The 144,179-nt window shown below is 39.2% G+C and overlaps 1 protein-coding gene across 1 annotated transcript; it reads left to right on the forward strand.

Moving 5' to 3' along the window:
• Positions 1–11,692: 11,692 nt before the first annotated feature.
• On the forward strand, positions 11,693–113,180 carry ANXA10 (annexin A10). Its single transcript, XM_057548268.1, has 13 exons — positions 11,693–11,738; positions 18,627–18,793; positions 73,799–73,880; positions 80,179–80,273; positions 96,098–96,211; positions 97,870–97,960; positions 98,978–99,057; positions 106,549–106,602; positions 106,690–106,783; positions 107,454–107,549; positions 108,066–108,124; positions 110,655–110,777; positions 113,106–113,180. The coding sequence occupies exons 1-13, from the start codon at positions 11,693–11,695 to the stop codon at positions 113,172–113,174; spliced, it is 1,170 nt and encodes a 389-aa protein (XP_057404251.1). The 3' UTR covers positions 113,175–113,180.
• The last annotated feature ends 30,999 nt before the right edge of the window (positions 113,181–144,179 follow it).

The following is a 144,179-nucleotide window of genomic DNA, read 5'->3' on the forward strand; positions in this document are numbered from 1 at the left end:
CACAGGTATGTAAGTGCTAGAAGGTAAAACAGGCCTTCTTCCTTTTTTGCAAATATCTCTGGTAGCATAAGATATTTATAATAGCTGATAACGATTGAAGACTACAGTATTACTACAGGGGTGGTAATAATAGCATCGAACATGGAAGGCTGTTGCAAAGATTAAATCATCACAAGTAAAGCACTTAGAACACTGCCTGTCAAACAAAAAGCCTACGCTACAGAGGAGCGGCGTTAGAAGGGTCTGCTCGTAGCAGGGAGGTCACTACACTGATTTCACTGCAACCTCAGGAAGCTGACTTTACCTACAAAACAAAAGGAGGGAGACGTTTGCATGGAGAAACATATTTGGCATGAATAAGGAAGTGCTTTTTAGATGTTTTCCTTTAACCAACCCATAATCCTGTGAGGTAGTCTAGCCATCCCCATTTTTCAGGTGAGGAAACTGAGAGTGAATCCAGAGATTAATTATTTTTCCCCAATTCAGGAAAGCAGAGAGCAGAGGAGCTCCACAAAATAGAAAATATGTGTTTCTGCTCCAGAGCCCAGGTTTCCACCTGGGGAATGAGCCCTCCGGTCTGAGTGGCCCCCTTCCCACTGGGGGGTTTCTGCGGCCACGTGACTGCCACCCACAGAGGACCACTCGGAGGACTTGCAGATCTGAGAACAGTTTATTTTCTCCAGGATTTCTGTTTCCTGATGAAGAAAATGGGTGTTATGTTATCAGTACTTAAGCCAAAGGCATTCTCTCCTCATTATTAATGAGGCAACAAACTAAATAGTCTTGGAGAGAGAAGAGGCCAGAATTGTTCTCTCTCTTAGCATTTAACATAAAGTCACGTTTTGCTCCTAGATTAAAAACAAAGACTCCAGGACCGGTCTACCTGCACTCGCGTCCCAGTTCTGTCATATCGGGCTGTACGATACTGGATGTTTAAGATATAAATAGCAAGTTCTCATAAGTATTAGCAGGTATCAATGTTATATTTAGCACGTGTCACGTTTTCCTGACAGCATGACCTTCTTAAAAGGGACAGAATCTGGATGCTGAGGCAAAGCCGGTGGCTACCATGCAGGGTGATTTGTAAAAGGTAAAAATACCTGGTTAAAAGGGGAAATCCATGTAAAAGGGCATTTTCCTTTGGCAGATGTAACCCCTTTCATTCTCCCAGTCCCATCACATACCCCCCCCAAAGTGACACATACTCCCCCCAAAAATGACACTTTATTGCTTAGCACACACGCATCAGCTTATCTTTTTAAAATGCTTTGACCGAGTGAGTATCCATGCTTCCCTAAGACATAACTCAATTTACATTTGGGAAAAAGTGAGAACTGTGGGACTGAATTCTGAAAACCATGCTCACCCTTCTACTGATCATCTCACGTAATATTTAATTATATGCTAGTTAAATTAATATTTCAACGAACTGAAAAATAATTCCTCCTCTGAAATCTGAAAATGCAATAAAAATTAGATATACTCTAATAAAAAAATGTTGTGTTAAACAGTCAAAAACCTCGATATTTATTATTAATTTTCTGCTTTACCCAACAAGTATTATCCTAATGAAATAAATTGGTGCAAGACTGTCATGTGTTCTTCAATGATTTTTTGATTAATGATAATTAATGCATCATTAAAACCTGTAATATCAATTTGAGATAAATTGTCAGATATTATTAATTAATCTAGTATTCACTACACTTGCATTAGTCATGTTATTTTGGATGTAAAATGTTCTTTTGGAGATAATCATTGGTAAATCTGAATTACTTGAAATACTTTAAAATCTCCATTCTATAAAGGTTCATAATTAACAGTTTTTCTTCTTTTGGATACATATGCACATCAATGAATGAGCATGTATCTTTTATTACACTGTATCTCTCTAAGTAGTCTTAGGACAGTAGAGCTAATGTCATTAACATTCATTAACACACAGTCATTCTTTGTAATGGTCCTGCTGAGAATGAAACTTTCCTTCAACATTTTAGATGGAATTTGCTAGTCTTTCTTTGGAAGATGTGACTGCTCCCTAAATGTGTTTTCAGCACTTCATCGTGATTGGCAATAAGCATAAAGCCATGCTTAAAATGTGTTACATGTGGCTTAACTATCCTTCTATGTATGCGTTTTTGTACTTCATGATGTTTTTAATCATTATAATAGGAGATGATTTTTTGTGTCCACAAATTCGGAGGTTAAACCACCACATGATTTCAACCCTATAGCTTTGTGAATTTTTTATTTCAAGTTCATTTTTTACATCAGAAACTCAGCATCAACTTACATTGTATAATTATGATTGAAAGAAACTATGTGAATGTATTTTTATTATAAATTATTAAATTTATTTAAACTAAAAAAATAAAAAAACAGTTCACCCATTTCTCCCACCCTCATTCCCTGCTTTTGGCAATCACCAAACTGTTCTCTGTGTCTATGAGCTTGGGTTTTTGTTTATTTGTTTCTCGGTTTTTTTGATACACATATAAGAGATACCGTACGGTACTTGTTTTTCTCGGTCTGACTTATTTTATTTAGCTTAATACCCTCTAGGTCCATCCATGGTGTCGCAAATGGCAATATTTCATTTTTTTATGACTGAGTAATATTTCATTGTGTGTGTATATATATATATATATATATATATACCACATCTTCTTTATCCATTCATGTATGGATGGACACTTAGGTGGCTTCCACATCTTGGCTACTGTAAGTAATGCTGCTATGAACATTGGGGGTGTATGTATCTCCTCTAGTTAGTGTTTTCATTTGCCTTGGATAAACACCCAAAGTAAGACTGCTGGATCATATGGTAGTCCTATTTTTAATTTCTTGAGGAACCTCCATACTGTTCTCCATAGTGGCTCCACCAATTTACATTCCCACCAACAGTGTAGAAGGCTTCCCTTTTCTCCACATCCTTGCCAACACTTGTTATTTCTTATCTTTTTGATAATAGCCATTCTAACATGGCTGTACAATTGTAAATGGGATTCTTTTCTTAAATTCTCTTCCTGATAGCTCTTTAGTAGTACGTAGAAATGCAACAGATTTTTGTTTGATTTTGTATCCTGCAACCTCACTGAATTCATTTATTAGTTCTAATGGTTTTTTGATGAAGCATTTAAAGTTTTCTATATACACTACCATGTTATCTGCAAGTAGTGACAGCTTTACTTCTTTTCCGACCTGGTTGCCTTTTATTTATTTTTCTTGACTAATTTCTCTGGCTAGAACTTCAAATACTATGTTCAATAAAAGTGGGGAGAGTGGGCATCCTCGCCTCCTTCCTGATCTTAGAGAAAAAGCGTTTAGTTCTTCACCATTGAGTAAGATGTTAGCTGTGGGCCTGTCATTATTGGCTTTATTATGTTGAGGTATGTTCCCTCTATTCCAGCTTTGTTGAGAGTTTTTATCATAAAGAAATGTTGAATTTTGTCAAATGCTTTTTCTGCATCAATTGAGATGATCATATTAAGGTCAAGAGTTTGTGATACCGATGAAGCTTCCATCATCATTTTCCCACTTTTTGTTTATGGTTTTAGTGTCCTATCTTCGAACTCGGGTTTTAAAGATTTTCTCTTACATTTTTCCTAAAATTTAATAATTTTACCTCTTACCTTTAGGCCAAGAATCCACTGTGAGTTACTTTTAGGTGAGTGTGTATTTTATGGAATTAGGTCTAAATTCAACTTTGTGTGTGTGGATATCTAACTGTCCCAGCACTATTTGTGGAAAGCACTATCCTTTGTATTGAATTCCCTCGGTTCCCTGGTTGGCAATCAATTGGCCATAAAGATAAAAAATTTTCTATACAATTCTATTCCATAGATCTAAATGTTTATGTTGATGGTAGTACCACACTGTTTCCATTACTGTAGCTTTATAATAAATTTTGAAACCACAATTTTGTTGTGGCTATCTGAATATTTTTCATTTATACATAAATTTTAGGATTAGCACATCAATTTCTGCAAAATGCCTGTTGGGATTTTTATGGAGATACACATTCTTAACAATATTGAATCTTCCAATTCATGAACATGGAATATGTCTCAATTTACTTAGATCTCCAATTTCTCTTAACAATGTTTTGTAGTTTTCAGTGTACAAGTCTTGCACCTTTTTCTGAAATTTATTCCTATTCAATTTACTCTTTTTGATGCTAACGTGAATGGAATTCTTGGTGTTATTTCAGTATTGTTCATTGATAGCATGGAAATGTAACTGATTTTTGTACATACTGGGACCTTGCAGAATTTGTTTATTAGCTCTACAATTGGTTTTGTGGATTCCATAGGACTTTCTATATATACAGTCATGTCATCTGCAAGTAAAGACAATTTTATTATTTCCTTCCCAGTCTAGATGCCTTTGGTCTCTTTTTCTCCCATTGTTGTTCAACAAGAACCCCAATTTCAATGTTGAATACGAGTGATAAGAGTGAGTATCTCTCCCTTGTTCCCAATCTTAAGGGGAAACATTCATTCTTTCACCATTGAATACGATTTTAATTGTAGTTTTTCCATAGATGCCTATTATCAGGTTGAGAAGGGTCCTCTGTATCCCCAGTTTGTTAACAGTTCTTTATCACGAATAGATGTTGTATAGTGTCAAATTATTTTTCTATTTCTACTGACGTGATCCTGTAGTTTTATACTTCATTCTACTAATATGATATATTACATTAAGTGATGTTCTGATGATAAACCAATCTTGAATTTCCAAAATAAATCCTGCTTGGTCGTGGTATATAATCTTTTTTATATGTTGCTGAATTTGGTTTGCTAATACTTTGTTAAGAAATTTTTCATCTATATTCATGAATGATGTTGGTCCATAGTTCTCTTATGATACCTTTGTCTGGCTTTGGAATTACTGGCCTCATAAAATAAGTTGAGAGTGGTTTCTCCCTCTGTTTTGTGCTTCTTTTTAAAATTATTCTCAAATATTGCTGTTCCCCAGGGATCTGCTCCAGTTCTGTTCTCCTACTGTTTTATATGCCCTCCTTCAATAATCTAACCCACACCCATACTATCAACTTGCAATTTGTAGGCTGAGGACTTCCAAATCTGTTTCTACAATGCAAATTTTGCTCTCAGGTTCTCTATTTCTCTTTCCAACTGCCTACAGGTTATTTGCATCTAAATGTTCACTGGCAATTCAAATACCCAATTGCCCTTTGTTAATGGAATAAAAGCCACCTATTTGTACACAGAGCCATAGACTTACTCACCACCACATAGTCAGTGAGCCCACTACTTAGACACACTATTTCCAAAATATCTCTTGAACTTTTCTTCTATTTCTCTCCTCTGGCACAGTCATTATTTCTCATTTGGATTAAACTATTCCCTCAACTGCTTTCTTTGTTCCTGTTTTTGGACCACTTTCAATACGTTTTTTAGCCAGGAGGTATCATTTGGAATATTAGAGGATGTAACTAGAATTTCCCTTAATTTCTAGATGAAATCTTGAATCAACAGAAAGGCATTGTCCTCCAAAGCGACCTGGCTTTTACAGCCCCCAATGTCATACTCATAAAGAGTAATAGCAGGTACCCGATTGGTATTTACCCTTTTTCACCTTATCCCTTGATAATGTAAAAGCTCTGCCTAAGGTTAACACTGACCTTTTTTCCATTAAGAACGTATCCTCTCCTTAGTTACTTCCTGCAACTGTGGCACAAAATTTAAGGCTTTTCATCCAAACCCTTAGATCCACAGGAAAGTTATCAGGTATATATTAATGTCAGATTCATAACTGTAAATAACCTTATTGAAAGATAAGTTTCTTTAACTTGTTCATTTGAATGTGTGCTCATACCATTTTCCTAAAATCTAATATAATCTGTAGAAACAAATAATTTTAAAAGAAAAATTGAAGAGCCAAATACAAATATATATATATATATATATATATATATATATATATATATATATATATATATATATATATGGGGGGAAAAGAGAAACATGGCAAATAAGGAAATTATTTTCACACCCATAACCCTCAGAAAGCCAAGTGTAATACATTTGCTAGATAAATGGATATTGTAGTTAAAATCATATAAGGCAATTACGGTGACATTTTCAGCCATCTGCATGTACAATGCCAATAGCACTGAGCTATATATTTAAACTAACTGCTGTTAATAAAAGTGCCTGTTAAAAAAAAATCAGCTCCCTTTACAAATGAAAACAACAGTTAATACCAATTACCAGTTGTCAAGGTAACAGCTGAATACTAAACGGAGGGTATTTTGCTCCTTTGGCTTCTACAATCTGCTTCCTGGATTGGGGCACAGGGTACAAAGTCAAACGTCTATGAGGTTACAAGGCTGAGGTCAGATATGCTTCCTTTGGCATTTACACACCACCACTACAGTTATACTGCAACACTGTTAATTATGCTCGATTGCCTCCTTGTCTAGTTTTTAAAGCAAATAATTACATAGCATTTATATCTTGAAACATTCCTATACTGCTAGTTAGAAAAATATGCTTTCCAATATCGCAAGACTTCTCCTCCTTTCAAAAGAAGTCACTTTGTTTAAAAATTTGAAAAGGTTTTGTACATCCATTTCACTTCCCTATAAATCATATATAAAATTTTAAAAATCAACACTAATGTTATATATAGGACCTAAAAAGAATCACTTTATGGTGCTTTTTCTGATTTATGATTTTCTAAACTTTAAAAATACATTTACAAAAGAATTTTTGTGTAACCTACTTTTCTTTGGTGTTATTTCATCTGTAGAATCTTAAATTTTATTTTTATTTATTTATTTTTAAAGGGAAGGAGAAAATATTTACTGTGCACCAGACACTAGGCTTGGTACTTCACAGGTATTATCCCGATCCTCATAACAAAACTACAGGGCTTGAGTTATCTCCATTTTTCAATTGGAAAAACTGAGACTCAGATAAAGTAATATGACCCCAGTCGTGCAGTTGGTAAGATGTGGAACTAAAATTTAAATGTAAGCCTAATCAACTCCAATTCTGCATACTAGAGCTGACAGCTTCTTTCTCAACTAACTGACATTCTAGATTTCCCGTCTGTCCAGCCTTAGCTCTCATTATCACTAACTGGTAATTATTAGATGTCCACCTGTACATAGTGCTTCCTGAACATACAGGTAAAGAGTTACACTGATAAAGATGAAGCCATTTTGTGTAAACTTAAAGTCTGGAATACACTGACATTCTCATGCTATGAAAAAAGTACTTCTGGTTCTTTTTTTTTTTTTTGACTTGAATAATTTTTTTTTTTTAATACAGCAGGTTCTTATTAGTCATCAATTTTATACACATCACTGTATACATGTCAATCCCAATCGCCCAATTCATCACACCACCGGCACCACCACCCCGCCACTTTCCCCACTTGGTGTCCGTGCGTTTGTTCTCTACATCTGTGTCTCTATTTCTGCCCTGCAAACCAGTTCATCTGTACCGTTAGAATCTTAAATTTTAATTGTGTAAATACGGCACACTTTGTAGCACTTGTTTACCAACGAGTAACGTTTAGGCTCAGATTTTCTTATATTAACTACACAAGTTGAATACATTATATAAATTGGCTTTTAAAATCTTGATGTTTGAAAATCTTTAGCAGGTAGAAAATATATCATATTTATTCATAACAATGTTGGCTATGTCTCTATGATGTGCTCATGATTAGTTATCAAAGAATCAGGACAACATACAAGTTTGCAGAGTATGGGTATTAGAAATTACGTAGGGCGGTTCTCTAAGAGTGGTCCCTGGGCAAGTCGCATCACCAGGTAACATGTCAGAAATGCAAACATCAGGCCCCATCCGGAACTCTGGCATCAGACCTTCTGTTGGTGGGACCCAGCAACCCCTTTGAACTAGTACTTCTGGTCATGCTGAGGCATGCTTAAGTGTAAGAACTAGTGAACGAGACTAGTGCTTCCAGACGCCTGTCCACCAAGTAACACTGATTCGTGGACAAATCTCACCAGCCACCATCACAGAAAAGAATTACAGCCAGGAGCAATTCCTTAGAAAATATTAAACTTTAAGATGATATCTGATTGGAATTTTCTAGTTATAAGAATGCAATCTCTTTGTTAGAACAATGGTGACAGCAAGTCTCTTTTTAAGGTCCCTTTGTAGCAAAATTAAAAATCAGGAACTCTGCATTCATTCTTAACCTTTCTTTTCTGTTGGAGGGAGGGGCAGCTATTGGGTTTGTGGTGAGTAAAGTACAGTCACTGTCAAGTGTTTTTATTCATAGATGCAGAACTGACCCAGCATGATGAAGGGGCTGCTCTACGTCACACACCAAGTCCATGCAGAGCTGGACAGAACCCCCGACCTCTGCACCCTGAACCCAGCGCCACTGTTTCACTGGGCTCTCTAGGACCACAGATGGCAGGACCAAATTTACAGGCATATCATTTGACAGGTTCTAGAAACACAAAGAGGTAGAAGTGATGAATAATGTATACAGTGAGGAACAGAAGGAAGGGTGACGGGTTAGCAAGTCCTCATGGACCAGGCAGGGCCGTGCCGGAAGATGAGACTGGTGGACTGGTGGGGGGATGGGGTACCACTGCGTGGACACCCCGCCTACCCCGACTCCCACCTTCGCTTCGCACCGCAGTGAGCCCTCCTTCACGCACAGCCCCCTCTCCTCACACTGTGGTATAAAGACCATAGCAGTCACGGGAAGTGCCTTTTTTGTCACCCTTAGCAGCGAGCACACAAAGTTTCACCTGAGGTGCAGGAAATCAAGTTGGCTCTACTTACAAAAGCTGAGTATCTCTCAGCACATTCACTACTGTGCCCCTGGTTTATGTCATGACTAGGTTTTAATTTTAGCCTCCCAAGCACTCCACTTGCTCGCTCCCCCTCCCCTCTGGTCTTTCATCAACCCAACAGTCAGAGTTATGAGTTAGAAGGTAAGTCAGATGGTGTCACTGCTCTGGACAAAACCTGCACTGTCTTCCGATTCCTCCTAGAACAAGAGCCAAAGGCTCCCTCCTGCCTGCAAGTCCCCGGGGGGGTCTGCCCCCTGCCTCCCCACCTCCACCCTACATCTCCCTGCACCACACATGCCAGCCCACATGTTGTCAAACACACCTGCAACACTCTACATTTAGAGCCTTCGGCCTTAGCCTACCCTGCGCCTGGAGCACATTTCTCCCGAGTATCTTCAAGTCACGCTCCCTCACCTCCTGTAAGGCTTTGCCCAGAAGTCATTTTCTGCAACTTTCTCAAAATCCCACCCTATTTATTTATCTATCTGAACATCTTTATTGGAGTATACTTGCTTTACAATGATGTGTTAGTTTCTGCTGTATGGAAACTTCCTCAACCACGGCACTCCCTATTCCTCTTTCCTGCTGTGTTTCTCTCTACCGCACGTACACCATCTAACATTCTTTACATTTTAAATTTTAACTTTTGTCAGTCTTCCTCTTCTAGAATTTAACCTTGTGACAGTGGTGATTTCTGTCTGCTTTGTTCGTTCACAGCTGTAAGTTTAGCACCCAAAACAGTGTGTGGCACCTAGGAAGTAGAAAACACTCGAATTCACTATTGAATAAATTATCAAGATGTTTTGGTAAAAGAAAATTCTGCAACGATCTGCCTTGGAAAGAGCGAAGAAGGGGACGTCTTTGTGCAGCTGGACTCGAAGGCTTAGCGTCCTCTGTACCCCCTACTGTACCAGCAATAGGAATATTTTTAGTAACACTCTCAGAATTCCTCATCCTATGCAAAATTCATTTAAAATCCTTTCAAGGCATTAACCTCTTCTACGTGAACATCCTTTTAGTTTGTTTCCAATAAGGGTTGGTCAATGACAATGTGCCCACTGCTTGCTTTGAATACGCTACATACAATATACACTCACCATTTTTCCTGCCTCTGTCTCTCTTCCTCCCTCTTTTTCTCTTTCTCTCACCTCCTTCTTTCTTTCCTTCCTTCCTTCCCTCCCTCCTTCCTTCCTTCCTCAGGAGTTCCTGTAACATTGCACCAAGTCTAGACACACAGAGAAATGTATCTTTTCAATGATCCTTCCCATATGCACCAGGGCATCACTCATCCCTAACTGCTCTTAATCACGACAACGTTGCGGTGATTCTTGCTATGGGGCTTCCTGTTTTATCCTAACGTAAAGAGGTTGATCTCTGAGACAGAAGTATACCCCCATGAGTAATCCTCTGTCACAAAGTCTCAAAGGGCATCAGCTGGTCAGGGATGTGTGAGTGAGAACCCTTGAAGTCTCGCCCGCATGGACCACCACTGCTTTAATCTATGAGGAGTGTCAGGTATACAGGATGAACATTTCCAGCAGATGTGAGGATTTAGAGCTTTAAGATGTACTCATTTTTCAACTGATTCTTCGTGGACTGGTCTTGGAAGCATAATGAAGAGATCCCTGCGGAGTCTGCAGAAAGATCCTGGTATTAGTTTGCTCAGGCCGCCATAACCAAAGCCCTCGGACTGGGTAACTTAAACAGCAGGAATGCATTTTCTCAGTCTGGAAGCTAGGAGCTCGAGACCGAGGCGCGGGCAGGTGTCACTCCTGAGGAAGCCTCAGGCAGCCACCTCCTCACTGTGTCCTCACCGGGTCTTCCCTGCGCACGTGCCCGCGGTGTCTCTGGGGGTCCTAACCGCCTCTCCCTCTAAGAGCACCATCCTGTCGGGCTGGGGCCCACCTACCGGCCTCATTTTAATTCAACCATCTGTGTAAAGACCCCGTCTCCAAGTACAGTCACATTCTGAGGTACCGGGGGTCAGGACTTCCACATGGGAACTTGAGGAAGACACAATTCAGCCCATCACAATCCTGAGGAAGATTTGCCTGTAACTTTCACACGTTTTTCCTTAAAACGATAGACATACATTCACAGCAGGCAGAGAAAAGACCCTTAGCCTTCGTGAAGAAAGTGCACGAATTATATGAGAAGCAGCCTGAATCCTCTCTTGTTTGCAGGTCATTAGAAAGATGCTGGTTAGGACCCCTTAGACATTCCACTACCCTCCTCAGAATGGACACTTGGCAATGAGCCAGAATTTAGTCACGCAAATAAGGATTTTTAAAGGACCTTCAGACTCCGTGCCCTTGGCCTGAACTAATCTCTCAGCCCCGCTCCCTCTGCCCCATCCTGGACCTTCTCTCTCATCCATCATGGGAAATGAGCTTTGCTCCAGATAAGCATTATGTCGACTCTCGAACATGCACATACATAATGTGAATTCACTACTTAGACTTTGATTTATCGCTCTTGCTCTTTTACCCTAAAATAGTAACACATGTGCTGAGAAAAGAGCTCACACACTGAAAATTAAATTAACATGCATCACGTTAAAATATTCACTCATTTGAAAATATGTATTCATTAACATGAAAATATCCACGGCATGTCAACTTTGTTTAGCACTGTGCTAGGAAGGATAAAACAGGTGAAAATGTAGTAAGCAAAAATTACAACAAAGACATAAACTTACCGAAAGATGGGTCTGGACTTCGTGCAGCTGCTGGGAGGGACTCTGCCCTCGGAGGGTCCTGCCCGGTGCGGGTGTCCTTGTTCACCCGCAGCAGCCATGGGACGGCCTGCCAGGATGATCTGTGGCTGGAGCTTCACATCCCATGGTACCTGCTCGACCTCTGGACGGGCTGAGACCACAGATCGGTGATGCAGTCAACAGACTCTGGCGAAGCCTCCAGACAGCAAGGCTCAGGTGAGTGTCTCTGCTGGCGACACTCCGTGTATGTTGTCACAGCCAACAGGAGAGGAGCGAGGCCGTCCTGACTCCACGGAGACCCGACAGGTGGACGCTCCAGGTGTGGCCCTCCCTGCACTCCGTCCCGTGCAGCTTTTCCCTTGGCTGGTTTCAATTTGTGCCTTTAGCTCTCATCAACCTCAACTGGGAGTGGAACAGCTTTCCGGGAACTCCGGTCCCGGCAGATTATCCAGTCAGAGTGGTCTCCTGGCCGATGTTCTCTCTGACCTCACTATGATGTAAAAGTAATAAAGGAATTTAAGTGGCATTTACAAAAGAGGAAGAATACAACAGGTAGGCACAGGGTGAGGATGTGCTAGTTACCTAGGAGAGTTAAGAGTTTCCCGGAAGAGAGAGGGGCTAATGGGGAGGCTGTATTGGGAACAGTGGAAGGAAGGTCCTTTCTAGCATACGGGATGGGATGCACACAGGCAGTGGCAAAGAGGGGAGAGCCTGTGTGTGCTTCGAGATGGGACAGCAGGGTGTCACACGTGGTAGGAACCTGCCCAACTTAGAGGGATGTAATGTAACTACCCGGGGGTGTGACTTCAGTCCAGTGGTACTGATGTTTTCTTTCTCTTTCTTTCTTTTTCTTTCTTTTCCTCCATCCTTTCTTTTCTTCTTTTCTTTCTTTTTTCTTTCTTTCTTCTTTCTTTCTCTTTCTCTTCCTTCCTTCCTTCCTCCCTCGCTTTCTTTCTTTCCATATAGTTCATTTACAAAGTTGTGTTAGTTTCAGGTATACAGCAAAGTGGTTCAGTTATACATACATATACACACATATATATGTATTCTTTTCCAGATTCCTTTCCCATACAAGTTGTTACAAAATATTGAGTGTAGTTGCCTGTGCTGATTTTAGACTTCTGGCCTCCAGAACTGTGAGAGAATACATTTCTATTGCTTACAGCCATTAAGTGTGTAGTGATTTGTTACAGCCGTAGGAAACTAAACAGAGTCCAAGAAATGTACCTAGGATCCTCCTAAAGTCCTTGTCTGAAGACTGATCTGCACAAGCACAGGATGAAAATGCCCAAGGGTGGGCAAAGGAGAACTGCCGGCAAGTTGTAAGCTGAGAAATTCCTAGAGGTCAGAGAGGGATGGCAGGGGATGGATGGCCAACCTGTCAAAGTAGAGAGATCTGGGTGAATACCTGGGCCATTTGGTAGAGACTCCAAAATGACAACTACTAGGATTGACAAATCGGGCAAATAAAAATACAGGATAGTCTACTTGAATTTTAGATAAATTTTAGATAAATAACATTTTTTTATAATATAAGTATGTCTCAAATATTGCAACTGAAGTTTCACTTTAATGTCCCATTTTCTATTTTTAGTGTTGCACAGGACATACTTTTCCTGAAATAAATGCTTTGTTGTTTATCTGAATTACAAATGTAATTGGACTTTCTAAATTTTAATATGCCATCTCTTCAAACCCATCCTACAAAAGCTTAAGAACAAGTCAGAAACAGGCAATTTAACTACCTGCCAAATCAAAGCCCAAAATTCTATAAAGACAAGAAAACACAGATATTCAACAATATAATAAATGCAATACCAGCATCTGATGAAAAATAATCCTGTAACCCCCCATCCAAAAAAAAATACAAACAAAATCTGATCTATAAACTGGATAAAAATTAGTTAATAAAAACAGACAAAAAATGGTAGAAATCTTGAAAGGAGCAGACAAGTTCCTTAAAACAGGTATTGCAAAAATACTCAGGAAACTGAAAGCAATAATGAAAATAAAGAAGAAAAAGATAGGAAATAAAGAGGAAAAATATACAGACATATATACATTAGTAGGCAGACAAATGAACTTGAAAAGTACAATATGAAATGAAAAAATGTGCTGGTTGAGATTAAAAGCAAATTAAACTATAGAAAGAAAGACCAGTGCACTTGAGGACAAAAATAATATCAACTATACAAACTGAAACACAGGATGAAAAAACGGCAGCTAACAATTAGAGTCTGAGTCATTTATGGGATTATATCACCCTGTTTAACAGACATATAGTTGGAGTTCCAGAAAAGAGAAGAGAGAAGCCAAGAACTAGAAAACATATTTGAAGAAAAGTGGCCAAATTTTTCCAAATAAACAAAAACTATAGACCCACAGATTCGAAAAGCTCAACAAACTCCAAGCAAAATAAATATGAAGAAAACATTAAGGCATCATAATCAAATTGTTGTGTCAGTGATATGTGTATTATATAAAAACATATTGCAATGTGTAATATTTACTATATGTATTTAAATATTTCAGACCTACAGCAGTTTAGAAAAAAAGTGAAAAAAATCTAGCAGTCTATATATCTACAAGAAAAAATTAAGTACAAATTAGGTATGAAGAAAATTTCTCCCTTCATTATTTGTCCCTTTTCTATTTATTTTAGAATAGTCAGTGATCAACAGAACAGCAAGAATCTCACTTACAGTTTGCAAAGTATAGAAATTGCATATCATTAACTTGTCATCACAAATATTTTATTGTCACCAAAGAATAAGAGCTACAACCACAAATGTAAGGTTGGGAAATATTCAGGAGTCTGTATAAGATACTAAAGCTCATTAGTACACTTGTAATATTTCGATAGTCATATAGAACAATTCAATATTTTATCAATATTATTTTTAATAACTTTGTTCCATGCATTATAATAAATAATAATAATAATTCTGTTACAGAAGGTCAGTGTAGTGGTTTAGTGAACAGACTGAAATAAATTGCCCGGACATATTCCAGTACCATCATTAATAAACCTCTTGACTTTGATCAATTCCTTGGTGCCTTAGTTTCCTCCTCTGTGAAATGGAAGAAATAATCATACCCATCTCATTGGGCTGCATGAAGATTAGCAGAATATTTAAATCTGTCTCTCTGTATGGAGCTGAAAACACCCATGCTGGTCATGATTCTCACATACGGATATTAGTCAATTGTATACACCATGGTCACTGTGACTGACTCGGTGGGAGCCAAGAACTCCTCCCCTCCCTTCCCCCATTCCCTCCCCTCCACTCCCCTCCCCTTTCCCCCCTCTCTGCCCCTCCCTTCCCCCTCCCCACTCTTCCCCTCCCCTCCTCTCCCCGCCCTTCCCCTCCCTCCCCCTCTCCCCTCCCCTCCACTCCCCCTTCCCCCCTCTCTGCCCCTCCCCTTCCCCCTCCCCTCCCCTCCCCTTCTCTTCCCTCACCTCCCCTCCTCTCCCCACAGCCTGGTTAGGAAAATTGGTCTTTAACCTCCTCCAGTCAGTGTCATCATATTTTAATCATGATTTAATACACCTTTTCATGATCTCAAATCCATGTGTGGATCAATGGAAAATACCACCAAGGTGTTGCATTTGTTGTCATAAATGGAAAAGAGAGGCTTTCCTTGCCATCTAATAGGGTTAAATACGATGATTACAAATATTCTAAACAGGACTCCCTCCTGCCCGCAATCCCAAACCCACCTCTGCAGAATGGAAGGACAAGAAAGAGCTCAAACACATGCTGGGTGACCTAATGGCAAAAATGAGCATCTTATTCACTAGCAATTCTCTTACAACAGATTTATTCGGTGCAGTGGCATAAATTACACTATTGGTGTGTATTACATAAAGAACCCCTTCAGATTTGCAAGAAATATGTGAAGAAAAATGGGCTAAGCATATGAACTATTCATACAAGGGTAAAAATCAATTAATGTGAAAGTGGAAAATTGACATGCACAATATAATTTGAAAATGCAAATTAAAAGTGTAATGAGATACAGTTCAATGCATATTTAATTAGAAAGAAACTAATCCATACTAGCAAGAGTGTCTTGAAAGAATATAGATTCAGTTTATTAATCATAAGATGGCAAAAACTTCAAAAATAATATAAAAATGTTTTATCTTACACAAATAAAAAGTGTACTCTTTGACTCAGTATCATACTTCTAAGAATTTAACCCAAGGAACTAATATAAAAGGAAATAAAGTTTATTAAAAGTAATATAAATGGAAATAAAGCTTAGTTTATTAAAATAATATTTATAATAGAAAGCAAATTGGGAAAAAGACAATAGTCTAGACATTAAATTAAGGTACAGGCATTTGATAGAATATTATTCAGCCATTAAAATAATAAAAATAAAACTTCCTTTGGAGCATGAAAAGTGTGTGTGTCATATGTTAAGTAAAAATATAAAATATAAACTTTTCGCTAATTACCACTATACATACAGAATAATATATATTTAACAAGAACAAAACGGGGCAAAATATATGGTGATTTGATTAGGAAGAAAGATAATGAATAAACATTATTTTATTCCTTTAAAATCCACAAGTAAACAAAAATAAACAAAATATTTGTTCATGAGGACCTTCCATGACAGTTTAATTCTCTGAGGTCTGCCTGTACTGTGGCCAGACCGTCCGTGCTCAGGCTGCCTGTGTAAAATAGAGTTATTTTAGGCTTACCCCCTCTATGCTTATCTCGGGGTCACCTGGAAGTCTGGAACTGACTCTTGATCAAGGTAAGGGGAGGCGATGTTATAACTAATACTTTGTAATGTGCTATTTAAATTTGAAAACTTCCCTGGTGGCGACAAACTGTTCAAGTTGTTTCTGGCTTACACCTGGTATTTCCTGCTACACAGCCTTGTTGATTATGTGATCAGGGGTGTAAAACATCCCCCTGGAGGCTTAGGGACGTCTTCCCAAACTAAAGTTCATCACACAATCGTGAGGGTTCAACCTGCAGACGAAGTGTGTCCCGGGCAAACGAGAAGGTTTGGCGAGGCTGCACCTGGACCGGGACCTCACGCTTTCCCGTTCTCTCTCCACTGCGCTGCTCGTGCCTCGAGTAAAACCTTTTGTTTCTGTTTCATAGAGGGTTTCACAAACGGAAACAGACTCCCAGACATAGGGAACAGACTGGAGGTTGCCAAGGGGGAGGGGGAGGGGGAGGGATGGAGTGGGAGCTTAGGGTCAGCAGATATAAGCTTTTATACATGGAATGGATACACAACAAGGTCCTACAGTAGAGCTCAGGGAACCATATTCAAAATCCTCTGATAAACTATAATGGAAAAGAATATAAACAAAAGAATATATTGTATATATATGTATAACTGAATCACTTTGCTGTACAGCAGTAATTAACACAGCACTGTGAATCGGCTATACTTCAATTAAAAAATAAAATAAAAAATAAAACCTTTTGGGTGTGTGTTCCATGCACTCTTGTGCGTCCTTTCAATTACATAACTGGTTGCAATCTGTGCAGGTGGCAGACTGTATAATTTAAATAATGGCGAAGCCTCTGTTTGGGAGAATAAGCAATGAAGAAGGACTGGGGGGGGGGGGTTCAGGAACCCGACGCCTCCCCCCATCCCTGGCAGGAAGTCGCACAAACGCTGCGCCCATGGTGGGAGGGTGCATGCCTATCAGTGATGTGGGAGAGGAAGATCCCAACCCCGGGGCAAACAGCTAAATGAACTTCCGAGTTGACCCAGCTCTGCACCTTGGCTGCCTCTGTCTCTTGGGGAGAAAATGACAGTGAAGAGAAGCAGCGGGTGGGGTCCAAGGCCATAGACCGTGGCACGCGGCTCAGCCTGTAACGCCCAAGGGGACGGGGGAGATAACTGTTTTGTCAAAATATGTCCCCTGTATGAACAAAAGTCACTAACTGTTTACAACGGGGGAGGGGATCAAGAGACTACAGAAACACTAGGATATTCAGCTGCACAGGTTAAGCCATGTTGGAGATAGTCACAAACTCACTTCTGAACCTCTACTGAGATCAAATGTTTTGCGTGGAAATCAAAGAGCCGCTTCCCCTGCATGGGGCACTGTCAAACGGACAACCATGTTAGTTTGTACTCAGGACCCTCACTTCCGGCAGCTTTGGCCATCATGTAGATACAGGGGCCAACGCCCAATCTGTTAACCTCTGCAAAGGGAAAGGTAAATAACACAAACCATAAAGGAGAATGGTCCAAACCCACCCTCAGATATTCAGTGGAATACTTCTTTCTGAGGCCACTGAAGTGTGCTGAATACAAGTCACTTTGATTAGTTTTAATAGTCCTAAACTTTCTCCTAACTCCGTGCTGTGCTGTAAGAGGCCCCTGCTTCTCTGGCTCCTTGTAAGGCTTTACTGCTGCAGGGACGAGCTCGGGTGTGGGAAACTGGGAGGCTCTTTGCCCAGTTACTGCAAGGGGGGTGGGGGGCTAATGACGAGAGAAGATTAGGGTTATTCTAAAGAAAGGAAATAAGGATAAAAGGGGTAAAAAGTACCTCAGAACATTTAAACTGAATCTTAAGTATTCAGTAGGTTGATCACAGGCACAGAAAACAAATTTATGGTTAAGGGGCAAGGCGGGCAGGGATAAATTAGGAGTTTGGGGTTAGCAGATACAAACTACTATATGTAAAGCAGATAACCAACAAGGACCTACTGTAGAGCACAGGGAACTCTACTCAGTGTCTTGTAATAACCTACATGGGTAAAGAATCTAAAAAAGAAAAAATATATATACATAAATAAATATATGTATATACATATATATATATAAAACTGAATCACTTTGCTGTATGCCGGAAACTAACACAACATTGTAAATCAACTATACTTTAATTAAAAACTAATTTTAAATAATTTTAAAAATTTTTAAATAGCATTAAAAGGACACAGTACATGGTGTAAGTACTAAATTTTTAATGACTCACTATACATCTCATTTTAATGATGAGATGATCTTATTGCATCACCAACTCTGCAAGCTCTGAAAAGACTGGGACAGATTTGCTCACGTTACCCTAGCCTTAATGAATTTTCTAAAATCTGATTATAATACAAAAAGGAATTTATAATTCCTGGAGTAAAGGCCAATTAGAATTGTGTGGGAAAAAGGTGAAGAAAGAATCTGAACGACAGAAGGGCCAAGGTCGCAAGGCTCAGCCACCAGTGAGGGGCCCGAGGCTGCGCACAGTGATGTGGGTAGAGCAGCCTGAGGACACAGAGGCTTCGGTGAGACGGCCGGACACTGGTGCCCGACACGGTACCACACTAGAACGTGATGAAAAGTTCGCAGGCAACTATAATTACATCAGGAAGGGTGGTGAGCCAGTGTAAAGAATTTGACGCTGAAAACTCGGCCTCTGCACCAGAGCCAAATCAAATCTCAGAGACAGAGTTTTGGGTGAAGTAGAAAAGAAGAGCTTTATTGCTTCGCGAGGCAAAGGGGGCCCCAGCAGGCTCCTGCCCTGAAAAACTGTGTGCCCCAACCTGGGGGGATTTGGGGAGGAGTTTTATAGCAATGTCAAGGGCAGGGCTCCCAGTAAGGATCAGGGTGTGGGCAGGGCCTGCGTTCTTTTAATCTGGCCTCGGGTGGTCTCCTGATGAACTTCTCAAGGTTATCAAACTGTGACCCTCTCTGGAATGAAGAATTCTAACATCTTCCATTGGGTGGGGGCTTTAGTTCTGCAGAAGAGCTCAAAGGTATGGCTCTGTGTATTCCTTGAGGGGGAACCAGGACCCTGCCCCAAGGCTGCACTATTGTTTCCTGACTGCTCCTCCCTTGTCTCCGCATCCCCTCCTTTCCCTGATTAGCAGCTGTTTCAATCTGCCCTTTGGAACTCGGGGAAAGTCATGGAGGCTGGAGTCTATTCCCTATAAACAAGAAACAGGGTACAGAAAGGCTTCCATGCCCAGGAGCCCCACAGGGTCCTGCTCGGTTTCAGATACAGGTAAAAGTGTGGCTTAAAATGTAGGGATTTATGAACAAAAGGTGTGTGTGTGTCTGCGTGCTGTCTCACCCCACCAGACTGTATTAATGGGATGGACATGATGTTCGAATGGAAGGTCTTATCTCACCCGAATCATTGGGGAAGAGGCTGTCCTGCAAATCTGTTCTTTGTTCTCTTTTAATGGAGCATGGTAATGGGAACTTTGACAATTATCTAAGCCCACTCAAGTGGCTAATTTAAAACAATTAGGAGAGACCAGGGTTGGACACCTGAGGTGCAAAAAGAAATTTTGATTAAAGTTCTTTTAGAGGCAGGGACATCAATACCCACAAATTCCTTGTTTAATGGTCTGTGAGAAAAGCTGAAGAATCCTGGAGACTCACTGGAGATGATGAAAATCTTAAAAAACAATGGCCTCCAGGCCACAAGTAGTACACAGTGTGACATTAAATATTCAGACAGGGGGACAAGCTAAGGGAGACCGCAGGTCTGGGATCAATTTGGCTAATGCTTTCCCTCCATTTCTACTCAAGAAGAAATTCAAAGCCAATTTGCATTCATGTGAGATGGATGGAAAAATGCACTTTTACTGTGTTTTCATGAAGATATTTAAATTTTCCTGCTTTGGCCATAAATTATTCACCGTACAGCTGGAAGTTTGAAGTTTGTACCCTTGACCAACATCTCCCCATTTCCCCACCCCCAGCCCTGGTAATCCCCATCCTACTCTCTGTTTCAGTGAGCTCAGCTTCTTAAGATTCCACACATGAGATCATGCAGTATTTGACTTTCTCTGTCATACTTCACTTAGCATAATGCTCTCAAGGTCCATCCACGTTGCCAAAAATGGCAGGGTTTCCTTCTTCCTTGTGGCTGAATAATGATATTCCATATCAGATCTTCTTTATCCATGCATCCATGGACAGATGCTCAGGTTGTTTCCACACTCTGACTATTGTGAATAATGCTGCAGTGAACATGGGGGAGAAGATATCTCTTCAATATCCCATTTTTATTTCCTTTCTATACACACCCAAGAGGGGAATTGCTGGATCGTATGGCAACGCTTAGTTTTTTAAGGAGCCTCCATACTGTTCTCCACAGTGGCTGCACCAATTTACATTCCCACCAACAGTGCAGGAGGGTTCCCTTTTCTCCACACCCTCTCCAGCATTTATTGTTTATAGACTTTTTGATGATGGCCTATTCTGACAGGTGTGAGGTGATATCTCACTGTGATTTTGATTTGCATTTCCCTGATGATTAGTGATGTTGAACACTTTCATGTACCTCTTGACCATCTGTATAATTAAGTCTTTGGGGAAATGTCTATTCAGTTCCTCTTTCCATTTTTTAATCGCTTTGTTTGGTTTTTTCTTCTACTGAGTTGTATGAGTTCTTTACATATTTTTGCCATTAGAGATAAAGATTCAGTTGGAAAGTACAGTTATTTATTACATTATTGATATGTGTATTTCTCAATCTGGTCCCTAAGCTAAAACTGAATTAGAAGTATTGATACTTGTTAGCCATATGACACCAGAAGACACTGATTAAACCAACTAAAGTTCAGGGCTCAGCAAAAACCGTGAAATGCCCTGACATCTCTTGGACAGCGGTGACTAGGGCATCCTTCCGACAACCAAAAATGAGTTATTGGTCCTGCCATTTCCAAAATCAAAGCCCGGAGCACTAAAACTGATTAGGTTGGTTGGTTTCTAGAGAAACCACATGTAACATATGAGAAATTTATTAGCCCCTATTCATAAAATTACCAAGGAAAAAAAAATCTAAATTTGAGTGGGGCTTTGAGAAACAGCAGTTTTGTTCTTTTTCAGGCCCTCAAAGAACCATAGCACAGGGACTTCCCGGGTGGCGCAGTGGTTGAGAATCCGCCTGCCAATGCAGGGGACACGGGTTCAAGCCCTAGTCCGGGAAGATCCCACATGCCGCAGAGCAACTAGGCCCGTGCGCCACAACTACTGAGCCTGCGCTCTAGAGCCCGCGAGCCACAACTACTGAGCCCGCGCACCGCAACTACTGAAGCCTGTGCACCTAGAGCCTGTGCTCTGCAACAAGAGAAGCCACCACAATGAGAAGCCCGTGCACTGCAATGAAGAGTAGCCCCCGCTTGCTGCAACTAGAGAAAGCCCGCGTGCAGCAACGAAGACCCAATGCAGCCAAAAATAAATAAATAAATAAGAAAGAACCATAGCACAATCAAGCCTTTGTGCCGCCCTCTCCCACTGTCCCTTACAAGCTGGCTGGAGCATTTGGCAAAAGCCTGTTGCTGCCACCCAGTGGTACCCGCTGGTATTCAGACTGGAAAGTAACCTGATGCAAGTTCCCGGACACCATGCGAGAACGACTGGGCTTGTCATTGTTACTGGGGACTTAACTGGAATTGTTCCCATTATAAAGGACATAAACTTGAGACTTGAGATACCTATCATTGTGGATTATGTCATATCATCAAACTACACGGAGGGAGATGGAGGGAAGGATTTAATGAAATTCATTATCTTTAAAAGAAATAGTGCATTCAAGAACATCCAATGGGGAGAGCACTGGGGTCCTCAGCACGTGTATGAACAGGAGGCTGGCATCCCTTTGGGTCCTACATCTCCCTGTGGACTTATGGAAGGATGTGACAGAGTGATCCCCTCCCTGTAACACATTATCAAAGGGTGCCAAGCAGCATGGACTGTAGATGGTCATCAGCGATCTAGATGACCAACCTACGTTCCATCTAGAGAACAGGGGCTCTGTTGACGCACTGATGATGCTACATTAACTCAAGAGGTAAAAGTAAAACCTGCCCAGTGGGCAGAATTAAGTGGTGTTCCTCACAACATCAGGGGACACAGACAACAGCAAAAGTGACTTTTGCCAGTTCCTGGGTACTAGCCAACGAGGTCGCGATACAGTCCAGAAAACAGGCTTGACATACCTGGAAGGTAAAGAACCCCAATGCAGAGCGCTGTATTATGAAATTCCTTTCAGAATCGTGGGTGGGTATCGAAATGCAGCATTTCCAAAATAACCCTCAAATAACTCCCACAGTAACCCCAGAACTGCTGGTACTGGTTAGTCAGCCTGGCTGGGCTACATAACCAGAGAGACATACAGATCTCACCAGGAACTTTTAGCAAAATCTCCCAAAGCAAGACACACTGCACAAGCGCTGGTTCCGCCTGGAGATGTCACATCCTCGCAGAGGGGGAGGCCCTTGCTGAGCAGGCCTGCTGTTTCCCTGAACCCTCTCCCCTGCCACTCCGGGCCCTTGTCTTCACTAAAAGCCTTACACGAGGGCGCTCTGTGCACTCTTGTGAGTCGATTATCTGAATCCAGTTTTCAGTCTCTTCAACCCCAACTATGTTGTGGACTAATAATAATGCCTACGTCACAGCATCGCTTTTAGGAGTAAATTAAACTATTCGAAGAGTTTCGAAGAAAGGTGGCACATTAGGTGCTCAAAAGTATTCTCTTTTATCACTGAAACCATGGCATCACTGCCAACGTATATGTATAATCCCCCAAGGTCAAGGACCACACACACGTGGATATATACATTCTAGCATGTCTGTTTTTTAAATACTTCACAGTCACACATCAAAATGAAATCTCTTATTTTACCAAACATATATTTCTTATTTCAATGGATAAGATTAGCATATGTATGTTAAAAACAGAGTATTTTCATCCGACGGTATGAGCTTTATTTACTGATTTCAAGAAAAGTTAAATCAAGTTTACGGCTCTACTTTGGCCACATTTGCTCCATGAGAGCTCAGGCTCCTCCCCATGACCAGGTGAAACATGTCATACAGGAATAAGACGCATCATGTGTTTTCATTTCAAAACAAAAGAAAAGGTATTGATAAACTAAAAGGTAAATATGACAGAAACATGTGATACCACTTTTTAATATGCCTTGCTTTTAGTATTAATTTCAGATGAGGCCAATTTAGCATCATAAATATTTCTTCTTCTTTAATGATAATGATTCTCTGACTCCTAAGCTCTGTGAAATATATGAAAATTATTATACCAGAAATGTGAACTTTGTTTCAAATTAATATACATAACTAATGTGCTAGAAACTAATTTTCAAAGTGATGAAAATAATTTTATAGTATGTTACTTTTTTCTTTGACTTTTAATTAAATTTCTTCTTATAAGGATTTGGAGATCTGATTTGAAAAATAATTTAAAATGGGTTATTGTTATTCGTGAATTCTATTGCTACAAAATGGAAAGGGTCAGCGCAAATTTCCAATTAGAGTGAGCCTTAAATGGGCTTTCAAATATCAGCCTATGTCCAAAGTGCAGAGATAAAGAGAATTTTTACAATCACATTTTGTTCATTTATATATGACATGGATACCTACTGTGTATTCTATGTGAATTTACAGGAAAAATTACTTTAGATTTCAACAGCAATTCTCTTCGTCAATATGTGAAATTGACAATGGCATTTTGAGCAGGACAAGTGTGGTACATGCAATAAAAATTTATTGTTGTAATTGATAAGCCACACAATTCAGGACAGGTTACCTTTCCTATTTTGCTTCGGAAAGAATCTTGAGATTTACAAGAGAGAGGTTACGGAGATTGCTAGCTAGGATGACCAATAATAACATTTCTAAAGTCCTGGAAAAGAGTATTTGTGAAAAGTAGATGAATTCGGATGACATATAACTTTGGTCTTTAAATTAACAGATAATCTGTATGTATGTTTCAGGGTGAGAGCACTGCCACAGCCCCACCAACATGACTGACAGCCTTGCTCTCAGCTTTAAATTCTTAGAAAATCAAATGCATTCATTCAAAAATTATTTTGGATGCTGTAAATACTTTATACAATATGTTACGTTCTGTGAGTATGGTGTGAACAAGACCAAGAAATGTTCTAGCCTCACAGAGTCTATTTTAGTGGTAGAGACACATTTTAAAAAATAAAGGAAAAACTACCATTCCCACTACAGAAGATGTGAAGAAGAAAACAGAATAAAGGTAGACATAGTGATGCAAGAAGAAGGGTCTATGAAAAACAGGTTGGCCTAAAAGGGAGAGGGTGGGGGAGGGATGGAGTGGGAGTTTGGGGTTAGCAGATGCAAACTATTATATATAGGATGGATAAACAACAAGGTCCTACTGTACAGCACAGGGAACTATATCCAATATCCTGTGATAAACCATAATGGAAAAGAATATTTTAAAAAAGAATGTGTATATATATATGTGTACACCTGAATAACTTTGCTGTACAGCAGTATTTAACACAACACTGTAAATCAACTATACTTCAATAAAAAACAAATTTTTTTTTAAAAGACAGGTTGGGGCTTCCCTGGCGGCGCAGTGGTTGCGAATCTGCCTGCCAATGCAGGGGACACGCGTTCGAGCCCTGGTCTGGGAAGATCCCACGTGCCGTGGAGCAGCTGGGCCCGTGAGCCACAACTACTGAGCCTGCGCGTCTGGAGCCTGTGCTCCGCAACAAGAGAGGCCGTGATAGTGAGAGGCCCGCGCACCGCGATGAAGAGTGGCCCCCGCTCGCCACAACTAGAGAAAGCCCTCGCACAGAAACGAAGACCCAACACAGCCAAAAATAAATAAATAAACAAATACTTTAAAAAAAAAAAAAAAAAGACACGTTGGCCAGGTAAGATATTTTTCTAAGGAAGCAATATTTAAGCAGAGCTCTAGATAAGAAGAAAGAGCCACCCTGGTCAAAACATGCAGACAGGGAAGGGTCTACGTAAATGAAGAGCAACTTTAAATGTCCTGTGTTAAGGTTTTGAGTAAGTGGTGAGCGTGGTGTCTGCAGGACCTCAGGGAGACGGCCTTTAGTCTGGGAAGAATGAACGGTGGGAGAAGAGGCGGACAAGAGGGCAGAAGGGCAGTCAGGGCCAGGCCACGTACAGCCTTGCATGACTGGGGAAGAACTCCGGGTTTTATCTGAAATGTCAGAATGCAGTGAAGGATTCTGAAGGGATGAGCGACGGGTCTGACTCACTCTGGGTCCTGTGTGGAGAATGGACCCTGTACAGTAAAGCACAGCATCAAAGCAGCTCTGGGAGGTGGTGTGTGCAGAAGTCTAGCTGGGATTAGGTGGCCATGGTGGATGAGGATACAGTGATCCTATTCAGGGTGCATCGTAAAGGCAGAGCCAACAGGACCTGCGGGTGACTCGAGGTAGACAAAGGCTTCGAAGGGTGAGACGGAGATTCTCGGCTTGAGCAGCTCGGTGGGTTGTGGGTGGATCGTGGTGGCCCTGACTCACGTGGAAGGGCAGGTCTGCAGTGATGTGAAGAAAAGGTACGGTCCTATTTGATACATTTTAGACGGTCAAATGAGGGTGCTGAATAAACATTTTGGAGCTCAGGGACAAGATGTAAAATTGGGATTCCTAAGTAGAGGGATGGCTTTCAAGCTCAGGGATTAAATGTGATCATTTAGAACAAGTGTTTACATAGAAACAGAAAAGGAACAAAGACTAATCCTGGGAACATTTCCAAATACAGAAGTTGGGAAGAGAAGGAATTTCTAGAACAGGAGACTGAGAAAGTGCAACCAGTGCAGAGTCAGAGTAAAACCAGGAGACAGTGGCCCTCCAAGAGCAAGAGAAGAACAGGCGTCCAAAAGAGGGTAAGGCAACCATTCCCAATAGATGAGAAGAGAGACCAGGCCACTAGCTTTGCAAAGAGGACCACTGTTCACGAGAAGAGCAGCTTCAGGGTTGGGGGCAGGGGCTGACTGAAACGAGAGGAAAGAGGAAAGAGGGGGATGGAGGACCCTGGGAAGGAGCTTCCCAACTTTGGGGGAAGGAAAACGGAGATGTGGCTGGAGGGGAACGGGGAGTCAAGGGAAGCTGTTTTCTGTTTGGTTGGTCGCTTGCTTTCTAAAATGAGAGTTGCTATAACGTGTTTTGCAGCTGATGGAAATATTAAGAGAATAAAATGATGACGTTGAGCAGAAATGGGATAATTTCCAGATTAAAGACCTCGTGTAAGTGAGAAAGAAGGTACAAGTCAAGTGCTTGGATACAGATGCGGAAAGGTGCCAGGTTAGGAGCAGTGAGCATCGCTAAGGGGGTGAGGAAGACACAGGGTAGGGCTGCGCATGGCGAACGGATGAAAAAGTTCTTATCTATTTGCATTAATGGGTGTTTCCTCAACGAAACAACGAGAGCAGCTTCAGCTAAAACTGGAAGAAGGGTGGAGAGTGTAGGGCAGGGGCTGGACGGAATGAAGATGTGAAATAGGCCTTAAAAAGAGAGGCTTTTCAGAGCTGGTCCCCACACTCCTGAGGTTCCCTGTCACATGTTTGTGTTGTACCCCGTCAATCCAGGGCTTCTGTTCTGTGTATGTCTCCTTATTCATTGTGACTCTTCACATACAAGTTTCAACCACATACTTATTAGGTTTAGAGCAACATAACAGAAACAGGTGAATTTTATAGGAAACAAATTCACTTAGCAATAATTATTACCATGACTTGTAATCCCGGAACTTTTCAATGACCCAGTAGTTACTCACATCCTTATTATCAATGTCTGCAAAGTACAGAGTCCTTCATTTTAAGAATATCAACTTATGTACAGATATAGGGCAAAATATCCCTCAATGCAGTCTGGGACTAATGCCTAGGAATTTGGAAAACCAGCTTCATCAGATTAAGATTAATTACTTTATTGCAGATGTGCACTGCTATTCTAATTCTGTGAAAGTCTAAATTATAAACTTAATTATTTTCAAACATGACATTTAGCGACTAATACATCTAATACTTCTACAGTGTCTGACTTCTGTCAGTTTGTCTAGTCTTTTCAAGGGACTTAAAGATAACCAAGAAAACTGAACATTGGTATAAATAATATAGGTCTTTGATACCAGGTGACAGAAGCAATTTGAATAAAAATTTTCCTGTTTACAGAGTTGCCTTTCCCCAGTTATGTTTAATTTTAACTCTGACAACAAGCTATATCTAAGAAAGTACTAAGAGCAAAATTAATAGTCATTAGAGAGGTCTTGCTTTTTGGTGTATTTACTAGAAATTGAGACGAATGATTATAATGATTGAAGAGCAAATCCTTCTGAACCAAATTTGTCAACTAATAAACTGATAAATATTTTGGTGATACATCACAATGTTCATATTAATCAGAGCTTCACAGAATTGAATTATATTCTTGTAAAAAAAACTTCTCCCATTCCTACCAAAATACTTATCTGAATATGCTTTGCAAAGCTTACACCTATTTTAAAAAAACCAGAATGTATGCTATTACTCTCTCATTCCAGCCACCAGTAACATTCACCCATGGGGACTTGAGAAAATAATTTATCTCATTATATTACAATATACTTGAAAATATTTATGTTTTTGACAAATTGTGCACTATTACTCTAAGGAAATCTCCTTAAAGAAGAAACAATTTTAATACTTAGAGGATTACATTCATAGGATTTATTTTTAATTTATTTATATTTATTTTTGGCTGTGTTGGGTCTTCATTTCTGTGCGAGGGCTTTCTCTAGTTGCGGCAAGTGGGGGCCACTCTTCATCGTGGTGCGCGGGCCTCTCACTATCGGGACCTCTCTTGTTGTGGAGCACAGGCTCAGCAATTGTGGCTCACGGGCCTAGTCGCTCCATGGCATGTGGGATCTTCCCAGACCAGGGTTCGAACCCGTGTCCCCTGCATCGGCAGGCAGATTCTCAACCACTGCACCACCAGGGAAGCCCCCATAGGATTTTTAAGAATTAAATTTCATTGCATAGAGAGAGAACGTCAAGGAATGGTGTCCCAGTAAAAGAGTTGTGTAGACTCAACCACGTTAGATAAAAATTATAATAGATAACAATTACAGAACCGGATGAAATAAAAATTCAACTATGTAAAGGCAGTAGAAATTATCCAAAATCAGACAGAGGCTGCAGGAAATTTTGCTCTGAAAAAACAGCTCTTAAAATAGTAAGAAATGTGTGAGTTTGAGGCTTTCAGTCCTGAATTTGTGGCTTTTGGATTACAGATCTTCTCAAACCCCCTTCAATGATGTGAATCAGCAGAAGAAAATTATATGATATCACTTATATGTGGAATCTAAAATATGATACAAATGAACTTATTTACAAAACAGAAACAGACTCACAGACATAGAAAACAAATTTATGGTTACCAAAGGGGAAAAGGGGTGGAGAAGGGGTAAATTAAGAGTTTGAGATTAACAGATACACCCAACTGCATATAAAATAGATTAACAACAAGGACCTACTGTATAGCACAGGGAACTATATTCAGTATCCTGTAATAAACCGTAATGGAAAAGAATATGAAAAAGAATACACACACACACACACACACACACACAACTGAATCACTGTACTGTATATGTGAAACTAAAACAACACTGTAAATCAACTATAACTCAATAAAAACAAAAACAAACAAACAAACAAAATATAGTTTTACACGGGCAAAGTACCAGAAATGAGAGTTTATGATTGGAATAGCAGCTGGAAATTTTTAAAAATATTTTAGCCATTCCAAGAAACAGCAAAGTATGACACAAATCCAGGAAGAGAGTCAATAGAAACTGATTCTAAGTGGGCCCACACATGAATTTAGGGAAGAAGACTCCAAATCCCCTATTATAAACATTTGAACATAAGAAGAAATAGAAATTTGAATAGTTTTAACATTATATCTATAAAAAAAATAAACTTTACCAAGAATTCCAGACAAGTTGGGTTTCACAGATGAAATCAATCAAATATTAAAGAAATAATGTTAATATTAAACAAATGGTATTAAAATTCTGTTGAAAATAGAAGAAAAAGAAATCCTTCCCATCACATTTTTTTTTTTTTTTTTTTTTTTTTTTTTTTTGGCTGTGTTGGGTCTTCGTTTCCGTGTGAGGGCTTTCTCTACTTGTGGCAAGCGGGGACCATTCCTCATTGCGGTGCGCGGGCCTCTCACTATCGCGGCCTTTCTTGTTGAGGAGCACAGGCTCCAGACGCGCAGGCTCAGTAGTTGTGGCTCACGGGCCCAGTTGCTCCGCGGCATGTGGGATCTTCCCAGACCAGGGATCGAACGCGTGTCCCCTGCATTGGCAGGCGGATTCTCAACCACTGCGCCACCAGGGAAGCCCCCCATCACATTTTATGAGGCCACTATTACTCTGATAACAAAGTTAGACAAAGCATTATAAAAAAGAAGATACAAATATCATATCCTTTATGAATATTAGATGTAATTTTTTAAAGAGAATATTAGCAAATTCAACAATATATTAAAAATATAATGTATAATGGCCAAGCAGAGGTTTTTCCAGGAATACATGTTAATTTAGCATTCAAAATAAATTAATATAACTCACCAAACTAATAAGATAAAAGACAATCCATAAAACTCCTAGAAGAGAGTGCAGGCAACACATTCTCTGACATAAATCATACCAATGTTTTCCTAGCTCAGTCTCCCAAGGCAATAGAAATAAAAACAAAAATAAACAAATACGACCTAATCAAACTTACAAGCTTTTGTACAGCAAAGGAAACCATAAAACAAACAAACAAACAAAAAAACCTAAAAGACAACCTATGGAATGGGAGAAAGTACTTGGAAATGATGTGACCGACAAGGGCTTAATCTCCAAAATATACAGTCAGCTCATATAACTCGACAACAAAAAAACAAACAACCCAACTGAAAAATGGGCAGAAGACCTAAATAGACATTTCTCCAAAGAAGACATACACATGGCCAGTAGGCACATAAAAAGATGCTCAACATCACTAACTATTAGAGAAAGGCACATCAAAACTACAGTGAGGTACCACCCACCTGTCAGAATGGGTATCATTAAAAAGTTTACAAATAACAAATAGTATGTTCTCAATGGTGAAAAACCGAAACCATTTCCTCTAAGATCAGGAACAAGACAAGGTTGTCCACTCTCGTCACTATTATTCAACACAGTATTGGAAGTTTTAGCCACAGCAATCAGAGAAGAAAAAGAAATGAAAGGAATCCAAATCGGAAAGAAGATGTAAAGCTGTCACTGTTTGCAGATGACATGATACTGTACATAGAGAATCCTAGAGACTACCAGAAAACTACTAGAGCTAATCAATGAATTTGGTAAAGTAGCAGGATACAAAATTAATGAACAGAACTCTCTTGCATTCCTATACACTAATGATGAAAAATCTGAAAGAGAAATTAAGGAAACACTCCCATTTACCATTGCAACAAAAAGAATAAAACGCCTAGGAATAAACCTACCTAGGGAGACAAAAGACCTGCATGCAGAAAACTATAAGACACTGATGAAAGAAATTAAAGGTGATACAAACAGATGGAGAGATATACTATGTTCTTGGATTGGAAGAATCAATATTGTGAAAATGACTATACTACCCAAAGCAATCTACAGATTCAGTGCAATTCCTATCAAACTACCAATGGCAGTTTTCACACAACTAGAACAAAAAATTTCACAATTTGTATGGAAATACAAAAGACTCCGAATACCCAAAGCAATCTTGAGAAAGAAAAACGGAGCTGGAGGAATCAGGCTCCCAGACTTCAGACTCTACTACAAAGCTACAGTAATCAAGACAGTATGGTACTGGCACAAAAACAGAAATATAGATCAATGGAACAGGATAGACAGCCCAGGGTTAAACCCATGCACATATGGTCACCTTATTTTTGATAAAGGAGACAAGAATATACAATGGAGAAAAGACAGCCTCTTCAATAAGTGGTGCTGGGAAAACTGGACAGCTACATGGAAAAGAATGAAATTAGAACGCTCCCTAACACCATACACAAAAATAAACTCAAAATGGATTCAAGACCTAAATGTAAGGCCAGACACTATCAAACTCTTAGAGGAAAACATAGGCAGAACACTCTATGACATAAATCACAGCAAGATCCTTTTTGACACACCTCCTAGAGAAGTGGAAATAAAAACAAAAATAAACAAATGGGACCTAATGAAACTTAAAAGCTTTTGCACCACAAAGGAAAACATAAACAAGATGAAAAGACAACCCTCAGAATGGGAAAAAATATTTGCAAATGAAGCAACTGACAAAGGATTAATCTCCAAAACATACAAACAACTCATGCAACTCAATATCTAAAAAACAAACAACCCAATCCAAAAATGGGCAGAAGACCTAAATAGACATTTCTCCAAAGAAGATATACAGATTGCCAACAAACACATGAAAGGATGCTCAACATCACTAATCATTAGAGAAATGCAAATCAAAACTACAATGAGGTATCAACTCACACCAGTCAGAATGGCCCTCATCAAAAAATCTACAAACAATAAATGCTGGAGAGGGTGTGGAGAAAAGGGAACCCTCTTGCACTGTTGGTGGGAATGTAAATTGATACAGCCACTATGGAGAACAGTATGGAGGGTCCTTAAAAAACTAAAAATAGAACTACCATACGATCCAGCAATCCCACTACTGGGCATATACCCTGAGAAAACCATAATTCAAAAAGAGTCATGTACCACGTGTTTACTGCAGCATTATTTACAATAGCCAGGACATGGAAGCAACCTAAGTGTCCATCGACAGATGAATGGATAAAGCAGATGTGGTACATATATACAATGGAATATTACTCAGCCATAAAAAGAAACGAAATTCAGTTATTTGTAGTGAGGTGGATGGACCCAGAGTCTGTCATACAGAGTGAAGTAAGTCAGAGAAAAACAAATACCGTATGTTAACACATACATATGGAATCTAAAAAAAAAAAATGGTTCTGAAGAACATAGGGGCAGGACAGGAATAAAGACACAGATGTAGAGAATGGACTTGAGGACAGGGGGAAAGGGAAGGGCAAGCTGGGACGAAGTGAGAGAGTGAAATGGACTTATATATACTACCAAATGTAAAATAGATAGCTAGTGGGAAGCACCCGCATAGCACAGGGAGATGAGCTTGGTGCTCTGTGACCACCTAGAGGGGTGGGATAGGGAGGGTGGGAGGGAGAGGCAAGAGGGAGGAGATATGGGGATATATGTATATGTATAGCTGATTCACTTTGTTATAAAGCAGAAACTTACATACCATTGTAAAGCAATTATACTCCAATAAATATGTTAAAAAAAAAAGAAACGGAACCCTCCTACACTGTTGGTGGGTATGTAAGTTTGTGCAGCCACTATGGAGAACAATATGGAGGTTCCTCAGAAAACTAAAAACAGAGCTACCATATGATCCAGCTATCCCACTCCTGGGCATATACTTGGACAAAACTGTAATTCAAAAATATACATGCACCCCAATGTTCATAGCAGCACTATTCACAATAGCCAAAACATGGAAACAACATAAATGTCTACCAACAGATGAATGGGTAAAGAAGATGTGGTATGTATATATGATGGAATACTACTCAGCCATAAAAAAGAATGAAATAATGCCATTTTCAGCAACATGAGTGCAACTAGAGATTATCATGCTAAGTGAAGTAGGTCAGACAGAGAAAGACAAATACCGTATGATATCACTTATATGTGGAATCTAAAATAGGACAAAAATGAAGCTATCTATGAAACAGAAACAGACTCACAGACACAGAGATCAGACGTGTGGTTGCCAAGGGGGAGGGGAGGGATGGACTGGGAGTTTGGGATTAGCAGATGCAAACTATTACATATAGAATGGAAAAACAACAAAGTCCTATTGTAGAGCACAGGGAACTGTATCCAATCTCCTGGGATAAACCATAATGGAAAAGAATATTTAAAAAAAGAATGTATATATGTGTATAACTGAGTCACTTTGCTGTACAGCAGATAGGCACAATATTGTAAATCAACTATACTGCAATTTTAAAAAAAAGAAACAATCCATTTGATTATCTTAATAGTTTCAGAAAAAGAAATTTTAAAAATTCACTAATCATTCAGGATGAAAAAAAGAATCTGCTAGTAAACTATGACTAGAAAGAGACTTCCTCAAATTAAAAAGAAATCTATTAAAGACCAATAAGCTAATACCGTATTTAATGAAGAAAAACTGAGTGCTTCCCTCTAAGACTCATGAACAGTTAGGATGCCAGCTCTCTCATTTATTCCACATTATACTAAATTCCTACCCAATAAAATAACAAAAACAAATTTTTAAAAAGACACACAGATTGGAGAGGAAGGGGTGAAACTGTTTTTTCCTTCAAATTGGCCTGACTGTATTTGTAGAATACCTTAAAAAATTTACAAAAGAGCTGCAAAAACTAACAAGACAGCTTAGCAAAGTCACAGAGTTAAATGTAAATATCACAAATCAGTAGTATACCCAATTATGATTACTAAATAATTGTAAATTTAAATAACAAATACAATATGATTTTCATGGAATTATAAAATGTGTTATTTCAGAAAAATTTTAAATAAATGCAGAGAAAACAATAAATACTCATGAAAGAAAGTAGAGTTTAATAAATTGAGAAATACACTACGTTCATGAATCAGAAGATTACATATTTTTAAAGAAACTATTTTTCCTCCAAATGAATCTATTGTGTTGGCCAAAAAGTGCCTTCGGTTTTTAAGTAAAAATAAAAGACACATTTTTCATTTTCACCAAGAGCTTTATTGAACATCATAATCACCCTTTTTTCCACTAGGTTCTGCCATTTTTCAGGCTACTTCATAATTCCATATTCCCAAAACTTTTTATTGTTTTGAGCAAAGAACCGTTCCAGGTGCCTTTTACAGTCTTCCAGGGAATTGAAATTTTTTCCATTAAGAGAATTTTGTAAAGAGGGCAGACAGCAGAAGCAAGAAGAACTAAAATCCTGCAGCCTATGGAACATAAACCACATTCACAGAAAGACAGACAAGATGAAAAGGCAGAAGGCTATGTACCAGATGAAGGAACAAGATAAAACCCCAGAAAAACAACTAAGTGAAGTGGAGATGGGCAACCTTCCAGAAAAAGAATTCAGAATGATGACAGTGAAGATGACCCAGGACCTCGGAAAAAGAATGGAGGCAAAGATCGAGAAGATGCAAGAAATGTTTAACAAAGACCTAGAAGAATTAAAGAACAAACAAACAGCGATGAACAATACAATAACTGAAATGAAAACTACACTAGAAGGAATCAATAGCAGAATAACTGAGGCAGAAGAACGGATAAGTGACCTGGAAGACAGAATGCTAGAATGCACTGCTGCAGAACAGAATAAAGAAAAAAGAATGAAAAGAAATGAAGGCAGCCTAAGAGACCTCTGGGACAACATTAAACGCAACAACATTCGCATTATAGGAGTCCCAGAAGGAGGAGAGAGAGAGAAAGGACCAGAGAAAACTTTTGAAGGGATTATAGTCGAAAACTTCCCTAACATGGGAAAGGAAATAGCCACCCAAGTCCAGGAAGCGCAGAGAGTCCCACACAGGATAAACCCAAGGAGAAAAATGCCAAGACACACAGTAATCAAATTGGCAAAAATTAAAGACAAAGAAAAATTCTTGAAAGCAGGAGGGAAAAATGACAAATAACATACAAGGGAACGCCCATAAGGTTAACAGCTGATTTCTCAGCAGAAACTCTACAAGCCAGAAGGCAGTGGCATGATATACTTAAAGTGATGAAAGGGAAGAACCTACAACCAAGATTACTCTACCCAGCAAGGATCTCATTCAGATTTGATGGAGAAATCAAAAGCTTTACAGACAAGCAAAAGCTACGAGAATTCAGCACCACCAAACCAGCTCTACAACAAATGCTAAAGGAACTTCTCTAAGTGGGAAACACAAGAGAAGAAAAGGACCTACAAAAACAAACCCAAAACAATTAAGAAAATGGTCATAGGAACATACATAATCGATAATTACCTTAAACGTGAACGGATTAAATGCTCCAACCAAAAGACACAGGCTTGCTGAATGGATACAAAAACAAGACCCATCGATATGCTGTCTACAAGACACCCACTTCAGACCTAGGGACACATACAGACTGAAAGTGAAGGGATGGAAAAAGATATTCCATACAAATGGAAATCAAAAGAAAGCTGGAGAAGCAATATTCATATCAGATAAAATAGACTTTCAAATAAAGAATGTTACAAGAGACAAGGAAGGACATTACATAATGATCAAGGGATCAGTCCAAGAAGAAGATATAACAATTATAAATATATATGCACCCAACATAGGAGCACCTCAATATATAAGGCAACTGCTAACAGCTATAAAAGAGGAAATCGACAGTAACACAATAATAGTGGGGGACTTTAACACCTCACTTACACCAATGGACAGATCATCCAAAATGAAAATAAATAAGGAAACACAAGCTTTAAATCACACAATACACTAGATAGATTTAATTGATATTTATAGGACATTCCATCCAAAACCAGCAGATTACACTTTCTTCTCAAGAGCGCACGGAACATTCTCCAGGATAGATCACATCATGGGTCACAAATCAAGCCTCAGTTAATTTAAGAAAATTGAAATCATATCAAGCATCTTTTCTGACCACAACGCTATGAGATTAGAAATCAGTTACAGGGGAAAAATGTAAAAAACACAAACACATGGAGACTAAACAGTACATTACTAAATAACCAAGAGATCATGGAACAAATCAAAGAGGAAATCAAAAAATACTTAGAGACAAATGACAACAAAAACACGATGATCCAAAACCTATGGGATGCAGCAAAAGCAGTTCTAAGAGGGAAGTTTATAGCTATACAAGCCTACCTCAAGAAACAAGAAAAATCTCAAGTAAACAATCTAACCCTACACCTAATGGAACTAGAGGAAGAAGAACAAACAAAACTCAAAGGAAGAAGAAGGAAAGAAATAATAAAGATCAGAGCAGAAATAAATAGAAACAAAGAAAAAAATAGCAAAGATCAATAAAACTAAAAGCTGGTTCTTTGAGAAGATAAACAAAATTGATAAACCATTAGCCAGACTCATCAAGAAAAAGAGGGAGAGGACTCAAATCAATAAAATTAGAAATGAAAAGGGAGAAGTTACAACACACACCACAGAAATACAAAGCATCCTAAGAGACTACTACAAGCAACTCTATGCCAATAAAATGGACAACATGGAAGAAATGGACAAATTCTTAGAAAGGTACAACCTTCCAAGACTGAACCAGGAAGAAATAGAAAATATGAACAGACCAATCACAAGTAATGAAATGGAAACTGTGATTAAAAATCTTCCAACAAACAAAAGTCCAGGACCAGATGGCTTCACAGGTGAATTCTGTCAAACATTTAGAGAAGACCTAACACCCATCCTTCTCAAACTCTTCCAAAAAATTGCAGAGGAAGGAACACTCCCAACCTCATTCTATGAGGCCACCATCACCCTGATACCAAAACCAGACAAAGATACTACAAAAAAAGAAAATTACAGACAAATATCACTCATGAATATAGATGCAAAAATCCCCAACAAAATGCTAGCAAACAGAATCCATCCACACATTAAAAGGATCATACACCATGATCAAGTGGGATTTATCCCAGGGATGCAAGGATTCTACAGTATACGCAAATCAATCAATGTGATACACCATATTAACAAATTGAAGAATAAAAACGATATGATCAACTCAATAGATGCAGAAAAAGCTTTTAACAAAATTCAACACCCATTTATGATAAAAACTCTCCAGAAAGTGCGCATAGAGGGAACCTACCTCAACATCATAAAGGCCATATAGGACAAACCCACAGCAAACTTCATTCTCAATGGTGAAAAACTGAATGCATTTCCTCTAAGATCAGGAACAAGACAAGGATGTCCACTCTCACCACTATCATTCAACATAGTTTTGGAAGTCCTAGCCACGGCAATCAGAGAAGAAAAAGAAATAAAATGAATACAAATTGGAAAAGAAGAAGTAAAACTGTCACTTTTCAGATGACAGGATACTGTACATAGAGAATCCTAAAAATGCCACCAGAAAACTACTAGAGCTAATCAATGAATTTGGTAAAGTTGCAGGATACAAAATTAATGCACAGAAATCTCTTGCATTCCTATACACTAATGATGAAAAATCTGAAAGAGAAATTAAGGAAACACTCCCATTTACCATTGCAACAAAAGGAATAAAATACCTAGGAATAAACCTACCTAGGGAGACAAAAGACCTGTATGCAGAAAACTATAAGACCCTGATGAAAGAAATTAAAGATGATACCAACAGATGGAAAGATATACCATGTTCTTGGATTGGAAGAATCAATATTGTGAAAATGACTATACTACCCAAAGCAATCCACAGATGCAATGCAATCCCTATCAAATTACCAACGGCATTTTTTATGGAACTAGAACAAAATATCTTAAAATTTGTATGGAGACACAAAAGACCCCGAATAGCCAAAGCAGTCTTGAGGGAAAAAAACGGAGCTGGAGGAATCAGACTCCCTGACTTCAGACTCTCCTACAAAGCTACAGAAATCAAGACAATATGGTACTGGCACAAAAACAGAAACATAGATCAATGGAACAAGATAGAAAGCCCAGAGATAAACCCACGCACCTATGGTCAACTAATCTACAACAAAGGAGGCAAGAATATACAATGGAGAAAAGACAGTCTCTTCAATAAGTGGTGCTGGGAAAACTGGACAGCTACATGGAAAGAAATGAAATTAGAACACTCCCTAATACCATACACAAAAATAAACTCAAAATGGATTAGAGACCTAAATGTAAGACCGGACACTATAAAACTCTTAGAGGAAAACATAGAAAGAACACTCTTTGACACAAATCACAGCAAGATCTTTTTTGATCTACCTCCTAGAGTAATGGAAATAAAAACAAAAATAAACAAATGGAACCTAATGAAACTTAAAATCTTTTGCACAGCAAAGGAAACCATAAACAAGACGTAAAGACAACCCTCAGAATGGGAGAAAATATTTGCAAACGAATCAACAGACAAAGGATTAATCTCCAAAATATATAAACAGCTCATGCAGCTCAATATTAAAGAAACAAACAGCCTAATCCAAAAATGGGCAGAAGACCTAAATAGACATTTCTCCAAAGAAGACATACAGATGGCCAAGAAGCACATGAAAGGCTGCTCAACATCACTAATTATTAGAGAAATGCAAATCAAAACTACAATGAGGTATCACCTCACACCAGTTAGAATGGGCATCATCAGAAAATCTACAAACAACAAATGCTGGAGAGGGTGTGGATAAAAGGGAACCCTCTTGCACTGTTGGTGGGAATGTAAATTGATACAGCCACTATGGAGAACAGTATGGAGGTTCCTTAAAAAACTAAAAATAGAATTACCATATGATCCAGCAATCCCACTACTGGGCATACACCCAGAGAAAACCATAATTCAAAAAGACACATGCACCCCAATGTTCATTACAGCACTATTTACAATAGCCAGGTCATGGAAGCAACCTAAATGCCCATTGCCAGACGAATGGATAAAGAAGTAGTGGTACGTATATACAATGGAATATTACTCAGCCATAAAAAGGAACGAAACTGAGTCATTTGTTGAGACGTGGATGGATCTAGAGACTGTCATACAGAGTGAAGGAAATTAGAAAGAGAAAAACAAATATCGTATATTAACGCATGTATGAGGAACCTAGAAAAATGGTACAGATGAACCGGTTTGCAGGGCAGAAGTTGAGACACAGATGTAGAGAACAAACGTATGGACACCAAGGGGGGAAAGCCGTTGGGGGGTGGGGATGGTGGTGTGCTGAATTGGGCCATTGGGATTGACCTGTATACACTGATGTGTATAAAATTGATGACTAATAAGAACCTGCTGTATAAAAAAATAAATAGAATTCAAAAATTGAAAAATAAACTAAAAAAAAAAGAGAATTTTTTAGCACCAAAATAAATGAAAATATGAAGGTGCACTGTCTAGTGAATATGGCAGATGAATCAAAACTTCTCAGCCAAGCTGTAGCAACTTTTGCCTGGTCATCAAAGAATCATGGGGTCTTGCGTTAACCTGATGGAAGATTATGCATTTTCTCTTGACTAATTCTGGACACTTTTCATCTAGTGCTGCTTTCAGTTGGTCTAACTGGGAGCAGTACTTTTTGGAATTAATCGTTTGGTTTTCCAGAAGGAGCTCATAATAGAGGACTCCCTTCCAATCCCACCATATACACAACATCACCTTCTTCGGATGAAGACCAGCCTTTGGTGTGGTTGGTGGTGGTTTATTTCGCTTGCCCCACGATCTCTTCCATTCCATATTGTTGTACAGTATCCACTTTTCATTGCCCGTCACAATTTTTTTTAAAGCAGAATGTTTTCGTTACATTTAAGTAGAGAATATCATGCGGAAATACTGTCGAGAGGTTTTTTTCGCTGAACTTATGTGGAACCCAAACATCAAAGCAATTCACATAACCAAGCTGGTGCAAATGATTTTCAATGGTTGATTTGGATATTTGGAGTATGTCGGCTCTCTCCCGCATGGTATAATGTTGATTGTTCTCAATTAATGTCTCGATTTGATCTCTATCAACTTCAATTGGTCTACCCAACCGTGGAGCATTGTCCAGCGAGAAATCTCCAGCACAAAACTTCACAAACCACTTCTGACATGTTCGATTCGTCACAGCACCTTCTCCATACACTGCATAAATCTTTTTTTGTGTGTTTCAGTTGCGTTTTCACCTTTCTTGAAATAATCAAGCATAATATGCCGAAAATGTTACTTTTTTTCTTCCATCTTCAATATTAAAATGGCTACACAAAAATTCACCAATTTTGATAAGTCTTTTTTTAAATGCATGCTGATGTGACAGCTGTCACATACAATCTAACGAAATTGTTTCAAATGAAGTTAAAGACAACTAACTGCTACTAGAGCCATTCTACTGGAAAAAACCTTTTGGCCCACCCAATATAAGTTCAGTGCAATCTCAATCAAGCTTCCAGCAGGCTTTTTTGAAGAAATTGACAAGCTGTTTTAAAACTCATAAAATAATGGAAATAACTTAACAGAAGCCAAAGCAATTAAAGGAGGATGAAAAGGATGAGGAAGAGAAGGAAGGGGTGGCAGAGGGGGACACCAGTAAAGTTGGAGAACTCACATTACTTGATTTCCATACTTATTATAGAGTACAGTTATTCATTAAGACAGTGTGGTACTGGTGAAAGATCACTGATTTAGAGCAATGGAGCATAATAGAGAGTCAGTACTAGACCCACACATAGATGGTAAAATAACGTTTGACCAAAGTGCCAGGATAAATCAATGGAGAAAAGAAAATCTTTTAAACAAATTGTGCTGTAACAACTGAGTTTCCCTATGGGGAAAAAGATGAGACATGACTTCTACTTTATACCATACAAATTTGAGTACTGATCATGTATATCATAAGAGATATAACTATAAACTTCTAAAAGAAACCTTGTGACATTGGAGTAGGCAAAAATCTTTTAGAGTAAAAAAAATATGAGTTAAAAATTATTAATTGGACTTTTTCCAATTATTAAAAATAAACAAAGAAGTCTTTCCTATCGTAAGACACCATTTCACAAATGAAAAGACAAGGCATACACTGAGAGCAAGAATTTGTAAATCACAGCTGATAAGGAATGTGTATTTAGAATGTACAAAGATCTCTTGAAACTCAACACTAAAACCATCAACTCAGTTGGAAAATGGATACAAGAGCTGAACAATTTATATAAGAAGATGTAAAAATGGCCATTTAGTGTATGAAAAGATATTCTGTATTCTTAGTCAAAAAGAATTTGCACATTACAAACACAATGTGATATAACTACACAATTAGATGACTAAAATTTTAAAAGATGATAATGTCAAGTGTTGGCATGAAGGCATTTTTATTTATAATAGCAGATAATTATCAGGTAAGTGGGTAGATAATATGTAGTATATCCATACAATGGAATATTACTCAGCAATAAATAAATAGAAAGGAGCTCTTGATATAAACACAATATAAATGAATCTCAAAAATATGCTGAAAAAATGAGTACACATCATATGATTCTATTTATATGAAATTCTAGGTAAAGCAAACTAATCTATAGCTGCAGAAGACAGACCAGTGGTTTCCTGGGGCAAGAGGTTTCCTGGATGGGGGAAGAAACTTTAGGAAGGAGGTGGGAAAACATCACGGCTGGTGGAAATGACCTGAACCTTGACTGTGGATTTAGTTTCACAGATGCGTACACCTTCAAAACCCACCAAATAATACACTTTAAACATATACAGCTACTTGTAGATAATTTATATTAAAGTTACTTATGAAAATTAGCAAAGATTCGTGGAAAAGAGCCAGTGGCTTCCAGATGTAAATAAAAATAGAAATCATTACAGGCAAGACTAGAGAAAAAAATGTATATACATAATTTGTAAATAAATGATAAGGTGACCTCAAAAGATATTCAAAAGATATTCAAACATAAATCACCTCATGATAAACATAAGGGAAACAAAATGGAAATAGGGGTTCAGAGAGAGAGAGGGAAGATGCTAAATATTCAACCGTTAAACACAGTCTTGTCGCACATTTTTATGTGAATGATTGTGGGCGGTGAATTGCTCTGGGTTTTGGATCTCACTGAATGCTTTTGGAAGACTAAAAACCAAACTGCAACTATCTCATCTTGAATTAAAGTGTTTACATGCCACATTTTTAAAAGGATAAAGAGGTACATAGTTTTTCAAAATTCACTGATGCCAAATGGTTTGAAGACCACTGCCTAACGGGAAGGAAATCTGTGCTATTTAGAGCTGCCTTCTTATGATGTTGCCGGCAGTTAGTACTGCTCAAGGGGGAGTATCATTATACACGAGTATGCATAAGCCTGCATCAAACAACATACATGAATTACACTTTTTTGAATCACATATAAAATAAAAATTCCAAATCATTCATTAAGAAATAAAAGCACGACAAGGCAGGGATCTTTGTCTTGTCCAATGAAGTACCCAAGCACCCAGTGCATCTCCAGGCACACGTTGGCTGCCTAATAAATATTTGCTAATAAATTGAATGAATAATATGAAATTAGACACTCAGGAGGATTAAATGCTTGTTCGGTATGGGACACTACACAGGCATTCAAATTTCATCTAGAAGATCGCTGCTGAATAGTCATCAGAAGATAAAAATCGTAAAGTTAATGTTGAGACTAGGACGACTACTGCCAAAGCTGAGACTGCGTTAGTTAGCTCAGGCAGGTCTAAGAGGCTGCTCTCCTGGCCTCTCATTTAAGCGCCTTCTATTCTGACACACACTATTTTTGCAAAGAGGGACAGAAAGTTACAACGTGTCTAAAAGTTTGTGCTCAGACGTCCTATAAAATTGCCTGCTCATATTCCACTGGCTGAAGCAGGGCACACGACCAAACCCCAAATCGAAGGGGCATAAAAGTAATACACACCGTATAGCAGAAGTGAAGCGCGTGAATCCTTGTGAACAATAACACCATCTACCACAAGCATAAGTGCACTTGCACTTAGCAAAGGACCCACATGCCTGGTACCTGGGCCGACGTGCCGTCTATGTATGTAATTATTACGCGGGTGCCACCAATCCTTGCCCCACTTGTCTATGCTTTACTAACTGACCCACCTGCCTTTGAATTCATCCACATTATTTTTTTAAACAAATTATTAACTTTGATAGGTTAGGATCATGTCTTCTTGGCCTAGAAGTCGTTCTGTATTTTTAGACTGATTTGGCTAAAAAGATGTGATCCTCTCTGATCCAGGATGTACTGATTTATGACCAGGGGACATATTCATTCCAAGATATTGGATGCTGCTAATACTTCTCCTTTGAGCCTATCACGTTGAATTTTAACTCCAAAAAATGAAGCAGAAAAAAATGCATTTTATTGTTGGCCATGTATAACTAACTACTCAGGGTCAGATTTAGAACTGATACAATGACAGTACACATTTCATGACCTCCACCTCCCTACCCTATCCGTGTGAGTGCTAGTTTCTGGCTTTCCCTACCTGGAAGGCTCTCCTTCCATCTCTAAGCTACATTTCAAATGCTACTTCATCTGGGAAGGCTTCTGGATTTACTTGCAGCCTGAAAGAACTTGCCTCTCATGGAATTGGCCACAACGTCTCACGTAACTTGCTCACGGCACCTACTGCTTCCCATCTTGTATTCTATTAATTTTATCCACCCATCAAAATATAAATCCTTTGAATCAAGAAATGTGCTTTTTAAATGTTTTTCTTTTTAACAGTTGTCTTGCTTTATTCACAGAGTACCTGCACAGCACAGAGATTGAGGTTCACAGAGTACCTGCACAGCATAGAGAGTGAGGTTATAAGTCCTGACACTGGACTGTCAAGGCTGAAATTTCTACTCCTTTTAAGAGTGTGATCTTCGGCACATTTTCTGACTACACGGTACCTCAGTGCTCTCCCCACTGAAATATGGGTGATAACAGTACCTAGGCCGTAGAGTTGTTGTGAGGATTAAATTTATTTATACAGGTAAATTCAAGTGAAACAGTGTCTCATAGAGAGTGAAAGCTCAAGTATTGTTAGCATTTATTACTTTTCATACAGCAGATACTCAAAGCATAGTTAAATATGAGTAAATAAGTTACATGCAAAATGTTTAAAATTTTACTATGAAAATGTTCAAATGCATAAAAAATAGAATTACTTAATGGACTTGTATCTTCTGAACAGTTTTCAAGACTTTTCCATACTGGATTAATATCTCCCAAACCTTTATTTGCAGGAACTATTATAAAACAAATCTCAGACATTATAGTTTAAACTGGGTACATTTTTTTAAAAAAAAAAAGCTAAATCATAAAATAATGATGAATAAAAATAAACAGTAAGTAATAATTGTTTGGCAGGAAATTAGGGAATATTATCAAATCTCTTTTCTCTCAATTATCTGATATTTAAAGAACATATGTTTGCTTCAAATTTTTTGACAATTTTTATTTCACATTGTCACACTGAGTCTGTAATTAAAGCCATAAATCACACAACCTTTGAAAATAATCATAAAAAGAAAATAATCATAAATTTGTTTTAAAATTCTGAATCCTATACATATAACTATTATTTAGTAATTACCATATGCTCTCTAAATCTACACAGAAAAAACACAAGAATCAAATTCAGACACAAATACAGATGTGCATACACACACATACATGTACATAGTATGACTTACTAGATTTTAACTTCCTTGAAAGCAGGCACGCTTCTTTACATCTTTCATAGTACTAAGTATATTAAGTTAATCATATTCTATTATAAATTGAACTCTGCAGAAATCAGACATTTTTCTGTTCATAATATATATATTAAAACATCCTGCTTAATGATTTTTTCATATTTTAACATCAGATTTATTTGGGGGAAAGTGGTCCTAGAGTTATGGATGATCAGTTAATGCTTATAATTCTCTGTTCTTTCAACCAAGAATTATTTATCCCTAATTTGTCTTCAAAATCTTTTAAAAATTTTATAGACTAAATGAACACTGTATTGTTCCCTAAATGGCAAGTAGCAGTAAAATGATATAATACATATTTATTTGTGATTTTTGGAATAATGTATGAAACTTATAATTATAGATATTTCCTAACAATATATTGGGTGTTGAAGGTATTTTTAAATTTTGTTTCCTTAAAAGGTAATAAAGTTAAATATTAAAATAATATATATATGAAAGTGTGAAAATGATGGTGCGTATATGACTTCTCCAAAGACTTTTCCTGCTGGGTAATCAATTCTGTCCTAAATCAATTATTTTTTAACATATGACGGGATACATAATAGTTCAAAATATTTAGAGAATGGTGTAGATGCACATAAAATCTACCAACTTCAAGCATGAAGCTAGGGGCCTGAGTACCTGAAAGAGTCTGGGTGTTAAAAAACGACAAAGCAGAAAATAAATCATTAACTTCGTGGTTAATCAACCTACTTTCCATAAGTCACCAGCTTTCTCAAAAGATTACACTTCTTTCATTGGTTCGCTAATTTATGTTTCTTATATCAACATGGGGCCAGCGGCTAGGCTACTGGTTCTATTTGTTTTGTGCACAAATTCTGCCTACTCACCTGTGACTGATAGCTAAGTATAAATGCTGTGTCTCGAGACCTGCTGTGTCCAGAACTGACCCTTCGTTTTCTTGCCTGAGAAACTGAGGTGGACAGTGGACATATTTAAATTGGACTGAACAGTGAACTTCACTTTGTTCTAGCGACACAGTGAAACAAGTCTATTCATCTGACCACATACCAAAGACCTTTTGAACTGCTCTGAAGTTAACCACTATCAGCAACATGTTCTGTGGAGACTATGTAAGTATAATGGCTATTTCTGTAAAACTTTCCAGTCCTTTGAGATTTGAACCTTGTTTATAAAATTTCATTTGCAGGACTTGACATTTTCAACAGGAAATATTGGTGTTCTAATTTATCTTCATTAAAGTTTTAATTAGTAGATGCTCAGTGTAACCATTAAACAAAGTTAATACTATTAAATGTCAAATTCGTGCTAATTTTGAAGTAATGTATTGTTCTGTAGAGGCAATTTAGTGACGCCTACTTTCTTAAGTAACCTGACTCAGAATTCTAACTGAAGTTATAACAAGATTTTTTTGTCTCCATATTTATTTTCTATAAGGAACTAAAAATAAACTTGATTGTTAATTTTTATTGTAAATCTATGGTACCTTCAGAAAGTACAGTTCATTTTTGACTAATTATGTGTTGAATTTAAGCAAATGCAAAACTCAATTTAGTCATTTTACTTTTCTTCCTTGTCTGAATCATTTTGACCCAATTGCTCTAATAGTCCATGAACTTTGGAAGAGCCTACATAGACAGTTATCTAAATATATATTGTTTGAAAAGATATCCATTTCACATGGTCTTGGAAATTACACATAAATGTGTTGTGTGTTGATGATGATATTTTAGAAATCTGTATTATGAAATATGCTTTCAGGAAGCCTTTCATTTTTAATGCAAAATTTTTATGCAAAAAATACAGCATAACTATTTGGTTAAACTTTGGCACAAAAATAATGTTACTCATTTACAAAGTATTAATTCCTAGAAAATTTTATTTACTTATATTGTTTTTCAAATATTGAATGAGGACCTAAAATGCGGCTACTTTCCATCACTGTTGGCTCAAGAATCTTAATTTTATCTTGAGATTTCAGGATCTCATTTGCAGTTGAAACTTACTTTTTTGTCTTATTAATTGTGAGGCAGTTACATTTCATTACAGAAATAAAAGTCATTAGGTAATTTAGGCCAGTACTGTAAATGATTTAGTTGGTAACAATCAGGTTGCTTTCTCCCAATTATTACTTCCAAATAATTGTACTTGAATGAATAGAAATTTTCTCCCTTTCTACTCATTCAAGTACAATTATTTAGAAGTAATTAATACTATATTCTGTGTGCCATGTATGGTTTTTATATTAACATTTATATGCCAATGTATCGAAATAAACATTTATAGAATATTTAAATTATATTTCAGGGATTATCAAAAGTTACCAATGATAACAAGCTTTTAAAGAAATGCAATGATTTGCCATGCTTCTGGAGCAGATAAAGAATACCAGAGATTAAAAAAGAAAAAAACATCAGAGATTAAAAAGCTGGATTGGAGCAAACCTGAAAATTCACTTTCAGTATTTTGATCAGCTATTTCAGGGACAGATGTTAGGTTTTATGTATTATCTCAGCAAGTTTTGATGATAAAATGGTTTTACATAATCAATATTATTATATTTTAGACCAATCATTTATATTCTTAAGCTATATGGTCCAATTGGTAAAAGTCTGGTATTAAAGAGACCAATATTTGAGGTTAAGTTCATCTGTTTAATCTCCATTCTGGGTCTGGCGTCCTTAAGCAAAAGATAAGCTCTTCCATGGGCAGGAAAGCAAAAGTCCTCATATCACAGTGCAGATAATTACTGACTGGGTGGCTTCTTAAAAACAGACTCCCAGGCCCTCTGCTCAGCAGTTCTGATTCAATATACATGACATCTGAATTTACCCCCTTGGTATAAATGCATGACTATTTTTGAGAACACCAAAGTAATGTGTTATGTCAGTTACAAAATCTAGAAAATTTAAATATAAATCAAGCAAGAGGCAAGAATTATAGAAAGGTAGTTATATTTCTACAAGAAATAAGCATATGCACTCCTTTAAAATTACTTTCTAGAATTATGGAGTTAGATGATCCTCAATGATTAAGGTAATTTAAGTGAGTTAGTTACATTGGGATGGCAAATTTACCCTTGACACACGCAAGTATTTTACTATGTGCTTAGCTGTAAAACTGTCTATTGAAAGCAAGACTTAATTAAATGATTTAGGCAAGCCTGGAATTGTTTTGATTTATTTATTAGCCAGATATAAATCCCCCTTCAGGAAGATGTTATTATAATTTACTTCTTGGAGTGGAGGAAATTTCACTGCAGTGTTAAAAAAAACTTGCCCAAGCCAGGATCTAAACCAGGTATCTCTCTGTCATTGTAACTCAAGCTCTTATCCACTAAAATATGCTGCCTCTTCCAAATATATTGCCCTGATTCTTCTAGTGAAATTGTTGGCTGCTGTTGTCCTGTTTTGTCATCAACTGATCCCCCCTTTTTTGTACAGAAGCATTATATTTACTATAGATTTCTTTATTGGGTTACACCCTTCCTTTTTGCCTTTAAGGAAACTTTAGTCCTATTCCTTTTCCTTTCCTTTTGACAGCTTTCCTATTTCTACCATATTTATTGACTAACAGAAAAAAGTTAAGCAGAGGCGTATCACAAGCAATATAACATATGGAATGCATATTCAGAACGTGAATTAACATTCTCTATTACATAGAGAGAAACTATTACTATTAAAATTTCCTGAGTCTCTACTAAACTTCAGGAGCTTTGCGTGCCTTGTCTAATTTAATAGTCACAGAAAATCTTTTTACAAAAATACCATTGAACATGCAAGGGTTTTGCCATTCTTCTTGGAGGCTCCAGATACTCTCTGCTCAGTGGTTTTACATGTACTACTTTTAGGCTTCACAATCTTCAAGGAAAGTATTATCATCCCCATTTTCCATATGAATATACTGAGGCTTAGAGAAGTTAAATAATTTTCCCAGCAGAAAGAGGTCAAACACGCCTAAGTGTGATTATCCTACATAATATAGACTTCATGTTATGAAGGAAAGAGCAGATCCTTTGTGAGCCCAATTAAGAGAGAAAATGAGCACCAGTATCTTCACAAAGATGCTCTTACTCATAAACGTGCCCCCAGAATGACTCAAGAACAGTCCAACATCAGCAACTGAGGCAACATCCAGCATGGGCAGCAAGACATCCTGCATTTTAGCCCAACTAATATGAAGTAACTGCGCTGCTGCTTAGGTGTGAATGGCAGGTGATGAAGGCAGACACTCAGTAAATCAGAAGCAAATTCCGGGCTTTCAATCCAGGAGGGATTGCAGGCTGAGCAGGCCTCCCATGGAGGCAGAAGTTGTTGAGAGGCAAGATCTTTACTTTTTTAATTTTTATTGGAGTATAGCTGATTTAAAAGCGTTTTTCCTGTTGAAAGGGATTCCTGGGAGAAACATTCCAACCAAGAAATCTGATTTTGATTGCTTATCTGCAATACGACTTACTGAACAAATATTAATAAAAGGTTATTCATACTGTAGATTGCTTTTTACTATCACAAGACTGCATTGTCTGAACTTTACACGCTAGGATTCAACAAAAGTTATGAATCATACTGGTTAGGGCCTCCACTTTAACTGAAGCTTCAGTTGAACTAATACGTATTAGATTGGAAAATTAAATGCAGTCACTTTTTCCTAGTTGTGACGTGTAAGCATGTTTGTTAAAATTTTATAACTCCCCTTTAACAGCTATAGATTGCTTTTGTGGTAAGGGCTGGGCAAACATGACTGTAGAATAATAATTTAACAAGCACTCAGGGCCAGCTTTACCCTGAGGATCCACGACTGAGGACAATGTACTCAATCTTTCTGCATCTCAACTTTCCTACCTGTAAAATGGGTGTTATCATAGCACCTGTATTAGAAGAGTCTCTTGAGATTTAAGTGGCAGGTAAAACACCAAGAAGACCAGGAACATAAATAGCACCTGGAAAGGTGAACTATTATTAACAGCTTTATTAAGTAGTGCCAAAGCGTGAACCCAACTAATGCAAAAGCCCTGGCTTTCAACAGCCCGATACACTGCTTCTGGAAGGGAGGTTGAGTTTGCACCCATTACACATATTTATAGATACATATATATGTGTATTCATATATATGTGTGTGATTGTTCCTACACATGTTCATAGAGAAATATATATATGTATATTCATATATGTGTGTGTGATTATTTGTAACATTTATGCATAAATTTGAATAACATCAAAAGTTTCATGGGTGGAAATATATTCTCTTAAACTCAGCATAACATTTACTTATAAATAGTTTCTACTATGCTAAAAAATTTCACAATCCTACTTCCCGCATCAGTTATTGCCGAATTCTCTTTTTTATGGCAAAAGGCCTCATTACAACATACTGAACTCATTGTATCCAATTCCTTTCCTCCAAATCTCTCCGCCTCCATCCTAACTGGGCTTTCACCCAAAGCCCCTACGCCTGAAGGGTCCGACAGAGGTAAGCAGCGACCTCCACGTTCCTGACCCCATACCCGACTCTCATGCCTTTTCTTGCTAGATATGAGTGTGGTCTGACACAGTCTCCTTTGCCAGGAAAGCTTCAGGGCTAAATTCTGGAAACTTTTCTCTTTCCAACTTATAGCCACTCCTTTGGTCATTGCGCCCAATCTGACGGTTTTAATTACAACGCACACACAGAGTCTTCTTTGAATATGTACCTAAACCCAGCATCTATGCCCAAACCCCAGATTCGTATAACCAGGTGTCTACACAGGAAGTGAAAACTCTATCCTCCTTTTAGATCAAAGGGGGGAAAAAAAAGTAAAAACTTAAAAATCGGAGTTATCCCTGATTCCTCTGTCTCTCTCATACCTTACAAATGATCCATCAGCAAAACCTTTTGGCTCTACACATTCACAGTATTCATTATATGACCACCTCTCATCACTCCCTCTCCAACTGCCCCGGTCCACGACAGCAATATCATCACTTGCCGACTTCATGCAATAGCCTCCTACCTGGTCCCCTGCTCCTATCTTTGCTCTAGCTTCTATGTCTTGGGGACACAACAGTGAGAATGATCGTCAAAAACATGCATTCTATTGACACATTGATGATGGTGTAGGAGCCATCATCATCCTGGAGTGAGTGAGAGTAGGAGGTAAAAACATTAAAGAGGAGCTTGTGAACAAGCTTTTGGTCCTGGTTTACCAGTTCTTAGAGTATTTACCATGAAGGGAAGAAGAAGAAGGCTTCAATGTGTACAGTCATTTCCATTTTCCAAAGTGCTTACAGTATACGGATCACAGGGTCTATGGAAGATACAACACCTTTCTAACATACCTCTCTGGAAATGCTGACTTCTTTTAAATGCTAGAGGTTTCCAGATTTTGACGTTATATGTCTACTCACATTAATACATTGTGCTCATTTCAATAAGCATTATGGCAAAGCCAGAACCTGCTGCAAATGTAAACAGCACTGAGGGTTGTAAAACCCAAGGAACAGAAAAAATATGGTTGATGATATTTTAATTTTTTCGAATTAATCAACACATTTAAACAGTACAAGAAGAATGTCATTGGATTATCACAAATCACTTTCAAAAACTGTACTTCTTTTGTTAAGTCACGAGGTTAAAGACTGAAGAAATGATGTTGGAGCAATGAGGCTCAGAGTGATTTTAATGAGTCACGCGCTCCTGGGATGATGGGAAATGGGGAAAGCAGACAGAGAGACACCATTTAGAGGGCGTTACTGGCTGATTTTTCATTACTGGAGCACCACCTCTAGACCAACACCCAGCCCTTATCTACCACAGATTTCTGCTATCAGCACAAATTCCTTGTAATCATTCACCAAAAAAAGAAAGGATTATGGGAATATTTTTAAGTCTTTCAGAGTTCACGCTGTCAATCTCCCTGCCTCAGCCTCTTTCGAATTGCCTCCAGGAATTCCTAAAACTCTGCTTATAGTTTGCGGACATGCCTTTCTCATCCAGGGAGTAGAAAAGACTGCTTCTTAAGACCCATCTTCTTCGCCAGCATCCCATCTTATCACAACACGGAGTTGTGACTATATTCTTTCTCAATTATACTTTGATGTATATCCTTCAGACATTCTGGTAATTATGCTCAAAGGAACCAGGAAAATAAAATGTTAACAGACCGTGACATGTATCATGTACAAAACACAAAAGTAATTCTAGGCTATTTGTGCATAAGATACCGTGTTTTACATTGTCCTGTTACGGAGAAAGTGGGAATCAATTTCACTCACAGGCTACTTTGGATTGTCTTTTCATCTTTATTTTCTGGCAGTCTGTAATAAAGCAACTGAATATCAATGTATTTTATCATCCTATCTCTCAATTGCAATATTTGTACTACTTTATTTTTAAATGAGTGAGAATTGATAGCATGGCAGAAATATTTTTTCAAGTTACTAACAAAAAGCACTTTAACCCCAGCAGACACATTGTTCTTAGAAATGTGCATTAGTAATGGTTTAAAAAATATATGAATCCTATTGTATTTTATAGTTGGATGACTCTTGTGTTCTTGTCATCACTACAATATTAATCTGCTTGAATTATTGTTCAATTCTTGAGAGATATTGAATATATGTACACATTCTGCTAAGCTTTCATTTAGTTGCCAGTCTCAAAATGTTGTTTTAAAGGGTAAATAAAGAAACAGACAAGGGTGCTGAAAGATAGAGACACTGGCACCTGGGGCCACACACCTTCTGTGTACCTTTCATCACCTGTTTACCGACTACTGTGTGTTTAATCAAGCATGTAACTCATAAAAAAAAAATTTAAAAAGCAAATATTCATAGTGAGTACAGTAGTCCTTTCAAAGCAAAAAAGGGTCAGATTTGTGAACGCTCAATGACATGTCAATTACTGGTTTTAAAATGGGAATTTTTGGTGCAAACACGGTCACAACTGAACATACAGCAACTTAATTGCCAGTAGAAGCTCCTGGAGATCTCAGTCCCCTGCAGCCCTTATTCTGTGTTATTCCAGACACTTCATGATAGGGTGACCATGTACAGATATGCAAAGTCTTCCTTCAAGGAGCTGATTTCTTGATTTGGTGGACTTGGTCTTTCTCTTATATATAATAATACTGATTTGGAGTAACTTGAATGCTTCAAAGATAGAAATGGTTTTGGAAAATGTTACTACAGTTATTTAGCAGAGGGAAATAAGTACAAATAGTAACCCTGTCAGGGAGGAAGAAATTTTCCTCTATCCATCTAGGTTCTTCTGGCTGGTCTAAGAATTAAACGGACATGAGACAGATGAACAGGAGAAAATCACACAAAAGTTGAAAAGCAGGTATACATGGGAGAGACCCAGGAAAACTGAGTCACTTGCCAAAATGGCTGAAACCCTCCGCTTAAACAACATCTTCAAAGATAAAAGAGAATGTTGGGGGGTAGGGGTTGGGAACTCAAAGGGGAGGAAGGCCATTCACATGGAGACAGAAAAGCACACGTTTGATAAACACGTGTCTGCTGGGCCAGCAGAGACAAGGGGCACAGAAGGGATTTTAACACTTTGCAGGTCCCTCCCTGTCTACACACTTGGTTCATATTAAAGTTACCTATGGTGATGGTTCTCTCTCTCTCCCTCTCTCTCTAGCTACCTATCATCTACCTTCATATTGATACATCCAATCTAATTCAGCCCCACATTTTAACCTTCACCATTACATATTCTTTCTCACACGATAAAAACGGTAACTATCAATATCTAAAATACATGTGCTCATTTGTTTAACTCTATCGTACATGTACATGTAGTTTAGAGTGTGCTAAGCCATAGCCCTGTGAGAAAGGACAGGACATTGTCTGGGTTCTTTCCATCCTTAGCTTTACAGTCTCCCGACAAAAACTATTTTGTGAAGTTACTTAGGGCGTGTCCCTTCTCCCAGCCCACTTAACTGTGGCTACAAGGTTCATGTGTAACTTAGACAGATTTGTTTGCTACAATCTGCATTCCCTGTCGGGTTCCCTTACTTCATAGTTGATTTTGTTAAATTTAAATTTACGTGTGGTAAAATGTGTTCTTTGTGGTATATACACTTGTAAGAGCTTTGGGTCATGTATCCGATCCATTTCCTTATAGAGACTTCCATCACCCGAAACATCCTCCACACTCCCGGTTTGCAGTCAACCAACAACCCAGCCCTCAAACCTGGCAAACACTGATCTGTTTACCTTTTCTCTAGTTCTACCTTTTCCAGATTGTCATATAAATGGAATCACAGACTATAAACCCGTCTGGAAATGGCTTCTTTCACTTGGTGGGGTGCATTCAACAGTTATCCAAGTTGCTGCATGAATCACTAGCTGTCTTTTTATGGCTGAAAAGCAGTCTTGAATGAGTATACCACCGTATGTTTATCCATTCAGCTTGAAGGACAAATGGCTTGTTTCCAACTTTTGATAATCACAAGCAAAGCTTCTAAGAACACTCAAGTTAAGGTTTTTGAGTAAAGTTCCTATTGCTTTAGACAAATATCTAGGGGTCGGATTGCCAGGTTATATGCTAAGACTGTGTTTAAACTTTATAAGAAATTGCCCAATTGTTATTCCAAAGTGGCCCACAATTTTGCTTTCTGACCAGCAACGTATGTAGCAGTATCTCGCTGTAGTTTTATTTTGCATTTTTTAATGTAAATGATATCCGTAGTTTTTCATATGCTTATTTATTATACCTTCATTGGAAATGTGTCTGTTTATAATGCTTACCTATTTTCTAAATTGGTTTTTTTGTTTGTTTATTTTTTATTGGTCTTTATATATTTTAGATAAAAGGGCTTCATGAAAAACGTGATTTACAAATATTTTCTCTCATTCTGTGACTTGTCTTTTCATTTTTTAACAACATTTTTCATAGAGCCAAAGTTTTCAATTGTGGCGAAGTTCAATTTATCTTTTTTTCTTTATAGATTGTATTTTTGTTGTCATGTCTAAAAATTTTTGACTAACCCAAAGTCATGCAGATTTTCTCCTATATTTTCTTCCAGATATTTCCCACAGTTAACATTTCTATTTAGGTCTATGATCAATTTGGGGTTAATTTTTGTATAAGGTATGAGGTATAGGTCAAGCTTAATTTTTTTTTTCATATGGATGTTCAGTTTTTATAGCACCATTTCTTGGAAAAACTATTCTTTCTCCATTGAATTGCTTTTACAACTTTGTCAAAAATTATGTATTTATATGGATCTATTGCTAGACTCTCTATTCTGTTCCACTGATCTTATTTTCTAGAACATTAGCCAATACCACAATCTCATTATTACTGTGACTTCATAATAATTCTTAAAATCAATTAGCATTATTCCTTTAATTTTGTTTTTCTTTTTCAAATCTGTTTCAGCTGTTCTAATTCCTTTGACTTCCAGTATGATGAAATAAATTGATTGATTTTTGAATGTCAAATCAGCCTTGCATTCTTGGAATAAACCTCACTTGGTCATGCTACTTATTCTTTTTATATGTTGCTGCATTGGAATTTCTTATATTAGATTGGGCATTTTTGCATCTATGTTAATAAGTGTTACCGTTCTGTAATTTTCTTTTCTTGTAACAGTTTTGCTTTGGTATTAGTGCAATTTTGGCTCCATGAAATGAGTTAGAAAGTGTTCTCTTCTATTTCTTATGAGACTTTGTAAAATTGGTTATTATTTATTCCTTGAATGGTTGGTAAAAATCTCCAGTGAAACTAAGTACCTGAAATACTTCTTGTTGATGTAATGCTAACTATGAATTCGATTTCCTCAAGAGATATGAGGCTATTCGGGTTACTTGTTTTTCTTGAGTGAATCTTGATAGTTTCCGTCTGCCAAGGAATTTAAATTGTCATATTTATGGGCATAGAATTGTTCTTAGCATTCCTTTTGGTAGGGATGTGTCAGCTATTTTCATATTTACGGTTTGTATCTTCTCTGTTTTTCTTTGTCAGTCTGGCTGGAGTTTTATCAGTTTTATTGTTGTTCAAAAAGCAAGCTTATGATTTCCTTTATTTTATTGTTCTCTTTTTAATTTTACTGATTTCTACTCTTGTCTTTATCACCTCCTACCTTCTGCTTGCTTTGAGTGTAATTTTCCATTATTTTTCTAATTTCTTATGGTGAAAGGTTAAATTTTTAATGTGAGAACTTTTTTTCTAATATATGCATTTAATGCTATAATTGTCCCTTTAAGCACTGAAAGAAATTGAGTATCATAAATGCCAGACTTTCATAATGAATGTAGATGGTTGACCATTTCTCTTGCCTGGTTTTGATCAGAAAAAGTCCGTAAAGTCTTGAAAACTGTTATACTCTGTGATCAACTTGTTAATGTTGCACAGTAGAAACAATTATAGATCAACAATTTTTAAAGCATTTATTATGAATTTCTAATATATATGAGAAACATAAAATAAATACAACGGTGAAAATTTAAAAGACTAAAAATTTTAATTTTACAACTCAATGAAATTAGCATTTCTAATTTTATAGAAAATTGATTCTTGAAAATGGTAGCGTCCCCTGAAACTCTCAGAAGAAGAATCAAGACGTAAGTGGGGTTACAGGTTGAAGTTAATGGTGATAATGAGGAAGAAGAGGAATAGGATTAATAATAACTACTACTGATTGACCTGATACCTCACCATTCTTCATAAATAACTCAAGTAAACAAAGTACCTGTGTAACTCCACAATGCGTAAATCGGGAGTGCTTAAGTAACTTGCTACATTGTACAGCAAGGAACAAAGATGAGTTGAGACCCAGCCAGCCTGACTCTAGCGAGATAGAAAAGTTCACCAACAAGGGAGGTGAGAGAAGTTCCTAACTTTTACTGGCTACCCTTTATTCTTCACAATGTCCAGAGAAGGTCACTATCAGATGTTTCCTGGGTACAGGCTACATGATATTTGTCACAGTGTTTCACAGACTTGATAGACGTTTCCTTTCATGCCCCTCCTCTTTTAATCAGGAACATGGTAAACCATGGAGAATAAAGATGCTTCATATAGAGAGATGGAGAGGTTTTAGTCAGCGGCACAGAACACGGACAATTTCATGGAGTTTCTAGGAAGAGTTAGTCCACGTTAGGTGGGGGGCCTCTTAACTCTTCCCTGAGGGGTCCTCAGAAAAACAAAGTTTACCATGAAATCATCACCATATGAGTATCCCTTTCACATGGACCCCACTGGCGATGGTATAAGCAGATCAATCAAAGGGAAAAAGTATGGATTTACTTGATTACAAATCAAAGATTGAATAATTGAGTTTAATGTAAAATAAAATCAAAGACAAAGCTTTATAATTTGTAGTCAAAATGACTCGTAGTTGGTTGCAGTTTCCATGGTTAGATAGTTCTTTGGGAATGAAGTAAGTACGGATTGAGAAAATCGACAAAGCGGGTAACAGAGCAAAGCAGAATGAAGACTTTCAGTGAAAGATGGGGAGCGAGTCCTAAGAGGTTGTTTAAGTGAATCTCTGACACATTGTTAATTTAACTTTTCTGATTAGATAAATGAATGCACTATTATTTATACTTTATTTAACAGGTACTTTTGGATAAAAACACAATTTTTTTCAGGTAGTTAAATTAAACTTGGACTACTTATCAGAGAGAAAACAGTATATACCTTTACTTGATTCCTACTTTGTCCATTTAAACTCTACAGGGCTAGTTTCCCCTGGGTCCTGTCTTAGTCAGCTCCAGCTGCTGTAAGAAAATTTCATCAGCTGGGGTAGCTAAACCAACATTTGTTTCTCAGAGTTCGAAGGCCTACAATTCCAAGATCAAGGTGCCAGCAGATCCTGGGTCTGCTGAGGACCGTCTTCCCGGCTCACTGGCCTCCTTCCCACTGTGTCCTCACGCGACAGAGACACTCAGCTCTGGCCTCCTCTTATCAGGATATGAACCCCATCATGGGGCCCCCGCCCTCATGACCTCACCCAAATCTAGTCACCTCCCAAAGGCTCCTTCAAACACCATCACACTGGGGATTAGGGCTTCATCGTATAAATTTGGGGGACACAAACATTCTGCACATAAGAGATCTCATGACTTGGCTTTTGCTCTTAGGTACTTAAATATTCATAAATCACTTCCACTCACAAAAATGTATAGAAATTAAAAATATCTAGATCTGTGCAAGGTAAAAATTTTGAACATTTTTAAATTTTATTTATTAACTTTTTTATTGAAGTATAGTTGATTTACAATGTTGTGTTAATTACTGCTGTACAGCAAAGTAATTCAGTTATACATATATATACAAATTCTTTGTTTTATATTCTTTTCCATTACGGTTTATCATAGGATATTGAATATAGTTCCCTGTGCTATACAGTAGGACCTTGTTTATCCATTCTCTATATAAAAGCAACATTTCTTCTTAATTAAAGCATCTCTCCCTCACCTGCTCCTGCCAGCTTCAGGTCAAAACCCTGCATTAGTAAAGAGGGTGAGACTGAGCTTTTTATCCTTCTGTGGGTGGCCCCCTCCGCCTGTAAGTCCCCTGACTGAGGCAGCCAACACCCCCAGGATTGGGGAAGAGTGTGTACATGGGGGAGAAGTTCAGGAACGTCTTGGGTCTTACTTAACAGGTATTTTAGTCACTGATGCTCTGTGGCCATAGAAGATGTCTCTTTGGAACCACTGTGCATTTACAGGACACCTCTCACGGGCAGGAATGTTCTCCTGAAGTTTATTTATCCGTCTGTTCTCAGAGCTCCTATTACTCCCCCTGAAGAAAGATTTGGAGCCAGATCCCTTCAAAATGACTTGTGACGAACGTGTCCTACTTTGGGGCTCTCACCGGGTCCCCAGTAAACACGCACACGCCCTACATCCCCACTAGCTCTGGGATGGAATGAACACTTGGAGTTGAGGCATCCCCAGTAAAGCCGCCCTCCTCACATTGGGCAGCTGCTTAGCCAGAGTCTCGGCTTTAGCCTTATTTGCAGTGTGTGTCACTGGGTCCCCAGAACTCTGTGGACATATTCAAGTTCTCCAGGCAGCCCCCTTGTTGAAGACACCCCCGCCCTGTACCCTTCACCCCAGTTCCCATGGCAGCACAGGAAGGTCTCAGAACACCATCACCTCGACCCAAATACTCCCACCTATAATTTCAGAGCCGCTTCACCTCCTCCAGGTTGCTGAGTGGCTAAGAGTTACAAAACTGGTTTCTAGAACCTTCTTTGCAACCTCCACCCAGGTGGTCCACCCTTCACTTTGGAGTGTGGATGCCGTTGGCAGCCACTGTTTTGCCAGAAAATTAGAGCCTCAGAGAAACTGAACTATGAAGGGACCAAAGTTAAAATCCTACTACAGTGTTATATAAACACCTTGACTGTTTGCCACTTTTTCCCTATTGTTTGTCTATCAGATGAATCTCTCTACCAATCTTCACTTTCCAGAAAGAAGATTAATATATGTCTCATGTGGTGCAACCCATAACTGATTCCCATCTAACACACCCATATTTTATTTGGTAGATATTTTCCCTTTAATATAAGACACCATATGAATGTTGGTCTCCTCAGCACACGTTCTCAGGTTTTGTAAATTATTTGAATACTAGTACTGCTTTACCTCTTACGCTTACATTTCTGTAGCTATTACATTTTTTAAATGAAGAAAAGTAACATAAAAGCATGTCAAATGCAATTTAGAGCAGATTATGGCACTGTACTTAAGTGCATACTAGGAAAATTACAGGTGCATTACCAACGCTTCAAAGTGTAAAAGTAACCAATTGAGTATTACTTTAAAAAATAAAAGGACTGGATTCCCCCCTTGAGTAGGTGACTATCATTTCCTGAATGTATCCTGGTATCATTGTGGGGTTTGACAAATAGCTGACAGATTACTTTGAAGATTAAAAAAAGGGGGACACCTTTACCATATAATCAGATGACCATCAATATTTTCTGAATTTTTCCCTTCCTAAACATTTGATGACTTCTGAGATCTATTCTTCACAATGAGGTCACTTCTTAATTGCTATTTATCAGAACCTTCATCAACTTTTACAAGTAAAAGCATAACAAAGTGTAAAGCCAAGAACCCAGGTACTCTTGAGAAATTAAAAATTACCTTTAAATACTTTAAACAATTTAAAAGCATTTTATCTATTCGTAAAGTTAATTAATGTCTCCCTGATCTTGGATTCCTTACTATGATGCCATCAATGTATTTCATTAAGGAAGCAGAAAGCTGTGAACCAACTGATGTAAAACCAGTCAAGGTACAATGTGGTCCTCTGCCTCCTTCATCCCCAGAGCAGATGATGGCCTGAGGCACAACTAATGTCTATAAAGAAATCTTCTAGTAACAAATGTGATTCCATATTTCCACCTTTATTATGATTCCATATTTTTTCCATGTTTATTGTGATGCCATATTCTTTCTTCAGTATAATTCTTTGTTTTTGCTTTTTGTGTGTGTTTTTGGGTTTTGGTGTTTGGTTTTGCTTTGTTTTAGATTTATACATCTTCACTCACTGAATGAAATAGAAATGCTTTGCAGGATACTTATGTAAAACAGTTCAAAGCAAAAATTGCCCTAAACAAACTGGCTGTAAGTCTAACTCTGTAAAATATATTAGTCATATGTCTATCAAAATTAATTGCAAAATTCTAAAACTTTTGTTTGGGTTAAATTTCCCTCAATAGAGAAATATAAAATTTCTTTTTTTTATAGCTAAACAACTTAATTTATGGATTATCCAGCCAAAATTTTATTTAGCTGAGAATTGTTTTTTTAAAAAACCCATATTCTCTGTGCTATGTGGCTGCTTCCCACTAGCTATCTATTTTACACTTGGTAGTATTTATAAGTCCATGCCTAGCACAGGGAGATCAGCTTGATGCCTTGGGACCACCTAGAGGGGTGGGATAGGGAGGGTGAGAGGGAGATGCAAGAGGGAGGAGATAGGGGGATATAGGTATATGTATAGCTGATTCACTTTGTTATAAGGCAGAAACTAACACACCATTGTAAAGCAATTATACTCCAATAAAGATGTTAAAAAAACTAAAAATAAAAACATAGGCCCTTCCTGAGACTATACAGATAATTCCAGAACAAAATTTACGATATCTAGAAAACAGGCCACATGCTTAACACGGATGCTTAATTTGTATTTTCAACATATATTTATAGGTAAAGCTTTACTGTGAACAGTATGTTCATCAGATTAAATGCATGGATGTAATTAAATTTCTGCTTGTTGAGACCTGTTTTATAGCTCTTATTAAAAGTAAATGTAAATAAAGCTTGTTTGGAGATTAAAAAAAAGAAAAACATATTCTCTTGCTTTAGTTTATATTAACTCAGAGAAAAGAAAAAATGTCATACCAGCTAGAACCAAGAATTATTATAAAGGTAAAATCTGTTGGGAAAAGAACATCACGATTTTTTTTCACAGTAGCCTTTCAGCGTTTTAAAAGGAAATAAAATGGTAGGCCAAAGAAGCCATTCTTTTTCTCATTAACATCTCAAGAACATGCAGTTCACTAGATAACATTATCACTGATTTCTGTTAGGAAAGCTAAAGAATTCTTATCACCAGGAGGCTGTTTCTATTTGTGAAACAGATTATTGGGCTTTGAGAGTGCTGGTTACTAACCTCTAAAGATATCAAATTAAGAGGAGAGTGGCTGAAATCACCATTTATCTAAGAGCTGCAACCTCATTTTGTAGAAATTGTTCTAATAAACCCATGAGATGCAACTCTTCACACATTAAATGTCAACATAATCTCTATCTGAAAAGTGAAATTCAGGACTGCATGTGTTCTTTGAGTTTGAGCTATAGATCCTATATTGAATTTGCTTCCTAGTTAACATTTAAAAAGTTGAAGTTATGATATGCTTTATTCCTCTAGGTTATGTTATGGGCATTCGGATATTTTAATCTTTTTGTAAGGGACATAAACAAATATGAAAGTAGCATTAGGTTTTTGAAATATGAGAATAATAATCAACAAAGAGTAAAAAAGAAGAAGAATGATAGGTAGGATATACGGGAAAAGCACTGGGTCTAAAGTCAAAACACTATTATTCTGGTCTGCCAATCATTAAGCCAATGGTGTTATATAAATATTGAGTCATCAGTTTTTATATGTAATGTAGAAATAAGAACACTTGCCTTGCCTGATACAGACCTGTTGATAACTTCAAATTAAACAAAGAACGTAAAGGCGCTGTTTAAACTGCAAAGTAGCTATACGGCAAGCAAGAAGTATAGAGCCTCCCTCACCTCAGAAAATCAGGTCTGCAAAATACACTTACACATTGTCTTATTGGGGACGTGGATATGTTTATTAGATTTAAATGTGATTTCAGGTCTCTTTAAATAATATATTATGGATGAAAATTAAAAGAGTGTTAGGACACATTATTAATTAGCCTATTCATACGTAAGGGTGAGCAGTATTTTTAGATCTGCTGCACGATATTTTTATCTTCAGAGATAAGAAAAGAGCAGAAGAGACTTTAAGATATCTCCTACAGAGTGGTACACTAGGAAAAGACAGACTACCAAATATGTAACACATGATTCCATTTGGAAAAATACAATTACATGTAAAGATAGGAAAAGCACAAGAAGAGGATGTGGCAGATATTTCCTTTTGTTATAGACATTAAATATTTAACAATAATTTGTAGACAATGAGATCATATACGATGTTTTAACTTTTTGCCAGAGATGTTCTTATTTGATAACTCGATTATATTGAGTGTAGGTTTATTATTTAGCGATAAAAAAATTCCCACTTGAATTCCTTCGATGTTCAGAAGGGAGTCTAGCAGTTAAGAACACAGGGGTTGGTTTTCGAAGTCTGTGAGTCTGTTTCTGTTTTGTAAATAAGTTCATTTGTATCTTTTTTTTTTTTTTTTTTTTAATTCAGCATATAAGTGAAGTCATGTGATATTTGTCTCTCTCTGTCTGGCTTACTTCACTTCATATGATAATCTCTAGGACCGCCCATGTTGCTGCAAATGGCATTATTTCATTCTTTTTTTGGCTGAGTAATATTCCACTGTATATATGTACCACATCTTCAAAAACAAACTTATGGTTACCAAAGGGGAAACATTGGGGGGAGGGATAAATTAGGAGTTTGGGATTAACATATACACACTACTATATATAAAACAGGTAATCAACAAGGATGTACTGTATAGCACAGGGAACTATACTCAATATTCTGTAATAATCTATACGGGGAAAGAATCTAAAAAAGAATGGATACATGCATATGTATAACTGAATCACTTTGCTGTACACCTGAAAGTAACACAACATTGTATATCAACCATACTCCAATATAAACTAAAAAATTAAATTAAAAATAAAAAAAAGAACACAGGGGCTGGAATCAGACCGAGCTGGGTCTGAATCTGGGCACCACCACTCACTAAGTATGTGATCTATGAACAGAAATTGACCTCTCTAAACCTCGTTTCATCTGTAGCAATAGTACCAACCTGGCTTGTGTGTATTTTTGATTGTTTGTTTAATTCCTTGGAGTTCAGTAGTGTAAATTAACACGATTTTGGGGACATACTGGAAACTCAATGGGTGCTGACTATTGGATTGAGGTACTAATAGTATTGAACTACTTCTGTTCTTCACTTGACTTCCTTGCACTGATTCAGCTTCATTGGGCTGAATCATTCTTATCATGATTGAAAAGGGTATGTAGGTGGTATCTTCTTCTTTTGCCCTTTCTTTTAAATTACAGTTTGCTGGATTTAAAACTTTTGAATCCTAAATTGTTTCCTCTGAATTCTGGAAAGACTGATCAAATGCCTTCTAACATTTAATTCTGTGCAAGAGAATTCTGATCCCAGTTTGACTGTTTTCCTTTGTAAGCAAACTTGAATATGTTGTCTCTTAAGTGTTGATTTTTTCATTAATATTCCCCAATACAGATGGTCCCTTTTCATCACATCACAAGAATGTGATTCTTTCGTTGCCTGAATTTTTTCTACTTTTTCTTTTATTATTGTTTTTCTTCCATTCTCTCTCCCAGCTGTATATACATTAAATATAATGTCCTAAATTATGTCTCCATATTTTATTGTTTCTTCCATAATTTATAATCTCATCGCCATGTCTTTTTTCCAGTTATTCTGAAAGACCCTAGACAGAATTATCAAGTAGCAATAATCTCCTTACAATCCTCCTTAGGTGGCATCAGTCACATGAAATTCTTCTATGATCTTTTACACTATGAAACATACTCCTTCTGGTAACTTCAGTGACTTTCTTGATTTACTTATAGAACAGTAATACCCATTGCCTTTTATTTATCCAGACAGAATGTTACTTCAGATTTCCTCATTATATCTTATCAAATGCTAACTCCCCCAAAACAGCACCAAAACACTCCGAGGACGAAGCACATCTAAGGGGAAGGTCTACCTTGATGATCTTAATAGCATCTCAGAGGGCAGGGGGAACAGCAGGATATTTATGAGGTTTGGGGGGTTTGGTTTAAGTGTATCTTTTGATGAAGGGGGGGCCTGACTGGGAATGAGCAAGTTTGTGATGTAAGAGTTTAGGATGGGAGGACACGTGGAAACAAGGATTCCAAGGTGACTGTTAATTTTCTGTTGCTGCTATAACAAATTACCACAGGTAGTGGCTTAAAACAAATGTATTCTCTTACAGTTCTGGAGGTCAGGAATCTGAAAACAGTTTTACCAGGCAAAAGTGGGGCTGTCAGCAGGGCTGGCTCCCCCTGGAGGCTCTGGGAAGGATGGCCTCTTCGGCTTTTCGAGCTGCCAGAAGTCACCCACATCCCTGGACCATGTGTCCTTCCTTCATCTTCACAGCCAGTATCGCGGTACCTTGCTTTCGGCTTCCTGTCACCTTCTTGTCCTGTAGTCAAATCTCCCTCTGCCCCCCTCTCGTAAGGGCAGGTGGGATTATATTTACAGCCTCCCAGGTTAATCCAGGATAATCTCTCCATCTCAAAATCCTTCACTTAATCACACCAGCGAAGTCCCCTTTGGCAGGTGAGGTAACATTCGCAGATTCCAGGGTTTAGGAATCGAATATCTTGAGCCCTCAAGAGTAAGCAGTCATTTGATGCCATCGATTTTACTCTAATGAGGTTAAGTTTTACAGTCTTCCACTACATATTACTAAGATAAAGTTTACAGTACCTGTTATTAAGATAAAGTTATCATCAATTTCATCTTCCTACACAATTGTTTCCTCAAAACATACAGTCTCGTGAGTGAAGACGCTCTTGGATGGTAATCATAAGAGGCTGTGTGGGTGAATCCAGGTTCTTCCATGCTTTTCTTAAACTCCTTGACATCCATCTACTAAGCTGTAAAGATTTTACAGCAACTAATTTAGTAATTGGTTCGTAGTCATAAACACTTCTGCATCTATCCGAAAATATAACTCAGCCTATCTTAATATTAGTAGCTGTGGTAGACATCAGATCATTCAGCTTTATTTTGATTATATGATAGATACATATTTCCTTTGCAAGTGTAACCCAGATGTAAGCTGCAGTCATCCTGTCCTTTACGACTCGAATTAAGTTCACAAAAATTCTTCTCCCGGTTACTCTTTCTCCCTAAAGATTCTTATCTGAGGCCAGAGGAACACAGGGAATAAAGATCAGTGGTTCTCTCACTCACTTTAAGTGATGTTTCCATTTCTTTTAGTTCGTGTGGGAGACATCCAGCCAGCCCATGTATGCTTTCCCTTCTCAGTGGCTGCAGACCCATCATGGGACAACCCTAATTCCTTCCCTCCTGCAAAATACCATCAAGAGAAAGCCATCCCCACCAACACTGTGCCTGGCCCCCTGCCACGTCCCATGCCAGCCCTGCTCCCCGTGGCCGGCAGCAGGCTGGCAGAACCCCCGGGGGGCTGCCACTCTGTGTGCCCAAAAGCGCCACCGCGAGGGAGGGGTGGGGACGTGCAGGCAGCAGCTCAGACCTTCAGAGGGACTGGCCCACACACACGAGCTGGACAGCCGGCCTCCTGCCCGCTCGAGGACATGGTCTGGGTGGCCTGCATCTGGAGCTGGAGCTGGACATGCCAACTGCCCTGCCAGGTGCCGGGCCAGGGTGTCTGCTCTGCCTGGCACTGTTCTTGTCCATAGCGGTCACCAAAAGAGACAGAAAACAACGGGGGTTCATGACAACGGGGGGGGGGGGTCTATACTGGGGTTCTACTGAAGTTAAATATTAGACATTCTGTTCTTAAATGCACTTTGGTGACCCAGCTAATGGGAAGCTATTTTTGGCTGTCTTTCTCTAATTTCCTCAATCCCTCCTTCACACACATACACACACACAGACACACACACACACACACACACCCCTTTCTTCTTCTCTTAGAATTGCTATAAGAAGAACAACTTATGCTTTTAGAACTTTGGTTTTACCCACAAGATCCTCTGCAAATAGAGATATTTCTCAGTTGCAAAGATGAATAAAGGGCCTCAATCGTACATGTTATTTTACATCAGTTTCAGCTCTAAGGGAAAGGGCTCCAGCCAGGGAGTTAAATCTGGATTTCAGTGTCAGCTTCACGACACACGACCCGCACGGCTTCAGACAACTTAGCCTCAGAATCTCCTCATCTGTGAAATAAGCTTAGTATCACCAGCTTCACGAGACCGCTGAGGTGATTACCCAGGAAATGCAGGTGAAAATGCCCAGAGCACAGCCTGCTTGTATGAATAATGAATTTTTAAGCTGCTGGATGAGAGCAGATGTCTCTGAGTCCATGTATTTTTCTATTTAGTATTTTATAAACATTCTTAGAGCCCACTTTCTACCTAAGGTGCTGCCCTAAATGCTTTGAAAAGCAAGAGAAGAAGTGTCCCTGCCCTTCAGAAGTTGAAAATTTAGGGGAAAAGGCAAATGCAAAAAATGCAAGGCCGTGGTCAACAGAGGTGCAAAGTAAACCATAGGTAATACTCGATAAAACCTGGAAAGACCCCACATAACAGGTGGAATTTGAGTTGAGTCCAGAGTTTGGCTGGAATGAGAGTAATTCTGCATCACTATCCATTCGTGTTACTTGTCATACCTCATCCCAAACTGTTTCCTGGAAATCCAAATATTCTTCCTTTATTCACGAGAACAGTCCAATCTCTAAATTTGCACAACCACTCACATTCAGGTCCGTTTTCCACAAAACAAAGGACACCCAGTTAATGAGACTTACTCCTCTTGGAAACCTGATAGAACTAGGAATGGATATTTTCTGCTGTGCTCCTGGCACTCGAGCAGGATGTCCTGCAGCTCCGGCACCAGGAAGAGGGTAGACAATTCCTGGGGCGGCAGGTGGGGGTGGTGGTGTCAGGAAGGACTCCCTGCACAGAGGGCCCTGGAGCCATCAGTTAAATCCTGAACAGACGTTCATGGTGGAGTCAGAGGATGCGAGTGTGTGTGGAGATGGGCACGGGTGGAGAACAATCCAAACAGAAGGGACAGAAGGGACAAGGCCACAGAGTCACTCAGGGCTGGGGTGTGGGCTGTGTGTCGTGTATAGGAGCCGAGAGGTTCAGCGCAAGAAAGTAAGACATGAACCCACGCAGATGGTCAGGGACCAGTCCTGAAGAGCACTGTTCACACTGCTAAAATATCCAATTGAGTCCCACAGTCATCTATTCTCAGTCATGGGAACGAGTTGCCGCGAACACTGAAAATACTCCCATCAAGACCAAAGAGCCAAAGCTCGAAAGTCTTTTTCTATTCTATACACTCACGTTTTGCCCAATATATGATATTCTCACCCCGACCTATGACCATATACTCTGTTGAGTGGACGACAGAGAAGTGTCCTCAAGGCTAGCACACTGGGATGTGTTTGTAAACCCAGGTGCTCCCGGGGATGTTTCTTTCATGTGAAAATCAACCACCTCGTGGGCCAGAGTGGAAAACAAATACTGAGAAGTACTGCTCTGGGCAGGAAGGCCTTAGGCAGAGAAGGAGACAGGACGTGTCTGATCTTGGGAAGGACCATTGTGGCTGTGGGAACAGCTCGTTGGGTGCGACCCAGGGGAAGGGGTAAAGGGGGCAGTAGCAGAGGTGAAGACAAGGGGGCCCTGTGGAAGGTATTGTGGGGAGAGGACGGACGGGATTGGACTGAAGGACACACTCGTGGAAGATGAGAGAGGGTGGGTTAAAACACTGGTTAATCAGCCCCCAGGGCTGGTCATGCTGAAGCCACCGAAACCGTTCAGGAAGTTCTTGTCAGACAGAAGTCAAAGGAGACTGGGGTTCAGGGCGTCTGGAGATCCAGGGACCAGTGCCCCAAAGGTGAATATGTGCCCTATGGAAACGGAGGCCCAGGACTTCTGTAGGATTTCCTCACAGGGCTCCAAAAACCCTCAGTTCACTGGAAATCTAAGAATCTCCGTTACACCGAAACAAAGCTGAATTATTCGCTGAAACCCACATGCAGGCAGGTGCCCAGTCAGTTCAGCTGATATTTCAAGTCCAAACTCTTTAGGTTCTCAGGCTGTCGGGATGAGGGTGACTTAAAAGCCAGATGAGAGAAAGGACTACAATGTGGGTGTTGAATAAGAAGCAACATGGGTTTATGGACCCCGGGCCCCTGGGTCACTATGAATAAATGAAATATGCATTATCAATGTACCTATTGACATGAGATGATGAACATATTTTTATCAACTTCGTGAGCCATCTACATGTGACTTTTCCAGTCTGTATTCAGTTCCAGACAATAATTTTGAAATTCTTCTGTCAGTTAAAGAAATCCGTTCATTATTTACTCAGGAGGTAGATTCTGGAACCAATTTTAAATCTACAAATCACTCATGATCTCCTGCATAGTGAGTTCATGAGGCAGTTTATTCTGTCGTTTAAAATGGGAGTGTTTTTTATTCCTCTGTGAAAACCTAAATTCACAAATGACTAGAAGCAAAGATTATATTTTGATTACCTTGTGGTGAGAATTCAAATGGAAATGACAGACACTGGAACTTATTTTGCCTGTGAAAAGTGATACTATTTCTAAATCTGACCATTTTCAAGGTAAAAAAATAATTTTACCATATACACATTATTTTCATGTCACATTGGAAAGTGTCCACTTTTTCAAAATTTCCATTTTGCTCTAAGATGTGAACAAATTAGGAACACGTACATTAAAAAGGACTTTGCTTTAAAAGGTATACACGCTGAGAAATACCTGACACAACAGTCTCTTACTCTTTCAAAAGGTTAAACTAACGTGACTGGGTTGACTTAAAATACACCTCAAAAATTAGTAAGTTAAATTACACTCGGTCAACAGTCAAACTGCATTCATCAAGAACACACAGTTTGCTTCAGTTCAGGTGTACATTATACCTGCTAGAGGTTCTGAATTAGCCATGCCTACAACCTCTATCACTTCTTTTGGTTTCTTTCTTTACGTGGCTGTAGAGTGGAACTCCAATCCGATTATTTCACTCTCTTGCTTAAAAAAACATTCGATGTCCCTTGCTAATCACGTGACAGCTCACCTCTATCTTTGCTTCTCACCCGAGTCACTGTCAAGCCAGACATGCCCCATTAACTAGGACCGTCTCTCACCCCACACCCTTTTCTCCAGGTCAATTCTCATTTGTCTGATTTGTTTGTCTCTCTTCAGTTTTCCTAATACAAACAATAAATACGATCAGTATAATGATTTCAAGACTCTGCTTAACTCATGTACATTCTGTATTTGTTAAAAAAAAAACAAAAAAAACAAAAACAAAAAGAAAGTTTATCATATTAATTATATATAAAGCCAGGTCATTTGGCCAAAAATCTCATTAATGAATTTTTTTAAAGCAATCATTTCACTTAAGTGACATCACCAGTGAATGAGAACATTTTAAAAAGATGTCTCACTGCATAGGAAATCATGTATAGTTTTGATGTACCCTCTGCAGACAAGGGACATAAAATATAATTAGAAGGATAAGGAATGAAGCCACAGAACAACTACTTGTACGGCAGCAAATTATAAAACAATACTGTACTTGACATAGGCAAAGCCCCAACTTTAAGAACTGTATCAAAACTTATCTACGAAATAAAAACCAACTCACAGACACAGGGAACAGACTTGTGGTTACCAAAGGGGAGAGGGAAGGGGAGGGATGGACTGGGGGTTTGGGATTAGCAGACGCAAACTAGTATATACGGGATGGATAGACAACAAGGTCCTACTGCAGAGCACAGGGAACTCTATTCAACATCCTGAGATGAACCATAATGGAAAAGAATATAAAAAAGAATGTATATATATGTATAACTGAGTTACTTTGCTGTACAGCAGAAATCAACACAACATTGTAAATCAACAGTACTTCAATAATAAAAAAAAAAAAAAGAACTGTATCAAATAGAAAAATGTAAGATACTAATGAAAAATAAAAGGGCCGTGAGTGGTAGGGAAGTTTAAGAAGCTCTCAGTGTAGACTGACGTCATCAGGGAGCCTGGTGTTGGGTGTGAGGAAGCATAGAATGTGGCCGAGCACAAATACTGGAAAACAGTCCAAAGAAAATCGAGGAATACATACCTACAGGTATATTGTAATCACTTGAAAAAAGTTTTATGGCCCAAAGCAATTAATCAATCAATTAATTTTTTCAAATAGTTGTTTAATTCAGGGGACAAACTTAAAACTGGTAACTGAGCTGCTTCCATAGCTTAACTGGTCAGTTCAGTCAAAATGGTCCCTGACAGATGGTGATTGTCAGGGACGATGTTGGTCAGAGGTACAAACTCCCGGTTTTGAGGTGAACAAGTCCTGGGGTGTCATGTGCAGCACGGTGACTCCAGTTTTCTTTTTTTTTTTTTTTTTTGAATTTTATTTTATTTATTTTTTTATACAGCACATTCTTAATTAGGTATCCATTTTATACATATTAGTGTACATATGTCAATCCCAATCTCCCAATTCATCACATCCAGTTTTCAACACTGTCTTGTATACAGGAAAGCTGCTAGGAGCGTAGGTCTCAAATGTCCTCATCAGAACAAAAGGGACATGCAAGGTGAGGGGTGTATTAACTCACCTTACCGCGGGGATCACTTCACAGTGTACATGTGGATCAAGTCACATTGTACACCTTAAACTTGCACAATGTTACATGTCAATTATATCCCAATGAAACTGGAAAAATATGACCATTAAAAAACAAAGTCAGCATCCCAATGAGAAAATAAGTAAAAGGAACACTAAATACGTGTCTTACATGGAATAACGTTGCTCACTTGAGCTTAACTGAAGTATCATTGACATAAAATGAATATAATGATTTAATACACTATATAAATGGGCATGAATGACAAATACTATAAAACTATTTCCTGAATTACTAAACATTCACAATTTAAAAAAAAAACATTTTTAGTGTATTCGTTTAAGGCCAATTGATAAGGAGATAATTTTAAGTGGCAAAGGATAGTGGAACTGTAATAAATAAATAAATGAATAAATAATTTTTGCATTATACTGTAAAAATATATTGTACTAGTAGTCTATATAAGGATTAAAAAAACTGAAGAAAAAAACTGTGGACTCATTTCACATACAAATTGTGCCTGATCAATCACTACAGACAGTTCTAACTTTATGTATAACTTTCAGAGCTTTTTTTTTTTCTTTTTTCTATCTTTCATTTTTTGTGTGTGCAAAAGATAAACAGTTTCATTTTGTAGCACATACTCCAGTAGAAAACTGGGGGATCCTAGCCTGGCCAGGAATGAAATGTTCTGTTTTGTGATGGACATTTCCACACTCGGTGCTGAAATTGCCTAGGTAACTTACACGTATTTAACAGTGTGTCCCACTGTTTTCACATACATTTTCTCTTTTATACTTTAAAACAGTCCTTTGGTTGAGAGCACACAGCAAGACTGCGGTCACCAGGCATTGAACGGTACTGCCCCTCCACACTTGTCCAAACAAGCCTTCTAACTCCTGACACAAGGAACTGAAGTACCTCTTTTCCATGCCTCAAAAAACCTTTAATATTTCCAATGGAAAAAAAAAAAAAAAAAAAAACCACAGAAAAAGCTACACAGACAAAAAGGATTTAGTAAAAGGTAGCGACAAATAGCAGAAAAGAAATTTTACATTTAAAGGCATGGCTCTTCTTTCCAAAGTTTAAATCTTAAATTCCTCTAGGGTTGTAAGATTCAAAACAAAATGACTGAGGCGAGGAGAACTCAATCAGGAAATTTATTTTAGAATCTGATCTCTGAACTTAATTTAGTAAATATAAGAAGAATCATAGTCTATTTTCCTAATAGAATCTCAGCCAATGGGACTGGCTAGTGAATAAGGGAGATAAAACTCATGATGTCTCCTAATGAATAGCTTCCAGAATCAAGAGTTGGCTCACGAGAACTTAGTTTCTGGATCATTTCCAATAAGCTTGAAATATTAGAAGCAAATTGGACATCGGTTTGTAAACACAGGCACGGGCATCATAAGATGCAAACTGTGTTCATATTTTAATGACATACGTCTGTCCGTCTAGGATTTAAGGAGAATGTTCCACTAATTGGGTTGTACTTCTACGTACGAAAATATGTCCATATTACAACTACTATATGGTTTCCAGTCTACTTCAAACAGGCAGCTTCCTGTTTATTAACGTCAGTCAAGTGGAATACAAATGGAATTGAATTCTTAGTTTTAACTCAAGTGAACAGTTTTCTTAATCCCCCAAAAATCTTTTCATAAATATTTTGGCATTGCTATATGCACATTTCTTGGACTAGAAGTTAGGTCCAGTCTTTGGCTCATCAATTAATTAATTTTCTGCTGTTAGACGATGGGCCCTGGAAAACTTCACCTTCTGCAAAAGAGCTCGGTGAACCTGCCTGCTGAAGGCCTGGAGACCCGTTTTCTACAGGAAGACATTTTTCCCAACGTTTCTGGGCAAACTCACGACAAACAGGGGAGAGCTCCCCTTCTTAACACACTTTGGTGGTCTGAGTGTCATACTACACAGCCCAGTCCTGCTGGCTCTGTCTCAAATAAGCGACTCAAAGCCTCACCTACATCTTCTGCCATTTTATTATTAGCACGAGGGAGAACTTAAACAGAGAATCATCACGAGTTCACATCTTCCTCTGCAGCTGCAGGCTTTGCCAAAAATCTCTGCCCCATCTTCATCATGAATCCCTAATCCAAATTCAAATGTTTCAATGTTCTCTAATATGATTTCAGGGCCCCTGAATTGTTAAAAAAAAAAAAAAAAAAGCTGTGGTGGTTAACTGCCACTTATAACTCATTTAAATGGGATGAATCCCCACAATTCATCTCTTTTCAGTTTCTATAAAATAGTCTCCAATTCCTAAGAAAATGCTTAGTGTTTTTTTTTTTTTTTTTAAAGGATTTTCTTATTTATTTATTTATTTATTTATTTATTTTTGGCTGTGTTGGGTCTTCGGTTCGTGCGAGGGCTTTCTCCAGTTGCGGCAAGCGGGGGCCACTCTTCATCGCGGTGCGGGGACCGCTCTTCATCGCGGTGCGCGGGCCTTTCTCTATCGCGGCCCCTCCCGTCGCGGGGCACAGGCTCCAGACGCGCAGGCTCAGCAATTGTGGCTCACGGGCCCAGCTGCTCCGTGGCATGTGGGATCTTCCCAGACCAGGGCTCGAACCCGTGTCCCCTGCATTAGCAGGCAGATTCTCAACCACTGCGCCACCAGGGAAGCCCCCTTAGTGTTTACTAAGAAGACATGTATTTATCTGATTCTTACACTTTTCTACTATTAGTTCTAGTTCCTCAGTTTCCTAGATGGACAATAGATGCCAATGCAGGAGAAGCCAATAGACTAAAAAGAACACAATTAAGTCTCTGCAACTGACATACAATTAACACATTTGTTTAATAGACCCGTGTGTATGTCTTAGAGTAATTCAAACATATAGAATGTACTTTTGTTTTTATTTATCTAAAAAAATGTTGAAACCTTTGGTGTGCATTGCTGCAATCCCTTTCTCTCTGACTCTCCCCACCAGGTGCAGGGAACCATCTTCCCGGCTCCCAATTTCAACCCCATGATGGACGCCCAAATGCTGGGGGGAGCACTCCAGGGATTTGGTAAGCCTGGTGATTTCTAGCACCTTTCTTGGTCATTTTTTTCCTGCGCTTTACCTTGTCTTAAGACTGTAACATCGGTGTAAACAGCTGATGTCTAACGGAAGGCAAACACAGATTCAAACAAAAAGCTGGGCAAAAAAGTACAACAAGAAAAATAATAGAAAAGATCAACAGAATTGCCTCTCGCAATTGCAGATCTGATCTTGACATGCTTTTGCCTTAGATTCTTAAATGCCTAACAACTAAATGAAATTCCAAACCAAAAAACTTAATCTGGGATAAACATCCTTTTTCGCCCTTGTTTGTTTGCTAGCCTGTTTCCTTTGAGACTTCCACGTCCGGCCAAATCAGACTTCCTGCTGCTCCCCCAGGGGATCCGCTTTTCCACATCCCTGCAAACTGGCCCAGTAATCCCCCTGCCTGGAAAGCTATATTCTTCTCCCATCTACTTGGAATTCAAATTCTCTTCCTTCAGGAATCCCTTCAATTGAGCCTTCCTCTTTGAACCCTTCTTTGCCCTCCAAAGAGTATCAGTCGTCCCAAGCCCAGCACCTGCTTCTGCACTGTCCTGCCTCTGACCCCACCTCCACCAGGCCTGTCCCCCACCCCCCACCTCCCCATCACCTGCTGACTGGCCTCTGAGCTCCCAGGGCAGGAGGCTGGGTCAGGTGCTTGTCAGTGCATGTCCAGTGAATGAACTAGAGTTTAGGAAAGAAATGTAGAGAGAAGCGGGAAATTGTTGAGTTCTTTTAAAAAAGATTTTAAGATATGATATGGAGCTGTTAAACATCCAACCTGTCATAAGGAGACTTCTGGTGAGCACGAAGATAAACACTGACAACAGAAAGGAAACCTTTGCATGAAACATACAAAGCCTTTCATGGGAAAGCAAGCTCTCAGCTTTGAAGACAAGGTCGTCTTTACACGAGCTATACTGTGTTTGTGTGTGTGTGTGTGTGTGTGTGTGTGTGTGTCTCCACTAGCAGGACCCTGGAGGCAAACAATAAAGGACTTTGAATATGCTCTAAAGTCAACTTTAAGAGTCCGCAATGCTTATGCCTTTTAAAATATTAATCATCGCTAGAAAAATCTGGAGACAGGGTAACGAACAGTTATGGATTAACTTTTTCTTCAGGAGAATAATTTTTGCTTTAAAACTATAAATCAGAGCAATCTATTCACTGAAAAATTTTCTTTGTGCCAGTTTCAGTTTTCCTGTCATCGCAATTTTAGGTCAGAATTCGGACTCATTTTGACCCTTGTAGGTGTTTGCTTGTCAGTGTTTTAGCTGAAGAATTTCAGGAGGTTTTGCGTTTGACGGCACACCTCTGCTGCAGCATGACAGCGCAAGAACACAGCTCAAGATGCTGTCAAAGTCCATGCATCCTGATGCCCGTGGCAAAGGGCAATCGAAAATGACAATTGCAAATGTTTTCCTTGGCTACTGTGGGTTTTTTCCAGCTTTGCTGAGACACAAATGACCTATAACATTGTGTAAGTTTAAGGTGTACCATATGATGATTTCATAGACGTATATTTTGCTAAATGGTCAACACAATAAGGTTAGTTTACGCATCCTTCTTCTCACAGAATTACCATTTTTGTCGTTATTGTTATTGTGAGAACATTTACTCTCTACTCTCTCAGCCACTTTCAAGTATGCAATACAGTATTGTTAATTGTAGTCACCATGACGGATGTTAGATCCCCAGAACTTATTCCTCTTATAACTGGAAGTTTGTACACTTTGACCGTCATATCCCCCTTTCCTCTATCCCCCAGCCCCTGGTTGTTTCTATGAATTCAGCTATTTTGGATTCCATGTATGTGAAATCATACAGTATCTGCATTTCTCTGTCTTATTTCACTTAGTGTAATGCCTTCAAGATTCATCCATGTTGTCACAAATGGCAGGATTTCCTTTTTGTGGCTGAGTAATATTCCATTGTGTGTGTATCATATTTTCTGTATTCATTCCTTTGTTGATGGACACCTAAGTGGTTTCCATGTCTCAGCAACTGTGAATAATGCTGTAATGAGCATGGGGGTGGAGATAACTCTTCAAGATAGCAATTTCATTTCCTGTGGATAAATACCCAGGAGTGGAACTACTGGATCCTATGGTAGCTCTATTTTTAATTTTTTGAGGAACCTCCGTAATGTTTTCCATAGTGGTTGCACCAATTTACATTCCCACCAACAGTGCAGGACGGTTCCCTTTTCTCCACATCCTTGCCAACACTTTTTATCTCTTGTCTTTCAGATGATAGCCATTCTGACAGGTGTGAGGTGGTACCTCATTGTGGTTTTGATTTGCATTTCCCTGATGATTAGTGATGTTGAGCATCTTTTCATGTACTTCTTGGCCATCTGTACGTCTTCTTGGGGAAAATGTCTATTCAGGTCCTTTGCCCATTTTTTCAATCAGATTATTATTATTATTATTATTATTTTTACTATTGAGTTGTATGAGTTCCTGATACATTGCAGATATCAACTCCTTATCAGGTATATGATTTGCAAATATTTTCTCCCATTCTGTAGGTTGCCTTTTCACTTTGTTGATTGTTTCTCTTGCTCTGCAGAAGCTTTTGAGTTTAATGTAGTCCCACTTGTTGGTTTTTGACTTGGCTACTGTGGTTTTACATACAAAAATCAGAAAGCAAAGATATTCTCTGACGCAAATGGAAATGAGTAGTTTTAACAAAAATTGTCTTAAGTTGTATAACAATTCACCAAGAAAAAGCAGTACCTCTCAGGTAACAATCTCTAACAGTGCAGTCCACTTGCCAAGTCCTAACTGCGACAAGCTACTTCCCCTACCCACACACTCTTAGAACAACTGTGTTTATTTTGTCTCAGTTAACACATATAATTTCCAGATCATGCCTATGAGATCCTGGGCAAGGGGAACTATTTTTAACCTATATGCCTAACTCATGGTAAAGCTGCAGACAAGACAAAATGAATCTTTGTGAAACACTGGGTGCTATTTAGACTAGGCCTCCTCACCTGCCCCGGGCCTTACTCACCACCAATATGATGTGAGCTGTAGGGTGTGTGTAGACCTTCCTTACAGAAGTGGAGGGAGTTTCCCTCTATTCCTAGCAGCTGAGTTTTCCTATATTTCCCCTAGAAGCAGTCGTTCAGCATTTACTAATTCATGCTCACGGTGACTTTGTAGAAACCTTTCACTAATAATAAGAATCAACTGTACATCATAAAAACCTATAAGACTGCTATGGTTCACCATGTCACATTTTTCTGTTAAACCATAGGATAGGAATTATCTAGAAATTCCTGCCCCTAATACAAAAGGACAAGAAAGAGAAATAGATACGATGATTCTAAAAAACAAATCAAAATTCTCTGAATGTGCAGAGGACATTATTAATATATCTCAAAATTCAAGGTAATCAAGCAAAAGCATTATTAAAAATTATGAGAGTTCAATAATTTTTCTGGATACAAAGTCAACATAAAATTCAACATCATTTACTTCATTAAGCAATTATGTGTTCAGAAACAAAGTAAAAATAATATAGCTTGAAATATCAATAGAAATGCAAATATGAATAATTTCAACAAAATCAAGTTTCTTGTTATTTGCCAAAACTCTACAAATCTTTACTAAGTCCTTCAGAAAAGAAAAACACATAAATAATTCAACAGATACATCATGTTAGTGACAGAAAGACAATTTCTCTAAATTGATTCCTAAGTTTACAGTTATTTTAATTGAAATTTTAATAATACTTTTGAGATCCATATGAAATTACTCTGAAATATCTCTAGAAGGATAAATGAGCCAGAATTGCTATGAACTTTGAAAAATGGAGAGTAATTCAGAGAGGTAGGTTGTGGATAATCCCAACAGAACAACAACGAAAACCAGAAGCCTACAAGCATTACAGAAGTGTGACGATAGCAAAATCAACAATGGATCCAACTGAAAAACCTTCTATTTATTATTAAAAATACGTTCATCTGGACCGCCCATCACGCAGTCAGCAGATCCCTTCAGAACCACCTAATGTCCCTTGGCTCCAGCGCTTAACCTGGGGCCCCGTGCACCTGCTGCTCTGTGCCTTTCTCTACAGGCTGCCTTTGCTCCCAAACCCGAAATCCCAGGCTCTGGAGCTGATCCTCTGCCTCCCTCCCTCCATTTTGCGGCTGCCGGACCATTTCTCTCACCTGCATAAATACCTCGCTCCCCCTGTGGGTTCTTCCAGGCACAGTCATCCGTGTATATCCAGTCCCTTTCCCTCATTCACTGGATGCTTTCACATGCAGCTCATCACTTTCCCATGATCCAAACACATCCAGGATGGCTTTAACTTCCAAAAAGATGATCTGCTTAACACCCTAGCGCTTCAACTCGTTTTTCTCCTCACCTCCATAATTTGTCAAAGAAAAAGTATACCACACAGAATTCAACAGGCAGGGAAGCCTTCATGAAAGAGGAGAGAGACCGAACTCAGCTCCTCTGAAACAAAAGGCAGGTGAGGTCTGAGCCCTGGGATGTTCTAGAGGTCACAGGGGTGGGGGCCTTGGTCAACACAATGAGGACTTCTGAGACTGCTCATTGGTACTTAGGGTCCTGCCTGCCACAGAGGCTGGGAGACAGTGGCTCTATCTTTCCTGGCAATTATATTTCAAAGGGATGCATCCCAAGTCCTTGAGAAAGGCATTTCTGGGCATTAAAACTGGCAGGTGGTTGGGAGAAGATTTATGTCTTGAGGAGAAAAGAAAGAATTTACAACTGCAAGTTTTCTGAAGTAAATGCTCTCAGAAAAAAAGAAAGAAAGAAGGAAGGAAGGAAGAAAAGAAAAGAAAAGAAAGAAGGAAAGAAAGAAAGAAAGAAAAGAGAAGAGGAAAGAAGAGGAAAGAGAAAGAAAGAAAGAGAGAGAGAGAGAGAAAAAGAAAGAAAGAAAGAGAGAGAAAGAAAGAAAGAAAAGAAAGAAAGAAAGAAAGAAAGGAAAGAGGTCAAGGGCTTCTAATCGGGAGAAGTCTGTCTGAATTTTGGTCAAGCTGAGGGGATACTAACACCTTCTTGGTTACTCTACCACCACTAACGTTGCAGCTAAATTTCCCTGAAGCAGCTGTGCACTCAGGCGTTTTTTCAGGTTCATGGGTTGGTGCAGGAGGAAGTGGGGGCCTCAGAGCCCAGGAGCAGAGCCTCTGTTATGGGGAGGGGCCGCCCACCCCTGGGCAGGGGCATGGCCCCCCGTCTCACAGCCCCTTCCCCAGGACTCTTCCTTCTGTTGGGGTCTGGACTGAGGTATGAGGCAGATGTGCCCTGGGCCGAGCAGCTGGCGTTTGTCAAGCGGACTAAACTGGAGCTCTGTTTCCCCCTGACGCTCCAAGGACAAAATTAATGGCAGGAGCTGAGCTCTGCTGAAGAGGTGAGATGACCACATCTATCCCATCTCCTGAGGTCAGGGAAACCTCTCCAAGTGCACATGCACAGAGAGGCTCCTCGGGGGTCAAAAAGGGAGGGGGCACTACCCCATAATATGTGTTGTCAAACCTCCCGTTAGCCTCAGCGCTGGAATCCATCTTGGCAAAAAGATGTGCACACATATCGGGAGGGCCCTGAGACAGGTCAGATGTGGGAAAAGAAGGGAGATAATTGGCCAGAGGAGAACAGAGACCTGGAAGAACTGCCCCATATAAGTGATTTAAATCACCTCTCCTCGTTCAGGACTCCTGCACTCTTCTCTGGGTGTGTATTTGTGCTTTGCTTCTGCTCTAATAAATTGCTTCTTTTTTCTCTTTGCACATACTATGCTTCCAATAAACTCTGTGCCCGCTTTACAATGTCTCTTTGTGGAATTCTTTCTCCAAAGAAGACAAGGACCGGGATCCTCTCACCTGCTGACATCAGGACCACAGCAGTTACTTTTGTCGTAATGTACATTTGTTGTAAGTCATATCGAACCATACAGTAAGAAAGACACGGGGCCGATTCAAACAGGAATCAGCTTGGCGTTCAGGGAAGCCTTTTGTTGGTGGGGTAGGAGGGGTGGTGGAAGAAAGACCACATTCTTCACTCCTCTGTATTTTTATTGACTCCTTTTAAAGAAAAATCTGTAGCTGTAGCATCAAGAGGAGAGACAGGAGGTACCTCGCCATGTCAGGGGCTGCCCTGTGACTTCCATTTGAGTTGGAATTGTTCCCTGCCTGCTGGGAGCACCACGGGGACAAGCTTGCATGCTGGCTTTGATCTCTGGACACTGAGTTCTTCCTACCTACGGGGTAGCAGCCTCACGACTCTCCAAATACGCCTCTTTTCCAGGCTGTGACAAGGACCTGTTGATCGACATCCTGACCCAGCGCTGCAACGCCCAGAGGCTGGTGATCGCCGAGGCCTACCTGAGCACCTTTGGCCGGGTGAGTCTCTCCATCCCCACCCTCTTCCAAGGAAATTCCTGAGAAGCCTCAGAACTGGTACTGTTACCCTTTTCAGCCTCCAGTTACAAAGGCTTCTGACTTCACCAAACATCAGAAACAGTTCTTCTGCCCCAAATGTGTTGCACAGAATGTGGGAAAGAGACACATCAAATGTGCCTGTCATTCCACTAGCCCTTTCTCAGAAATTGTTCAGCTTCATAAAGTAAAAGTTCTGATAGCCTGACACCACCAGTTGGTCCAGTTAGGCTAAAAACACCCCTGCGTCAAGCTCTAGGGAAGGTGCACAAGGGGCTGATAATCCAAGGCCCCAAAATAAGATCTTTTCCTGCAGTTCTCCAGAGTTCCTCACCCACCTCTCAACCCAAGCAAATTCCGCACTAGCTTTTCTTCCCACAGCTGCAGTTAGAGCCCATTAGAAGAGAACAGCACTTAAAAATAGTTTCAGGCAATAAAACTACCCACAGTGCTTTAAAGTAATCACACCCAATTTCAAAGCAAGTGCCATTAAAGCTTTCTTTTGTTATGCATTTAAACCACAGATTCAGAACAAAAGCTCTTCAGGCCAAAAGGACCTGGAATAGCAATTTCTTTGTCAACTGAGCATTATTGATGAAACACCATCATAAATCTTATTCTGTAACGTTAGTCCTTAAAAACTTACTCAATCTCCAAACCTCAGTCTGAACAACTACAGTACGCAAAACAAAGGTATACCTCTGCTTTAGAATGAATGACGAGTCCAAAAAGCCACCACTACTCATGAAATTAGCTGAATTAAGCTGTAGTTGGAAACCAGTTTTGCTTTTTTTCCAGGTAAAACTGTTACTTTTCTTATGTTCCTATGACACCAGTGCTAGTTTTCTTTTGAAAGAGAATGTAAAAGCTATACAAGTTGCAGCATTAGTAATCCAATATTGTCTTAATATGCATACTGCCATAAGAGAGGTCATTTTTCAGTAAATTTTTAACCCAAAACTTTGCATACGTCTGTGCTTTTCATAGATCAGGTTAACTTAGGTAACAGTATTACTTAATCACTCTCTACAAAATTACCCTAAAACAGATTAAAATAATTAAGAAATGAGGTGCTTACAACTCATCAAACAACGGATCCTCCAGGGGAGAGCACTCACCACACGCCCAAGGTCTCAGAGTGGTCAGACCCCCTGTGCTGAGGTCCCTGGGCACCGGGGAACTTAGGGACCCTGAGACGAGCCAATAGGGGCCTCCCTGCTCTGAAATGCCCCGACAGACATCAGTTACCGGGTCTCATAGTCACTTTTCCTGTCGCGTGTCCCTGGCTCACACTGTCCTGATTTGGGCCTTCACCATGTGGTATCCAGATGGATGTGGAAATGGCCCTCACCCCCAGAGCTGCTGCCCCCCAGCCCTTCCCCTGGGTACCCCCCAAATTGAAGCCAGAAAGAGTCCAAATCTAAAACTCCACTTTCCTGCTTTAATCCCTGAGCGTTAATCTCAATTCCCCTCACAAATATCCGTCTGGGCACTGAATTCAACCCACCTGCCAACAGGCTCACCGAGTCCCCCAGCCCCTCTCTGCTCCACACCTCAAGCTGGCTCACCACCTCCTGCTTCATCCACCGCATCAAAGGCAGGCCCTGCGGTCTGCAAACTGACAGCGGGCTGCCCGGCCCGCCTGGTGCTCCGTGTACTCCAGGGCCCGGACCTGCACAGCCAGGCCACCCCAGACGCGCATCCCTGACACCTGACACCGTTGCACCACAATCTCTCCAGCTGCTGCCCCATCCTCTCCTGCAGGCGCCCAGGTCAGGCGGCCATGCTGTCCTCCTCCCCGCCAGGTGTTCGGGTTTACTTACCTCCTGACCCCTCGACCATCACCTCCTGGAAATCAGGGACCGGGTTACTGGCCACCATCCTTCCCTCCAGAGTCCTGCCTGGGTCTGACACAGAACAGGCACTGCGTTTATAGAATTCCACTCTGCCTCTAAAAAAAAAGGAGAAAAAGAAAAACATCACTTTAGAATCCAATAGTTAAAAAGAACACTCACAAATTGCCTAAATTTCCCTTTTCCCTCATTCCCTGCTCTGGCTGCCCTGGGGTCACCCTGCCTGACCTTGGTGAGGGCTTCTTGACCTCCCCCACTGCTCACATTCAGAATGATTTCTTCCACCTGGACAAGGTGTGTCTTCTGCTAGCTTTCCCTTTCTGTGGGAGAGTTTATAGATTTCTTGTATGTTAATCATTGATATTCTTATATTTTTATTAATGTGAATAATTAAGATTAGAGGGAATTATTTTCTTAGCTACTGAGTAAGATACAATTCTAGGCATGTTCCATAAATACCTATTATTATATACTTGACTCCTGTCTAACAGCTCCCAAGTTCAAAAAGGAGGTAATAAAAATGCTAAAGGAATTTTTTTAAATTTCGATAGAAATGCAGATCACTGTAACAAGCAACTAGAAACTACAAAGAGGAGCCAATCAAAATTAGACAGCTCAATTGCTGAGACAAAAACTGAGCTAAAAGCAATGAATAGCAGACTAAATAATGCAGAAAAACAAATAAGTTATCTGGAAGATAAAATAATGGAAATCACCCAATCAGAACAGCAGACAAAAAAACAAATAAAAAAAAGCAACATATGAGATCTATGGGATAATATAAAGTGCGCCAACCTATGCTAAATAGGGATCCCAGAAGGAGAAAAAAGAAGAAAGGGGATTGAAAATGTATTTGAAGAAATTATGGCTGAAAACTTCCCAAACCTAAAGAAGGAAATAGATATCCAGGAACAGGAAGCACAGAGGGTCCCAAACAAGATGAATGCAAAAAGACTCACATCAAGGAATATCATAATTGAAATGGCAAAAGTGAAAGACAAAGAGAGGATTCTAAAGGCAGCAAAAGAAAAACAAAGAGTCGTATACAAGGGAACTCCCATAAGGCTATCGGCTGATTTCTCTGCAGAAATTTTGCATGCCAGAGGGAGTGGCAATATATATTCAAAGTCCTGAAAGGGAAAAATCTGCAAACTTGGATACTCTACCCAGCATGATTATCATTTAGAATAGAAGGAAAGATAAAGAATTTCTCAGACAAGAAAAAGCTAAAAGAATATAGCAATGTTAAATCTATCCTAAAAGAAATATTGCAAAGTTTTCTCAAAATAGAAAAGAAACAACAATCTTTTCAGGAAAGGCAAATATATAAAAGGACTGAAGATCACTTAAATAGGCCAATACATAGATTAAAAACAATCAAAAATTTTTGTAAAAGTGATTATAACCACAATTAACAGCAAAAGAATAAACATGAAGATAAAAATAGGATGTCAAAATTACAAAATGTGGGAAGGCGAGTAAGAAAATGTAGATCTTTTAGAATGTGTTTGAGCTTATATGACTATCGGTCTAAAGCAAGTAGGTAGGGTTAAGGGTTAACATACTTGAAAATCAGGGTAATTACAAATCAAAAACATACAAGAGATTCACAAAAACCAAAAAGAAAGGAGCTCAAGCATAATAAAAAAGAAAATCATCAAATCGCAAAAGGAAAAACAAAAAGAAGAAGAAAGGAACAAAAAAGAAATATAAAATCAACTGGAAAACAAGGTTTGAAATGGCAATAAATACATACTTATCAAAAATTACTTTAAACGTCTATAGACTAAATGCTCTGTTAAAAAGACACAGAGTAGCAGATTGGATAAAAACAAGAACCTAAAATATGCTGCCTACAAGGACTCACTTTAGGGCACAAGTCACACAGATTACAAGTGAGGGGATGGAAAAGATATTTCATGCAAATGGGAATGACAAAAAAGCAGTGGTAGCTATAGTCATGTCAGACAAAATAGACTTTAAAACAAAGGCCATAAAGAAAGACAACGAAGGACACTATATAACGATAAGAGGATCAATACAAAAAGAGGATATTCCACTCATTAACATATATGCTACCCAATATAGGAGCACCTAAATACATAAAACAAATGCTAACAGATATGAAGGGAGAAACTGACAAAAATACAATATAGTAGGAGACTTTAACACCCCACTGACATCAATGGACAGATATTCCAGACAGAAAATCAATAAAGCAACAGAGACCCTAAATGACACAATGGAACAGTTTAACTTAATTGACATCTACAGGACACTACAGCCAAAAAAATACCAGAATACACATTCTCTAGTATACTTCATATACTAGGATACAAAACAAGCCTCAAGAAATTTAAGAGGACAGACATTATTTCAAGCCTCTTTTCTGACCACAACGGCATAAAACTAGAAATCAACCACAGAAAGAATGGGGGAAAATGATCACATGGAGACTAAACAACATGCTACTGAAAAACCAATGGGTCAATGAAGAAATCAAAGAGGAAATCAGAAAATACCTCAAGACAAATGGCAATGAAAACACAGTGTTACAAAATCTATGGGATGCAGCAAAGGCAGTTACAAGAGAGAAGTTCACGGTGATACAGGCCTTCCTCAAGAAACAAGACAAATCTTAAATTAACAACTTAACCTACCACCTAAAAGAACTAGAAAAAGAAGAAAAAACAAAACCCAAAGTTAGCAAAAGAAATGAATATTAAAGATCAGAGAGGAAATAAACAGAGATAATCAATAGAAAAAAAAATCAGTAAAACCAAGAGCTGGTTTTTTGAAAGGATAAAAAAATCAACAAACCTCTAGTCAGGCTCACCAAGAAGAAAAGAAAGAGAACCCAAATAAACAAAATAAGAAATGAAAGCGGAGAAATATCAACTGATACCACAGAAATACAAAAAAAAAAAATTGTAAGAAAATACTCTGAACAGTTATATACCAACAAATTGGACAACCTAGAAGAAATAGGCAAGTTTCTAAAAACATACAACCTGCCAAAATTGAGCCAATAAAAAACAGATAATTTGGGCTTCCCTGGTGGCACAGTGGTTGAGAATCTGCCTGCCAATGCAGGGGACACAGGTTCGAGTCCTGGTCTGGGAAGATCCCACATGCCGCGGAGCAACTGGGCCCGTGAGCCACAACTACTGAGCCTGAACGTCTGGAGCCTGTGCTCCGCAAAAAGAGAGGCCACAACAGTGAGAGGCCCGCGCACTGTGATGAAGAGTGGCCCTCACTCGCCACAACTAGAGAAAGCCCTCACACAGAAACGAAGACCCAACACAGCCAAAAATAAATAAATAAATTTATTTAAAAAAAAAAACAGATAATTTGAACAGACTGATACTAGAAGTGAAATAGAATCCGCAATTTAAAAAAAAAAACAAAACAAAACTCCCTGCAAACAAAGTCCAGGACTGGACAGCTTCTCTGGGGAATTCTACCAAACATACAAAGAACTTATATCTATCCTTCTCAAACTCTTCCAAAAGACTGAAGAGGAGGGAACACTCTCAAAGTCATTCTATGAAGCCACCATCACCCTGATACCAAAACCAGACAAAGTCACTACAAAAAAACAGAATTACAGGCCAATATCTTTGATGAATATAGATGAAAAATTCCTCAAAAAATATTAGCAAACTGGATCCAACAGCATATAAAAAGTAGGATTTATTCCAAGGTCACAACAATGGTTCAACATATACAAATCTATTAATGTGATGCACCATATTAAGAAAAGAAAGGACAAAGTCTCAATAGACACAGAAAAAGCATTTGATAAAATTCAACATCCATTTGTGATAAAAACTCTCACCAAAGTGGGTATAGAGGGAACATGTATCAAGATGATAAAAGCCATTTATGACAAACCCACAGCCAACATAATAATCAGTGGTGAAAAGGTGAAACCTTCCCACTAAATTCTGAAGCAAGACAAAGATGCCCACTCTCACCACTTCTATTCAACATAATATTGAAAGTCCTAGCCACAGCAATTAGACAAGAAAAAGAAATAAAAAGTATCCAAATTCAAAGGGAAGAGGTAAAATTGTCATTATATGTACATGACATGATACTATATATAGAAAACTGTAAAGACCCCTCACAAAAACTATTCAGCAAAGTAGCAGGATACAAAATTAACGTACATAAATCTGCTGCATTTCTTTACACTAACAATGAAATATCAGAAAGAGAAAATTAAAAAATCAATCCCATTTAAAATTGCTTCAGAATAAAGAAGATACCTAGGCATAAACCTAACCAGGGAGGTGAAAGACCTATATGTTGAGAACTATAAAATGTTGATAAAGAAAACTGAAGATGATTCAAAGAAATGTAAAGATAACCCATGCTCTTGGAAGAATTTATATTGTTAAAATGGCCATACTCTCCAAAGCAATCCCTATTTAATGTGATCCCTATCAAATTACCCATGACATTTTTCACAGAACTAGAACAAATAATCTTAAAATTTATATGGAACCACGAAAGACCCAGAATTGCCAAAGCAATCCTGAGAAAAAAGAACAAAACTGGAGGCATAACCCTCCCAGACTTTGGACAATACTACAAAGCTACAGTAATCAAAACAGTGTGATATTGGCACATAAACAGATATATGGATCAATGGAACAGAAGAGAGAGCCCAAAAATAAATCCACACACCTACGGTCAATTAATATTCAACAAAGTAGGCAAGAATATACAGTGGAGAAAAGACAGTCTCTTTAACAAGTGGTGTTGGGAAAGCTGGACAGCCACATATAAATCAATGAAGTCAGAACACTCCCTCCCACCATACATAAAAATAAACTCCAAATTACATAAAGCTTATATATAAGACATGGTACCATAAAACTCCTAGAAGAGAACATAGGCAAAATATTCTCTGACATAAATCTTAGCAATATTTTCTTAGATCAGTCTCCCAAGGCAAAGAAATAAAAGCAAAAATAAACAAATGGGACCTAATCAAACTTAAAAGCTTTTGTGCAGCAAAGGAAATCACAAACAAATAAAAAGACAACCTATGGACAGGGAGAAAATATTTGCAAATGATGCAACAGATAAAGGCTTAATTTCCAAAATATACAAACAGCTCATAGAGCTCAATATCAAAAAAAAAAAAAAACCAACCCAATCAAAAAATAGGCAGAATATCTAAATAAACATTTCTCAAAAGAAGACATACAAATGGCCAATATGTATATGAAAAGATGCTCAACATCACTAATTATCAGAGAAATGCAAATAAAAACCACAATGAGGTATCACCACACACCAGTCAGAATAGCCATCAATAAAAATTTACAAATAACAAATGCTGGAGAGAGTGTGGAGAAAAGGGAATGTAAATTGTTGCAGACACTATGGAAAACAGTATGGAGGTTCCTCAAAAAACTAAAAATAGAGTTACCATATAATCCTGTAATCCCATTCCTGGGCATATATCTGGAAAACATGAAAACTTTAATTTGAAAAGATACATGCACCCCAATGTTCACTGCAGCACTGTTTACAATAGCCAGGACATGGAAATAACCTAAATGTCCAATAACAGATGAATGGATAAAGATGTGGTACATATATACAATGGAATATTACTCAGCCATAAAAAAGAATGAAATAATGTCATTTGCAGCAACATGGATGGACCTAGAGATGACCATACTAAGTGAAGTAAGTCAGACAGAGAAAGACAAATGTCATATGATATCACTTACATGTGGAATCTAAAAAATAATACAAATGAATCTATATAGAAAACAGACTCACAGAATAGAAAACAAACTTATGGTTACCAAAGGGGAAAGGGAGTGGGGGGAAGGGATAAATTAGGAGTTTGGGATTAATAGATACACACTAAATATATAAACAACAAGGGTTTACTGTATAGCACAGGGAACTATATTCAACATCCTGTAGTAACCTATAACTGAATCACTTTGCTGTATACTTGAAACTAACACAATATAATAAATCAACTATACTTCAATATAAATAAACAAATTTTTTAAAAATTTACTTACCACTGCACAGTGACAAAGCAGCTTGCACAAGTGTTTTTATAATATAATATAAAATTGCCCAAGTATTTACACAATGAATATCAGTGGGGGTAGAATTAAGACAACTTCTAAGTTACACTTTGTACAGGCCTACATCACAGAGTGTTTCAACAGCAAGTATTTTTTTTATGATAATAGAAAAGGCATGGAAGTTAAAAGCATATAAAACTATGCCCCTGAGCATATTCAGACAAAAAGAGTGCTAGCCATCCTTCTATGTCTTGCCCCTGAGTGCACACAAGTAGATAAAGGTAAAAAGAAGAAAGGAAAAGGAACCGCCATGTTACTTTCAGTTTAAATGGAGCTGTGGGAATTGCTGCGGCGTGGCCCACCTGCAGCCCCAGGAGCTCAGAGCAGCTCGGTTTGAGCAGCACGTACTCATTAGCCTAACGCAGGGCCAGGCTGTGAGGTCCATAGCGTCCCTTTAGGGCAAACAAGAAAGCAGGGGCAGGCCGGCTGGGGAAAGGCACACTCCAAAGGTTGCATCGGCAAAGCTATTTCTATCCCTCCCAGAGAGAATTTAAGACTCTAACTAGAGAATGTGTTTGAAGGCTCCTCTTTGAACTTGCAAAGTTTAGCTACTTAAACATATTATTCAATATGTATCTTCGCAAATGAAAGTGATATGTTCTTCTGATATCCTGAAAAACCACTGTAGCACTCTTTGCCCATTTGCAGTGCAAGGGCACTGTAATTCCAGAGTTCCAGCCCCTCCATGAAATCAAAGTGCGTGCAGATGGGGACCGTTGCTTGTTTTTCCTTGAGCAGCCAATGCCTCCGAACAAACAACTGAGGAAATACGAGTGGACCCATCCGTTCATTATTTTGTACCAATGCTGTGTAGGCGGCACCGTGCTACGGCTGGGGAAACTGCCATGAACAAAACAGACCAAAAGCCCTGCCGGGGTCTTTACCTGGTGAGACAGAGAAAAATTAGTGAAACGTGTCCTGTTAGAAGGGACTAGTGCTCTGGAGAAAAGATGAAGCCTGGTGAGAAGGACAGGGGGTGTTGGCGGACCAAGCGCACAGTAAGTCCCCCACGTGCGAACGAGTTCCGTTCCCAGAGCGCGTTCGCAAGTCCAATTTGTTCGTAAGTCCAGCAAGGTTAGCCTAGGTACCCCACTGACACAGTCGGCTATATAGTATGTACTGTCATAGGTTTATAATATTCTTCACACAAAGAATACATAAAAAACAAAGAAACGCAAAAAATAGAGAAACGCTTTTTAATCTTATGGTACAGTCCCTTGAAAAGTACAGTAGTCCAGTACAACAGCTGGCATCCAGAGGCTGGCATCGAGGGAACAGGCAAGAAGAGCTACTGACTGGAGGAGGGAAAGGAGGTGGGAGATGGCAGAGCTGAAGGATGGTCAGCAATAGGAGACGGAGGACAAGCTGCAGCGTCACTCACGCCTGACGTTGATGGCACAGGTTCTGGGTCCTTGCTAGATTCAGTTCTTTCTACTCTCTTGAAAAAGCGATCCAGTGATGTCTGGGTAGTAGCTCTTTTTTTCTCGTCATAGATGACACGGTAGCACATTCTGAACGGCTGCTGCAACCTTCGTGTACTGTTGTTCTACGTTCAGGTTCTGTGCCTCAGAAACCAACAGCGCCTCCTCAAATAAAGAAAATCCCCTTGCTGTTCCCTGCATCGTGAATCTCTTCGGTTCTTCAGTTACTTCTTCTTCTCTCTCTTTGTCCTTTCGCATCTCTGAAAGTTCACAACGTGAAGGTTGGTATGTAGAGGACTTACTTACTGTAATTGTAAATAGCCTGACGATGGCAGGCTCTGCGAAGAAGTCCGAGGGGCGAGGCACGTGCTCGGCTAGAGAAGGAACATTCAGGCTACAGGGAGGAGAAGGCAATGGCCCTGAGGGGGCAGGTCTGCTGTGCCAGGAGCCACCGGAAGCCCAGGGGGTGGAGGGGGGTCGGGAGCAGGGAGAGGAGTGGCAGGAGGTGACGGCACAGATTGGCCAAGGGGACATCGTGTGCCTTGGTGACCATCGCATAAAACACCTGCATGTTTGCTTATCCCAAGCTCAGCTGCACAAAAGTAGCTGTAACTCATCCTGGAGTTTGGAGTGGGAAAGGGTGTTTCTGCAGAGGAGTGACTGACTGATCGGCATTTTTCCAGGAGCACCTGTCAGGTGTGTGTGGGGAGGACAGGTGTAAGGGCAGAAGGGGACTCGCTCGGAGGCTGTTGCATTGACGTAAGGAGCCATGACGGTGCCGAAGCCAGGGTTATGGCGGTAAAAGTGGGACAAGATCGTCAGTTTCTGGATGTAAGTTAGAGACCACAGAATTTACTGACAATGGATATTGGTAACGTGTGAGAAATGCAGTGTAACAGGCAAACTTCTGGGCTGCAGAGAGAGAAAGAGACAGAAAGAGGGGAGAGAGGAAACAGCTAGTATCAGCCGTTTTTAATCTGCAGCAAATTACCTAATATTTGGGGCGGGGGGGGGGAGACATTTTGAGTGCCTCATACCTCCCAGAAAATATTTTAAGAATTCCACCTGAGTTAAATATTTTCTGGTAAGGCCAATGCTATGAGGCGGGTGCTGTTAGAATTCTCCCTGTACAGACGGGAAGCAGACACAGAAGTAAGGGCACCTACCTGTCACCTCACAGCTGACGCTCGGCCAGGACCGGAACCACACGCCACCCCCAGGCCTGGGCGCGACGGGTAGGGATGACGCCTGGCACTGCCTGTTCCACCAAAATTCTCTGACTTCCTTGAGGTTCCTTATGAAATCAGTTTGCTAGAGCCATGTACGCACGCACGCATGCGCACACGCACAGACGCACGCACGCACACCTGCGCTCCAAAGCAAAGCTCTCCCGCGCCATCTAGCGGCCGCGCTGATCCCTATCAGCAGTGGAAACCACGCAGGTGCTCCGCGTCAGAGCCCAAAGCGATCACAAAGTGAAGTAAGGGAAGATGCTGTTATGAATGTTTGGGAGGGATACGGACCCAAAAAGTGACTGAAGATCAAACGGAAGATTTTGCAGTGCCCAAGCCATTGCCTTTATCTTTTACGTTTAATCAGTAAATTCGGGGCTTTCTCCTCCCACATTTATTCCTTTATTCTCGCACTTGTTCACACGTTCATTTATACATTATATATCACGTACTCTGCACATTTGAGTACTCAGCACTGTGCCAGAGCGAGATGATGGATTTGGGAACATTTGTGAGAAAGTCCGTGTCTGATAGACGTTGGGGGGACATAAATGCATATAATATGGTCATTAAATCTAGTGTAATAAGTGCGAGGGTGGAGCAGCCGTGGCAAAGAAATAATCAGCTTCCCCGAGGGTCAGAGGAAGGCTCGCAAAAAGTGATGATAATTCTAACGTTTCCATCTGTCCATCAGCTGCCAGGACCCTTTAACTCTCTACATAAAAGTCTATTCCATTGGTCTGTTTGCATTTAAACCTTCAAGGCACTGTGCTGGATTTAATTTTTTTTTGTTTTTTGTTTGTTTGTTTTGGGGTTTTTTTTTTGGTATTAGGACAGCACTAGTCACATAAAATAAATTGAGAAGTCTTCTTTCATCTGCTGCTTTCTACAAGATTTTGTGTACAGTTTAATTCCACCTTCAATGTTTCATAGATTTTATCAAGTGATTTCACCTGGCTCTAGAGATTAAGCGTGTGGGTTAATTGTGAATCCAGTTTTTCAAAATAAATATAAGGAAATTTCGACTCAGTTTGAAATTCTCCTTGAGTTTATTCTGGTAATTTGTGTCTGTCAAGGAACTGATCCATTTCAACTAAATTTTAAAATATAGTGGTGTATCTTTGAATTATGGTTCTCTGCAGATATATGCTGAGGAATGGGTTTGCTGGGTCATACAGTAACTCTATTTTTGTTTTTTAAGGAACCTCCATACTGTTCTCCATAGTGGCTGCACCAGTTTACATTCCCACCAACAGTGTAGGAGGGTTCCCTTTCCTCCACACCCTCTGCAGCAAATCAAGCCTTGGCTTCTGCTTGGCTGTTTCTGTGATGCAGCCAGAGGCAGCTTCTAGGGATGCACCAGCAAGGCGATAGGCATAACCTATAGGTGGTGAGCAGCCTCTCCAGCAGTTATTATTTGTAGACTTTTTGATGATGGCATAATTCAAAAAGATACATGCACCCCAATGTTCACTGCAGCACTATTTACAATAGCCAAAACATGGAAGTAACCTAAATGTCCATCAACAGATGAATGGATAAAGAAGATGTGGTACATATATACAATGGAATATTACTCAGCCATGAAAACGAATGAAATAATGCCATTTGCAGCAACATGGATGGACCTAGAAATAATTATACTAAGTGAAGTAAAACAGAAAGAGAAAGACAAATATCATATGATATCACTTATATGTGGAATCTAAAATATGACACAAATGAACTTATTTACAAAACAGAAACAGACTGACAGCATAGAGAATAGACCTGTGATTGCCAAGGCGGGGGAAGGAGGGATAAATTAGGAGTATGGGATTAACAGACACACACCACTATATATAGAATAGATAAACAACAAGGACCTACTGTATAGCACAGGGAACTCTACTCAGTATTTTGTAATAACCTATAAGGGAAAAGAATCTGGAAAAAAATAAAATATATATATGTATAACTGAATCACTTTGCTATACACTTGAAACTAACACAACATTGTAAATCAGCTATATTTCACTTATATATATAGTGTTATAAATGTGGTCATAATATTCTTTTTTCCTTTAATGTCTGTAGTATTTGTATATGTCACTCTTACTTTGCCAATATTTTTGTATTTTCTTTTTTTCTTGTCAGTCTAATTAGAATTTTATTAACATTACTCATCTTTTCAGAAAATTACATTTTGATTTCATTCACAGTGTCTAGTATTTATTTTCTGTTTCATTGATTTCTGATCTTATTCTTATTTCCTTCCTTCTTATCCTGGACTTAATTTACTCTTCCTTTTTCTAGATTTTTTGAGGTGGAAGATTAGGTCATTGATTGTATGTTTCTCTTCTAACATGAATATTTAAAGCTAAAAGTGTATCTTCAATCACTATCTTCACTGCATCTCACAAATTTTGACATGCTGCATTTTCACCTTCATTAAATTAAAAGTATTTTCTAACTCCCTTGTGATATATTCTTTGAGATTTGGATCATACAAAAGTGCATTTTAAAATTTCCAAACATTTGGGATTCTCCAGATATATTTTTATTGTTTGAAGTTAATTTTGTTGTAGTGGGAGAATAAACACCTGTTAGAGGCACATTAAGAGCCATATTGAAGGAAACATCTCAACCACGTGCTGTTCCAACTATGCAAGGTCCTCACTGTTGGGAACGATGTCAACAGATGTCTAGAGAGAGAGAGATTTTGAGGAATTAGCTCACATGATTGCAGAGGCCTGCAAGCCCAAATACACACGGCAGGCCAGCAGAGACTATGGCAGGCTAGAGCCTCAGAGAGGGTAGCTGCTCAGTTCCAAAAGCCGTCTGCTGGTAGAATTCTTGAAGGAAAATCAATCTTTTTTTATAAAGTCTTCAACTGACTGAATAAGACCCACCCACATTGTGGAGAGTAATCTGCTTTACTCGAAGTCCACTGATTTAAATGTTAATCATCTATAAAATACCTTCACAGGATGTGGTACATATATACAATGGAATATTGCTCAGCCATAAAAAAGAATGAAATCATGCCATTTGCAGCAACATGATATGATAGAGATTATCATACTAAGTGAAGTAAGTCAGAAAGAGAAAGACAAACACCATATGATATCACTCATATGTGGAATCTAAAATACAACTTACAAATGACATTATCTATTAAACAGAAACAGATTCACAGACATAGAGAACAGACTTGTAGTTGCCAAGTGGGACGGGGGTGGAGGAGGGATGGAGTGGGAGTTTGGGATTAGCAGATGCAAATTATTATATACAGAATGGATAAACAACAAGGTCCTACTGTAGAGCACAGGGAACTATGTTCAACATCCTGGGATAAACCATAATGGAAAAAAACGGGAAAAAAGAATGTATATACATGTATAACTGAGTCACTTTGCTGTACAGCAGTAACTAACACAACATTGTAAATCAGCTATACTTCATTTAAAAAACATTTTTTTTTAAAATACCTTCACAGAAACATCTAGAAGAATGTTTGACCAAATATCCGGGTGCTGTGGCCCATCCAAGCTGACATAAAATTAACCATCACAAATGGCATCTGAACTCCTACCTCCATGCCACTTGTCCTTCCTTGTGTAACTGTGTCTTCTGTCCTCTGATCCTGTAAGGCCATTCTGATATCTTATCTGAATTCTTAGAACTCTCTTGAACTACTGCTTTAGGATCTTATAAAGTGAAACATGAAGATCAGAGCCTTCGAAAGCATTAGCTCACATTTTTACTTACACTACGTCTGGGTTTATGGGATGTTGGTCCTCTTGAAAACAGAGACCTTGTGTTATCTTTCTCCAGCTCCTACCACCATGTCTGGGAAAGAGTAGAAATAAACACCCATTGAATACACTGCCATCTTTCCTTCAAAAAAGATGTATTGAGCTCGTGTGAGCGTGAGAACAAAGGCTTCACAAGCTCAGATGTTCATGTCAGCTTTATCCATTGCTATCACCTGTCTCCTAATAGCACCTTAAGGACTATTTGGTAAAGGGATTAGAAACAGTCGATGGTGAACAACGAGGGAATTAACTAGACTACCAGCTCCATGAGGAAGCGATCTTATAAGTCTTATATCTACTCCAAGCACCTGCCACAACTCCAGACACCTATTAACTGCTCATTAAACAAATTGCACTGACCTGGGCGAAAATTCAATAGATTCTCTCTGTTACCAATTACCACCTTGTGGATGATGCTTTCATTTGTTAAAAAAGAAAACCCACAGTATAGGAAACGTGCTGCCAGATTATACTAAATAAAATGAAAATTATGACTATTTCGTTTATATTGTAACAAAGCTTATTTATTATGCCTTATTGAATTATATTATTGAACCAAGTCAGAACTAAAATGTTGTGTATTTCAACATAAAACTGAATATACACTATACATTTTAGCAAGAAATGGTAAATTTTAAACATCTTTCAGATATCTTTGTAACCCTACAAAAAATAAATTGAGCATATATGTTTTTAAACATCCACTCTACATGAGTAAAAGGAAAGTCACATTAAAACGATCGATTTCATGCTCTTGTACCTGTATTTCAAGGCCAAAAATCCAGCACACTTATTTTTCTTTTTAAGCATTTAATTTTCAATATTTTCAGTAAGTGTATTCATGTGACTATTTGAAGAAAGTTCTAAGACTACTTAATTCATTTATACAAGCTTTTTGGCAATAGTATAACCAGAAACTCTTTGCTAAAAGACATTGCTATAATGATAAAATAAAATGCATATTTTCTTTAAGGACTTTCTTTCATTAATTCCACACAAGAAAACTAAGCACTCCCAACTAAAATGCTTTCAGGTTTCAAATTTTATTTATTTTCATAATGAGATGAGAAGAGGGGTCGGGTTGGGATTAGGGAAGGAGTTATCCTTCTGTGTTTACGTGACTAGAATATCCATACAGATGATGTTTCATGCAGAGATGTCATCACATCAGTCATTTTCAAACACTCAAGTCCACGATCTCGTGTAACCCACGTACACACGTGTGAACTAAAACCAGACTAGTTATTATGTGAAGTGACGTGGAAAAGGAAATCGTACTAGAAGACTTTCCACAATTACCCCACTTCTCTCATAAAATTGGTAAGCGATATAATGAAGGTATTTGTTTTTCCCTCCACAGGACCTGGTTAGTGACCTGAAGGAGAAGCTTTCCGATCACTTCAAGGAGGTCATGGTGGGCCTCATGTACCCACCGCCCTCCTACGATGCCCACGAGCTCTGGCACGCCATGAAGGTAGAGGTCGGATGCGAAACTATTTCCATAGTGCGGGACCTGCCCTGTGACGCTGCTACGTGTGATCAGGGAGGGGAGGGAACTTCTGCGCAAAGAAGAAACAAAAGAAATGCTGGGGGGGGGGGTGTCAGGAAAGGGGGGACCTCCAGAGCCCAGCGGCAGGATCAGTCGATTCTCCTGTTGTGTAAACTCAGACCCACCAACCCCGCTCTGTGCCAACCTGCCAAAAGGAAAGCTTCCGAGGCTGTTTGGATTTGTCTCTCCCCAGTATATCTTCATACATTAAGAGGAAATATTATAATTCATGTGAATCTCTTTACACTGTGGTAAAAATTGGGCTCATCAAGTAATGAGTCAGCAGTAATACTGAGTCAGAGACAAAATATAGATGACATCTTTATTTTTGTGACTCTAAATCAATCCTTTACAAAAACTATCGCTCAAATGTAGCAAAATGTTACTTCTGAAGGATTAGAACAATTCTTTCTTACAGGAAAGAAATTAACTACAGATTTGTTAGAGGTTTGTTGGCTAGGGATGGGGGACAAAGAAAGGGCTTTTCACATCTTTCCAAATGCTGATATGAAACACCTGCAGAGCTGCTGCAATCATTCCAATACAATGCCTGCCAATGACCTGATTACCCTGGTCTGGGAACAGTGTGTGACTCGAAAAGGGAAAGGGAAAAAAATTATGGAATCTGGATCTTGGCCATCATATTTGTAGATCAGAATAAGCCTTATGTAAAATATGAATTTCAACTATTTTTTTTTTACAATTCCATATGTGGAATTTACTCAGTTAAAATTCAGTGAGTAGATATGAATCTCAAAAGTATTGAATCTTTTTTTACTATTTAAAAAAAATTTTATTGGAGTATAGTTGATTTACACTGTTGTGTTAGTTTCAGGTGTACAGCAAAGTGAATCAGTTATACATGTGCATATATCCACTCCACTCTTATTTGTTTTTTTAGATTCGTTTCCCATATAGGCCATTACAGAGTATTGAGCATTGCATAATGTCAATCCCTACCTCTTGCAAAATGATGTGACTAAAAACTATAAGGAGAAAGTCCTATGTTACTGTTTAGATGAAACTGTTACATTGTATCAATGTCTCATAGAATGGAAAGGATTTCTGAAGCTTTCTGAAAAAGATGTGTTGTCTTTAAAATCACCATCAGAGAAGAGTTCATGCCTATGGCTGAAAGAGACTACAGAAAGTACCCAGTCCAAACGTTTAGGCAAACGGTGCAGAAGTCCACATCCAGGGAGAGGCAGGGAGACGTCTCTGAAACATCTTTGCAAAATTAGAGACCCAGGTCAAATTCGAGCTTGCCCAAGAATTGATATTCTACCCGGAAAAAAATCAGTGTCATGAGCATTGTTTAAACATCTTTTCCCACATTATTTAGAAATGCCCATGCTGTTTTACTCTATGAAGGAACAGAGTTTCAGATAATATTATCTTCTTGGGACCAAACAGCTAGTAAGTAGCAGAGGCAGACTGAACTGGACCTGTCTTTATCCCAAACATACTTCCTTGTCCTCTGCCACCTCTCAGGACACCAGGGAGGCTGTATCCCTTTACCGCACAGACTGCACTGTTATTTCCAGCACAGATGCCTTTATATTTCTCTCGCTCTGTCTTTCTAGGGAGCAGGCACTGATGAGAATTGCCTCATTGATATATTAGCTTCAAGAACAAACGGAGAAATTTTCCAGATGCGAGAAGCCTACTATTTGCGTAAGGAAATACACATTTGTACATATGTTTTACACTCATATAAACTTTATATTTTCCAAATAACACGTAAAATATTCCAGTTTATGTATTTTAAAGAATTTTCTAAGACACTCATATGTGAAATACCACTCACTCAAGACTAATTAATTCACTAGGTAGAATCGATGATCAGGGTACTAAAAATGAAACAATTCCCTAGACAATCAAGTTAAGCGGACTTTCCAGGAAAATAATTACTAGTTTCTATGAGGTGGGTGTTTACATTAGGACAGCAAGTACCTGGTACAGTGGCTCAGGGAGCATCGTATCTCTTACCTAGGAGGGACCAGGTATAAAGACAGAACAAAGCAAAGCGCGATGACCGCTCAGCGAATTCTACAAATATGGGCAACTACTTCAATTTACATAAACCTCATAATCACTGCGATCCACCTCAGAATCAGATTTTTACGCATTTTAAAAGTGGAAAGGTTAACTCTTTTCATTTTTAAAAAGGCTTAATGCCTTAAGTTCCATTGCATCATGTATTATGTGACATTGAACTGCCAAGAAAATGTTCCAGACAATCAGCTCTATTGCATTCAAACAAAAACAAGACTTTCCCGAGGGGAGTGAAGTAAGACCCTTCACTGAAAATATTAAGACAGGACAAAGACTTGGGAAGAGCTGGGCTGGGCAGTGCGCTAAGGAAAGAGAAGGCAGAATTCTGAATTTTAAAGATTGCAGAATGCGAAATGATTCTCAATGTTGTTTTTCAGTTTCGGAATAGACATAGTATTTTTTTTTTTTTTAAGAAAACAGACCTGGGCCTATGTTACCATTGCTGTCAAATTACTTGGGTGGACTGTTTATTGGCTTCATGTGAGTAGAATGTGGTAAAAGACAAAGAAATGTCAGCAGATTAGATGTCTCCTCACTTTCCACTCATACGGGGGAAGTAGCGCTGACCTAGGCAAGCACAGCGATACGTGGTTCTATCGTAAACCAACCCTCCAACATGGGCGTTCTCGTACCCAGAATACAGCCGCGACCTGCAGGAGGACATTTACTCAGAGACCTCGGGACACTTCAGAGATACGCTGGTGAACTTGGTCCAGGTATGAAACTCCAAAATTCACACCATTTTGCACTATTAAAAAAAATAGGTATGTTTCATTTTCAAAAATAGGACAGAAAACTCCAGTTTAACAGTGAATTCTGTACAATAACAAGTACTGAATGCCAGCTAAATTCAAGGCACTATGATAGAAACTTGGGTTGGATATAGAAACAAACAAATATGAATAAGACACCATTTCTGTTCTCAAAACAATCTACTATAAGTAAAGTGATTATAATTATCAATAAATGCATAAATGATTATATATTACAAGGGTGTTAACAGATTAAAAATATTACGGTTACAATTAGTAGAATGAGAACATCGCCTAAGGCCCCAGGGACCCAGGACCACACCAATAGGTGAATAGTCAGAATCACCAGATGAGAGTACAATATACAGAGGGATCCAGGAGCCTCACTTATGACCTTAAATTAGGAGAATCTGGATTATTGAAAATAAAAACTAGTTTTCCCTTCTTACCATCTCTTTATTTCTGTAATTCCATCTTCTCCTTGAGTTTGTGTTGACAAAATCAATCAGACACACCCTCAGTACCTGATGAAGTGATGCAGGAAACGGGAGAGGATTCAGCAGGAAACAAGGGGCTTGAATTTAGGCAAGAAAAGCTCTTTCAGTTCCTCTGTGTTATCACTCAGATTGTTGACTAGCCATCTTCTAGCAGGGAGAGCAGTGGATGGAACTCTTGATGTTGCAGCCCAGGTTATAGAACTTATAGAATGAAAGAAAACAAGGGAACATCAGGTCAGGAAAAAGATACAGAAAATCTCCCAACCACTCCAGAAAATAGACCCACAGCCATATGCTAATTTTTCTTTCTGAAATTGCAGGTTCAAACTTTTACCTAGAGAGAGTTCTTTTTTTTTAATTCTACAAAGTTTTTTTTACAAAAATGAACAAATTTATTTCTCAAGGTAAAGTATTGTATTACTTTTCACAAGAAAGATAAAAATTAAGAATTCTTTCTACCCTGTCTAGAACTAGTCTATGTACAGAAAATAGTTAAAATGAGAAAATGACTATTGATAATAATTTTTTTTCCTTTAAAATATCAATGGCAGTGTGCAAATTTAAATGACTACTTCATTTTCCTTCTTTTCTGACTGGGCAATTTTGCTATCTTCCTCATTCGGGGTGGATTAACACACCCAATCAAACACAGGAGGTGTGGTTTCTTTAATGTGTGTTTATTGTGATTAAAAACTTTATACTGTATTTCACAATAGTCTCTATAATTTAAGAATGAATAAATATATCAGCCAGATTAGAACACAAACTAACAATTCCAGGCAACAAGGATTTAAAATTTAAAATTTTTTTTACTCTTTTTTTTTGTGCCCAAGTTATTGTCAGTTTTGAATTAGAAATAAAGAAATCCAAAAGGAAAGATTCCAGAGGAAGCAAGTATTAGCTGCCGCAGACGGAGGAGAGATTGGTGACTAGGGCTGGTTGGATTTCTTCAAATTGTTCAACTGAAAAAAATGGCATAGTACTGAGCAAATCCACTGACCTTTCGATGAAAGTAAACATTCTATTTGTAAAAACAAAAGCAAGAATTTGCTTTCTTGTTTAATTTGGTTTGCTGTGGTTTAATTTGGATGTGCATGGCGTGGCCGCATAGTTCATAAAACTGCCTGTATCAATTCATCAAGTCCTATTCTGAAGATTCTAATCTCTGGGATGAGAACATCGATAGAGAATAGATATCGTCCAACTCGAGACTTCTGTGTAAGGTGTTGTAGAAATAAGCTTATTTAAATTTGTGACAGAAGTTGAGTCGTTATAGGAAAAAAAGTTTTTTTTTTAATTAATTAATTTATTTATTTATGGCTGTGTTGGGTCTTCGTTCCTGTGCGAGGGCTTTCTCTAGTTGCGGCGAGCGGGGGCCACTCTTCATCGCGGTGCGCGGGCCTCTCACTGTCGCGGCCTCTCTTGTTGCGGAGCACAGGCTCCAGACGCGCAGGCTCAGTAGTTGTGGCTCACGGGCCTAGTTGCTCCGCGGCATGTGGGATCTTCCCAGACCAGGGCTCGAACCCGTGTCCCCTGCATTGGCAGGCAGACTCTCAACCACTGCGCCACCAGGGAAGCCCTCAGGAAAAAAAGTTTTTAATAATCATTATTAATATTAAAAATAATCTTACTTGGCACCATCTCAATTGAATATTTTCTAACTTGTCAACGTTGTAAGATTAATTAAAACATTCTCTCAATTTAGAAGGGTCTTCATCTCTTGGTCTTCTAGGACTGATGCTCCATAATGTAAATTAAAACAACAGTTTCCAGTCAGAAATTCGTGTCGGCATTAGTACTGCCGCTAATAAAACCAAAAGTCCTATTATAAATCCACGAGTTGCATCTTAATAGCAAACACGTTTTTACTGTCTTAGTATCCAAAAAGAAATTTATTTCAATTTATTAAAGAAATATATAAGCTTTCTAGTAAGACAAAAAATATATTTCATTAGGACTATTTTCCATTCCACTAGGCCTATATCACAGCCCAGTCTCTCCTTCCAAATTCAGCTTCTTTTCTCTCCCATCCACAGTTGATCCCCAGCACATCCCATAATAACAAGAATCTGTTTTGTAAATAAGTTCATTTGTATCATGTTTTAGATTCTACCTATAAGTGATATCATATGGTATTTCTCTTTCTCTGTCTGACTTACTTCACTTAGTATGATCATCTCTAGGTCCATCCATGTTACTGCAAATGGCATTATTTCATTCTTTTTTATGGCTGAGTAATATTCCATTGTATATATGGACCACATCTTTATCCATTCATCTGCTGATGGACACTTAGGTTGCTTCCATGTCCTGGCTATTGTAAACAGTGCTGCTATGAACATAGGGGTGCAGGTATCTTTTCAATATGTGTACGTGTATAACTGAATCACTTTGCTATACACCTGAAACTAACCCAACATTGTAAATCAACTATACTTCAATAAATTTTTTTTTAAAAGGCAAAAAAATATAACAAGATACCTGCTGGTCTCCATCTCAGAGTCAGCTCCGCAGGGGAGCCGAATGGCTGCACCCCGTCCCTGGGAGCTCAGATGGGCTCCGTGGCTGGCCTGACGTTTCACGTCTGCTGAGTGAGAGACTAACCTGAAAAGAGCCCCAAGACACCATACCTCCACCTCCACTGTTAAATGTGATTGCTCCCACCTCCAACCCCATCTGATTGTACTCCAGTTCTACTTCTATTTGGTAAAATTCCAATGATCAAGTACTCAAATAACCTCTCAGAATCTCTGCACCTCGTCAAAGGTTATGCTACAAACCCCCTAAAAGTAACTGACAGCCAAGAATCAGGATCGCAGTGTGTTTTTGTAAAGCAAAGCTCTTATATTTCAGGAAAAAAACACACAGTTCTGAAAACTAAACTTGAGAGAAAATAAGTCACAAGGGTAAAAAATCAGTGAACGATATTTTCCCTTGATGTAATAGGGCTATCTATCTTATGCACAATTGCAGTTCCTTTTTCCTGAAATTAAACAATAATGCTTTATTTTTGATAGAGTATAAATGTGAGGATGTGTATTTGTACATATAATATTATTTGTATAGACACACATATTTTAAAATAATACACAATTTATTTTATCACTGGGTTTCACCTAATTTGGATTATGACTTTACAGGATAAAGTATTACTTCTTAAGTTCAATTTCTAGAGTTGGAACTTCAGTGTGTGTGTGTGTTTAATCTTGAAATAGCTCTTCAGAGCAGTAAAATTGTCCTTTCAACATAGAATATAAAAATTGATGGTGACAATTCCACATTGTCTTGATTACTGGAGCTTTATAGTAAGCTTTAAGTTAGGTAGTGACAGTCTTCTGACTTTGTTCTTCTCCTTCAATATTGTGTTGGCTATCCTAGGCCTCGCCATATAAACTTTAGAATCAATTTATTGATATCCACAAAATAACTTGCTGAGATTTTGATTGAGACTGTGTTGAACCTACAGATTAAGTTAAGAACTGACATCTTGACAATATTGAGTATTCCTATCAATAGACATGGAATGTACCTCTAAAAAAAAAAAAAATTGATGGTGAAGCAAGACCTAGATTTTATAAGAAGCCCAGGGAAATTAATGAGGTTTACTTAAATATTATGTATTTATAAGGTTTCATAGTATATTCCCCTTAAAATGTAAAACACAATTTACGAGTATAAGATACTACGTATTTCAAAGAAAGCACTTAACTCATAATTGAAAATGGAAGTAAAAAACTTATATTTCAAGATCAGGAGTCCCATGTAATGCTTAGTAAAATGTATAATTTCTCATAGATGTTTAAATATTTTGAAGTCTGACCACTGACTTCTGACTTCTACATTAATGGCTCTTCCTTTTGGACCTACTGGTTTAGGCTTTGGATCAGTAAATTTCCAAGAGTGGAAAAAGATGTAACGTTAACTAGAGAATTGAAGAAGTCCATCACTTCTGACCACTATCTGTGGTGTACACCATTTCAGAGATTCTGTCTAGACATCTTACAAAAATAGGTGATGAGTTCCAGCCAAATAACTGAGGGGCACTATCACGTGACCAAGTTCCTTCTACCCTCCAGCTGGGATCCTTATTCTCTCTGCCCCTATCTCTCTCTATAGATAGATGTTTGATAGATGGTAGATGATAGATACATACATACATATATACATAGAGAGATGATAGATACATAGATAATAGATACATAGGTAGATAGATACGTAGATAGATGATAGATACATAGATAGATAGATAGATAGGTAGACAGGTAGATAGATGATGGATAGATAATAGATGGACAGACAGATAGATAGATACTCTGTGTAAAACAACCAGGTATATATCTATGTATCTTTTGCTCTTGGCTCTAAGTCAGTTGTGTGTCCTTGGGTTTATCATTTTGCTTTCTTGAGATTCCAGACATTTACCCTGTAAATTAAAGGAAGTGAACCCATTCTGCTCCATTCCCTCCCAGTACCCATATTCTAAAATTCTTCAGCAATTATAATCACATCCTCCTCCTCCCTCTGCATCTTCACTTTCAGAATCAAAGGAAACACCGCCCATGGCTTTCATCTTTTTGACATCATGAACATTCAGATACACCTCCTTTTTGTGAATTAATAGAGATTGAGGGAATTGGAAGCTTTAAGGTATTCATGAAACATGAAGTGTTTAAATTACTGTCATACTTTCTGGGAGAAAAAAGAGCTTTTAATCTATAAAGAATTTTCCAACAGGGCTATTTCTAATAAGAAAACCACTCAACCAGAACACATTCTTCTTGAAAACTAATGCCAATCACTGAACCGACTCACAGCACTTCCTGTGCTTTTATTAAACCAGATTTACAGATCTAATTATCTGTCAAATAATGAAAAGTTAGTCACTTAAAGATCAATTAATCCATATGTGCAAATCACACTGCAGATGATAAATGTTTCCACAGACAGAAAAAATGGAAACTGTCCTCATCTTGGCTGTCAGGAGTCTCCCAGTGATGCTTCCTCAGACTCATGCCCTGAGGCCTCTGGGGATCTTCTGTAGCCACTTTGCTCCAAATACTTCCAGCCAGATTTTAATTCCTTTAATTTCTTCCTTTCACATTTTTATTTTGCCCCTAACCCCAATTCTCATTTATGCCGTTTCTCTGGCATTTACATCACCTACCAGTCTACTGTCTTAGGCTTTTTATATGACAAAATCCACTTGCTGGGAAAAGCTAAATCCCACAGTAACTGATTCACATTTTTTTAATCTACCGGTCTGCTTAAAGTGCTTTTGGCAATTAACTGCACAAAGAAGTAAACAGCTGGGCACCATCTCAAGTTAAATGTCCCAAAATCAAATCTCTCACAAAAATTTCAGAACTGCAGAAAATTCTTAAATATTTCTCACAAACTTTGCATGCGTAGGTGTTTACTTAGCTACATCGTTTGATTGGAAATCACAAAAAACACTTCAATGATCCAGAAAATCTTCCTGTTTCTACTAACTGGTGTTTCAATTCTGCCATCTAAAAGGTATTTCTTTAACTTTCCTTCCTTCATTTAGTATTGATTCAGTGAATATTTCTCAAAAGCCTACAACATGCCAAGGGCAATTGGGAATTATCAAAAGAGACAAAGACCCCAGTCTTAAGAAGCTTGCATTCTAGTCAGGGGATGCAGACAGCTAAGGAGAAATCTAATAAATTGGTGCATTTCCCAGCATGTTAGGTGATGAAGGATACAGCAGGGCAGGGGAGGGGATGGTGGGTAGGTTACGACGTTGCACAGCTTGGTCAGGGCAAATCCCATTGAGAAGACGAGACTTGACCAGTTAAGCTGGTTAACATATCGCTTTTCCCATCTCAGTTTGATCAGAACCAAGTAACCTTTCAGGATGGTTCGGCCTCACCCTTGCTCTCTCTGGAGCCTAAGACTCCCACTGGTGCCCGGCTGTGTCCTCCACAGGGTTCCAGCCAGCGCGGTCTGTCTCACAGCCCTGGCCTGCTGGAAGGGTCTGCCCCACTGCGGCCATAAACCACTCCATCCGTCAGGCTCCGCTGCCGGCTTGTCAGCCAGTAGGCAAGTTCCTGCATCAGGAGCAGATGGGAGAGTTGGGGCCCATTCGTGCTGCTTCGGGACTGAGATGAACTCAGGAAGGTGTCTTCGGGGCCTCCGCTGCCCTATCTTGCTCTGTCACTGAGTTCATTTCCGGCATCTGAAAAGACAACAGGAACAGAAGGCAGTGTATTCTGTGTTCTTCCAGCAAAGTCAAAAAAGAAAAAAAAAAGCATTTCCTCCAGATCTGGACCCAAAGGAAAGGAAGGGTTAAATAAACTGCCTCATCCCATGTCTCTCCTACCTCTTTCTGCCCTCTTGTCCTCATAACCCTCAAGGACCAGAGGGTCCTGCGTTAGTGAGCTCGCCTTCCCTCCTGTTTGAAAGGACTTCTCTTAGGGCAGCTTGGCCATGTCTGTTCTTTCTTCATATGATAAAGAGGCAGGAGTGAAACAAATTTACAAAATACTCTCACTGCACACATTCTGGATTTCATGGTTATTTTACTGTTGCCTATATGAGATGTTACAAGTCAGAGGCCGAGCATTAACTCACGCTTTCTCTCTGCCTTTTCCTTCTGACGATGTTAAAATCCCGTCTCTACCAGCCGGCCAGGCAGTGGGCGCTGTTTGAAGGGGTGGGCGGCGGGGATACCGCCCGGGAAATTGGAAAAGCGAAAAACTTGTCAACTCCTTTGAAAGATTACCTCGGCTACAAAGAAAAAATGAAAAGTGCCCACATTTTTAAAAAGACCTGCATTGCATAAAGTACCCAAGAAATGTAGACTAACTCCGACTAATGATAGAACTTTCTTAGGAGTCTCCAGTGTGTTTGGTGGCTCAAAGATTTGTGTCCCGGTAACCCTACTAAGTTGTCAATTCAGAGCAATTACAGAGAGAACCCTGTGCTTACTTCACAGGGAACCAGGGAAGAAGGGTACACGGACCCTGCCACGGCTGCCCAGGACGCCATGGTAACGGGCCAGCCCTGGGGCGACCGCGGGACCTTGGGCACGCCAGCCTGGGGCCGCGGTGCTACCTGGCGGCCTGTGATGTTTCAGGTGCTGTGGGAGACCTGCCAGCAGAGGACAGGGGAGCACAAAACGCTGTTGCAAATGATCCTGTGTAACAAGAGCTACCAGCAGCTGTGGCTGGGTAACTGCCCTCTGTTCTTTACAGCTACCCCCTGATTAGAGAATAAAAAGCAAGTAGGTAATCGGGAAAGGGGGGTGTTACATATGAAGAGAGGAAAGCCAGTTATCTCAAAGGTACCTCTTTGGGGTTATGTTTATACAGACGTGCCTCATCTAATAACATCGCTAAGGATGAAGTTCCTCTAGAATTTTATTTTGCCAATAATTGAATCACATAACCTTTCAATACTAAACTTTTTAAAACCACCTCTGTTTCTGGTGGAGAACTTACTCACCTATATTACCTATCTCCTGTTAGGTGCATCATATGTTGTCTTAAAAAGAATATGGTGAACACAGGTTAACCAGTCCGTAATGAACCAAGGTCATTATTACTGAATTCGTGATTTGTGTGAAGCTGCCTTATTGGTCTTACAGGCGCTTTGTTCGACTTTCCCCAAACTGCTGTACCTTTCTGTCTCCCTTATTTTTTAAAATACTTTTTTGGTTTTTTCTACTATATATAACACACAAAAGTCCATAAAAACATTTTAAAAGATGGCCTACTGCAACCCAACACCCACCCCTATACTTTACTTACCTTCACTGTGTATAAGCAATCAAATCCATGTTTGCATTTTAAATTTATAATATTCATAAAATCTCCTTTGAATTATATCGATTTGTTGAAGTTTTCCAGGAATTTCAAACTATTTCTGGGCAAGACATAGTAGATGCCATTAATGAATGTTATGATGGATCCTTTCAAGAGCTGCTAGTTGCAATTGGTGAGTAATAATGTGTTTGGTACAGTGAATGCTGATTAGCTCTGATTGAATTAAAGACGCATGAGCAAACTCTTGATTGAGTCACTTTCCCCTGAATTTAATTATTTAGACAGAATGTTAACTCTGTAGAGGAAACATGCATCGGCTACTGATACAATGCACTAAACTGGCAAGCTAATAACTTTCATGAACCCATACCCTTCCTAACAGCTGTCAACTTTCACACTAGGAAACCTTGAATTCTCAGGTAATTGGGATCTCCCACCTTTAAATTCATCTTGTACATACTAACTTCCTTTCCCTTGTAAAGAAGGTTATGGTTTTACCGCTATTCTAAATGTTGGCGTTTTAATACAATGTACAATGAGGGATCTCCCACAGAGAACTCACAAAATATCAGTCTTCCAGGATTGTAACTGGAAAAAAAAAAAAAGCGTTCTCATTGTTTCCCAAATTTTGAAGAAAATACGTACTGTCACTCCCAAACTTTCTTCTTTTCTCTCTGATTTTTCCTAGTTCTCTGTGTTCGAGACAAACCAGCCTATTTTGCTTACAGATTATATAGTGCAATCCATGTAAGTATGAGCCACGTATTTTTAAAATTTCTCCAGAAATCATGTCTACTTTCTCAAAGGACTAGTTTTACTTCAATTATTTGAATATTGATTCCCATATTTGAATTTGTATGCAAATATATTAATTTCAAAGAAAATATGCTCCAGTGAAGAAATATATTATACACCAAAATGAGACCCAACAAATAAAGATAATGCTCTGCTTTCTGTATCAAACAGAGCTACCTAAGAAGTATTCCTTGTGGCCTCTCCCCCCAAGGAGAAGTGCTTTAGCATTTCTTAGCGTCTGGAGAAACTGGTAGGTCCAAATGCTTTTACCGCATATGAAGACCACCCCCTCATACTCAGGCAATTACACAACATATGGCATCAAGCAGAAAATGTCAAAACATTACAAACTCTCAGAAAGAAATGGCTGCATTCCTGAACTTTAAAAACACAACACGTGAGTGGTTATTTTTAAACATAAAGTATTATTTTAAAAAACACTTAAAAGGAGACAGCTAGACAACAATAAACTCTAAAGCTATTTTTGTAATTAAGTGAGAATGTTTTTTAGTTTCGGGTGATAGTCAACTGCACATCTTTGGTGCATTCATTTTCAAAGAAACAAACACTTATGTGCATGAGACAATGCATATCTCATCCACAATGTGCACAAAAATATTTAGAAAATGAAAAGATCTCATACAAATCACTATACATGTCATAGCCCTGAAAACTCAAAGAAAATCATTAAAAACAATTCAGTGGTACAATAATTTTATGGGAGTGTTTTTTCCTCAAAGTAATTGTTATAGACCAACTTCTTAGAGGTAGCCAGCAAGCTTGGATAATATGCTAATCATCAAGAATATTTTATTTATTGATTTTTATTGAGGTACAAGTATTTTTTATTAGGTACAAGAACCCACATATCCTCAGAACGCAGGATGAAGATCAGTACTCACTGTCCTCTGCTTCTTTTTGATTCTATTTCCAAGAATAAAGGTGGATTTGATTAACTGTATATTTAAAAGTGTATTGGACAAGGATATTGGATGACATCAACCGTTTCCTTCTCCAGCAAAAAGAGTAAAGCTTCACTTGTGAATGACCTTGGGAAAATAATCACATTACTCTGATTCCAATTATGCCCAAAGTGAGGGCCAATTATCCTAATAATAGATAAAAACTCTACCCTTGCTGTGTGTGTCAATGCAAAAAGGAAGGTATGTGTACTCACGAACAGTTTGCAGGTACAGCAGAGGAGTGTATATGCCAGTAATCAGTGTTCATATACAAGGGCCTCCTGCCAATGTCAAGTATTGTTCAAAAGCTGTTTTCACCAGCTCTCACCAAAGAAAATCTCTGTTTTTCTCCAGTGTATTCTAAGTGAATGATACACAACTTAAATATGGGAAGTTGGTTGGATCATTCATTTTCATCACTTCAAATTATGGAAAAGTTTGTTAGTAGGTCTATACCCAAAACATTCAGACATCAAAAATTAGCTGCTGCTTCCTGGCCAGTGGATGTCACCAGTACTCCATTTGAACAGACAAGTTGAAATTGCTTTGCGGTTCGTTCCGGACCTAGTACACAGAAAGGGATGGCTGTGTATTTTTCAGTATTGGAGGTTAAATCAGCAAATATTTTGAGTACCTGGAATTCTTACTTTTACAGAATTCTTACTTTTATAAGCAGACGATAAAATAAAAATATAATTGCCGTCTCAGAAACGCTGACGTTCATCTAACAGAGTTGGGACCCACCTCCCAACCCAGGAAGAATTTTTACCTAGAAAGAGCACATGATCAGATTTGCATCTTAAAATGCAGCGTTCAGGAGACAGTGGGGAGGTTGACCAGGTTTAAAAGGGAGAATTATAGAGTCTCAGACATAGAAAACAAACTTACGGTCGCCAGGCAGTAAGGGGAGAGGGATAAATTAGGAGATTGGGACTGACATATACACACTACTATGTATAAAATAGATAACTAATAAGGCCCTACTGTGTAGCTCAGAGGACTCTATTCAACACTCTGTAATGGGCTATATGGGAAAAGAATCTAAAATAGAGTGGATATATATATATATATATATATATATATATATATATATATATATGTACATGTATAACTGAATCACTTTGCTGTACAGCAGAAGCTAACACAACATTGTAAATCAACTACACTCCAATTAAAAAGAATTTTTTTTTTAAATAAAAGGGAGGATTACTGCAGAGTCAGGTGAAGTGATGAGGGCCAGCATCAAGGCTGTGACCCTGGAAATAGAGATTAGAGGGCATTTAAGAAGCAGAGTAGATGGACCGCTTCACTGTGTGTATACAGTGCGGGGCGGGGGGGGGGTGCGGGTCACAGAGGGGAGGCAGAGTCTGAGTCAATGCTCGTGGGTGGGGATGCCAGGGCTTGAGGAATACAGGACCAGGAGCACAGGGCCACAGAAAAGAGGATGAGTCGATTTTAGAGAGACTGACTTTAAGGTGCTGTTTCCTTATTGTTTTTCTCCCCTTGGCTGTGTCTTTTAGGACTTTGGTTTCCATAATAAAACTGTGATCAGGATTCTAATTGCCAGAAGTGAAATAGACCTGATGACCATAAGGAAACGATACAAAGAGAGATACGGGAAGTCCCTCTTCCATGATATCAAAGTAAGTCTCCTATTCGTGATTTATTTGCACCCATATTTGATCCTTTTTGAAACTGAAACAAGAGCTGTAATTTAAGTAACTTCACGGTGGAATCTAAAAAGTTAAATATTCTGGCTGGGATCATCTACATTAGTAGGTCAGGCAGCCTTAGTGCACCAACAGGTGAGAAAAATCCCTTCACCTCGGTGACAAAACTGATTCCTCTTTGATGTGTTTTAAGCAAAAGTCATTGGTTTGTCATGTAAACTATCCATCCCATGATCATGTGATGAGGCTCTACGAGCTAAATGCCCAAGAATGATGAGCACCAGGAAGAAAACGTTTTGCAAGAAGAGCCCATCAATTGTGAAGAGCTTTCTGAGATCAGCTCTCCTGTGTTGTCACAGGAGGAGGCAGCCAGTCAGATCCCATCACATGGGTGCAAAATTCTGCACATTGCCATCCCATGAGCCCTTGAAGCTCATGCCAAGAAGCAATGACTCAGAAGTCAACAGGCCGGTGGTTTCTTCATTCTGATACACCTAAGCTTCAGCCTGGATTTTGATAAAACCTAGCAAAGAATTATCAGAATGTGTAGGCCCATCTATGTAGTTTGGGGCACCCCATGGAAAATGAAAACATTTGACGCCTCGTTCAAAACCACATAAAGAGCTTCAAGACGGCACCTCAGAGCAGCAACCCAAGCACAGGGCCCTAGAGCGTATCTTAATGTACATTTTGCACATAGCTAAGTCCTGTTCCCTTGTCCACGTTGTTTCCATTGAAATTTGCAATTGCATAAAATAGCTTTTTAGTTTATTGAAAGATATGGAAGAAACTTGACAACCCAAGGAGCAAGAGATCACACAACCCAGAAGACCTTGTAGGCCCTCAGGAAGCTAAAGTGGTTTCCAAGAGGAAGGGTTAATGGAGCATTTAAGAGACATCTTCCTCCTTCGTCTTTGATAAAACTCTCCTTACAGCCACCTTCAAAACCTTAGACTTTTAGTGGTGCTAAACATTTCTCATTGAGAAATGCGTGTCATAACTCATTTTCTAAATGAATAAACTAGTTCTAATACCTATACAGCAATTAACGACAGCCACCTCAAAATCTACTAACATTCACATATGATTAATGCAACTTTACTATGTGCATTTAAGGCAGTGAATTATAATTACACAACTTTGTGTAAGAGAACATGGATGTGAGAGTTGACTTTTTTTAAAAAATATTTCAGCTTACTTTTTTTTTTTTTTTTAATTTGGGTTTATTTATTTTATTTATTTATTTATTTATTTATGGCTGTGTTGGGTCTTCGTTTCTGTGCGCGGGCTTTCTCTAGTTGTGGCGAGCGGGGGCCACTCTTCATCGCAGTGCGCGGGCCTCTCACCGTCGCGGCCTCTCTTGTTGCGGAGCACAGGTTCCAGACGCGCAGGCTCAGTAATTGTGGCTCACGGGCCCAGCTGCTCTGCGGCACGTGGGATCCTCCCAGACCAGGGCTCGAACCCGTGTCCCCTGCATTGGCAGGCAGACTCTCAACCACTGCGCCACCAGGGAAGCCCAAGAGAGTTGACTTTTAACAAAGATAAGTTTTATAATTCCTTTTATTTATTACTGTCATTTTTTTTGAAAAACTTGGAAACTACGGAAGCATGATAAAAGGATTAAAATGGCCCTAATTCTCCACCACAGATAACCAATAACAAAATTTTTTTGTACATGTTTTCTTTCAAAAAATGTTTTACTACCTAAAGAAATATTTTTATTAAATCATGGATCCCACTGTAAAAGTTCTAAAGTACATAAACTACCCCACATTATTATTTATTGCTTTTTACTTTTTCACTATTATACATAATATTATGGTGTATATTTTGGAGCATAAGTCTTGGGCTCATCAATAATTGATCATTATTTCCTCAGGATAGATTTCTTGAGGTAGAATTTCTGCATTAATGAGTATAAACATTTTTAAGCCATCTGAGGCATATTGCCCAATCTGCCCTCCAGACTCTACACTGATTTACAACAATAAATGAGGACACCTCTTTCAAGCTGAGGAGAAGATTTGATTCTACTGGAAGTTATTCTTCTTATAAAAACACACTAGGGTTCCATCAACTTTATATAAACTTCGTTCTATTGATTATAACCATGGTATTATTTTTCAGTAACTTCCAGGGAATAGTTCTCAGGGCATATTAAATATTTCGATGAAAAAAATAAATAATTTTTGAGATGCTAACGGCCCACGGTCTTTCATTCTATAGTTCAGAGGAATTATGCTTCTTTTCAGAAATACTATGACACTGTATTTCAAATACATTACATTTTCTTCTTTTCAGCATTTCGCTTCAGGGCATTACGAGAAGGCTCTGCTTGCCATCTGTGCCGGTGATGCTGACGATTACTAAGTAAAAAGAAGGATTTGGAGGATGCACTCATTTTCAGAGACACGTCAAAATACAGATGCTGTGATTAATACGCATTGCTAGTAGCATTATTACAAAACTATAGAATCATATTTTCTTTTCTCTCTTTAAAATTATTCCAAGAATAATTATTATCAATAGGTCATTCAAGAAAAACCTATTGACAAAAGTGTATGAGATTGGATTTGCACATAGCTAAATCAGAAATTCATTAGATTGCGTGTAACAGAATAATAAAAGACATTATTGCACTGAAATATGTTATTTAATGTGAACCGTCAATTCCCTACAAGGAGCGGGTCTGCTTACAGCCGTCCCAGCATGCTGTGGGAGATGAGGGAAACGGGGTACATGGCCATCCCCTTCCCCACTCGAGACTCTGGACAAACGCAATAAAGCCAAAGTGAACATCTCAGACACCTTTAAATGAAAATAAAGATATAAAACAGCAGAATACAGCCAGATATATACTTGTCAAGCTTAGCTGTGTAAGAGACTTAGATGGAAAAATAGGCATGTGTGTGCACACGCGTGTGCGTGAGTGCTGTGTATTTGACAACCACTCCGGTAAAGGCAACATCTCTAGCAATTGCTGTTCCTGGCGTTAGTGCCTAGCCAGCCACTTGCCCAGGCAACGTCAGCAAAGTCCTGGCTCCTTGTTTGTCTTCACTCCTTAACAACAGCATCAAAGCCTATCTGGGAAGTAACTGTACGATTTGTGCCATTAGTCAAGGCTGTTCCCTTCTGCGTCTGAAGATTTGGTAAATTAGGAGCAGCAAAGAAAAAGTACTCACTGAGTCAGATTTTGGGGGAGAATCTAGTTTGAAGCCACAGTCTAGCCAAGAGCAAAAGCAAGGACAGAGATGGGTGAGCCCACGACAGAGGGATAAGCTCCCAGGATACGCAGGGGGGACACACAAATGAGGTCACAGAAAGTAGCAGTTAAGGAAGGCAAGCAAGGCAAATGTGGACACGCAGGCAATAAATCTAGACGTACTGGTGACGCTGGCGGATGTGCTTTATTCCACGTGGAACGCTCTCAATGGCTCACAGCCTAGTCTCTGTAGATGTGTCCCCACTGGTCTCAGGGACATGGAAAATGTGCTCAGAACCTGGGGTCTGCCTGGGGGAAGAACGCAGGACATTTAGAAACATGCAATAATTAGACATCCGAAACTACTTTCAAGAGTTCAGCTCACTGCTACAATGTATAATGTATAATTTTAACTTGGGTTTTATTTCTGTCTTTAAAAAAAATCGTTAGCATTTCAAGCCAAAGTAGTAATTGTTTGAGACATTTAGCATAGCTATTACACAAGCTAAAACTCTTTAAAATGTTAGAATTCCTAATGAGAACTTGGACGTCTAACGAAAAACTTTCCACCCTAAGATATCTTTATATAAGTTGTTCAATAAATTGTGAAATCTATACTTTAGTTAAGTAATATCTTTTACATCTCTAGCGCAGCATGAAAATCAAATCAAAAACAAACCTGGGGCTTCCCTGGTGGCTCAGTGGTTAAGAATCTGCCTCCCAATGCAGGGGACAAGGGTTCAAGCCCTGGTCCAGGAAGTTCCCACACGCCGCAGAGCAATGAAGTCCGTGCGCCACAACTACCGAGCCTGCGCTCTAGAGCCCAAAATCCACAACTACTGAGTCCTTGTGCCCCAACTACTGAAGTCCGCGTGCCTAGAGCCCATGCTCCGCAACAAGAGAAGCCACCGCAATGAGAAGCCCACGCACCACAATGAAGAGTAGCCCCCGCTCGCCACAACTGGAGAAAGCACACACGCAGCAAGGAAGACCCAACACAGCCAAAAATAAATAAATTAATTAAATAAATAAATTTAAAAAAAAACAAAACAAATCTGGACTTAGGTAAGAAGAGATTTACTGGAAAAGACCATTGCAGTAAGTGGAAAAGCCTACTGCAAAGGGAAAACACTCTGACCGTGGGATGTGCAGGGGTCTCAGAGGTCAGCAGAAAAAGATCTTCAATTTATAGGGATTAGTAAACAAGGCTGGAAATGATCGGGTGCGGGGGAATGGGTGTGTGTGGTGTGATTGCACAGTTGGCCTCACAGTGACCTGGGGTTGGGGCAGGGACAGGTGATCTGGGGACCCCTCCGGGCAGCTTTCAGGAGGAGCCTAAGGGTGGATTAAAGTTCAGGGACTTGCAGGGCGGATGGGAGAAGCCTGACTAACACTTGGTCAAGTTAGCAGGTATTTTGTCCAGTTGGTCAGCAGGAGAAATCAGTTCAGCTAATCCTTTATGAGACAAAGCATGATAATTTGGAGGGTGTGTTGAGGATGGTCATAGGGAACAAGGGGTTGTTTGCAAGCCTCCTCTTTGTCATGCAGGAAGGGGCAGTGACCCACGTCCTGAAACACAAAGGGTGGCATTCTGGCTATCTCTGTCTCCTAGGCGCACAGGACTCAGGAAAATTGGACACGGTCAGGGTCGTTCTTTTCTCCCAAGTTTTCTGTCGAATGCTTCACTTAGTTGTTTAAATGCCAACACAACGTTGTCATCTTTGTCATCACATAATTCACTTAGTGAGATCCTGTATGAGATGAAGTGTTTCAATTATTATCATGGTTTTTTGTACTTAAAGACATTCAGCTGCTTATAGGAGTTTCACATGCAGGGGCATTTACTCTACCTGATGGTGTGAGTGACAAGCACAAAATCTGTTATTAACTTAAACGCATCGCCCATGTTTAAGCTATAGAAAAAAAGAGAGTAACATTACAGGAATACATTTTGTTTTGATGGGTTCTCAATCTACAGCCAAGGAAAAGATAAATTACCACTGAATTGCTGGCCCTTCCAGAGACAAAATAAAGCCAGACGTGGAGATACCTCAGGACATACCCCTGTGCTTTGCATCCAGAGCCTTACTCTGTTCCGTGTAGCCCTAAATTGACCAAACTAGTAAAGAGGCTAATCGTTTGGCTAAAAAAGCATGACTTTCAGTGCTCTTATAGAGTAGCCCATTATTATGACCAAAGTTGTTATTTTACATGTTAAAACAGTGCCAAATGTGAGTGATGTCACCAAAGACGGCAGAGCAGGCAGAAGGAGGGACCATCCCTGCACAGAAATATCAAAAACTCAAGCAAAAGCTGCCAGAAGGGTGGAAAATAAGCCAAGGTATAACTCGGAGTCAAGAACAGGTTAGAAAAGTAGGAAAGCGCTGAGACATTTTTATTTACCCTTTCCCCTTTTTATTCACCCTTTTATTTCCCCTTTCCTTCCTTCCAGCTTAGTTAGCATCAGCCTTGTTTCCCAGTCCCCGATTCCCCAGGGAGCAGAGCCGGCCTTGTTCACCTGTCTGTCCTAACCTGTCTGGGAGCTGCAGGAAGGACTGAGGTGAGGTGCTTGTCTTTGTTCGGCCGAGCTCAGAGCTCAGTCAGGGAGGGAGATAGCGAGGCAGCTGCCGAGGGTGAAAGATGACAGTTGAGACTGTCGACTGTAAAAAATGCACAGCGTGAGAGCTGTGAGTTAAGTTTTATTTGGGGCAAAATGAGGACTAGAGCCTGGGAGACAGCGTTTCAGAGAGCTCTGAGAAACAGCTCTGAAGAGGAGGAAGGGAGGAGGACAGTATAGATGTGATTTTGGTGAAGGGGGAGTACATGCAATCAAGCACATATTTTTTGCAGAAGGCTTCCACTAGTCTCATGAAGGTTACTGTTGGTCATGAGGAGCAGACTTCACCATGAAGGATTTTAGTGCTTTTCTAGATACGAGGAGATGCAAGAATTGGGCTCATAAAATCTTCTCCTCAAAATATCTATCTGAAGACCTGTTCTGCCTGTTTTCCCCAGAGCCCAGAGTGCCTCATTCCTGCTCTCCACCCTGAACTCCTTTCAGGGGGTGCTGAAGGTCAGCAGCTGCTGCAGCTCATGATTTGATCCTTGCAGAGGTAGATGGCAAGTGCCAATTTGTAGGTGACAAGACAAAACAGCTGAGTAATGAAAACCTCTGAGGAAAATCTGGGCGAACCCACATACATCAGGGAATTCAGACAGCCATGCAGATGCCTAGGGCAGGACACATGCTTAGAAAAGACCTGAGAAGACCCCAAGCCTTCATTACTGCTGCTCCAGGATGAGTGCAAGCAGGACATGGGGGTAGGGTGAGTCATAAAAGGCTTCAGTGTTGAAGGAGATCCCAGCACAGAGCCAATCTGCAAAGAACGGAAGGAAGATTTTTCTTTCCTTTTCTTCTTCTACTTCTCCTTCTCCTTCTCCTTCTTCTTCTCCTCCTTCTCCTTCTCCTCCTTCTTCTCATTTTCTTCCCGTTTCTCCTTCTCCTGCTCTTCCTCCTTCTTCTTCTTTCTCTTCTTCCTCTCCCTGTCTCTCCCACCCCCTCTCTCTCCCCCCACCCCGTCTCTCCCACTCCCCCTTGTGTTCAAAAAAATCTCTGTCCAAACACTAGCTGAGTACAGTCTAAGGAAACAAGGACTTCAGGGACTTCCCTGGTGGTCCAATGGGTAAGACTCTACACTCCCAATGAAGGGGGCCTGGGTTCGATCCCTGGTCAGGGAACTAGATCCCGCACGCATGCCACAACTAAGAAATCCGCATGCCACAGCTAAGAAGTCTGCATGCCACAACTAAGACCCAGCACAGCCAAAATAAGTAAATAAATAAACAAATTTTTTTAATTAAAAAAATAAAGAAACAAGGACTTCAGAGGCCATACATGATGAACAATATACACAGATTTTTATAAAAATAGTTTAGAAAAGTCACTAAACCAAACAACGCCACAGCGGACCCCTAGAAACATAAACCCTGAGAAGGGAGACAATTCCAGAATTACCACATTATTGTATTCAAAATGTATAGTGCTCAACAAAAATTTATGAAGCGTAAAGAGAAACTAGAAAGTATACCCACTGACAGATAAAATTGCCAGAAACTATCCCTGAGAAACAAAAAAGAGCATAAGACTTATTAAAAAAAATATCAAAATGGCAAAAGTCCTTCCTTATCAGTAATTACTTTAAATGTAAGTGGATTAAATTCTGCAATCAAAAGATTGGCAGAATGAATTAAAAACTACATAATCCAACAATTTACTGTCTATAAGAGACTAGTTTTGGATACAAAGATACAAAGATGTTGAAGAGTGAAAGAACAGAAAAAGATACTCCATGCAAATAGTAAATAGAAGAGAGCTGGGATGGCTGTACTAATATCAGAAAAAAATAGACTTTAAATACAAACTGTTACAAGAGACAAAAAAGACATTATATGTGAATAAACGGGTTGATTCATGTAGAAGATATAACACTTATCTAGAAGATACAATAAACATATAGACCCCAAATAACAGATCCCCCAAATATATGAGGCAAAACACTGACAGAATTGAAGAAAGAAAGTGACAGTTCTAAAATAGTAGTTGAAGGGGACTCTGAGAGGGCTCACGCCAAGGAGTACTTCCCGGAACTTCTGCTGCCAGTGTCCTTGTCCCCACAGTGAGCCACAGCCACCCCCCGCCTCTGCAGGAGACCCTCCAACACTAGCAGGGAATCCTACTAGACAAGTCCAGTGGCTCCAGCAGTCACATAGAAGATGCCTGCTCATCATTCACTTGTCTAAGAAAATTTCACCTCATGTATTGTCTCTCTCACTGGAATGCCAACTCCCTGACAGCAAAGGCTCTTTTCACCTCTGTGCCTCTAGACTAGTCCTTAGAGGAGTGCCTGGTATATAGGAGGTATGCTTGGCACATGGAAAACTCAATGCTCACTGAATTGCTACATTCTGAAGAGAGAGATTTTCCAAAAATAACTAGAGTCTAAATGGCAGCTACTCAATAATGAAACTGGGTCATCAGTAGCCATCTACAATTTGGCAGAAAATATGTTTAAAAATTAATCTAAGATAGCAGGAAACTTGCTCAAGCCTCTTAGATAGCCTCAGCCACCAGAGGGCAGACAGCAGAAGAAGAACTATAATCCTGCAGCCTGTGGAACAAAAACCACATTCACAGAAAGATAGACAAGATGAAAAGGCAGAGGGCTATGTACCAGATGAAGGAACAAGATAAAACCCCAGAAAAACAACTAAATGAAGTGGAGATAGGCAACCTTCCAGAAAAAGAATTCAGCATAATGATAGTGAAGATGATCCAGGACCTCGGAATAAGAATGGAGGCAAACATCGAGAAGATGCAAGAAATGTTTAACAAAAACCTAGAAGAATTAAAGAACAAACAAATAGAGATGAACAATACAATAACTGAAATGAAAACTACACTAGAAGGAATCAATAGCAGAATAACTGAGGCAGAAGAACAGATAAATGACCTGGAAGACAGAATGGTGGAATTCACTGCTGCAGAACAGAATAAAGAAAAAAGAATGAAAAGAAATGAAGACAGCCTAAGAGACCTCTGGGACAACATTAAACGCAACAACATTCGCATTATAGGGGTCCCAGAAAGAGAAGAGAGAGAGAAAGGATCAGAAAAAATATTTGAAGAGATTATAGTTGAAAACTTCCCTAACATGGGAAAGGAAATAACCACCCAAGTCCAGGAAGCACAGAGAGTCCCATACAGGATAAACCCAAGGAGAAACATGCCAAGACACATAGTAATCAAACTGGCAAAAATTAAAGACAAAGAAAAATTATTGAAAGCAGCAAGGGAAAAATGACAAATAACATACAAGGGAACTCCCATAAGGTTAACAGCTGATTTCTCAGCAGAAACTCTACAAGCCAGAAGGGAGTGGCATGATATACTTAAAGTGATGAAAGGGAAGAAACTACAACCAAGATTACTCTACCCAGCAAGGATCTCATTCAGATTCGATGGAGAAATCAAAAGCTTTACAGACAAGCAAAAGCTAAGAGAATTCAGCACCACCAAACCAGCTCTACCACAAATGCTAAAGGAACTTCTCTAAGTGGGAAACACAAGAGAAGAAAAGGACCTACAAAAACAAACCCAAAACAATTAAGAAAATGGTCATAGGAACATACATATCGATAATTACCTTAAACGTGAATGGATTAAATGCTCCAACCAAAAGACACAGGCTTGCTGAATGGATACAAAAACAAGACCCATATATATGCTGTCTACAAGAGACCCACTTCAAACCTAGGGACACATACAGACTGAAAGTGAGGGGATGGAAAAAGATATTCCATGCAAATGGAAATCAAAAGAAAGCTAGAGTAGCAATACTCATATCAGATAAAATAGACTTTAAAATAACAAATGTTACAAGAGACAAGGAAGGACACTACATAATGATCAAGGGATCAATCCAAGAAGAAGATATAACAATTATAAATATAAATGCACCCAACATAGGAGCACCTCAATACATAAGGTAACTGCTAACAGCTATAAAAGAGGAAATCGATAGTAACACAATAATAGTGGGGGACTTTAACACCTCACTTACACCAACGGACAGATCATCCAAAATGAAAATAAATAAGGAAACAGAAGGTTTAAATGATACAATAGACCGGATAGATTTAATTGATATTTATAGGACATTCCAACCAAAAACAGCAGATTACACTTTCTTCTCAAGTGCACACGGAACATTCTCCAGGATAGATCACATCTTGGGTCACAAATCAAGCCACAGTAAATTTAAGAAAATTGAAATCATATCAAGCATCTTTTCTGACCACAACGCTATTAGATTAGAAATGAATTACAGGGGAAAAAAACGTAAAAAACACAAACACATGTAGGCTAAACTAGTAGTTGAAGACTTCAATACCCCACTTTCAATAATGGATAGAACATCTAGACACAAAATCAATAAGGAAAGGAATGACTTAACACCATAAACCAACTAAACATAACAGATGTATTTCAAAGACCACACCCAACAACAGCAGAAGATTACACTCCTCACAAGCTTATCAAACGTTCTCCAGAAGAGACCATAAGTTAGGCTACAAAACAAGTTTCAATACATTTAAAATTACAGAAGTCACAGAAAGTCTTTTCAGACACATTTCAGAGCACAGTGGAATGAAGCTAGAAATCATTAACAGGAGGAAAATAGGAAAATTGACAACTCTATGGAAATTAAACAGCACACAGACAATGAGTCAAAGAAGAAATCACAGGTAAGTTAGAAAACAAAGACATATGACAGCAAAAGCAAAGCATACCAAAACTTATGCGATACAGAGAAGCTGCTCAGAAGGAAATTTATACCAGTTAATGCCCAAATTTAAAAAGATGGAAGATCTCAAATCAGCAACCTAATTTTACACTTAAGGAACTAGAGGAAGAAGTGTGATCTAAAACCTAAGCTAGCAGAAGGAAGGAAATAATAAAGATTAGTGTGGTGGGAAATGAAATAAATAATAGAAAAATAGAATCAGTGAAACAAAAGTTGGATCTCAGAAAAGATCAACAAAATTGACAAAATCTTTAGCTAGATTGACAAAGAAGAAGAAAGAAGATGCAAATAAACAAAATCAGAAATGAACATAGGGAAAGATGCTACAGAAATAAAAAGGATTATATGAGGTTATTATCAACAAATAACATTACAACGAAATATTAGATAATCTAGGTTAAATGGATGAATTTCTAGAAATATACATATTACCAATACTGACTCAAAAGAATAGAAAATCTAATAAAGCCGATAGTAATTAAATAAACTGAGTCAGTTATCAAAACCCTCCTAACAGAGAAAAGTCCAGATCAGCTGGTAGTGAATTCTACCAAACACTTAAAGAAGAATTAACACCAATCTTTTTCAAACTGTTGCAAAAAAACAGAAGAGGAAGAAATGCTTCCTAACTCATTCTATGAGGCCCATTTTACCCTAATACCAAAACCAGACTAAGACATCACAGGAAAAGACCAACTTCTCTTATGAACATAGATGCAAAAATCCTCAGCAAAGTACCAACAAACTGAGTCCAAAAGTATATTTAAAAGATTACACACTATGACTCAGTGAGATTTACCCCAGGAATGCATGGATGATTCAACATGAGAAAACCAATCAATGTAACACACCACATTAATAGAATAAAAGAAAAAAGCCACCAGATCACCTCAGTTAGTGCAGAATAAGCATTTGAAAAAAAGTCCTTTCATAAAAATACTCAGCAAACTAAGAATATAAGGGAACTCTCTCATCATGATAAAGAACATTTATGAAAAGCTCACAGCTAAGGTCAGATTCAATGATAGAAGACTGAAATATCCTCCCTAAGATCAGGAACAAAACAAGGATGTCTGCTTTCACCATTGCTAATCAACATTTTACTGGAAGTACTAGCCAGAGCCCTTAGGTAAGAGGAAGAAAAAGAAGGCATTCAAATTGGAAAGGAACAAGTAAAACTCCTTTTTTCACAGATGGCATGATCCCATAAGTAGAAAATGCTGAAGAATCCACAAAATAACTATCAGAGCTAATAAACAAATTTGGCCAAGTCATTTTGAGTACAAGATCATTTTGAGTACAAGATCAATACTCAAAAACCATTTGCGTTTCTACATGAAAGCGAGGTACTTTCTGAAAATAAGATTAAGGGAAAAGTTCCAACTGCAATAGCATGCATAAGAATAAAATACCTAGGAATAAATTTAACAAAGGAGGTCAAAGACTTGTACACTGAAAGCTACAACATTGCAGAAAGAAATTAAGGATGACCTAAAAATGGAAAGATATCCTGTGTTTATGGATTGAAAGACTTAATATTGTTAAGATGCCAATAGTACTCAAAGTGATCTACAGATCATTGCAATCCTTATCCAAATTCCTACAGCCTTTTTTGCCTTTTTTGCAGAAGTGGAAAAGACAATCCTCAAATTCATATGGAATTACAAAGGACCCTGAATAGCCAAAACAGTATTAAACACAAAGAGAGTTGGAAGACCCACACATTTCACAAGCTATAGTTATCAAAACAGGGTGGTACTGGCATGAGAATAGACAGACTAATGGAATAGAACTGAGAATTCAAAAATAAACACACGTATCTGTCAGCTGAGGTTTGACGAGTTACCAACCCCATTCGGTGGAGAAAGAATTCAACAAATGGTTCTGGGGCAACTGTAAATCCACATGCAGATGAATGAAGTTGGAAACTTATACCATACACCAAATCTATTCAAAATGGATCAACAATCTAAATATAAGAGCTCTTAGAAGAAAACATAGGGAGAAATCTTCATGACCTTGGATTTGGGAATGGATTCTTGGATATGACACCAAAAGGATGAGTAACAAAAGAAGAATTAGGTAGGTTGGATTTCCTCAAAATTAAAAATTTCATGCATCAAAGTACATTATCAAGAAAATAAAAGATAACTTACAGAGTAGGAGAAAATATTTGCAAATCATATATCTGAAAAGAGGCTAGTATTAGAATATCTAAAGAACTTCTACAACTCAACAACAAAAGATAAACAACATAATTGTAGAGTGGGCAAAGGACTTGAATAGACATTTTTCCAAAAACTATATACATCTCTTTCATAACATAAAATGAAGCTCAAAATATTTAGTGTTTAGGGAAATGTAAAGTAAAACCGCAGTGAGATATGGATCACTTCACACACACTAGAATGGCTATAATTTTTTTTTAAAAGGAAAATAACAAGTGTGGTGAGGTTGTGGAGAAAGTAGAACCCTTGTACAGTGCAGTTGGTTGTGTAAAATTGTTGCTGTGGAAAATATTTCAGCGGTTCTACAGAAGTTGAACAAGGAGTTACTACAGGACCCAACAATTCTACTCCTAGGTTTATACACAAAAGAATTGAAAACAGGCACTGAAACAAATACATGTGCATGCTTGTTCACTGCAGCACTATTCACAGTAGCCAAAAGTTGAAGCAACCCAAATGTTCATTCATTGGATAAACAAATTGTATATATACAAACAATGGAATAATATCCAGCTATAAAAAGGAGTCAAGTACTGCTATCACTACAACATGGGCGAACCTCGAAATATCCTAGTGAAAGAAGTCAGACACAGAAAATCACATAATTGTATGATTCCATTCATTAATTACCCAGACTAGTTAAATCCACAAGATGGAGAACAGACAGACACAGAACAGTACGTGCCAGAGTTGAGGGAGGGGAGGGGAGTCACTGCTTCAGGGGTCCAGACTTTCCCCTTGGGTCAATGACAATGTTTAATACCTGGATAGAGGTGGTGGTTGTTCATTATGAACGCATCAACTGTCCCTGAATTGTTCACTTTCAGATGGTCAATTTTACGTTATGTGAGCTTCACCACAATCATAATTTGAAAAGGTGTTTTTTATAATTTTTTTTTTGAAATTCACGGTCTTTTATTTATTTATTTATTTATTTATGACTGTGTTGGGTCTTCGTTTCTGTGCGAGGGCTTTCTCTAGTTGTGGCAAGTGGGGACCACTCTTCATCGCGGTGCGCGGGCCTCTCACCATCGCGGCCTCTCTTGTTGCGGAGCACAGGCTCCAGACGCGCAGGCTCAGTAACTGTGGCTCACGGGCCCAGTTGCTCCGTGGCATGTGGGATCTTCCCAGACCAGGGCTCGAACCCGTGTCCCCTGCATTGGCAGGCAGATTCTCAACCACTGCGCCACCAGGGAAGCCCCTGAAAAGGTGTTTTTTAAACTGTTTGAAATAAATTGCATCTTAATGACTCAAATTATTGCATCTTGAAATTATTCTCATAAGTCATAATGTAACAGCATTCATTACACAAACACACATGCCTGTCTATAAAGAATGTTAAAACAGAAAAGGTCATACCAGTTATCCTTGGTCAGTGCTGACAGGGAGCCGTGTTTGTAGAAGTCCAATACGTAACTGTTCAAAGGGCATCCCCTTCCACTCTTATCATATTTATTCAAGCAAAGGAGAAGAATATTTTCTGCATCCACATCAATCGTTTGTAACATAGCCTGAAGATATGCAGAGATTTTAGATTGTTAGCATCTTTCTTTTGAGATATGCCTTAGTCTATTACAAAATGTGATCATTCTGGTTCTTTACATCTAGCTCACCAAAACAATAACTCATTATATTTTAATGAAGTATTGTCAAACATGCAAACAGTGTATTAAGGTTTTCTCCACTTTAATATAAATGACCAAATAAAATCAGTTAAAAAAATCAATACTCAAAATATTGACTCTTTGAAATCATAGAAATAATGTCTCTAATTTACTAGAAATGTGACGTCACAGTCACTTTTATCATCCCGGAATTATACTACAAAAATTTTTTTGAAATCCATTTTTCCTGAAAAAATATTCATGGCTTTACAAACTTATATTGTATCAGCTACATATAACAGGAATAACATTCCCCTTTCCATATACATCTATTTTTTCTTAAACTGCCTTTCAGAATATAATTAACTGACTTTGGCCAATGATGTCCTCACAGTCATTTAGAACGTACTGGCCATCGAACCCTCCTACACTGTTGGTGGGAAGTTGGTGCAGCCACTCTGGAGAGGAGTATGGAGGTTCCTCAGAAAACTAAAAATAGAGCTACCATATGATCCTGCAATCCCATTCTGGACAAAACTCTAATTCGAAAAGGTACATGCACCCCTATGTTCATAGCAGCACTATTCACAATACCCAAGACATAGAAGCAACCTAAATGTCCATCGACAGATGAATGGATAAAGAAGAAGTGGTACATATAGACAGTGGAATATTACTCAGACATAAAAAGAATGAAATAATGCCATTTGCAGCAACATGGATGGACTTGGAGATTATCACACTAAATAAGTCAGACAGAGAAAGACAAATACCATATGATACCACTTATATGTGGAATCTAAAATATGACAAAAATGAACCTATCTATGAAACAGAAACAGAATCACGGACATAGAGAACAGATTTATGGTTGCCAAGGGGGAGGGAGGTGGAGGAGAGATAGATTGGGAGTTTGGGGTTGTAGATATAAGTTTTTACATATAGAATGGATAAACAACAAGGTCCTACTATATAGCACAGAGAACATTATTCAATAGCCTATGATAAACCATAATGTAAAAGAATATATAAAAAAAGAATGCATATATATGTATAACTGAATCACTTTGCTGTACAGCAGTAATTAACACAACATTGTAAATCAACTATACTTCAATAAAAAAAAAAAGAACGAGGAAGTATTTCCTAGAACCTTCCATCCAAAAACAAAAAAGGAATGTATTGCCCGTCCACATGCTGTGGGTAAGTCACCAGGGCCCCAGGCAAGGCTGGCTGGCAGACTCATTACTCCCAATCACATGTGACAGGAAACAGTGGCTCATGTGTTCATCTTAAAAATTAAAGTGTGCGTTATATATTTGTTGGTTCTACTCTGTATATCACACACCTTCTTCTTTAGGTGCAAGGATCACAAAAATGAGGACAAACACACACTGCCTATTGCAGGGGTGCCCAATGTTGATGTGCATTGGAACTCAGTGGTTATAGGACGGCATCTCCAGCAGGTAATGCTAGCGATGCTAGTGGTGCTGGTCTCTGGTCCACACGTGAGCAGCCAGGGCCTCTGGCGTAATGATCCCCACAGTAAGGCATAATCCGTACATGATGATTAACTGAGAATGTAACATTCTCTTCCTTACCTAATTTAATTTTCTATTTTAAAACCACTCAGGTATTTTAAAAAAAGATTTGTTCTTCCACTTCAGTGAAAAGCTGGAATTCTTATTCTGGAATACGAGTAACATGGCTTTGGTAGAGTGGACACTTTGCTACTACTATCATCGTGTAAAAATTATTTCTCTTAAATGAATAAACAAGATAAGAGAAAGCTGCACCCATACATTCACGTACACATTTTACCACACTGATGTCAAACAAATCTTGATCGGTTATGTTGGACAGACAGGCAAACGGGGAGACTGCCATCCTGCTGTCTGCCCTGGGGCGTCAGATGACAGACCAGCTCAGAGTCTACACATTCTTTACCTGAAAAGTCTACTAAGAAACAAAGTGGAAAATCGAAGAAGGAATGAATTGAAAATTGTTCTCCTGTTAAACACGAATTATTTAAAACAAATCAGACTTGTTTATACCATTATTACTAAGCAAATGATTAAAGTTTTTTAGAAAGGAAAATATTTAAGATGAAAATTTAAGAAGTATACTGCTGGACCATCACTGGGAAGGCTTTCTTTTTAAACTAAACTCATTCTGGCATCTGATAGAGGTGCTATTATTTGTCCTCATCGACTGGTCCAGCGGGGTAACTCTGTGTCTATCACCCAGAAATGGGATGAACACCATTTACAAAACAGAAAACGCACTTCACTGGACCCTAGTGATCTGAGGATCTCAGGCCAAAGTCCAGCACCATCCCCCTGTCCTTTAAAACGCATTTCATTATCAGTTCATTGCTTTGAAGATGCTAACACAACATTGTAAATCACTGTATTTCAATAATTTTTTTTAAAAAAAGATGTTCTGGAGCTACAAAAACTGCAAGATTTCCCATAACAGAGTGAAAATCGGCATCGCTGCCCACTTAGGCTATCTCTCCCCTTCATACCCCAGCAGAAGGGAGGAAACTCCTACCTCCCACTCCACGGGCTCTGGTTGAGCCCCCCAGGCCTGAGAGGTGAACCTGGGAGGAGAAGCTACTGCCACGGCTCACGTGGTCTGTGTCTGTACCCCCCCTGCATCCCCTCCTTCCTCTCAACTTGTTCTCTAACAGCATCACAGAGAAATCCTTTGGCTACATCACATGCTCACAGGGTCCCAGGATCAGGACCCAGACCCCTTCGTGGGGAGGAGGCATTATTATGCCCACACACATTGGCCCAGAGAAAAACAAAAGAAAGATAAATGTATTCACCCCTGTAAGTCCCAAATGTAGGCAATTTCCTGGAAGCACATAACTTCTTTCCTATGAAGTTGACTCATTGCTAGCTAATTTCGTATTCCATGATTGAATGAACCGACCCTTTTCTCTCTGCCCCTCATAAGCCTTCTACATTCCAGGGTAATAATCTATCCAGAAATATGAATAAACCCAAGCAGCCCTTACTGCTCCATTTTTTCCTCCTTGCTTCTTCTGGAATTGAGGGAGAGAATTCCGCCCCCTTCTCATTTTCCTCTTAGGCGTCTCTTCTTCTTTTCATCCGGGGCGGTGAGTGTATTCTCTGCTTCCAAAGCCTTTACTTCGTCTGGCACAGATTAGTGCATTTTCCTTATATTTTTGTCATTTTCTTTTCCTTTACTCTGTCCTTTCTTCAAAGGCACGGGCAATGCCTCAACTTCCTTGTTGCCCCCCCCCCCGTAGTACTCAAGAAAGTACTAACATACTGATGAACCTCATAAATATGCCAATAGTCCTTTTCTTATATTTCCAAAGTTATTCAGATTTGAAAGCTTAACTAGTGAAGAACATCAATATTGACCAAAAGACAAATACCATCAAGAGGAAAGGGGAGATTCTGGACTAAATTTAGACAATTGCATGGTCTGTTAGCTTATAATGACACTAGAAAACGTAAAAATATTTTAAGCATTTAGTGTCAAATCAAATCCATGGTGGCTTAGCTAATTCCAAATAATATATTTCAGTATAACTTTTGCACAGCATAGATCTGAAGGATTATGTTCGTTTCCTAAGCGTTCTTTTTGCAAGAGTTTTCTCCTTATATTGTAAAGTTTAATTTTATTGAATATCTCAAAATATTGACATTTATTTTCCGTTATTGACTACACAGTCTGTTCATGGATGTTCTCAACCTTACCAATTTCTGAGAGAGGCAGTTGGTATTCTTTTCTCATGTCAGCCAGTTTAGAAATTGTTAGGAGGAAGGAAGCAAAATTCTTTTGAATTCCGTCATTGTGTTCCTCTACCACAGCAGCAAAGTCCTTGGGAAGGTCCTTCAGAATTACCTGGGGAATGTGTAACTAGTTAAAGCCCAAGGAGAGGATACAAAGTCTGGGAGACACAGGGTCACAATACTTTTTAAAAGCCTGCATGGAAATATAGTTCTAAGTATAAATTTATAGTATAAATACTACAGTAAAGAATATTGGTAAAGGATCCATCTAAGTACAATCCTATAAACATAACCGTTCGTTGTAATCTTTGCCAGATTAACAAGTGAACTGCAGTATCTTGTTAATTCCCATTTTCTACTATTGGGGAGATTATGTCACACTTTATTTTCTTCATCACTTTAGTGTATGGGAAAGCTATACATTTCATTAAATCTATTTTGCATCTGAATACTTATTTTTCTGCTGATTCTTTTGCCTTTTACAGGGGCCAGTCATTTTGTCCGTAAATAATGACAATTATGAAAATAAGGTCTAACACGTATTGTTTCCTATATGCCAAGCACTGCTCTAAGCCCACTGCATATATTCATTGATTCAATCCTCACAGCAATCCTTTGAAGTAGGTACTGGTATGATGCCTAGTCGACAATAAAGAAATTTGATTACGGCCACCTACGTGCTCAGTAGCAGGGCTGGGATGGCATCCGGGTTTACATCACTCTACCCTGCTCCCTGCTTGCTCTGCTCACTTATCCAATGCTACTATCATGTTTTTATTTCTTGCAATGAGTAAAATTCCCAGAACAAAATTTTCAAATTACCATTAAACTGACCATTCATGTCTTCTCATTTCAAATATACAGTAAGTCCCTTACCTACGAACCTTCAAGTTGCAAACTTTCAAAGATGCGAACGTGCGCTTGCATGTCCAATCACGTAAGTTAGTTCACGTGTCTGGCATACATTGTCACACGCATGCATCCCGTACAAGTGGTTGTGCTTTTGTGTACTTTACTGTACAGTACTGTATAGAGTACAGTAGTACAGTATCTTTGTTTCGAGCCCAGGACGTCCAGAAGCAAGCATAAAAGCAGCAGTGATGTAGCTGGTACAGTACTACCCAGACATCACTGGATCATTTTTTTAAGAGGGTGGATAGAATTGAATACAGCAAGCAACAGAACCTGTGCCATCAAGGTCAGTCATGAGTGAAACTGCAGCTCGCCCTCCGTCTCCTATTGCTGACGATCCTTCAGCTCTACCATCTCCCACCTCCTCTCCCCACTCTAGTCAGTAACTCTGCTTGCCTATTCACTCGATGCCAGCCCCTGGATGCCAGCTGTTGTACTGCACTACTGTACTTTTCAAGGTAATATGCTGTAAGATTAAAAAGCTTTTCTTTATTTTTTGTGTTTGCTTGTTTTTTATGTATTATTTGTGTGAGAAGTATTATAAACCTATTACAGTACAGTACTATACAGCCGACTGTGTTAGTCGGGTACCTAGGCTAACTTTGTTGGACTTATCAACAAATTGGACTTACGAACGTGCTCTCGGAGCAGAACTCGTTCACACATAGGGGACTTACTGTACTTCAATCGTGGTCTAAAACCAGTCAATCTGGAATTTCCTGGTCAGCAGTGGTGAGGCAATCCATCTGATAGACCCCTTCCATCGCCCAAAGAAAGATGAGGTCATCTGCTCTTCTCTTGTCTCACCCCTTTACGTCTATAAAAACCTTCCATTTTGCACAGCCCCTTGGAGCTCCTTTCTACCTTCTGAATGGGATGGTACCTGATTCATGAGTCTTTTTTTTTTTTTTTTTTTTTATTTTTTTTACATTCTTAGTTTTTTTTTTTTTCTCAAACATCTTTATTGAAGTATAATTGCCTTACAATAGTGTGTTAGCATCTGCTGTATAACAAAGTGAATCAGTTATACATATACAATATGTTCCCATTTCTCTTCCCTCTTGCATCTCCCTCCCTCCCACCCTCTCCATCCCACCCCTCTAGGTGGTCACAAAGCACCGAGCTGATCTCCCTGTGCTATGCGGCTGCTTCCCACTAGCTATCTATTTTACATTTGGTAGTGTATATATGTCCATGACACTCTCTTACCCTGTCACATCTCACCCCACCCCCTCCCCATATCCTCAAGTCCATTCTCTAGTAGGTCTGTGTCTTTATTCCTGTCTTGCCACTAGGTTCTTCATGGCCTTTTTTTTTTTTTCCCTTAGATTCCATATATATGTGTTAGCATACTGTATTTGATTTTCTCTTTCTGACTTACTTCACTCTGTATGACAGACTCTAACTCCATCCACCTCATTACAAATACCTCCATTTCATTTCTTTTTATGGCTGAGTAATATTCCATTGTATACATGTGCCACATCTTCTTTATCCATTCATCTGTCGATGGGCATTTAGGTTGCTTCCATGTCCTGGCTATTGTAAATAGAGCTGCAATGAACATTTTGGTACATGACTCTTTTTGACCTATGGTTTTCTCAGGGTATATGCCCAGTAGTGGGATTGCTGGGTCGTATGGTAGTTCTATTTGTAGTTTTTTAAGGAACCTCCATACTGTTCTCCATAGTGGCTGTATCAATTTACATTCCCACCAACAGTGCAAGAGGGTTCCCTTTCCTCCACACCCTCTCCAGCATTTACTGTTTCTAGATTTTTTGATGATGGCCATTCTGACCGGTGTGAGATGATATCTCATTGTAGTTTTGATTTGCATTTCTCTAATGATTAATGATGTTGAGCATTCTTTCATGTGTCTGTAGGCCATCTGTATATCTTCTTTGGAGAAATGTCTATTTAGATCTTCTGCCCATTTTTGGATTGGGTTGTTCGTTTTTTTGTTATTGAGCTGCATGAGCTGCTTGTAAATCTTGGAGATTAATCCTTTGTCAGTTGCTTCATTTGCAAATATTTTCTCCCATTCTGAGGGTTGTCTTTTCGTCTTGTTTATGGTTTCCTTTGCTGTGCAAAAGCTTTTCAGTTTCATTAGGTCCCATTTGTTTATTTGTGTTCTTATTTCCATTTCTCTGGGAGCTGGGTCAAAAAGAATCTTGCTGTGATGTATGTCATAGAGTGTTCTGCCTATGTTTTCCTCTAAGAGTTTGATAGTGTCTGCCCTTACACTTAGGTCTTTAATCCATTTTGAGTTTATTTTTGTGCATGGTGTCAGGGAGTGTTCTAATTTCATACTTTTACATGTTCCTGTCCAATTTTCCCAGCACCACTTATTGAAGAGGCTGTCTTTTCTCCACTGTATATGCTTGCCTCCTTTATCAAAGATAAGTTGACCATATGTGTGTGGGTTTATCTCTGGGCTTTCTATCCTGTTCCATTGATCTATATTTCTGTTTTTGTGCCAATACCAAACTGTCTTGATTACTGAAGCTTTGTAATATAGTCTGAAGTCAGGGAGCCTGATTCCCCCAGCTCCATTTTTCATTCTCAAGATTGCTTTGGCTATTCGGGGTCTTTTGTGTTTCCATACAAATTGTGAAATTTTTTGTTCTAGTTCTGTGAAAAATGCCAGTGGTAGTTTGATAGGGATTGCATTGAATCTGTAGATTGCTTTGGGTAGTAGAGACATTTTCACAATGTTGATTCTTCCAATCCAGGAACATGGTATATCTCTCCATCTATTTGTATCATCTTTAATTTCTTTCATCAGTGTCTTATAATTTTCTGCATACAGGTCTTTTGTCTCCTTAGGTAGGTTTATTCCTAGATATTTTATTCTTTTTGTTGCAATGGTAAATGGGAGTGTTTTCTTAATTTCACTTTCAGATTTTTCGTCATTAGTGTATAGAAATGCAAGAGATTTCTGTGCATTAATTTTGTATCCTGCTACTTTACCAAATTCATTGATTAGCTCTAGGAGTTTTCTGGTAGCATCTTTAGGATTCTCTATGTATAGTATCATGTCGTCTGCAAATAGTGACAGCTTTACTTCTTCTTTTCCGATTTGGATTCCTTTTATTTCTTTGTCTTCTCTGATTGCTGTGGCTAACACTTCCAAAACTATGTTGAATAATAGTGGTGAGAGTGGGCAACCTTGTCTTGTTCCTGATCTTAGTGGAAATGGTTTCAGTTTTTCACCATTGAGGACAATGTTGGCTGTGGGTTTGTCATATATGGCCTTTATTATGTTGAGGAAAGTTCCCTCTATGCCTACTTTCTGCAGGGCTTTTATCATAAATGGGTGTTGAATTTTGTCAAAAGCTTTCTCTGCATCTATTGAGATGATCATATGGTTTTTCTCCTTCAATTTGTTAATATGGTGTATCACATTGATTGATTTGCGTATATTGAAGAATCCTTGCATTCCTGGGATAAACCCCACTTGATCATGGTGTATGATCCTTTTAATGTGCTGTTGGATTCTGTTTGCTAGTATTTTGTTGAGGATTTTTGCATCTATGTTCATCAGTGATATTGGTCTGTAGTTTTCTTTCTTTGTGACATCTTTGTCTGGTTTTGGTATCAGGGTGATGGTGGCCTCGTAGAATGAGTTTGGGAGTGTTCCTCCCTCTGCAATATTTTGGAAGAGTTTGAGAAGGATAGGTGTTAGCTCTTCTCTAAATGTTTGATAGAATTCGCCTGTGAAGCCATCTGGTCCTGGGCTTTTGTTTGTTGGAAGGTTTTTAATCTCAGTTTCAATTTCAGTGCTTGTGATTGGTCTGTTCATATTTTCTATTTCTTCCTGGTTCAGTCTCGGCAGTTTGTGCATTTCTAAGAATCTGTCCATTTCTTCCAGGTTGTCCATTTTATTGGCATATAGTTGCTTGTAGTAATCTCTCATGATCTTTTGTATTTCTGCAGTGTCAGTGGTTACTTCTCCTTTTTCATTTCTAATTCTATTGATCTGAGTCTTCTCCCTTTTTCTCTTGATGAGTCTGGCTAATGGTTTATCAATTTTGTTTATCTTCTCAAAGAACCAGCTTTTAGTTTCATTGATTTTTGCTATTGTTTCCTTCATTTCTTTTTCATTTATTTCTGACCTGATCTTTATAATTTCTTTCCTTCTGCTGGCTTTGGGGTTTTTTTGTTCTTCTTTCTCTAATTGCTTTAGGTGCAAGGTTAGGTTGTTTATTCGAGATGTTTCCTGTTTCTTGAGGTAGGCTTGTATTGCTATAAACTTCCCTCTTAGCACTGCTTTTGCTGTGTCCCATAGGTTTTGGGTCGTCGTGTCTCCATTGTCATTTGTTTCTAGGTATTTTTTGATTTCCCCTTTGATTTCTTCAGTAATCACTTCGTTATTAAGTAATGTATTGTGTAGCCTCCATGTGTTTGTATTTTTTACAGATCTTTTCCTGTAATTGATATCTAGTCTCATAGCGTTGTGGTCGGAAAAGATACTTGATACGATTTCAATTTTCTTAAATTGACCTAGGCTTGATTTGTGACCCAAGATATGATCTATCCTGGAGAATGTTCCATGAGCACTTGAGAAAAATGTGTATTCTGTTGTTTTTGGGTGGAATGTCCTATAAATATCAATTAAGTCCATATTGTTTAATGTATCATTTAAAGCTTGTGTTTCCTTATTTATCTTCATTTTGGATGATCTGTCCATTGGTGAAAGTGGGGTGTTAAAGTCCCCTACTATGATTGTGTTGCTGTCAATTTCCCCTTTTATGGCTGTTAGTATTTGCCTTATGTATTGAGGTGCTCCTATGTTGGGTGCATAAATATTTACAATTGTTATACCTTCCTCTTGGATCGATCCCTTGATCATTATATAGTGTCCTTCTTTGTCTCTTGTAATAGTCTTTATTTTAAAGTCTATTTTGTCTGATATGAGAATTGCTACTCCAGCTTTCTTTTGATTTCCATTTGCATGGAATATCTTTTTCCATCCCCTCACTTTCAGTCTGTATGTGTCCCTAGGTCTGAAGTGGGTCTCTTGTAGACAGCATATGTATGGGTCTTGTTTTTGTATCCATTCAGCCAGCCTGTGTCTTTTGGTGGGAGCATTTAATCCATTTACATTCAAGGTAATTATCGATATGTATGTTCCTATTCCCATTTTCTTAAATGTATTGGGTTTGTTATTGTAGGTGTTTTCCTTCTCTTGTGTTTCTTGCCTAGAGAATTTCCTTTAGCATTTGTTGTAAAGCTGGTTTGGTGGTGCTGAACTCTCTCAGCTTTTGCTTGTCTGTAAAGGTTTTAATTTCTCCATCGAATCTGAATGCGATCCTTGCTGGGTAGAGTAATCTTGGTTGTAGGTTTTTCTCCTTCATCACTTTAAGTATATCCTGCCACTCCCTTCTGGCTTGCAGAGTTTCTGCTGATAGATCAGATGTTAACTTTATGGGAATTCCCTTGTGTGTTATTTGTTTTTTTTCCCTTGCTGCCTTTAATATGTTTTCCTTATATTTAATTTTTGACAGTTTGATTAATATGTGTCTTGGCGTGTTTCTCCGTGGGTTTATCCTGTATGGGACTCTCTGTGCTTCCAGGACTTGATTAACTATTTCCTTTCCCATATTAGGGAAGTTTTCAACTATAATCTCTTCAAATATTTTCTCAGTCCCTTTCTTTTTCTCTTCTTCTTCTGGGACCCCTATAATTCGAATGTTGGTGCGTTTAATGTTGTCCCAGAGGTCCCTGAGACTGTCCTCAGTTCTTTTCATTCTTTTTTCTTTATCCTGCTCTGTAGTAGTTATTTCCACCATTTTATCTTCCAGGTCACTTATGCTTTCTTCTGCCTCAGTTATTCTACTATTGATACCCTCTAGAGTATTTTTAATTTCATTTATTGTGTTTTTCATCATTGCTTGGTTCCTCTTTAGTTCTTCTACATCCTTGTTAAATGTTTCTTGCATTTTGTCTATTCTGTTTCCAAGATTTTGGATCATCCTTACTATCATTATTCTGGATTCTTTTTCAGGTAGACTACCTATTTCCTCTTCATTTGTTAAGTCCGGTGTGTTTTGACCCTGCTCCTTCATCTGCTGTGTGTTTTTCTGTCGTCTCATTTTGCTTATCTTACTGTGTTTGGGGTCTCCTTTTCACAGGCTGCAGGTTCGTAGTTCCCGTTGTTTTTGGTATCTGTCCCCAGTGGCTAAGGTTGCTTCAGTGGGTTGTGTAGGCTTCCTGGTGGAGGGAACTAGTGCCTGAGTTCTGGTGGATGAGGCTGGATCTTGTCTTTCTGGTGGGCACGTCCACGTCTGGTGGTGTATTTTGGGGTGTCTGTGGCCTTATTTTGATTTTAGGCAGCCTCTCTGCTAATGGATGGGGTTGTGTTCCTGTCTAGCTAGTTGTTTGGCATAGGGTGTCCAGCACTGTAGCTTGCTGGTCGTTGAGTGAAGCTGGGTCTTGATGTTGAGATGGAGATCTCTGGGAGATTTTTGCCGTTTGGTATTACGTGGAGCTGGGAGGTCTCTTGTGGACCAGTGTTCTGAAGTTGGCTCTCCCACCTCAGAGGCACGGCCCTGATGCCTGGCTGGAGCACCAAGAGCCTTTCGTCCACACGGCTCAGAGTAAAAGGGAGAAAAAATAGAAAGAAAGAAAGAAAGAGGCTATAATATAGTGAAGTAAAATAAAGCTATTGTAAAGCAAAGCTATACAGACAAAATCTCACCCAGAAGCATATACACATACACTCACTAAAAAAAGGAAAAGGGGAAAGATTAATATCTCCTGCTCCCAGAGTCCACCTCCTGAATTTGGGCTGATTCGTTGTCTATTCAGGTATTCAACAGATGCAGGCACATTAAGTTGTTTGTGGAGATTTAATCCGCTGCTTCTGAGGCTGCTGGGAGAGATTTCCCCTTCTCTTCCCTGTTCGCACAGCTCCTGGGGTTCAGCTTTGGATTTGGACCCGCCTCTGCGTGTAGGTCGCCTGAGGGCGTCTGTTCCCCGCCCAGACAGGACGGGGTTAAAGGAGCAGCTGCTTCGGGGGCTCTGGCTCACCCAGGCCGTGGGGAGGGAGCGGTACGGATGAGGCGGAGCGAGCCTGCGGCGGCCGAGACCGGCGTGATGTTGCACCAGCTCGAGGCGCGCAGTGCGTTCTCCCGGGGATGTTGTCCCCGGATCCCGGGACCCCGGCAGTGGCGGGCTGCACAGGCTCCCGGGAGGGGAGGTGTGGAGAGTGACCTGTGCTCACACACAGGCTTTTTGGAGGCGGCAGCAGCAGCCCCAGCGTCTCACGCCCGTCTCTGGGGTCCGCGCTGATCGCCGCGGCTCGCGCCCTTCTCTGGAGTTCGTTTAGGCGGCGCTCTGAATCCCCTCTCCTTGCGCGCAGCGAAACAAAGAGGCAAGAAAAAGTCTCTTGCCTCTTCGGCAGCTGCAGACCTTTTCCCGGTCTCCCTCCCGGCTAGCTGTGGTGCGCCAACCCCTTCAGGCTGTGTTCACACTGCCAGCCCCAGTCCTCTCCCTGCGATCCGACCGCAGCCCGAGCCTCAGCTCCCAGCCCCGCCCGCCCCGGCGGGGGAGCAGACAAGCCTCTCGGGCTGGTGAGCGCCGCTCGGCGCCGAGCCTCTGTGCGGGAGTCTCTCCGATTTTCCCTCTGCGCCCCTGTTGCTGTGGGATCCGCGCTGATAGCCGCGGCTCGCGCCCTTCTCTGGAGTTCGTTCAGGCGGCGCTCTGAATCCCCTCTCCTTGCCCGCCGCGAAACAAAGAGGCAAGAAAAAGTCTCTTGCCTCTTCGGCAGCTGCAGACTTTTTCCCGGACTCCCTCCGGGCTAGCTGTGGTGCGCTAACCCCTTCAGGCTGTGTTCACGCTGCCAGCCCCAGTCCTCTCCCTGCGATCCGACCGCAGCCCGAGCCTCAGCTCCCAGCCCCGCCCGCCCCGGCGGGGGAGCAGACAAGCCTCTCGGGCTGGTGAGTGCTGCTCGGCGCCGAGCCTCTGTGCGGGAACCTCTCCGCTTTGCCCTCCGCACCTCTGTGGCTGCGCTCTCCTCCGTGGCTCTGAAGCTTCCCCCCTCCGCCCCCCGCAGTCTCCGCCCGCGAAGGGGCTCCTAGTGCGTGGAAACCTTTCCTCCTTCACGGCTCCCTCCCACTGGTGCAGGTGCCGTCCCTATTCTTTTGTCTCTGTTATTTCTTTTTTCTTTTGCCCTACCCAAGTACGGGGGGAGTTTCTTGCCTTTTTGGAGGTCGGACGTTTTCTGCCAGCGTTCAGTGGGTGTTCTGTAGGAGCAGTTCCACGTGTAGGTGTATTTCTACTGTATCTGTGGGAAGGAATGTGATCTCCGCGTCTTACTCTTCCGCCATCTTCTCCAATCCCCCCCATGAGTCTTTGAATAAAGCCAGTTAGACCTTCAAACCTACTCAGTTGAATTTTGTTTTTTAACATCATCAAAATGCATCACTGTGATACTGCCAATGCAGTAAGTGGGCAATCATTTGATCTCTCTGGGCTGCAGTTTCCTTTTCTTCAAAATAGCAGTAAAAATATATTTCCCTCACAAAGCATAAAAGCATAAATATAATGTGAGAAGAAGTAAAAGTGTTGACCATTCTGCCGCATTTCCAACCCTTCCTGTTGCTGGCTTTTTTCAGCAAATGCAATTGCCCATAAATATAATTTCACTTTGATGAATGTTCATTTCATTGATTCATTAATCCACTCAATCATCTTTTGTTGGACATTTAATATAATATTAGATATTATTCTAGGCAATATTCTCAAGGCCTCTAGCATCTAGAAGAGCCCAGTCTAGAGAAAGTCAGAGACAAGTTCGCAGACTAAGAAATGACATGATGAGGGCTGCACTGCAGCTGGTAAACAAGCTCTTTAGAGCAGAATCACCAGGGGGTAGTGCCCGGGAGAAGTGAATACGGCTTCTCAGGGGAGAGGATGCTTCAGCTTGAGCTCGAAGGGGTTTGTCAGATAAAGACTGGGTAGGAGCATTCTGGAGAAACAGGGCAGCAGCAGCTCTGAGGAAGGTAGCCCCACCCTGGACTCGCCCCAGGTGTGCTGCTCACAGAGCATCAGGGTCTTCCCTGGTCTCCAGACAGAATATGTGTAAACATTATTTGATTAAGCCCACCGGCCAATCGTATCAAGAAATAGCTGCAAGCACATCCTAGACAATCATGCTTGTCTTAATGATGAGCACAAATGACATTTTTTTCTCCCATGCTTCCCCTGAAATACCCAACAGCACAGGATCTGGGGAAACATCTAACAGCAGCCCTAGCAAGCACACAATCTCATGGATGTCTCATTCTTAACCTTTTTTAGTAAAAATGCATATAAATGTTGCATTCTACCACATAATATATCAGTATTTTTAATATAAAAGTAGGTGTTTCTCTGAAAAGTCTTTTCCAGACATTCTCCCGGAGCCCTCTGAACAATCTCGCACTGTTGGAGTTATTATTTATTATCTCTAATTTTAGAGACGAGTCATCAGAGGATCGGGGAGGTTCTGTAAAGGCTTGCGAGTAAGCTGAAGCGGTGAGTCTGTCTGACGCCACGCCCCATCTTTCCCAGGAGGCTAACCGTGCTGCTGAGGTCACAGGCAGGTATTAGCTGCTCCAGGGAGCCGCACAGCTGGACTTGGAGAGCAACTACAGACAAGAACTGACTTTGCCCTTGATTTCCAGTTTCACTGAAATGTTGCAAGTACACTTTGCTGTTCAGAGAACCCCAATTTAGTTGAGTCACAAATCACCCCCTACCTTAAAGTAAAAGACAATTCTTAGCTATTAAACATAGAAATACACTCAAGAAAACTATGCTGACAGTATTTTAAAATCCAAGTTTACAAACCACCATTTAAGGTAGATTTCTCACTTGTTAATGCCATTATTTCTCTATCAATCCTGCCAAGCTCCTCATTGATACAAACACACACACGCACAGATACACACACATATATACACACATACACACACACACTCACACAAACGCTTGTGTCCTTCGCATGTTTGTCAGTTACATTAAGCTATAAACTTAATGCAAAATTGTGTATCACGTTTTTTAAAATAATCAAGCTGGTACCAAGTCTTACTATGTTTACAAAATATGAATTCAATCCAAAGGGGACATTTGAACTTAATTTATTTTCAAGTAAGTGACTTAGTCTTGGGACTGAAGCAGCACCATTCTGCCACCCCGAGTCTAACATTCAAGTTTATCTCAGCTATTAGCAGTCACTTCTTTCCTTAAACAATCCCCAAACACATGCGCTCATTTTTCTCACCGCCTCACCTGTGCACAAGGCACCAAACCCCCTCCTACCTGTGGTCTGTGGTTCCCTCCTCACACCCAACAGCCGGCAGCTGCTACAGGATGGGGTCAGGTGTCCTAGGAGGCCCTGGGAAGACCTGGAACAGAGCCCACTGCTGCTCCGACTGAGGCCCTGGCAGTGCCCTCTCTACACCAGCGAAGTCTCCTGCCTTAGGCTTCGATTCCTGGAGAGGCTGAGGGAAGAGGAAGAGCAAGTAGGGTATCACAGCTTCTCTGCTTCATCCCATTTCCTCGGCCACACCCTCTGTGAAAGTGCATTTATAGGACACTGAAGGCAAAGGTCAAGTGTGTGCACACACCTGCCTCGGGCCAGCTGCAGTCTGCCCACGCCCCTACCAGCCTCTCCCAGGACTCTCCCAGCCGCCCCGCACACTACACGTACCTTCCCCCACCTGCTTCTGCTGTCCTCCTTGTAAAGCCTACAAGAATTACAGCGAGGACACATGAAATCTTGGGGCAATTAATTGGAGCCTTGAGATCCACTGAACAGTCTTCTTCATCAACTCAAAAGTCCTGATCAGTGTAGACTAGAACTGAAAACCTCGTATGTGCTCAGAAATACTCTGCCGGTCCAATGGAGGGTAAGACCACACAGTGGAGAGCTTTTGTTCAGTAACAAAATGCAGAGAACTAGCCCAATGAACCTCCCTCAAGGTTTTAATGGGACAGAGAAATACTACACCACTGACCTAGGCACATTGCTTCATATTTTTCATGTTACAGGTATCAAGGAGGTGAGAGAAAATTTGAACAGGGTATTAATTAAAAACCTTTCTCTTACTCTATATAAAATAGATAACTAATAAGGACCTGCTGTACAGCACAGGTAACTCTACTCAATACTCTGTAATAACCGATATGGGAAAAGAATCTAAAAAAGAGTGGATATATGTATAACTCATTCAGTTTGCTGAAACTAACACGACATTGTAAATCAACTATATTCTAATAATAATTTTTTTAAAAACCTATCTCTGACTGCTATGACTCCTAATACAGAATACATTCTACTCAAGTAAATAAGGAACATGTTTGAAATATATTAAATAACAAAGTAAGTCTACAAAATTCAAAGTATAGTGTCTTAGAGACCATGTTCCCTAACCACATAATCAATAATGGAAGATAAAAAAGAAAAATAAAACAAAATGTCTTACATGTGCAAGGTAATAAGAGCACTTCTAATTAATTTTGCAGGGCAAAAAGAATTAATGGGAAAATTTTTAAATACTTGAATTTAAATAACACCAAAAATATTCATAAAAATGTACTGAATGCCTCTAAAATTGTGAATAGACAGAAATTTATATCATTAAGTGCTTATATTAGAAAAGAAGTTAGAATAAAAGTTAGTGAGCTAAGCATGAAACTTAGCTAAAGAAGTTAAAAGCAGAACATTTTTAAAGAAAGTGATAGAAATTATCAAGATTAACATTTTAGTGACGTAAAAAAGAAGAAAGGATTGATAAAGCCAAAACTAATTATTTGAAAATAATAAAATCAACAAAGTTTGTCATCATTTGTCAGGAAAAAAAAAGAGGTAACAAAAATAAATAATTTTAGGAATAAAAGGGGGATCAGAACTACAAAAATGGCAGCAATTTTACAAATTAGAAAAAGTGCTATCAACAGGTATATCATAAGAAATTTGAATATTTAGATAAAACGGAAATTTTCATATGATATGCCAACCTAAATAAGAAATAGAAAACTTTAGGGCTCCCCTGGTGGTGCAGTGGTTAAGAATCCACCTGCCAATGTAGGGGACACGGGTTCGAGCCCTGGTCCAGGAAGATCCCACATGCCACGGAGCAACAAAGCCCGTGAGCCACAACTACTGAGCCTGAGCTCTAGAGCCTGCGTGCCACAACTACTGAGCCCACATGCCACAACTACTGAAGCCTGTGTACCTACAACCTATGCTCCACAACAAGAGAAGCCACTGCAATGAGAAGCCCACGCACCGCAATGAAGAGTAGCCCTGACTCGCCACAACAAGAGAAAGCCCGCGCACAGCAACAAAGACCCAATGCAGCCAAAAATAAAGAAAATAAATAAATTTATTTAAAAAAAGAAAACTTTAATAGACCAATAAACAAATATTTAAAATTTACCCCAATTCTCTTCTCCAGTTAAAAGAATAAAAATCATCATTCAAGGAACATACTATTCCAATCCCATCAAACAGTTCATAAATAGAAGATAAATAAAAAAGAAAGAATGCTCCACAAATTATTTTGAGTCTAAAATAAACTTTTCAATCAAAAAAAAATCAAACATAGGAAAGGAAATTTTCAGGTCTGTGTCATTAATTTATATAGAAATAAAAATCCTAAGCAAAATATCTGAAAGAAAAATCCTAAACAAAATCCTAAAAAAAATAATAGCAAACCTTATCCAGCAAGGTATAAAGAAATAAAACATAGTTTATAAAACCCTTCCAAAATAAGTTCACAACTTTTCTTGGCAATTTCCTAACTCTGTGAAGACCTCAAATGTCTCTAACCTGCTTCTTCAGCCCCAAAATTGGAATAATGCCTTTCTCTTTGCAGGAATTAAATAACAAAACAATACCCTGTATGTGAGTCAGTGTTTTGTAATCAAAGGAAAAAGAGATTTGGAGCCAGACAGATCTAGGTTCACACCACAGCTTGTGAGTTCTTCTGAGCCTCAGTTTTCTCATCTTTAAAACAAAGCTGGTAAGAATAACTACTTTTCAAAGTTGTTTATAGAATTAAAAAATAACTTATTAGAGACTAGAGTCCAGATCAGGATGGCAGAGTTGGAAGACCCTGAGCCCCACTCCCCCAGCGGGCACACCAAAACCACAAGTACCCGTAGAACAACTCTCTGAGGACAACCTGAAAACCAGCAGGACAGGTTTTCTATGACTAAGGATATGAAGAAGGGCCACATGGAGACAGGCTGGAGGGGCGGAGATGCAGTCCAGTCAGAACCCACAGCCCCAAGTAAGTGACCCACAAGCAGGAGGGTAACACAACCGCAATGCTCCCCTGAGGAGCGAGGAGTCTGACCAGCTCCAGGAGGACAAGGTCCCATAGTGTCTGGCTTGGAAAATCAGTGGGGCTTCTATCCGGGAAGGCTGGGGGGCTGTGGGGAACTGAGACTCCACTCTTGAAGTAGATCCATTGACTAACATTAGGGTGGATGCCAGGCAGGCAGGGACCTGGGGAAACTTTCTCCAAGGACAGAAGTACTGGCTGGAGACCTTTTTTTCCCTTTTTTTATTCTCCTTCCAACTAGCAGGCCCGGTGCTGGTGGGGCCGTTTCTATCACTCTCAATCAACCTACCTAACACCATGTGCCCTGCCCTGGTGTTCCCCTGAGGACCCGCCCCACCCAACCCACCTCTCCAAAGCAGCTCCTACCCCACTCAACTGACAGGCAGCCCTGGCCAGCACCAATGCCCCCCAAAGCAGATCCCACTAGAGAGGGCTGGCCCCACACACCAGCACACCCACAGCAGTCATGGCCGGGACAATCAGCCAGATGAACTAGGGGCCAGCCCTGCCCACTGGTGCATCCACAACCACAATGGGAGGGCACACACAGCCCACAAAGAAGGTACCTCAGGAGCACCTGGCTTTGGGGACCAGGGGGCATTGAGCCAAAGGACCCCATAGGACACCTTCTATACAAGGCAACTCTCTCAGGAGTGAGAGAGGTAGCTGATATGCCTAATCACTTAAACTAACACAGAGAGTTATGCAAAATGAGGAGACAAGGAATACCTTCCAAATGAGAGAACAAGACAAAACCCCAGGAAAATTACTAAATGAAATGGATATAAGCAATTTACCAGATGAAGAGTTCAAAGTAATAGTCACAAAAAATGCTCACTGAACTTGGGAGAAAAAGAAATAAAATCAGTAAGAAATTAAACAAAGAGATAGAAAATATAAAAGAGAAAACAAGGAACTGAAGAATACAGTTACTGAAATGAAAAATACACTAGAA

Source organism: Balaenoptera acutorostrata, chromosome 6 (assembly GCF_949987535.1).
Source record: "Balaenoptera acutorostrata chromosome 6, mBalAcu1.1, whole genome shotgun sequence".
Lineage (NCBI taxonomy): Eukaryota > Metazoa > Chordata > Mammalia > Artiodactyla > Balaenopteridae > Balaenoptera > Balaenoptera acutorostrata.

Excerpts from the sequence above, each read along its gene's own strand:
- ANXA10 (XM_057548268.1), top strand. The coding sequence starts at position 11,693 with ATGCAGTCAACAGACTCTGGCGAAGCCTCCAGACAGCAAGGCTCAG. Across the intron at positions 106,603-106,689 it reads CGGCTGCCCAGGACGCCATG|GTGCTGTGGGAGACCTGCCA; the intron begins GTAACGGGCCAG and ends GTGATGTTTCAG. Across the intron at positions 107,550-108,065 it reads AGAGCTGCTAGTTGCAATTG|TTCTCTGTGTTCGAGACAAA; the intron begins GTGAGTAATAAT and ends GATTTTTCCTAG.